Genomic DNA, 144,179 nt, shown 5'->3' with positions numbered 1-144,179 from the left:
ACCTCAGTCAGGTCAACTTAAAGAGGCAGACAGTTCTGACTAGTCTGCTACCATCCATGTGATAGGGTGATGTAGAATGTTCACCGTGTGCCATTTCTCACGTCTCACAGGTTCCTGGTGTGTGGGACAGTGACCCTAACCCAAATTAAACTCAGAGACTTCTCAAGGTGGAAAGCAAAGGTTACCTTTATTACAATCTGTCGAGATTGGGCATCTGCTCCTCCAGGACATGCAGGAGAGAGGGGAGGCACAGAAAGCAAAATGAGATTATATATGCTAATGCAAAAACCTTCACCCACCACTGTCCCTTACTGCCATTGGCTGGGGAGGCAGGCTTACATTCTAGGCATGAAAATTCAAAGACAAGGAAACAGGGTATAGCCAATCCAAGCATACATGTCCTTATTTAGTAAACCTAATGCTGACATATCAGGAGGGGGTTTAGGGCCGAATTCCCAAGAGTTAGGTAATTCCTAGGAAACCGAAATCCACTGCCATCTCCCCTCCCAAACTCCCTTCTCCCTTATCCCAGAGACAAGAAAAGAGGCAGGAAGCTAAGGGCAAATGGTTCAGGTTGGGGGCAGGGCTTATTCTTTCTGTTACATGCTTAAAAACAGGGTCTGAGCGGGGGAGGATTTTGAAAGTAAAAATCAAGAATTATTGACCTTTGAGGAGGCTTCACTTCTGAGAGTTCATCTCTCACACTGGCATCTCCTATATGGGTGTCACTGTTTTAGATTGTTTGGCCATGTTCCAAATCCCTGTTACCTATAGATAGGAGAAGAGCTCATTAGTAAACAAGGGATGGAGAGAAGCTCACAAAAAATTGGACAATTTTGATAGTAAAATGTTTAAGAGTTTTTGCACAAACAAAACCAATTCAGTTAAAATTGGAAGGAAAATAGATAACGGAAAATCTTTGCAGCATGTTTCTCTAATAAAGATTTTATGTCCAACACACACACACACCACACACACACACACACACACACAAGATTTCTCATCTAAGACACACATACATGTGTATTTTATATATATATATATATATATATACATATATATATGTTATGCATGTAATATATATATATTCACATTTATGAGAACAGCCATTCCCCGGTAGACATATCATCAAAGGATAAATTCAAAGGAAAATGTCTAAGCTATCAAAAACCATGTGAAAAAAAATACCCCAAGTCACTAATTAGAAAAATGCAAATAAAAGCAACTCTGAGGTTCTATTGAATGACCATCAGATTGGCAAAACTGATGAAAAAGGAAAATAACAATTTTTGGAAGAGCCCTGGGAAAACAGGAACACCAGTACATTGTACAATACCAGTACATTGTTGGTTAAGTTGTGAAGTGTTCTAGCCATTCTAGAAAGCAGCTTGGAAGCATGGCCCCCAAAGTTACTAAATTATGCAAACCTTCTGTGATAGCACTATTGGGGCTATACCTCAAAGAAATCAAAGAAAGGAGAAGAGGATATATATTTACAAAAAAATATATAGTACCTCTTTTGTATAATTAAAAAACTAGAAATTAAGGGCTTACTTGTCAATTGGGAAATGGCTAAACAATTGTGGTATATGAATGTAATGGAATACTATTGTGCTGTAAAAAATGGTAAAAGGGAAAATTTCAGAGAATACAGGGGAAATTTAGATAAACTGATACAAAGTGAAAGAAGCAGAAATGTATACAATAAGAATAACATTGTATAAAAAAACTAATAAAGACTTGAAAATTCTGATTAATACAATGACCAATCATGAAAAAACAACTTTGAAAGACAGAAGAACTCTGATCAACACAATGACCAACCATAATTCCAGAGGACCCATGATGAAGTCTAACAGGGAGGTGTTGGACTCAAGATGTAGAGTATGAAACATGTCCAATGGGGGAATTTGTTTCATTTAACTATACATATTTGTTACAAGGGCTTTCTCTTTCCTTTTCTTTATTCCTTCTTTCCTTTCTTTGTTTCTTTCTTTCTTTTTCAGTTTAGGGGTGGAGGAGGGAGAGGGGGAGCTAGGGATGAGTTAGCCAAAAAAAAGGGGGCCAAAAAAAGGTCACTAAAGCATCTACATTTTTAAAGATTATATTATATTATATTTTATTTTATTTTTCTGAAACATTCTTTTTAAGTTCACAGAAGACAAAAGAAGGAAGGCCAGAAAGAATCACAGGCAAGCAGGAGAGCTTTGAAAGTTATACACTAAATTTATTACATATTTTAAAAGAAAAATGTACACAATAGAGATTCAAAGTTGCATGCACTAGCCTCTCTGTTTCACTATGTATTGGGAAATGCTAATTTTCTTTGTTGTTTATTAAGTTCAGAATAATTTTTTTGAAAAGAAGATATCACTCTTCTAGCTGAAGCCTTCTTTGTTCTACCTTTTCATTCACTGGGAGAGGGTGTCCAAGGAGGTCAAAAATAATATTCTTTGGAAAATAAAGAGTAACTATTTGGAGGCTGGTGAATAGCTGTCCTCTAATTACTCTGGGGACAGATAATAAGAAACAATCTTAAATTGGCACCTGAAAAAATTGAGATTAGCTATAAGGAAACATTGTAACTTTTTGGCAGGGAGAATAATTTAATATTGGAATGAGATTAAAAATTTTTTTTTAATTGAAACATTTTATTTTGACGCAGGAAGGACATTCCAACAAACATACAATTCCCCTCCTCCCTAATTAACCCTGCCCCAAACTCACGAAAAAACCCTGAAAGTAGTCAAAAGAGTGATTGTTCAGTCTTGTACATGTGTTCATGACCCAATTTGGGGTTTTCTGTTTTTTTTTTCTTTTTTTAGGCAATTGGGGTTAAGTAACTTGCCCAGGGTCACACAGCTAGTAAGTGTCAAGTGTTTGGTCTGAGGCTAGATTTGAACTCAGGCACTCCTGACTTCAGGGCTGGTGCTCTATACACTGCACCACCTAGCCCCCCCCCCCAATTTGGGGTTTTCTTAACAAAGATTCTGGAGTGGTTTGCCATTTCCTTCTCCAGCTCATTTGCAGATGGAAAACTGAGGCAGAGTGAAGTGACTTGCCCAGGATCATACAGCTAGTAAGTGTCTGAGGCCAAACTTGAACTCAGGTCTTCTTAACTGGATAGAGCCTGGCACTCTATTCACTATGCCACCTACCCGCCACATGTGTCACTTTCCATTTTTATAGTTTAGTTTTGGGGGGGGTTGTTTTTGGTTTTGGTTTTGGTTTGTCAAGTGTGACATAGTGAATAGAGAAAGGCCTTTAGAATTAGGAAAACCTGGGCTCAGGCCTTTCCCAGTCTCTTCTCTATTCCTTCTAACCCTTATCCTTCACTTCCAGTGCCTTCCCTTCTGAGATTACATCCCATTTACTCTATATCTATCTTGCACGTTCGTAGTTATTTTCACGTTGTTTCCCTCATTTGTTACAATGAAATAAAGAAACTGAGTTTTATCCAGACAACAGATTTATTCAGCAGGATGTGCAGTTGTAAAACAAAACAAATCGGGCCCTAGGCTCTCAGTAGTACAAGAGGCCCTAAACCCTGGTTTCTATAGGGTTAATATACAATCTGGAGAGAGTGATAAACAGAATATAAGGATTAAGCCATCTCGTTACTTACTGGTACAGAGGATAGGAGACACTCAGGTGACGATGGGTAGAAGAGTATTCTTGTTGTGGGGTGACAGTGGGGAGGGGGAGTAAACTTGTACAATCTCCAAAATCAGATGACTTACATGGAGTTGAAACCTAACTTCACAAGACTTTGGTTAAAAAACGAAATGGAGTTACTTATGCAATTTTTAATGCAACAATTAGAATGTGAGCTCTTTGCTGGCAGAGACTGCCAGTCAATCAGTCAGTCAGTCAGTGAACAAACATTTATTAAGCACTTAGTATGTGCCAGGTGTGACACTGTGCAAAACACTAGAGTTATAAAGACAATAAGTTTATATTCTAATGGAGGAAACAACATACAAATAATTGTGTCTATACAAGATAATCTATTATAAATTAAATGTAATACCAGAGGTAAGGAAATGAGGTTGAGGGGATGGAGAGGCTAGTGAAACTGTTTTTAATCTTTCTTTGTATCCCAAGCGCTCAGCACAGTGCTGTGCACATAGCTGACTGATAAACTTCATGTCACTTTATACAAATTTTCCTATTTTTAAAAAATATCCATATGCTTAGTACCTTTATTGTACAATGATATTCTATTTCATTCATATACCATGATTTGTTCAGTCATTTTCTGATCATTCCAGACATAACAACTCCAACTTTTTGCTATTACAAAGAGTATAGCTATGAATATATTTACATATATGCAGCCTTTCTTGCTGTCATTGACCTCCTTGAGGTACAAATTTAGTAGCAGGATCTCTGAGTCAAAGGGTACAAATAATTTAGGAACCTTTAATGCACAGTGAAGTTATTGAGGAAATCTAGAAGGTGCTTTCATTTGTTGTTATTGTTGTTATTTTTAATAGAGGCCTTTAATTAGCACCTGTGTTGATTTTGTCTGGCATGGTAGTTAGAGTCTTGGTTGGATATAAGGGAACCGGAGGAAAAAAAAAACACATTGCAAGGTTTCTTTAAGCCCTATAAGAAAATTTATATTATCAACCAAATCTGCCCATTGCTGAAAAATTTTACTTTGTCTTTCCTGTGTTAAAGTCTTTGTACTTTAGTTTGACCCAATTAAGGCACCATGGGAATCTCCTCAGTGATCTCTGCATCTTTTGTTGGAACCTTTTCCCACTGCCAGTCATATTCCACTCCTCTGTAGGCAATAGTGATCTTAGATGGCCAGAAGAGTTCTCTAAGGTCCCCACCAACATTAAAATTCTATGATTACATGGTTTTAAGTGAGGCCTAAACAGTCAGAGCTCTACACTGGAAACTGCAAAGCAAAGAGAGAATGAAATTGTACAAAATGAAGGAATAAATATGGTACTGAAACCTATCACCCAGTTGGCATTTATTAAACACCTACCATGTGCTAGGCACTGGAAATAAAAAAAAAATGAGACAGTCCTTGGCCTCAGGGAGCTTATGTTCTATCAGGAAAAATCAATCAGCAACTGTTTATTAAGCTATGCAAAAGCAAGACGAAGCAGTCATATAGAGAGCCAGCCTCAAAACCAGGAAGACCTGGCTTCGAGTTCTGTCTCTGACACATACTGGCTGTGTGACCCTGAGCAAATCACTCCTCTCACCACTCTAGGCAACTTTCTAAGAGTATAAATTTCAGAGAAGGTGCTGACCTACATTGTTAGAGGGAGTTTCCTCACAAGGGAGTTCTGAATTAAATCACAGATCTAATCCTTATCCCTATCCCCATTCCTATACCATGTGTCTGCTAGGAGTGTTAGTACAGAAAGGTGGCTTAGCCTAATGGATAGAGGGCTGTCCTTAGAGTCAGGAAGACCTTGTATTCTATCAGTGCCCTAGGCAACTCTCTAAAACTATAGCTTACAGAGAGTTACGGATTTCCCATATTGGAAATTCCTTGCAAAGATGAAATCACAGAACTAAACTTCCCTTTCCAACTCCCAAAAGGAAGTTAGTTGTTGGTGTTGAGTTGCGTCCAACTCCTTGTGACCCTATTTGGGATTTTCTTGGCAAAGATACTGGAGTAGTTTGCTATTTCTTTCTCCAGTTCATTTTACAGATGAGGAAACTGAGGCAAACAGGGTTAAGTGACTTGCTCAGGATCACACAGTTAGTGTATAAGGCTGGATTTGAACTCATGTCTTCCTGACTCTAGGCCAAGCACATTATCTACCTTGCCACCTAGATGCCCAAACAAAGTTAGAATATACCACAAAGAAAGGGAAAGGAAAGGGGGGTAGGGGAAGTAGTATTTCAAAAAGGGTTAAAAGAGTTGACATTTTTTAGAAAAGAGAAAAAGTTGACTCCAAAATTGTATTTGATGTAGATTAATTACTTATTGAAGTAACAGCCAGCTATTTTTCATTACAGTTCATTATTAGGAACAATATAAAAGAAAGGCAAAGCAGGGAGAGGTGCCTAAGGGATCCCTTAGGAAACATTGCAGATGCTGGCTTAACTTCTCTCCCTTCCCCTCAGTGGACTGCCATTGTTTTCTGAAAATGATTTCCGAATGGAGGATGGACATTAGATGAGGTAATATGTCCCTTTGCTTTTAATTTTAGGTGAAAAATTTTAAGGAAGAAAAAAACGAGTCTCTGGAGATTTCCTGTGATTTTTTTCTCATTTTATTTAATTTTCATTTTGTAAAGGTTTCCATGCCCTTTACTTATTTATATTTTTAAAGTTTTATTGATGTCTTTTGTTTTTATACCACAATCATTTCCCAATATGCCTCAACCATATTGAACCCTTCCTTGTAACAAAGAAAAGCAATTAAGCAAACCCAACTGAGCATAATAGCTTATGCAACATTCTGCACCCTTTGTCTCCCGCATCTCTGCCAAGAAGAGGGAAGTGTGCATTCATCAAGGACAGATGGTCATTGCAATGACCAATGATAATCAAAATGGCAGCCACTTAGAGTTATTTTGGTTTACATTATTGTAGTCATTGTCATCTTAGTAACAGACAATCCTCCTGGTTCTGCTTACTTCACTTTGCATCAAGCCATGTCTTTCCCTGTTTCTCTGATTCCTCAAGTTTGTTGTTTCTTACTTGGGCAACAATATTCCATTACATTCATATACTATTTGTGCCCTTTATATTTTGGTAAAACATTCTCTTTGGCATGTCCCCAGCTGTTTCCAGTTCCCCCAAGTCCTTTAGAAAGCTAAAAGTGAAGCTTGGAGGTAAGAGTCCTGGGAACAGGACCAAAAGGATTCAATGTAGGAAGTAGGCCAGGATCTCACCTGTACTTCACCTGGCTTTGTTACATGACTTGAAACAAATCAGGTCTTTGAAGTCTTTGCCTCTTCCTCTGAAAAACGCTAATAATATGACTAGGCATTGTCTTTAGAAAGCTGAAATCAGAATCCTTGTGTTACCACACGTCAAAATGCTGTGAGATCACCAGAAAGAAAGCATTTTGGTTGATACCCAGTTGCGGCAAGTTCCATCTTGCCATGGGGTTTTTTTTCACTGACCAAACAGGCCTCTTTTGGCAGGGCAGACTGTATAGATTTGGAGAGGTAGAGCCAAGTCCTAATAGATCTGCAGTTGTAGGCCCTCATTGACAACTGATGAGCCTACTTGGAAACTTGGGGAGGTATTTTTTTTTTGGTAGTAGTTGTTCATTTGGTTAACTTTCATCTGCCTGTGTCCAAAAGGCCCTGAAATATAATGCAGACAAAGCTACTTAATTTGGGGAAAGACTAACCAAGGTTAATGCAAGTTTGGAAAAACAGAATTTTCTTTTATTGCTTTCTAGAACATCAAGTAACAAACTAAGTGCTAACAGAGTGATCCTGGTAAATGTCCTTTTCACTACCACATAAGGCCTTTGTAATGAGCAACATTATTACTATTCCAACAAAAGGGCTGAATCCTTACAAATAATCAATAAGACAAAAGTAAGTTTCAGCCTAGCCCAAAATGAATAAAAATGAAATTCTTATTACCAGAGTTAAAACAAATGAGGCTTTACTGTATTTAATGGCTACTTTTAAAATGAGGGAAGCAGCTAGGTGGCTCAGTGGACAGAGCACAGGACTTCAAATCTGAAAGACCTGAATTCAAATCTTACTTTACACACTAGTTTCATGGCCCTGAGCAAGTCACTTATCTATCTGCATTAGTTTCCTCATTTGTAAAATGGGAGCACCTGCCTCCCAAGATAGTTGTGAGGATCAAATTAAAGCGCTATATAAATGCTAGTTATTATGATGATGATTATTATACTAAATAATCACTCTGGTTCATCATACAATCATTCAAAATGATAAAAGGGCCTTCAGTATACTATTTTGTTATTCAGTCATTTTTCAGTTGTGTCTGACCCCATTTGGAGTTTTCTTGGCAAAGATACTACAGTGGTTTGCCATTTCCTTCTGCAGCTCATTTTACAGATGAGGAAACTGAGGCAAACAGAGTTAAGTGACTTGCCCAGAGTCATATAGCTAGTAAGTATCTGAGGCTGGACTGGAACCCAGGAAGATGAGTCAGTACACTATGCAAATCTGTAAAATATTTCTCGGCCTGCATTGGATTGTAAGCACTTGAGAATGAGTCCAAGAGCTGATTCAAGAGTTTATTTACTCGGGGCAGCTAGGTGGTGCAGTGGATAGAGCACCAGCCCTGGATTCAGGAGGACCTGAGTTCAAATGTGGCCTCAGACGCATAACACCTGTTAGCTGTGTGATCCTGGGCAAGTCACTTAACCCCGTTGCTTAGCCAAATAAAAAAAGTTTATTGACCTAATGAAGGGTTATTATCTGAATCATTCGTAGTTCAAATGGAGAAACTATGAATCCCTTAATACTTTGAAGGAGCAATGATTTCACAGGTATGAGGGAGGACTCACTCTCTCTATTGATGCATAGCAATATCCCTACCTGCCTTTTCATCCTACATAATTGTTGTTCACATTTTCCCACAAATTCTCCATATGAAAAAATCTAACCAATGTGCTAGAAGCCTTCCTCTTGTGGGCCTGTAATTTTAATACCATTTGGGCTATACATCTCTTGTCTTTCATTCTCAGTACATTACTGGCCCATCTCCTTTTGCCATCATATATATCCTCAGTAATGTCCTTCATTCTACTTCTTGCAAAATGTTGGTGGCATATGAGAGTCTCCTTATTTCCAGCACATGTCTCCATCTCATTGTCTTTTGGATTATTTGTCATCTTAATTCTTCTGACACCCTTTGCAATCTAGCTCCAACCTATAGTTCCAGGCTGATTAAACATTATTCTCTCAACTGGAAATCAAAGGGACACCCATCAACTGGGAAATGGCTAAACAAGCTGTGGTATATGATTATAATGGAATATTATTATGCTATAAGAAATGACAAGCAGGATGATTTCAGAGAGACTTACAATAACTGATGCATAGTGAAGTGAACAGAACAGGAGAACATTGTGAACAGCAACAGCAATGTTGTTTAATGAAGAACTGTGAATGACTTAGCTATTCTCAGTAATACAATGATCTGAGACAATCCCAAAGGACTAATGATGAAGCATACTATGTGCCTTTAGAGACAGAACTGGTATTAACTGGACTGAAGCATGCTATTTTGCCTTTCTTTACATTTTTTTCTTTTATTTGAGTCTTCTTGTAGAGAAAGTGACTAATATGGAAATGTTTTACATAATTGCACATGTATAACCTATGTCTGATTGCTTGCATTCGTGGGGCAGGGGGAGGGGAAGGAGGGAGAGAAGGATAGAATTTGGAACTCGAAACATTAAATATGTTTTAAAAATTGAAAAGAAATTACAAATCACAAATAGCTAAGACATGGGGGGGGGTGATTATTCTCTCTCTCATGCTCTAACTACACACTCCAGCCAAACGGATGCACTTGTCCCCTGTATCTGACATTACATCTCTGGCCATTGCTTCTTTGCACAGAAGTCCCTCATACCTGAAATGTTCTTGCTCCTCAGTTTCATCTCTTGGAAGCTCCATCTTTCTTCAAGGCCAAGCTCAAGTGCCATCTTCTTCAAGAGGCCTTTCCTGACACCCCCCCTCCCAGCCACTACTGCCCACTTCACATCCCCAATCCTGTGTATTTATTCTGTATTTACTTATCTACAAACATGTCATCATATTCTTCAATAGAATAAAAGCTCTTTGAGGGAAGACACTGTCTCATTTTTGTGCTTGTATCCCCACCTAGCACAGTCCCTATACAAAGTTTTGTTTTGTTTTGTTTTTGTCCCAGACCTGTAATTTCCTTGGCTTAGGAGGTTCACCATGAGGAATTCCCTCTAACAATAGAGCACCTGCTCTGCCACTTGAATATAATCTTAGAGAATTACCTGGGACCACTAAAAGCTTGTGACTAGTCTAGGGTCCCACAGCAGTAGGTGTCAAAAGGAGGACTTGACTGGGTCTTTCTGACTCCTGACTATTGACTTTGCCAGATTATATCTCAGTGACCTACTGTGCTATAGAATACAATCAATCCTCAGCTTTCACAGGGGTAACATTCCTAGAAAATGGCATGAAAACCAAAAATACAAATATCAATATATTGATCCCATGGGAAATAAATAAGGGATTAGGTTCCAATGACCAGCAAAAACTGCAATCTTTTACTAGAGATTGCTGAAAATACACTTTTTGCATACAAATATTTATAACAAAACATTAATTCTGATAATATACACTATTCCTACCTCAGTAACCATGAAATAACTCATAAAATGCAGTTCATAAAATAAAATTGGTAATATGCAAAACATTTTTTCTTAATAGTAATTCCCTAGAATTCTGTGCCCTTTTGTGCTAACATCTCAATTCAAAAAAAAAAACACTGATTTCTGACAATATTCACTATATATCTATATCTATATCTATATGTTTGCTTTTTGGTGAGGCAATTGGGGTTAAGTGACTTGCCCAGGGTCACACAGTTAGTGCCAAGTGTCTGAGGCTGGATTTGAACTCAGGTCCTCCTGAATCCAAGGCCAGAGCTCTATCCACTGTGCCATCTAGCTGCCCCTTCACTTTTCGTAATACATCAAACCTACATTACCATAAATTTGTTGTTGTTGAGTAATTTTTTAGTCATGTCTGACTCTTTTTTAGTCATATCTGACTCTTTGTGACCCTATTTGGGGTTTTCTTGGCAAACATACTGGAATGGTTTGCCATTTCCTTCTCCAGCTCATTTTACAGATGAGAAACTGAGGCAAACAGGGTTAAGTGACTTGCATAGGGTCACACAGCTAGTAAATGTCTGAAGCCAAATTTGAACTCGATAAGAGGAGTCTTCCTGATGTCAGGCCTGGCACTCTATCCACTGTACCACCTAGCTGACACCATAATTACTGTACATCAAATAAAATTCTTAAAACTGAAACATCTTTTAACATGAATCTCACCTTCCACCGTATCAGATGGTGATATTGTACTATATACCGTAGTGCTGTAAACCTCTCTACCTGGGCCACCATCTGAAAACCAAGGGTGAGGTTGCTAGGACTTTAGTCACTGCTGTTGGAAGACTGGAGGCTAGTGAGGTCTTGAGGTAACCTCATAACCTCGAATAGTCAGAGATGTGGACACATCACAGCTGGTGGCTTGAAGGACCCACCAGCTTGAAATACTTTCCTCCTTTTTATGGATTTCATAGACTTGTTGACACTAAAATCTCCACCAATAGCAACTGCAGAAATTCTGGCTTGAAGTTGGTCTAACACTTTTATTTTCTCATCATGCGGCATCGTTGGCTTTGCATGCTTGGGCTTAGAGCCTAAAGGACTCATACTTTGGGGGAATAATTGCAACACCAAACTTGAGTTTTAAAGGCAAATGATGAAAATATGCATCTTTACTCTACAATGGTAGGGTGAAGAAGACCAGGATACCAGCCGCTCCACAAACTTGCGTGCATTGCGCCTCTTGTTTTTTTCTGCTCCACATAGCTGGGAATGTGTGTGGTTACCAATACAAAAGTAAAAATGAGGTTGCTAAAAAAAATAACACAAATGCTCAAAGTCATGAAGGTTAAACACATGAATATTGAGGACTGACTGTATATACTACACTATATACTATATGTATGTATGCATCTATATGCAAGGTATATATTTCTACTATAGTAGATACTTAACAAAAATGCCTGTTGGTCAGCTGATTCCTCCTATTGCTGCAGGATTGTTATATAAAATCTCTGAATGAATAATGCTATTAAAGAAAATGGTCTTTGGGGATCACTGAAAGAGAAAACACTATGACTATCATATAATTCAATTAAATTCAGCAAACACTTGCTAAATGCATACTATGTGCTAGGCACTGTGCCAGGTACTCAGCATACAAAGACAAAAATAAAACAATCCTTGCCTTCAAGGAGATACACATTACCGAGAGGAGAGGATATGACATATACCACTGATGGGGGCAACCAGGTGGCACAGTGGATAGAGCACTGGCCCTAGAGTCAGGAGAACCTGAGTTCAAATCCAGCCTCAGACACATAACACTTACTAGTTGTGTGACCCTGGGCAAGTCACTTAAGCCCAATTGCCTCACCAAAAAAAAAAAAAAGACATATACCGCTGATAGGCAAGTACAAGGTAAATTGAGGAGGGAGAGAACACTCAATATTGGCTGAGAGGGACAATCAGAGAAGGCTTCTCAGAAGTAGCATCTGAGCTGATCCTTGAAGGCAGATAAGAATTTTCAAATTCAAATTTTAACAAAACATTTTGAGATAATGGATTATGTTGTAAACACATGATTGTTTCCATATTGTGCAGTGTTCGTAACCGAAGACAACGCTACCAATCCACCATAAGTTGGGTGTGCATTCTGAGTTGTTCCCTGGTCTTGAACTGATCCATACATACTCTCGCCAGCTTTCCTTCAGACTGTGAAGGTCATGGTGGGTCAAAAACCAGGCACAGGACAAAAAGCCACCATAGGACAAAACCAAAGTTTCTAATGGACACCCCCGAGATTTGAATCCATGACTTTGACCCGGTACACTAACCCACTGTCCTGGTCTCTATCACCTTGAAGGCTGACACCACTTGACAAGATTAAGAGAGTTGATGTCCTAAGCCTGGGTCATTAAGATTGCCCTCCCACTCCTCCATCCATCCAAAGAAAGTGTCCCTTCCAGAGAACAGGGACAATGAGAATACCTGATCAGTGACCAATAATTAAATCCATGATGGCTGCCATACAGGGCAGGACAAAGATAGGACTAGGCTGCTCCTGCTTAAAAGACACCAGAAATTTTGGAGTACTTGTGAGAGTAATCACTGCAGTAGACCTCTCCTAGCCCAGAGCTGCTGGATCCAGAGAGCTCAGGTGCAATCACCCTGTAGCTCAGACCCTTATGTTGCCTTGTAGGCTTTCCTGGCAATGTCTTGGTCACTTCAAACAAGGGTTATATGCCTTTACCCTTACCCTGTTGCCTAACTTCACAGTGACCAACCTGGCCTATGAGGCTTGACCTGTCATGACCTAGACCATGGAGACTGAGTCACTTCCAGCTGACCTGACTGATTTCTGGTGTTACTGGTAGAATACAAACAGCAGTAATCAGATATAAGTATGTAGGCTTAATTAAGTTATTACATTGAGGAAGCCAGGATTGAGAACTATGGAGATAGAAAACAGTAATTAAATAATTACTTTGAGAAGTTCACTAGCACCTCTCCCATTCTGAAACTGCCTACAGGCAACAGATAAAACCAAAAAAAAAGCCCAGAATCTCTGGGCTGGCATTCATTATACTTCAGCCCATTATACTGGGCTGGTTATCTTGGAAGGAAACAGTTACATCTAGAAGTGAGATCTAGAAAAGGGTTGCAGCAAGTATTAGGTGGGGGAGTGCGGTCTCTAATGTTCTTAGATAGATTTCTTTCTGTCTTTCTATGTTCCCTTGTGTTTGATGTCACTGGGGAGTCTGATGTTCTAGGCTATGAGATGCCCAGAGTCTTTGGTAGAGAGAATGCCAGAAGTGTGATGAATCTGTGTCACAGGGCGGCAACGGCCACTCCTTGAAAATGACTTCTGATACCTTAGTGATCACTTAGTTTGAAATCCTTTCATTGTACTGATGAGGAAAATCTGTGCAAAAGATAATCTGAGAATAAAACTCACTTCTGAGAAAAAAAAAAAGAAAGAAAAAGAAAATGACTTTTGAGCCCTATTCTCTTGGGCACTCTCAGAGTTCAAGGATCCTGATATATATATTTCATGGGATCATATATTTAATGAAGAAAGGGACCTTAAAGGTCATCCAGTTCAGCCTCATTTTACAGGTGAGGAAGCCAAGGGTCAGAGAGGTAAAAGGTCAAGGTGGCCAAGGTTACAGAGGCTGATAATTGGCAGACCCAAATCTAGGAGTTTTCCACTATATTATGCTGCCTCTCACAACTCACTTACATTTGTATGATGCTATGTATCATGATACTTTTGGGGAAAGTATTCTTACAGTCAATAGGAGGCCCTAAAATTGGAGACAAGGGCAGGATCAACAGAGCGGGGCCAGGGATCATCTGTGTCCTTCTCACATTTATCAAGCACTTACTATGCTCCATGCACTATGCTAACCATTGGGAATAAGATGATACATAAAAGAAAACTGAAAAGGAAGGGAAAAGGAAAGGGGAGGCAGGATAGAAAAGTCTAGGGCAGGGGTGGGGAATCTGTGGCCTTGAGGCCACATGTGGCTCTCTAAGTCCCCAAGTATGGCCCTTTGACTGAATCCCAATTTCACAGAACAAATCCCCTTAATAAAAGGAATTATTCTGTAAAACTTGGACTTAGTCAAAAGGCCACACCCAAGGACCTAGAAGGCCACTTGTGGGCTCAAGGTCTCAGGTTCCCCACCCCTGGTCCAGAGTGTAGCCTGGTGAGAAATGAAGAGATGGTTGACTTGGACACCTTCTTTAAATAGAAGTTCTGGGAGGAGCCATCCAATTAAAGAGAAGGGCCACAGGAGCAAAAGGTACTTTGGAGGTATGGATTCCAGGGCTGAAGTGATCTAAGATGAAGAGGTTTCTGGCACATGGTGAATTCCAGACTACAGTCTAGTGAGAAACCACTGGTATGACTCCAATGGCAGAAATGCCAGGAAAAGTCTGAAATGGTAGGATCATGAGGGACCGTAAAGAAGAGGGGGATTGTATAGGATAAGGAACTGGAGGAGGGGCAACCTCAAAGGATGCCTCATCCAGCTTTAACAGATAGGTTGTGACTTGTCCAAGGTGATACAGTAACTATGAGGGCTGGAATGTGAACACAGGCCAGCTGAGTCCAGACTAGGCATTCTTTCCACTGTACCACACCACTCAGAGCAGAAGAGTTAATCAACTAGCACAGGGAGTATGAAATAAGAGAAAAGAGACCTGAGGTACAAAGAACTGGAAGACTATATTGGCAATGCAATGGTCATAAGATCGAATCAGAAAGCAGTGTGAAATAGGGCTTGATTAAAAAGAAATTGTCACTTACTAGCTGTGTGACCCTGGGCAAGTCACTTAACTCCAATTGCCTCACCAAAAAGGAAAAAAAATAAAAATAAAAATAAATAAAAGAAATTGTCTAAGTTCAGCCTGTCTAAACAGGCTTGGAGGCAGGAAGACCTGAGTCCAAATTTAGCTTCAGATGCATGACTAGCTGTGTGACTTTGGATAATCTTTTTCTGCCTCCATTTCCTCAATTGAGAAATGGGCATCATATCAGCCCCTACTTCCCAGAGCTGTTATGAGGATCAAATGAGATATTTGTAAACACTTAGCATGGTGTCTAGCACATAGTAGGTGTTATATAAATCCTAGCTGTAATTATTATTTTAAAGAGGCCCAGAGAGGTCAAGCAATTTACCCAAGGTTATATACTGAGTGAGGGACAAAGCTGGGGCTAAAAACTAGGTCTCCTAGTTCACAGTTCAGGGCTCTCCACACTATTCCATCCAAACATCTTTTAGGCCAAGAGGGTCAATTGTGGTCAGATCCCATCTTCTCCCTAAACTTTAATTCTCCCTGTCAGTGAGAGGCCTTTAAGTCTTAATACTGCAAGGCAATGTTCCCACGGGATTGAGTAGCAGCAGGCATAAAGAATAGGGACTAGATGTGGGACTTCATTGGTAGAGGTTGCTTCTAGATGATGAAATTCCCTGTTCCAACGCAGGTCAGCACTTTCTGTGCCACTTATAATTTTAGAGAGTTGTCCAGGGCCCTGAGAGATTAAGTAACATCCATGGTGACCCAAAGGCAGGTCTTGAACCCAGGTCCTTCTGGTTCCTAGGCCAGCTTTCCATCTACCACACATAGCAATTTCTTTTTCTTATTAGTAACCAACTAGTAAAGAATCAATAATAGTTGATATAATAGTAGTTGAATAGTTGAAACCGTAATAGTTCTCAGGTCATGGTATCGTAGATTTAAAACTGGAAGGGACCTCAAAAGTCATTTAGCCCAATCCCCTTTGTTTTACAAATGAGGAAACAGAGGCCCAGAGATGTAAAATGACTTGTGATTTGTGAAGCCAGGCTCCTCCATATCCAAATCCAATGCCCTTATCCCTGTCCTATACTGTCTTTCTGCAGAGATTCTCAGAACATGCTACCCAAAATCACTAAGCATAGTTGCCGTCTAAACAAACGTCAGAGTTGACTGAGGCAGCATGGCATGGGTGGGAGAGTGCTGTATTGGGGGTAAGAGGAGCCAGACTGAAATCCCAACTTTTACTTAGTTAGGCAGGTCACAATCTCCATTGGCCTCAGTTCCCATTTTTCAAATGCAGGATATGAACACAATAACCTTTGAGATTCCACTTTAGACTCATACTTAGCTCTAGAGCAGGGGTAAGGAATCTGTAGCCTTAAGGCCACACGTGGCCTTCTAGGTCCTTGGATGTGGCCTTTTGACTGAGTCCAAGATTTACAGAACAAATCCTTTTATTAAGGGGATTTGTTCTGTAAAGTTATTCAGTGAAAGGGCCGCTCTTGAGGACCTAGAGGGCCACACGTGGCCTTGAGGCCTCAGGTTCCCTACTGCTGCTCTAGAGCTTCTGAAACAGTCTGAATCCTGGGTCTGCCAATTGCTGGCTATGTGATCCGAGGAAAACCATTTAAACTCTCCAGGCTTTAACTGTGCTATCTGTACAATGAGGCATTGGACTAAAGGACCTCTGAAGTCCTTTCTCAGAGGTATGCTGGAGCCAGCTGAACCTCTGACTCAAGTGAATCAATTATTAAATTTTCATGGGAGCATTTATACCTTGATCAGCAAAAGCTCCAAATCAGGGCTTGATTTATTGATTGTCTAGAGTTGATAGAGAAAATGTTAATAATGCAAATTAAATTTATGAGTATGTTACAGGTACTTTTTTCTCTCTCAGATGAGATCATTGTTAAACATTTACCAGCAAACCAATGCCCTTTTTACTATAAATCTGTAACACTGTGATCCCACTGAGCAGCCTCTCTGTAAGGTCAGGATGGACCCCTCCAATCTTTCAATTTTTTGGAAGAGGCATGGAAGAGAGCAAACAACTTACCATGTTCAAAATGTAACATTTGGCTCTTGACCTTTATTCCTAGGACTATGTTTCTGCTGCCCACATAATATAGAAATGAAGATTTTTGAAGCTGAATTATCATCAAAAAACCTCAGATACTTGTCTTGTTAATACCTATCACAATTCATCATACAGGTGAAACATGGACCTCCACGGTGTCCTCCATGCCTCTCTGACCCCTACCTAAATAATAAGGGGAAAGTAAACATATATAGATGGAAATTCATATATTACAATTTTTAAGAGCCCAACTCTTCATTTAACTAACTCTTAGTGAGTGCCTACAATGTGCCATGCACTGGCTGGTATGGACAACATAAAAAATCAGAAACAAAAAATACAATCTAGCAGTGGTAGAATAAATCCACACATACCTCAACACATCAAAGATCTGTGGTTTCATTGAAATGAGGATTCTCTCTATCTACCCAAATTTATGATAGCACTTAAAGGGTAGTCTATCAGAAAGGCTGAGTGACTGACTTGCCCGTGGTCATGAAGCTTGTACAGGCCTGAAGGTGGGATATAAACCCAGCACTGGTCTACTCTACCAGGATGTCTCTCCAGGAAAACAGAGAAATGATGGTAATAAAAAAGTAAAAAATGAGAAGTGCCATAGGAGAGGCATTGAAATGGCATAGAGGTTCACAGGGGTCCATAGATGAGGGAGAGAAGAAGGAATATGGCATAGAGGAAAGAGGGATGATGGACTTGGGAGTCCCTTAAGATCAGCTTTGGTTCCCAACTCTAACACCCATCCAAGTGACTTTAGGCAATTCCCTTGAACTTTCTGGGTTTTAAGTTTTCTCATTTATCAAACAGGGAGGTCAGATTAGATGATCTGTAAGGTGCCTTCCAGCTCTAACATTCTGTAACTTTAAATCTAATTATTTCTAGCTGGTGGAGTAAGGGAGACGGTAGGATTATGAAAGGCTTTGTAGAAGAGGTAGATCATTAGAGATTTCTTAAAATCCCTAAGTGCTTTACACTTATTATCTCATTTGATCGTAACAACAACCCTGAAAGGTAGGTGCTATTATTATCCCCATTTTAGATGGAAAAACTGAAGCAGACAGAGGTTAAGTGACTTGTCCAGGGTCAAACAGCTAGTAAGTGTCTGAGGCTAGATTTGACTCCAGGCCCAGAGCTCAACCCACTGTATCACCTAGATGCCCACTACTACCTTATACTCTGCTTTTCTCTTAATGCATATTGTTTATTAATAATAGTGAAAAGTCTCTAGATAGAAAAGTTCTATAGTACTGATGTAGAATAATACTTATGTTTTTGAGATATTATCAGTGTGTCAATTTGTTTTGCTTGATTCGTACTTTGTTACAAGAGAGGTTTCAATTGTGTGTGGGGAGGGTACCAGGCAATGGCAGAAATGTTTTTTATAAGTGTCAATAAAACTTTAAAAAATAAATAACATTGGCTAAATGTCTTCTTTGTTCAAGACATTGTGCCAGGATCTGGGAAAACAGACAAAAAATAGCATGGCTAGTCCCTGTCCTCAGGGAGCTTACATTTTCCTTGTACCCATGACATTTGTCCTATTGAGTTTTTGTATTCAATAGTACCATCCTGGATTTTTCTTTCCCATTGAACTTCATCCTGCCTGCATAGGACCTTGATGTAATGAAATATTTCTCAATCATTAGGGCTACTTCCTTTGGAGGTACAGTAGTAAGTTTACTCTCACTAGAAATGTTCAAACAAAGGCTGTGGACGTCTTCTTGTTGCATATGATGTAGAGGGGATTTTTTTTTTCCAGTTTTAGGTTGGACTAAATAGCTGCTGAGAGCCCTTCCAACTCTGAGATACCCTCTTTGGCTCCATAACTATTATTAAAAAACCAATATTCATTAAGTGGCTATATTTAACATCATGGACAGTAATTAAGAAAGTAAAGTAGGTGTCATGAGAATCGTGGACTAGATAACCTCTGAAGTCACTGCCAGCTCTAAACAACTGTTGTTAAGTCTTTTCAGTCCTGTCTGACTCTTCATGATGCCATTTGGGGTTTTCTTGGCAAAGATACTGGACTGGTCTGCCATTTCCTTCTCATCTCAGAGGTGAGGAAACTGAGGCAAACTGGGTTAAGTGACTTGCTCAGAGTCAGACACCTAATAAGTCTTTGAGGCTGGATTTTAATTTAGTCCTTTCTGACTCCAGACGCAGCCCTCTATCCACCACCTGGCTGCCATTGCTTTCTTAAGTATAGAGTGACAATCAACAAGGCAATAAACCAAGCCCTAATTTGTGTCATTTGCCAATTTCTGAGATGTAAATAGTCACAATGAAAAGTTAGCAATCAGCTCTGCACACTGATTTGAACCAGCTCTATACTCCTGTATAAATGTGAATATTACTGTACTGTAAAAAATAATAAATATGAAGAATTCAGATATGCACTGGAAGACTTAGATGAATTGATACAGAGTAAAATAAGCAGAACCAGCAAAAACAATCTACAAAATAACTACAACCATGGAAACAAAAAAGTTACAAAAACTCTAAATATTGTGTAGTTATAATGACCAAGCTTGGCCTTGGAGAAAACTTATGAAAACACAACTCTCTTTCTTTTTTGCAGAGGTGAGAGGGAATATTGTTTACACTATTTGACACTGTTGATGTGTTGACTTTTTCCCCCTTTCTTTTTTTATTCTGTTATAAGGGATGGCTTGCTGGAAAGAGGAGGGAGATATAATCTGAAAGGAAGATAATAGAAAAAGAAAATACATCAACAAAATAAGAAAAAAAGGCACAGAGGAAAGGGGAGTAGAGGTCAGATCGTAGTGGAAAAAGTAAGTGCCTAATAACATTGGAAGACTTTCCAATTAAGTAGCCCTAGCAATATATGGTTAGCTCTAATTCTTCATTTATTAACATCAGCTAAAAATCACAGGGGTAATTCCATCAAAATGAACTTCAGAGGGTACTAACTTCTTGCATTTCTTGACAGTGCAATCACACTGACAGTGGAGAACATAAATAACTTGGCTTTTGAGGTTTTCTACACAAATTTATTAACTTCAAAGACATTTTTAACCACATTTGTCTTTATGGAAGCATAGTGACAATAATAACAATAAAGTCAATGAAACTGACAATCTTCTTTCTCCCCTACCTGGCTTAAATTCTTACATGAGTGATTGAATAAGTATTCCTATGGCTATTTGCATAGTTTTAGAATAGTTGGAGGGGCACTGGATTGAACTTTATTGCAACAAGAAGACATTTCTGTAGAAGTCACAAAATCTTTCAGTAGAATACCTCCTACTGATCTACCTCTCCTAATAAACTTTTTAAAATATAGCATTCTAAAATAGATCATTTAAAATGTTATTTAAAATACATCATTTTGAGGGGAGCTAGGTGGCCCAGTGGATAGAGCAATGGCTCTGGAATCAGGAGGACCTGAGTTCAAATCTGGCCTCAGACACTTGACACTTACTACCTGTGTGACCCTGGGCCAGTCACTTAATCCCATTCACCAGCAACAAAAGAAAAACATATCTTCTAACCATAAAAAGAAGTTGATTGCAGGAGTTTCCTGATCCATCTGATGAGTTTAGCTGGAACAAAGTCTTTGTTAGGAATTTTTGATAATCCATGCCTCTCTTCTGATAGAGTATGAATGGATATGTCCATTGGTCCCTTATTAAGAGAAAAAAGAAAATTTCTAATTAAGTCTTAGTGATTGGGGGTGACTTTAAGATCATAGGATCATTGACTTAAAAGATATGACCCTACAAGTCAATGATTCGTTGGCTGAGACCCTTGGGAGGGAGGGCTTTATCAAAGGAGCTACTTCTCTATGCTGGCTGTAAAAGTGAGCCAAATGGACTTGCTTGGCTCTTCCTCCGACTTTCCCTTGTACCTTTATTTCACAGCAGAGCAAAGGGTGAGGGAGTGGGTATCTTTCCTCCTTTATTCCCAGTCCAGGAGCTATTAATGACTTCTTTGGGAATCATTCCTTGTGATAGAAACACAACACAGCTATACATGCTTATCTGTATAGCCAAGAAGAGTTCATGGACAATGTTATTACTAAATGCTTGCTTCCTAAGTGAGAAGAAGAGAGGTTTCTTAGTGTAGTGCTAGAATAGAATCCTGGGAACTACTAGCCTTGGGTATTACCCCGTGAGTAACTCCAAGCTGGACAGTTCAATCTGATCTTCTAGGGGGAAGAAAAAAGAGGTACCGAGCAGCATGCCTCTTAAAAGAGAAAAGGAACATTCAAATGTCTTCGTCTTATCACCCACATTGGAGCATCAGTAAGGACCCTTTAAAATCATAACGCAAGGGAGTGAATAATCAGGATCTTACCATATACTGCTATTACCATGAGTTATTTGGATAATTCAAGTCCCACGGGAAGGGAGTTTCCTCTCCAGCACCACCAAAGTGTATTCAGCTTCCAGGGGTAGTCTAAACCTAAGGGGGTGTATGGAGTGTTCAGGAGGACTAGAACCTCTGGTGTAGGGGCTTACTGAGCTTTTTTTCAGGGTTGCTCATCTACCTTTGGTGTGTGTCTACCTGGCACTCAACTCTCACCTGTGGCTCCCAGAAGCTGTAGCATGTGCAGTGGCCAATAAAATTGTCTTGGCAGACAGGCTAGACCAGGTTGAGGGTAACTGATGGGCCTCAAACCCATCAGTGAGTTAGGGGAGTGTCTACCTCAAGCATGTGAAGACTTTCCTCTGGTATAAGGGGCAGATGAAAACAGTTTCTTCCAATAGCCATGAAGGTGGTGGAAGCAGGTGCTGTGAGGTGCTAAGGAGTTGGTCAGAAATGGAAGACACCAAGGTTATATACTACATCCTGGGCCATCACCAGTTAGCTTGACTTTTGTCTTGCCACTGGACTTCAATCACTCAGGAATAGAGAGAGAGGTTGATGACTATGCAATTTTGCCTCACTTAAATCCAATTTACACACAAGTCAAGACATCACCCTGTGATGTCATTGGTCCTCATCAAAAGTGAAAGAAAACAACAACAAACCCCAGGATGGCACTAAGAGTCTGAACTAGACACTATTAAACCCTGTAGGATTTGCTGGAATATCAAGATATTGCCACATTGGCAACCCTCAAATATAATTTCCTTCCAAGAAGAGTCCAAACCATGCTGTGACTCTGAGTCAAAAGGACTTTGAGATCCTTTGAAAAAAAGTAGGACCCATCATAGGGAGAAGAGAATTGTGTTGAACATTGATGGGTTACTATGAGTGCTTTATGTGATTTCTGTATGTTTATAGTTCCTAGGAATCCTTTGAATCTTCTACATTTTTTATGGGATGAAATAAAGGCTATCCTGCATGTGATATGCATTTGTTTCCTTTAGCATTTGTGCAGGATCTGGGGATGTAGGCATGAACTTTATACAAGCTATGTTTGGAGATTGCCCCAAGTGAATTCTAGGTGAGGGCAATATTGAATTGAAGATGTAATTACCCTTTTTGGTCAGTACCCAACATCAGATCTAGTCTGGGTGAGATTCGACCTTGAGGGCCCCTGGGATTTGGGTTATATAACATTTCTTTATGTGTCTATCAAAAAGCTGTTTACTATATAGTCAGAACTTTGTTATTAAATCTAATTTTTTTCCTCTGCTGATAGGGTCACTCACCAAGGTTCACTGGGCTTACTCCTCTCCACAATCCAACTCCTAATGACAAGGGCTAATTCTTTCTCAACTTATAAAACTCAGTCACATGCCTTGATTGGCTGGGACTGGTTGCTGTTGGAAGTGGTATATTCAACTGGGCGAACAACTCCCCTTGAAAGATGTCATAGTTAATGGGAGGGAAGATGGAGGAAAAAAGCTCTCTCAAGAAGGGGTTCTTTTGGGGCAGCTAGGTGGTGCAGTGGATAGAGCACAGGACCTGAGTTCAAATCCGGCCTCAGACCAAACACTTGACACTTACTAGCTGTGTGACCCTGGGCAAGTCACTTAACCCTGATTGCCTCACCAAAAAGAAAAAAAAAGGAGAATGGGTTCTTTTTTTCATAGCTAGTTTTTCCTTCAACTGTAAGAGATTAACTCCTCAGAGCTATATCATACCTTGACTCACTCACTAGAAAGTATGTCTTACTTTTTAAAGATCTACTAGGGGTAGGAACTATCATTTGGGCAGCCAGTGTCTAGATTTCTCTAGTTCCATCAAGTTTGACTGAAAAACTTCACATGTCGTAGTGGGGTGATGGGGTTATTAGGTATAAAAGACATGGTCACACGAGTCCCTTCCTCTTTCTCTTTGTTCTGGCCCATTCACCAAAATCTGCATACAGCAGGCCTGGAGGATTTTCCCAGAGAGTAGATGGCCCGTAGGCAATCATATAGCTACAATTCATTCTCCAGGTCCCAGGAGTGACCCTAGTGGGGGTAAATTTACTCATTACTCTGGCTCCTGAGCCCCCACTAGTGTACTTCTCAATTATATAAATCAGTCATAATGTTAACATTAACTCTTTCAAAAATGTTTTCTTCCCTTCCTCTTCTCCTTCTCTTCCCCTCTTCCCTCCAATACCATTATATATTAAACATGAAACATGTATTAACCAAAAAAGTAAAAGCAAAAATAGAAAGCAAAAGTAGAAATAATAAAACATAACAACAATTTACCTATAAATCTTAATCATATTCTCCCACTAATTCACCAATAGGTAGGAGAAGATTTAGAACATACTTAGAGAAAGCTATCAGTGAACCACATGAATAGGGAAACCTATATGCCTGGAGTAACTCTTACTTCTGGAATGCAGGCCTGGATGTCTATGTTCTCCTTAGGGAACAGTTTGTACCATGAGTCATTTACTCTTCTTCAAAGGATTCCTTCAAAGGCATCTTGCTGGATAAAGCCATTTGTGGGGTGGGGTTACTAGGGCTGCTGCTGCTGTGGTGTTAAACTCTGTTAGCTAATTACAGCTTTAAGACTGGGGTCTGCATTCCTTCCCATGTCAGCTTTCTTGGTTAAGGTGCTAAGATAGCATGACATTCTTTCAGTGAAAAGCAATCCCCTATAATCTTGGTTTGATAAAGCTTTGGGGATCTGTTTCTTTACAGGATTTAAGGCGTTTCCCCAGTTGAAGTTAGTACAGTGCCTGGCACATAGTAGGCACTTAATAAATGTTTATTTTGTGATTGATAGAGGGAAGTAAAAGACAGTAAAGGCAAGTCTTGAAGGGTTCCCTTCTTTTGAGCTATATATGTGCTAGAGAGTAAGGTGACCTTTCCCCCAGCTAATTCTCCCATAGCAGAGGATTTTCCTTTCTCCCAAATAATTCTTTCAAACGTAGAGCTTTCCTCCAGTCCAATCAACTGCCTACATCAACAGCAGAGCTTCTAGTCAGCTAATCTTAACTTGTGTCAGCCTCACAGTTCCAGTGGCTCTGGATGTCTGAGCTTCCATAAGAAGCTTCTCTCAGAGGCAGCTAGGTGATGCAGTGGATAGAGTACCAGTCCTGGAATCCAGAGGACCTGAGTTCAAATCCAGACTCAGACACATAGCACTCACCAGTTGTGTGACCGGGCAAGTCACTTAACCCCAATTGCCTCACTAAAAAAATAAATAAATAAAGGATAACAAGGATGAAAAAAAATAAAAGAAAGAAAGAAACTTCTCTCATAGGCTTCTTTGAACTGTCTCTTGAGTTTAGCTTCTTTGGTTACTGACTCTTGATCTGACTTCTGACCTCTGGCTCCTAATGCCAGAAATCAGGACCTTCAAACTCCAAAATGCACTTTCATGATATGACCCATATAGTTGATATAAAATAGTTCCACCATCCCCAAACATTTCTTTGTTACAGAATTTCCTAGCAATAAACTTCAAAATCTTGAAAATAGTCATATTTAAATTAGCTGTTAGGAAACAATATACTTTGGACATCAATGAATAGCTTTGCCCCAGAGAAGGATTTCTTTTTCTCAGGTTCTCAGAATTGTGTTTCTCCCCAACTTTAAAATCCAAACACACAAGTTTATATTTTATCCTAGAGTCAAGTGTTCATTTAAAATGGAGTGACAAGGTCGAATCTGTCAAAATCAATCTGGCAGCTATGTGGATGGTGGATTTGAGTAGAAGGAGATGAAGTAGAGAGACCAACTGGGAGGCCATTGCAACAGTTTCAGGTTATGAGAGTCTACAGTGTTGGCTAGGATTAGGAGAGAGAAAGGCTCAGATGGGAGATCAGATGAAGGGTCAGATGAAAAGATTTGGCAATTTGCCTATGTAAGTATGAGGAAAAGTGAGAAGGCAAGGACAATGGCAAGATTTTGAAAGTGGGAAGCTGGAAAAATGGTGGTGTGTTTGGTAGGAATAGGAAATTTGGAGAAGGAATTGGTTTTGGAGGAAAATATAATGAATTCTGTTTTGGAGTTGAGTTTGAGATATCTCTGAGACATTCAGTTTGAAATGTCCAATAGGTGATGTGCAACTGAAGCTCGGGGGAGAGAGAGAGAGAGAGAGACAGGTACCTCTGAGTCATCTGCATAGAGATGATAATTAAACCCATGGAAGCTTATGAGTTCACTAAGAGAGTAAAGAGAGGAGAGAAAAGGACTCAAGTAGAGCCTTGAGGAACACCTGCAGCTAAGTGATATGGTATGGATAATGAGTCAGCAAAGATGACTGAGAAGCAGCAGTCAGATTGATAGGAAGAAGACCGTAAGGGAACAGGGTCATGAAAACCTAGAGAGGAGAGAGTATCCAAGAGGTTGGTCAACAATGTCAGGTGCAGCAGAGAGGTAAAGGATGAGGACTGAGAAAAGACCCTCAAATTCATCAGCAGAATTGGTGGGAAATCATTTGATCAGGTGTGTTCTGATCAGTTCCTCCCCCCCACACACATATACTTATCTAAAGATAAACTATTATTACTTAGTAATTTCTATTGCTGCCAGGAAAAGTTCAGACTCTTCTGCCTGGCATGGAAGTCCCTCTACAATCTGGCACCTTGTCAAATTTTAAAAACTTGTCTTGGGCAGCTGGTGGCACAGTGGATAGAGCATTAGCCCTGGAGGCAGGAGGACCTAAATTCAAATCCGGCCTCAGACACTTACTAGCTGTGTGACTCTGGGCAAGTCACTTCACCCCAATTGCCTCAAAAAAAAACCAACCCACCAACTTATATTACTCCTATCCACAGGTACTTTTGTTCATTCTAGCCAAACTGTACCACTGTCCACTCCTAGAGTACGATTGCACTTTGTTCTCATTTCTCTATGCTTTTGTTCACTATTTAAATGTGAGTTGTTACTTGTCCAACTTTTTTGTTTTATACATGAAGAAGCTAAGGCATAGCAAGAGTAAGCAATTTGATCAAAGTCCCATAGCTAAATATGACAGAAAATGGAAATGACAAATGTTGGAGGGGATGTGGAAAAATAAGGATACTAATGCATTGTTGGTGGAGTTGTGAATTAATTCGGCCATTCTGGAGAGCAATCTGGAACTATACCCAAAGGGCTCTAAAACTGTGCATACCCTTTGACCCAACAACTACTAGGTCTGTATCCCAAAGAAATAAAATAAAAAGGAAAAGGATCTATATGTACAAAAATATTTAAGGCAGCTCTTTTTGTGGTGGCAAAGAATTGGAAATTGAGGGGATGCCCATCAATTGGTCAATGGCTGAACAAGTTGTAGTATATGATTATGATGTAATACTATTGTGCTATAAGAAATGATAGGCAGGAGGATTTCAGAAAAACCTGGAAAGACTTATTTGAACCGATGCAAAGTGAAATGAGCAGAACCAAGAGAACATTGCTCACAGTAACAGCAATATTATATGATGATCAACTGTGAATCATTTGGCCATTCTTAGCAATACAATGATCCAATAAAATTCTGAAGGACTTATGAGGAAAAATGCTATCTACTTCCAGAGAAAGAACTAATGGAGTCTGAATGCAGATCAAAGCATACTTTTTAAAATTTCTTTATTTTTCTTGGTTTGAGGGGAGAGGGTTGGTCTGTGCTTTCTTTAGTAACATGGATAATATGGCAATATATTTTGCATGACTTCTCATGCACCTATATCAATTGCTTGCCTTCTCAGGGAGCAGGAAGGAGGGAGAGGGAGTGAGCGAACTTGAAACTCAATTTTTTTTTAAATGTTAAAAATGGTTTTTACATGTAATTGGAAAAAAATAAAATATAAAAAACAAAACCAAACCAAAGCCCCATAGCTAGCTAGTAAATGATGGTCAGGTCTTCAGGCTAGGTTTCTTCTTCCTAAGCTAGTTTAAACTCATACTTCCTTATCAATAGCATAGTGCCCCGTATAGATCATCAAGACGAGTGCCCAACTATAGACTAAGCAGGAGTCGTTAAGGAGACTTTAATAATCACCTATTTCACTCTTCTCCCTGCACCTACCCTCCCATTTTAAAAATTGAGGAAAGAGAACTGAGACAGGACAACTGACTTGTCCAAGATCACACAGCTAGTAGCAGAACAGGGATTTGAAATCCACTGACTCTAAATCCAGTGTTCTTTCTTTTAAAAGTGACTTTGATTAGGACTTTTTTTTTAAACGTGGCCAATAAGGGAATTTGATTTGAGTGACTATGCATATTTGTAATGGGTTTTATTTTTCTTGCTTTCTCGGTGGGTGTGGGTGGGGGAGGTTGGAGGGAAAGAAGGTAGACCTGAAAATAAAATAAAATTGAATTTAAAAATAGTTATATTGATGACTTTTGTCTTTACATCATAATCATTTCCTGATGCATTTCCCCCTCCACACACGCGCACACACACACACACACACACACACACAGATACACTGAACTCCACCATATAACATAAAAAATGAAACAAAAACAACCAATACAGGGAGGATGTTTGACAAAGTAGGCAACATTCTGCACTTATAGTCCTCACCTATCAGGAGATGCATTTCATCATCTATTTTCTGGAGCAACTTGGAAAGGACTGGAATTTAAGAATATCCCAAAGGACTAAGCACATTGTTGCATCAGTTTCAAAGTTTGGCTGCTTTGCAATGTTGTTGTTCATTTACATTATTGCAGTCATTGTCCATATTGTTCTTCTGGTTCTGCTCATTTCATTCTGCATCAGTTGAAATGGGTTTGTCTATGCTTCTTTGAATTCCCTCATGTGAATTTCCTTCTTTCTCCCTGTCTCTTGCTCTCTGTCTTTTGTCCTCTCTCTGTCTCTTTCCTTTCTATCTCTTGTCTCTCTCCTATCTTTCTGTTTCTGTCTTTTTGAGAAGGTGGTTGGCTAATAGGGGAAAAGGGGGAGAGAAGAGACTGTCTTCTTCTCAGCCACATCAAATCATGTCACTCAGCAATATCAATGTCTCTCTGTCTCTGTCTCTTTCCTCCATGTTTCTCTGTTTTTGTCTCTCTCACACTATTGTGTCTGTTTCTCTGTCTCTATCTCTTACTCTCTCACTAACCAAACCGGCTGTGAGTTCCCATGGGAGCTTTGACCTGCACTATTTCCAGCTGGGGCCAGTCTGCTCCTCTTTAGGCAAACTGGTGCCCCCCCCCTCCAAGGGGCTCACCATAGTGGTGCCAGCCAGCCTCGTCTCCCCAGTAACAGGGAGTACAGGCATGTGCCACTATAGAAGGCCCTTCTGTTTTCATGTGCACTTAAATTAGACTGACAAAATCTCCATCTCTAGAAGGGACCTTAGGGATCATTTAGCTTGACCCTCTCATTAATTCTCAGTTAAAATGCTTATTTATCTCCCCCCTCTTACTTCATAAGCTCCTAGGAATCACATCATACTCAATTCTACATAATCTGTATGTTAAGAACAGTGCTGTTGGGGCAGCTAGGTGGTGCAGTGGATAGAGCGCTGGCCCTGAAGTCAGGAGGACCTGACCAAACACTTGACACTTACTAGCTGTATGACCCTGGGCAGGTCATTTAACCCCAATTGCCTTAAAAAAAAAAAAAAAGAACAGTGCTGTGCATACAGTGGGTAGCATTTATACCCCTTACTTTCCCCCTCTCCCGTCATATAGATGTAACCTCTCTATTCTCCTCTCTAGGCTAAACATTTGCCAATTATTTCCTCCAAAAAGGAACCTTCATTGATGCAATTATTTATGCCTGAGGAAAGAAAATGACTTGCCTATCACTACAGAGAAAAATCTACTACAGCAGCAGATATAGCAACTCATCAGCATCATTTACTATTCAGAGCACCACCTACAGCCTAAGTAAAGAGCAATGAAGTCCCTGACCTCAAGGAACTTATATCTCAGCCCTCTTCTCTGCCTCCATTGTTCTGTCATCTTATAACTCTGTACCACCCTCCTAGATTGGCAACGAGCAGAACTTGTACCTCCCCATTATAGATCAAAACATAGCAGCTAGCTATACAGGCTTTCATCCATGCTATTGTGCTATGATTGATAGGTATGTGTGTTGGGTAATGTACAGGGAAGCCTTTCTAGATTCTTACCCAGACTGTTTTAGAATCATGATGTCTTTTCAAAAGGGGAAACTGCTTTCTCTCTGGAATAAAGTCTCTAAATCTCCCACTGACAGATTTGGGTGCATTTTAAGCCATGACCATTTAAATTCCCTACTACCTGGCAGATACCTTGTGAGAATCAATGTTCATTCAGCCCAGAGGCAAGTGCTTCCCCGAGCTACTGGGAGAGGCATACAGTGCTGGTGACCTTGGATAGGTGATCGCTTCGTGAATACAAAGATGTGTTTGAAATCCAAGGTCTCTTTGTAATTTTGTGCTAAAGGAATATAGAGACATCCAAAGGACTATTAAGTGAGAGGCTTTAAGCTATTTTATTTATTTATTTAGGGTGAAACTTCCCTAAATGTCCTTCACTCGTGGTCAAGGGGAATGGAATTACTCTATGAAGTTGTTTCCTTATGGGAATAGAATGGATCGAAAGAATTCATTTCTTTGCAGCCAAACACTATTTGTACGAGATTCTAAAAAGCAGCACTTAAAAAGATAGGCTAGTTGACTAATGGGAAAAGGAGAGGAGAGAAAAGACTGTCTTTTCTTCAGCAACATGTCACTCAACAGTATCAGTGTGTCCCTCATGGTAAACAGAGGAAATGAAGGAGTAATGGAGACAAAAAGAGAAGAAAATAGCAAATGTTTTGCAGAAAATACCCGCATAGTGACTGAAATGTTTGTTCAAAGCCGCCATCTAGTGCACAAAAATATAATACAGACACTAAATCTGCTCAGGTAGCTCTAGCATACCTTTCCTCTAGAATAGTAGGATGTTTGAAGGAGAGCAAGATACATAAGATAAATGACACTATCCTCCACCAGGATGGAATTAAAGATGCAGCAAATATTAAGCTGATATAATTTTATCTTGGGCAGAAAAGTAAAAATGCACTGAACTAGTTACTGGCAAACAATATTTATTTCACATGGAGACTTTTATAATATTTGCAGATGAATTGAGTCTATAAAAGTAGGCGCATTTCATGCCTTTATGAAACATCAAAGGCAGAGGAGAATTTTATTATTCTAAAAATTAATATCTAAAAATTATAAAGAAATTTAAAATGACTCCATTTTTATTTGTATTTCATAATTGAGTACTGAATATATAGATGCACACACATATTCTGTGCACATATATAATATATAATAGCAAAGTTAAACAGATGGTGCCCCTTGCCCTACTCCTGGCTCATTGCTCAGGTGGGTTTTCCTATTATAAATATTTCTCCACTCTGGGAAGTAATATCTAAAGACATACAATTCTCTTTATCTTTTTGATAGCTCTGAGCCCCCAGGTAGGGAACTACCTCCACGTCAGTCTATAACTTGCTTGTCTGGGGCAGGTAGAGGTTAAAAGGCTTGCCCATCGTTATATATAGCTAACTATGTCAGAGACAGCACTTCAATTCAGGTCTTCCTGACCCTAAGGAAGGCGTTGGCCAACTGTCCACTACACTGCATCTCACAAGACCCTCCTATATCTGCCACCCTTATCCTAGAGACAGCCTAGAGTGGTAGCTCAAGAGCCAGCACTGGCAGTTTGAAGACCTAGGTTCAAATTATATCTCTGATACATATTAGCTGTGTGGCCCTGGACAAATTAACTTCTGTCTTAACTTCTAAGCTAACTCCACACAATTTACCTAATCTTATTAAAAGTTATTAATTCATAAACAGGTTATATCTTCTTTGGTGGAGATTTTCCTTCTAGTAATCAGTAAAATGTTTGCACCCTTCTCCTTTTCTAGATGCCTCTGAGATAAAAATAGGAAAATATGGAGTTTTAATCTCCTGTGTTAGAGGTAGGGGTCCCTGCTTAGTCATTACCTCAGGCCAGCCTTGTTTTTTTGTTTGTTTGTTTGTTTTGTTTTTTAAGGCAATTGGGGTTAAGTGACTTGCCCAGGGTCACACAGTAGTGTCAGGTGTTTGGTCTGAGGCCAGATTTGAACTTAGGTCCTCCTGACTTCAGGGCCAGTGCTCTATCCACTGCAGCCTTGTTTTCTTAAGAAGGTAAATTTATTTTCTTATTTCAGACTCATACAGTAGAATGTAAGCTCTTTAAGAGCAAGGATATTATATTTTTGTCTTCGAATTTCTGGTTCCTAGTACAGCGACTGGTACATAGTAGGTAAATTAGAACATGGTTTCTAAACCTTTTTTTTACTGTTATATAGCCCTTTGATAATCTAGCAAAAACCTGGACTCTTCCAAATAATGTTTTTAAATGCATAAAATACTTAGGATTAAAAAGAAATCAATTATATTGAAATGCAGTCATCCAAATGTTTAATAAAACAAACTTATGATATAACAATATATTTAGCATCTAGTCTAATAATTACAGTGCTTTTGAAATAGTGATGACTGCAAATATTGTGAGATATCTGTTAACAACTATATGATAAGAAATTATCTTTGATTCCTGTTGGTCACAATGTTACAAATGCTGTTAATACTTTTGTAGTTTGCTGCCTACATTAGTAATGGAAGGAAATGCCAAATTTCGTTTAGAGAGTAGTAAAAAAGAAAAAAAAAGATGTCATTTTGTTCTCCATTCAAGTTCACAAACCTAACAAAATTTAGCAATGGATGATTTGGGGTTAAGGTTTGGGATTTGGGATGATTCAGGACTCCAGGTTAAGAAATCTTGTATTAGACAATTTATATAAAGAAAAGCCAATTGAGACATTGTCGCTATCATATGGGTTTTCCTTTAGCAACTTGATCTTCTTCCTCAGAAGGCCAAAGTATATGCCCAATGATTAATCACTGAGTTCTACAGAATGTGCTCCTGATGACTGGGTCCCTGGTCTTTAACAGTTTACAATCTAATGGCAACACTTGCTATATAGCACCCACTGCCTGAAGGCCATATATTTTATATTTCATCTTTCCCCTAGGGCTCTCTGGTACCCTGAAGGGGGTTTAGGGTATGTGTCTAAGCCCTCTGCCGATGGCTCCAGTCCCTATTGAATGTTTCCTCATTTGGATAGAGTGATCCTTTGCACCCCAATTCCATTCAGCCACTGGCAGGTGAATTGTATTTTACAAAGTAATATTTACTGCAAAATGTATAAACTTAATAAACAATAATAGACTTAATAAACAAACTTAACTCTCCTCAACATGAAGGTGGCATGATCAGTCCTCTTCACCACCCCACTCCCCAACCACCTCAGTGCCCAGGTTGGGGAGGGAGATTAGGTTCAAAGCTTAGCTCCGTTCCTATAGAGAACACAGTTCTAGTACCAAGTCTAAACTCTACCCTACCCCATCAGACTCAGGTCCCAGACACCGTGGTTTCTCAGGGCTTCCCTGCCAGGCTGGCTAAGCTGTAACACGCTTCCCTGAATGCTGGCTCTAAGATTACCACGGTTTGAAATCCTGGGTATGCTAGGTCTGGTAGGGATCACCATCAGTGCCTGAAACTGAGGGCAAACAACACATTTCTTGGAGCCAGAGTAAAAGGGTAGGGAGAGGTATCCAGTTCTCCGTTCAGGCACAGTTTTTCCTGTGGGTGAACTTCAATCCTCACCCTTTGGATGCAGCAGGAAAGAGCACTAGGGAAAAGAGAATGGCTCTCTGAGTCTGACTAGTTATTAACATGCAGTTTTTCTAGCTAGGTGGCCAATTGAAGTACGCTACCCCCCACCCATGTGGTAGGGTTTACAGAGGGCCTCCATGTCTGATGATCTGGGATGCTCTAAATTCAATATATAACAACTTAAGTTGCCAGGACACATATGGTAGTTCCCTAGTTTCCTACAAGTTTCAGCTCGGATACTACCTTCCACTTGAATCTTTTCCTGATTATCCTGTCTGCTAATGGTCCCCCCATCATTCTGTATCTATATTGTACATGTATACACATATGTAGATACATACATATATATATATATATATATATGTGTGTGTGTACATCTATGCATGTGTATCTGGTGTATAAACATACACACACATCGTCTTCCCTGACTAAATTGGAAGCATCTCTAGAACAAATCCAAACAGGACAGCAGGAATGACGTTCATCTCATACTGTCTCCACACAATTTTAATCTCTTCTGCTAGGTCTCTATATTTTAAAAGCTTTTCATTTCATGTAGCTTGGAAATTATGATTATTTGGTATGGTAATACCCATAACAAAAACTGCTCTTAAGTTTTGATGGATCAATGTAATGTCTGGGTAACTATGGGCAACGGCTTGGTCCATGATAATGATCCAAGTTCAGTATAATTTGTTGATTGAGTGCTCTGGGATATTTTAAGGTCTCTGTAATATGGTGAGTTGTTATCTGTCTGTCCATGAAAGATGGTAAGCTTCTGATATATCATTCTAGCCACTAAATCACATCTTGCTAGGTATTCTAGGAGATGCCAACTTTGAGGTGCAGTTTCTTTGTTGTTTGGTTGTTTCAGTCTGTCCAAGTCTTTGTGAGCCCTTTTGGGGTTGTCTTGACAAAGACACTGGAATGGTTTGCCATTTCCTTCTCCAGCTCATTTTACAGATGAGGAAACTGAGGCAAACTGTTAAGTGTCTAATGCTGGATTTGAAGTGGGAAGAATAGTTTTAAACCAATTAACAGCTATACAGTGCCAGTCTTGATGTATTAACAAGATCCATTGCCCTAAGAGGCAGGTAGGTAATAATTCTTTCCAGTTCCCTTTGATTCCAGTCAGTCTCCTAATATATTTGGCCACAACTTTCTTGATATCTTTATGCACAATGGGTTTTGTTTGGAGAAGAACAACATATTTGTAAATATCACACTCATCCACTATTTCAATGTGACCTCCAGATTCCAGTGCAAAGTCTTAAGTCTCTATCTTTCCTGGACATAACGTTATTTTTGTTGCTTTCACATAATAATGATACTAAAACCTTATGTAACACCTAATATGTGCTAGGCACTGTACTAAGTGGTTTCAAATTATTATCTCATTTGACCCTCACAACAACCCTGAGATGTAGATGCTATTATTATCCCCATTCCACAGATGAGAAAACTGAGATAGAGATTAGGTGACTTGCCCAGAGTCACACAGCTAATAAGTGTCTGAGGCTGGATTTGAACTCTGGCCTTCCTGACCCCAAGCCCAGTTCCCTATCCACTTCAAGATGTGATTTTGCACATACCAAAATCAATAAAAATCTTGGCTCCTAGCCTTTTTAAAATTTAAATTTCCCAGATCCCTGTGATAACTGGTTCATAATAATTTAGTTTAGCATTCCCTTTTCTAGTTGTTTTCTTTTGGCCCCAAGATCACCATGGTTCAAACACCAATAACTCAAATTAGAGTTATTTTGCTGATCTTTGGGCATTTTCTCCATAGCAGCTCACAGCCCTTAGCAGGGACTTTTGAACAGCATGTCAAAGGTTTCCTCCAGGGAGCAGTCAAATCTTAGATTCTTAGTAAAGGACATAAGATGAGAAAAGAGGCAGGGAACTAGAGCACAAAATGTCGGCCCCAGAGGGTCAGGTTAAAAGGTCATACCTCAGTGCTCAATGATGCTTGGAAGGGATGAGACACTGCTGGACCCACTTATGGCTACTTTCCATCACTGCTGTTTTCTTTGGTTTTATCAAATACAGCCAGAACAGAACAAAAGCGACAGAATGTTCACAAGAATTCTGAGAGATTTTAAAGGGATGTTAAGTTTGAAAGATTTTGGAAGAAAATAGAGTTGAGGGAGAAGGTTGTAATTAAAGGTAAAAGAGCAAGGGATTCAGCACAGATATTACCAGGGCATGCTTTATGACCAATCAATCAATAAACATTTATTAAGCACCTGCTAAGCACTTGGGAATACAAAAAAGAAGCGAAAGATACTCCCTGCCCTCAACAACAACAACATGCAAACAAATATAAACAAAACAAGCTACTGATAAATAGGAGATGATTAACAGAAGAAAAGAGCTAGAATTACAAGAGTGTGGGGAAGGCTGTTTTTTAGATAGGATTTTAGTTGGGACTTAAAGAAGTCAGGTCAGTAGTCAGAGCAAAGGAGGAAGAGCATTCCAGGCATTGGAAACAGCCAGAGAAAATTCTAGGAACTAAGAAATAGTTTCTTCTTTGTGCAATAGCCAGGAGGCTAGATCAAAGAGTATGTGGGGAAGTAAGGTACAAGAAGGGGCAGCTAAGTGGCACAGTGGATAGAGTTCCAGGCCTGGAGTCAAGAAGACTCATCTTCCTGAGTTCAAAGCTGGCCTCAGCTACTTACTAGCTGTGTGACCCTGGGCAAGTCACTTAACCCTGTTTGCCTCAGTTTCCTTATCAGCAAAATGAGGTGGAGAGGGAAATGGCAAACCATTTTAATACCTTCGCCAACAAAACCCCAAGTGGGCTCATAAAGAGTCAGAAACAACTGAGCAACAAAAAAGGTATAAGAGGACAGGTAGGAAGGGGCTAGGTCCCAACCATTCATTTTTGCTCTGATGGAACTTGCAGTGATTTGACTTGAATTTCAAATTCTTTCTTTCATTATTTCCCAATTCTCTCAAATGATGCTATGTATCTCAAGAGATTTTTAGGGTTGTCCCCCCAAAAAAACCACACACATACCCTCTAATACTTGAGGAGGAGGGGGAGATGTACAATAGGAAAAGTGATGAATTTGGAATTGGGGTACGTAGGTTTAGTTCCCAGCTTTGCCGTTTCATAACTGTTTGGCCTTGGACAAGGCACTTAACCTCTCTGTAAAAGGAGAGGGTTGGACTATAGTATCTGTAAGGTCCCTTTCAATTCTGAATCTATGATCCCTGATTGCTGCACTCTGAACTAGGCAGACAATGGAGGCAGGGCAGTGTTCAGAGCGAAACAGTCTGTTCTAATTAACTCACTGGAGATGGAGAGAATAAATGCTAATAGGCACTTGAACTCTAAATACCGAAGCCAAATCCTTTTTTTGGTCAGTTTGCTTTGTCCCTAAACCACTCTGAGCATCTCTTATTCCAATGACAAAATGGCAAATCCTAATTTGTAATTAACACAGATCCATATTTTGTAATTAATACTCTGCTTTAGCAAAAGAGAAGCCTACTTCCAATTGCAAAGGAAATCGGATTGCTGCCTTCAGAATGAATGAGTGGGTCATTACAATTCTAGATTTACAAAAGACATGCTCCACTGTGACAGTGTGTGTCATAATGAATAGAGGTCTGGCCTTGGGGTTAGGAACACCTCAGTACTGATTCTCTTGTACATCGTTCTTTCCTCATTTTTGAAGAGGACCAATGAAATCATGGAGTGATGTCTTGACTTGTGAGATTTAAGTAGGCATAATTTTAAAAATAATTTTTATTGATTTTTTTTATTATCCCAGTTTTCCCCATATCCCTTTTCCTCTCCTTCCCATAGAACCATCCCATATAACAAATAGTATTTTTTAAAGACAAAAAAATGAAAGAAAGAAAGAAAAAGAGGAAAAAAATCAGTACAAGTAATCAATACATTGAAAAATTCCAATGACATGCAATGTGCAACACTTCTAGACATTCCAATTCCACCAAGGGGCAAATTGGGGATGTCTTCTCATATCTCTTCATTTAAATTATGCTTGCTCTGTATAACCTTATTACATTCACTCTTGATTTCTCGGTTGTTCCTTGCATTAATGGGTATAATATTAATGCTGATGTGATTAGACACAATCCCTCCAGTCAAGGGCCTTGTAATCTCCTTGGGAGATTAAGATAAAGCCTAAACCTCAGTATAGACAGTACAACAGTAGAGATTGGAGTGATAACACAAAAGAGTATAAAATGACCTTGTATTTGGTAGACTCAATATTTGTTGATGGTTTTTGATCAAACATGGATCAAATTCATCATTTAGATAGAAGACACTCTTAAATCTCAAATCAAATATTGTCAAAAATCCTAAGCGTGCATACTTTACCAACTTTTATTACTTGAATCCACCCTTCTGGTTCAGTAATGGGAATGCCATCTTTCCCTCCTTCACAGACAGAAATCTCTTATCTGATCTGATCATTGGGATTGGCACTGAGGATAAACAGCCAGTGTTAATGTCCTGTAGCTCTGCTGATACTGACCTATCTAATTCCAGGAGGATTTGTGAAAGAATACTGGACAAAAAACACGCAATTTCACATACAGTCCTTTTTTTCTGTTTTACTGTAAATATGCACATACTCATTCTATTTGGTGTCTATGTTCAGAATAAATATAAAAATTAATATTAATAATTAAAACAATAAAGAATTATTGGACTTGGAGCAGAAGGCCTGCATTTGAGTCTAATCTCTATCATCTATAAACTGTGTGACCTTGACATATAGCCATATAATCTCCTTTGACCTCAGCTTCCCCATTTGTAAAATGAGGGCTGGACTAACTAGCCTTTGAAGTCCCTTTTAGATCTAGAGTTTTCTGTGGTTCTTGCCCCCAGAATACAACTAAGGATGCTAGTATTTTATTTATTACAAACTATCCCTCATGGGACAATTGTCTTAGAGCAAATCTCCATCAGGATTCTAAATATCAGAGTTGAATCAGATTGTTTTCAAAGGTGAATTTTCAGGCACCTTGATTTTAGCCCTCTGCTGGTTTATTCAGAGAAGGATCAATCTCATTATAATGCTAATTCCCTTCAGCATTTCTTGCCCCCTTTACTTGCTCCAGTTGAACAGAAGGGATGGAAATATTTTAGGGATCTGAAGATCCATAGCATCATAATTTTAGAGATGGGAGGGATGTTAAGGGCCAGTAAGATGAGGAAAATGAGGTACAGAGTGACCTGCCTAGAGTCACACTGCTAGTGGTATCTGAGGTGGAATTTGAATGCAGGTCTTCCTGACTCCTGGTCCAGTACACTATTCACTACAGAAATGATGCAGATCAATATGACTGAACAGAACAAAAATATCCTAAAAGAAGTTTTATAAAATTCTATCTCTTGGGGCAGCTAGGTGGCGCAGTGGATAGAGCACCGGTCCTGAAGTCAGAAGTACCTGAGTTCAAATCTGGCCTCAGACTCATAACACTCACTAGCTGTGTGACTCTGGGCAAGTCACTTAACCCCAATTGCCTCACAAAAAATAAAAAATAATAAATTTCTATCTCTCCAAGGAAGGGATATGGATTTGATATTTCTGAATATTTCAGCTAGTCTTCCAGTAGAATTAAATCTGTAACATGCAGTAAAAGGTAACTGGCTTCCCTGATGAAGAAACTCAGGCACACAATAGCTTTCATTGCTTTTCAGAACATAACAATAAATTTCATCTTCCTCAAGGGAAAACTGTTGATTTATTTTCATGAAATACAGGAAAGAAAATTTATCCCTGCCCCAGCTATCTGCTCTTTGTCCTTATATTTGCAATAATCTATGGTCCTAGTTCATAAACCTCTTCCTGAGGTTTCTGCATCACTTCCCTCTAACATTTTTGCTCATATGCAGAGCGATGGGTGGGTTTTTATTGGCAAATACCCCTAATGGAGCTAATTTGGTACTTCAGGAAGGAGGGTTGGTCTTCCAATAGGTGGCGCTCATTCTACATAAAGTCATCATTCCTCATAGCAGGAAATCTAGTGTAGTCGGAGATCCTAGAGGGATCCTAGAGAGCTTCTAAATCCTAGAAGAAGTCTTAATTAAAGGGAGCTTGAGAAATTTTCTGCCTCTGAGAATACTTGTACTCATCATTTTTCCCTCCTACCCTAGGTGATAAATGAGCCTTTTGCCTTATCGTACTCCATAAAATTTCCCAGGAATTTCTTCTCTTTATTTGTTGTTTTCTCTATTAGAATGTAAGCTCCTTGAGGGCAGGACTCTCTTGCTTGCATTTTTATCCTGATTGTTTAGCACAGTATCCAATATGTAGTAAACACTTAATAAATACTTTATCAATCTATCTAAAAATGATACCTAAAATGTTCCAAATGAATGGAAATTACCTTCAAAGACTCCCAGTAAAGGAAATCTGACAATCATCTATTTCAGAGCCCTCATTGATAGCAAATGCTGCCTTATGGTTCACTGAAATTCTGCCAGCTGCCACTCAAACCATTATCTACCTCCATCCTATCTTATCGGTGGAGATGGAGAAGCTGGTAATCATAAAGAAATATCACTTAAAGGCCCTGGCCAAATCTCAGACCTTGGTAGGGCTGGACTCTAAAGACGGAAAACCTGTATGCAAATTTCTCCTCTGACAATTGCTAATTGTGTGACCCAGGTTATGTCACTTAATTTCTCTAGAATTAATTTCTTCACTTGTAATACAGATTATTATTACCCAAATGGATGGATCTGTGTCTCTTAGATATTCATTCCAATGATGTAGAATGCCACCTATCTGTGTTTATTCATTTGTATTTTTCCTTGTTTCATGGATTACCATGGCCAAAGAAATGATCCCCAAGTCAGGATAAGGAGTCTCTATACCTAGCTAGGCCAGTCTTCAGAAAGCACTCAATCTGTTGCCTGGGCTATACTCAAAGCTTTTTCAATATGGGAGAGTCTGTGAGAGGTTATGGGTCACTTGCATAACCTTCAAGAACCCAGGGTCTCCTCTTCCTCATTCACTGGAGTAAGACTTTGTGGAGGTGTTATTATAGGTAATAATACCTATGTTACCTACCTCAGAAGAAGTAGCCTGGCTTAATGGGAACAGTGTTGAATTTGGAATCATGAAAAGCTAAGTTCTGGTTCTGCCCCCGACACTTATTAACTGTATGATCCTTGGCAAGTCACTTAACCCCTTCAGCATCCAAGGCCTCCTTAAGAGTTATCTAAATTACAGAGGGATTGTGGAGGAAAAAATTCTCACACAGATAACAATCACTGATCATTGGTTTGGCCTACCTCACAAAATTGTTGTGAGCCATTTCCAAACCATAATGCCTACATGTCATTGTCTACTGGCTCATCCTCTTCATACCAGAACCTTGGACTCCGATCATGGGACCACTGTGGGATCTGATAGGTGAGCTTTTGATAAGGATAAGGATCTTGATATGGACAAGGACCTTGCCCAGAACCAGGCCTCCTTCCATGTTACTTCTTGGGTATTTCCAAAACAAATGGACACGTACTTACCTTCTTCCTTTCTCCCCCTTCCCAACCGTCTCCTGCTTGATGGCATTTGTAACATCAGCACACAGTACAGTTCCTGGCACACAGTAAGCACTTAATATGTGCTTTATCACTCAGTCAAATGAGATAATTAAAAGCTAGCTTATGTAAATAGCAGCTATTATTAGAACAGACTCTGCTTTTTAACTTCTTCAGCCAACCTATTGATATAGAATTTCACTAACATCAGCATCCAACATTTATATACTCAGTTTCCACAACAGGATATGCCAGGGTGGGATGACCTGGATATTAAGAGGTGTGGAGTTGTGTTGAGGTTTGGCAAAGACCCCCTCACTCAAGTAACTTAATACATAACTCAGGCTGTCATGGCTTTCAATCTCCCACTGAGGTGTAAAAGTTAGACCTTGGGATCATAGATTAAGAGCTGAAGGGGACCTTAGGGTCAGGCTGATGTGTTCAAGCCCTTCCTTTTACAGAAGAACTGAAAAGGTGACTTGCCCAAGGACACGGAGGTGGTAAATAGCAGAACTGGAATTTAAACTAAGGTCCCTTGACTCTAATTCCAGTATTCTTTGTACAGCTCTAAGCTCTTTGCCCTTAATTATATCATTGTCATTATCTTTATCTCTGAAGGAGCAAGTTCAGGCTTTTGGAGTTGAGGTCACACCTACTGTTATTTTTTTCTGTACATATTGAGATAGATGATATGTCAACGTTTCTAGATCTATTGGGGGTAGCAGCAGTTGTTTCCATCTTGATTCCAAATCGTTATGTCATTAAGCCTTTATTTATTTAGAAATCATTTTATCAAGCATGTAGAAATTAAATTCTGTAAGACTTCAAAATAAACAATTATTTTGGAGGGACAAAGGAAGTAGGATGTAGGGGAGGGGGATGAGAGCTTGTTCTAACCTGTTTTTGCATCTTGCTTTTCTGGCAGATTTTATACTTTTCAACTTTAAATTAAAAAGTTCTATTGGCATATATTTTAATAACAGTTTCACTTCCAACAAAATCACTAAAGGAAAAATTAAGATGTTTGTAGTATGCTTTTTCTTCCAAGCTCAACTCAAATACCACTTCCTAAATAAGCTCTTTCCTGATTCCCCCAGCTGCCTCTTCCACAGTATTATCTTGTATTTTACAAATTCTTTTATGTGTACATAGAACATAAGCTTGTTGAGGACAGGGACTGCTTCATTTTTATCTTTGTATGCCAGCACCTGGCACCTAGTAGGCACTACAGACAGTTTTTGCTTTATGTAAATTGCATGATGCAAATTTAACTTTATATAAAGAATTCTGAAAGAAACCTGAATGAGAATTCTGAATGAGGATCTGATTAAGCTGCTAGCTGCGAAGACTACAGAAGAAAAGGGAAGCTTGGGAACCTGCGGTCAAACCAAAAATGTTCACAACAAAACAGTTGGCAGAAACGTTTCATCATTTGAGTCAGTTTTTTTCTTGTGTTGAAAAAAATGGATCCAAATACTTCAAGATTTTCAAAAGTTCAAAGACTAGTTGAGGATAATGTTGCTTGCTATCAATAGACACATGAGAAAAAAAAAAAAAGCTCCTGTCCAAACATCTCTCGATAAGTTTCACGAAACTCATGCCAATGAAGCTAATTGTAATATGAAGTGTGGACTCAACAGCATTTATTTCCCTGCGCTGTGGGTTTTGAATATTTTTTAATCACTTAGGAGTTAATGCAAAGAAAAAGAAATCCACATCTGTATCACATTTATACTTCTTTTCCTAAGGACTCTGTACCTAATTTTCTTATTGTATTTCAGGTTTTTATAGCCCTATAAACTTTTGTTCTCTGTCAGCGATACTACGTTTTAATAAAAAGACATATATGGGCAACTAGGTGGCACAGTGGATAGAGCATGGGCCCTGAATTCAAGAGGACTTGAGTTCAAATCCAGCCTCCGACACTTGACACTTATTAGCTGTGTGACCTTGGGCAAGTCACTTAATCCCAACTGCCTCACCAGAAAACAACAACAACAACAAAGACATATAAGCATTTATTTTTTTTTTTTTTTTAAAGCATTTCTTATAAGAGGAAAGTGCAAAGAAGTTGCAACCACTAGTGATAAAGTCGAGGGAGCAATGGGTGGGGAAGGAGCAACACACTGCACACCTATGTTAACTCTGCTGTACATATTTGTGCATATTTTATCATGGATTTTATCATTTGTTTCATAATTCTGATCATAATGGCATAGTATTTAATATGCCTGCATTTTAGTACATTTTATGTTTTGTAGAAAGGTGTATGCCTTTGTTATTATAGCTAAGTGAAGTGGGTGAGTAGGGGCAAATTTGCATTACATAAAAATTGCTTTCCTGAACAGTCCCTAAATGATTGTTGATTGATTGATTGGTTTCCATTTAAAAAAAATCTTTCCTGGATGGTCCCAAGGATCTTTAAACCTATTTTATTCCAATTTCTTAGTCATTCCTGGAACTTTTGTGCCTCAAGGAACCGTTAGGCAACTCTAACACCTCTCCCTTAACCCCCAAATCTGGTAGCTTATGCTTTACTTTCCAAGGATAATAGCAGCATTTTTGTGTGTAATGGATAAGAAGTCTGGTCTTGAATTCAGAGGACATGAGTTTAAATCCTAATTCTGCTACTGCAATGCATGACCTTAAACAAGTAATTTAGCCTCCTTAGGATAATGTTTCTTCAAATGAGGGGCCTGGGCTAGATCTCCTCTGAGATTCCTTCCACCTCTAGGTCTATGGTCTTATGATCTGTAAAATAAAGAGGTTGGGCTCAATGAATTCTGAACTACTACGACTATGGAAAAGATTAAATTCCTGTCTCTTGCTTCTGTTCTGGGCTTCATTATCTCTATTCAAAATTGTGCACCAAGGAGGTGTTGTGGTTTGTCTTCATCCTGGAAGAGGACCATGACATCAGGAAGGTGATGCCATGACATGTAAGTGAATTGGATTTAAGTGAGGGAGGGCTGTGCAAAGTCACCAGCCTTTCTTTCTCCTCCAGAGTCATGTGGGTCCAATGGTCAGATATAGACCAGGATAACTGGAGATGGCCCAGTATGTAGTGAGAGACCTTAGCCTTTTTAAGCTAAGATCTTTCCAAGTTCTCACTTTGAGGCAACACCCATTCAGTGACTAGGGCTCTTTCAGAAGTGATTCAAGGGATAGTTGCTAAGGCAAGCTTTTCCTGAACAGAGAGCTCTTCACCACTCTCCAGAATTCTAATTTTTTTTTTCAGAGATGTTCCCATCTTAAGTCCATCTTCTTCCTAACACTAGTGGATAAGTATGTAGGATCAAAGTCTTAGACATACAAGGAACTTTAGAGGTCAACTATTCAAACCCATTCATTTTACAAGTGAGTAAACGGAACTGTTAAGTGTGATCCAAGGTCATACAGGTAATAAATAGTAGAGTCAGGAGATGAAAATAAATCCTCTAGAAGGTTTCAGAGAAACCTGGGTAAGCTTGTGTGAAGGGATGTAGAGTTAAATAAGCAGAACCAGGAGAACAATTTAAATTATAACATAAATATTGTAAAAAATGAACAAGTCTAAAAGAATTAAAAACTCTGATGGATGGAATGATCAACCATGATCGCAAGCAATAATTGTAAAGAATGTCATCTACCTCATGGCAGAGGAATGGGCGAATACAAAGAATAAGACACACATTTTTAGATACTGCCAATGTAGGAATTTGGGGGCAGCTAAGTGGCCCAGTAGATACAGTGCTGGGCCTAAGGTCAGGAAGACTCATCTTCCTGAGTTCAAATCAGGTCTCAGACACTTATTACCTGTGGGACCCTAGGCAAGTCACTTCACCCTATTTGCCTTAGTTTCCTTATCTGTAAATTGAGCTGGAGAAGGAAATGGCAAACTACTCCAGAATCTTTGCCATTACAAGGAGTAGGACATGACCAAAAAACTGGCAGCTGAGAAGAACAGAAGCTCCAAATCTCACACGCCTCTTACACCATGGTTTCCTTTTCTGGGTTATGTGACTCTGAAAAAGACACTTAACCTCTCTCAGCCTCAGCTTCCTCATCTGTAAAATGGGGATAATAATTGTGCCTACTTTACAGGGTTATCGTGAAGTTCAAATGAGATAATATATGTAAAGCACTTTGCAAACATCTAAGCAGCATAACATATAAATATTGGCTATTAGACATATGTGGGTGGAGAGATAATAATCACCTTTGAGTCCTCTTCCAGTTCTGAAAACGTAATGGGGGGCAGCTAAGTGGCACTGTGCATAGAGCACCAGCCTGGAGTCAAGAGGACCTGAGTTCAAATCTGGCCTCAGACACTTACCTCAGACACTTGTGTGACTCTGGGCAAGTCACTTAGCCCCAAATGCTTTAAAAAAATGTAATGGGAACTGGCACATGGACAGAGCACTTCTAATGCTATTCACTGGTGTGAGAGAGGCTGGAGAACCTAGTTCATCAGATTATTAGCTTCTTGAGGGCAAGGTCTGTCTTTCTTTTTCATATTTGTATCTCTATTGCCTAGCACATTTTCGTTATAATTGTTGTTCAATTGTTTTCAATCGTGTCTGACTCTTCGTGACCCCATTGGGGGTCTTCTTGACAAAGATATTAGAGTGGTTTGCCATTTCCTTCTCCAGCTCATTTTACAGATGAGGAAAGTGAGGCAAATAGGGTTAAGTGACTTGCCCAGGGTTACATAGCTAGTAAGTGTCTGAGCTCAGATTTGAACTCACATCTCCCTGACTCCAGGCCTAGTACTCTGTCCACTGTGCCACCTACCTGCCCAGTCTACCACATACTTGGTGCTTAATAAATGTTTATCGACTACTGACTACTTCTAGAAGAGTTATAACAACATGTAACAGAAGTGTCTCAGACAGACTATGGAGCATGCAAAGAAATTCTGTAACTGGTTCTAGAGTGATAACTATGTGGTAGAACACAATCTCTTTGACTGACTACAGTTGTGGACTTGGAAATGGGAGCCCTGTCAGCCATTCACTCTCTTCAGCAAACATCTTATTCTCCTCTACGGATCTCTGATCCAGTGACACCATCCTTCTCGCTTTTTCTCACACAAGACATTCCATCTTCCAACTCAATTTTCACTAGCTGTTCCATATGCCTGGAATCTTCTTCCTCCTCATCTCTGCTCCTGGTTTCCTGAAAGTCTCTGCTAAAATGTCACTTCCTGCAAGAAGTCTTTCCAGGTTCCTCTTAATAGTGGCGTCTTCCCTATGAGATTATTTGCAATTTTTCTCCAATTTATGTACGTGGTTGTTTGCATGTCATCTGCCCCATTAGATTGTACATTTTTTTTGGTGGGGGGGGTTAGGCAATGGGGTTAAGTGACTTGCCCAGGGTCACACAGTTAGTAAGTGTTATGTGTCTGAGGCCGAATTTGACCTCAGGTCTTCCTGAATCCAGGGCCTGGATTCCACTGTGCCACCTAGCTGCCCCTTAAGATTGTAAATTTCTTGAAGACAGGGATCATTTTTGTCCTTCTTTGTATCCCAGGACTTAGCACAGTGCCTGGCATATAGTAAGTGTTTAATAAATAAATTCTCATTGACTTGACTTGAGCCTTTTTTTAAATTTATTTTTCTTTTTTCTTTTTTAACATGTGTTTTTAAAACTTAGGGTTACAAATTTTCTCCCTTCCTCCCTCCCCACCCACCCTCATTGAAAAGGCAAGCAATTCAATACAGGTTATACATGTGTAGTTGTGCAAAACACTTCCATAGTAATCATGCTGTGAAAAACTAAGTATATTTCCCTTCATTCTATCCTACCCCCCATTTATTCTATTCTCTCTTTTGACCCTGTCCCTCCTCAGAAGTGTTTGATTCTGATTATCCTCTCCCCCAATCTGCCCTCCCCTCTATCAACCCCCTGCTCTCTTGTCCCCTTCTCCCCTTATTCCTGTAGGGTAAGATAAATTTCCATACCCCGTTGTATATGTTATTCCCTCCTTAAGCCAAATCCTATGAGAATAAAATTCACTTATTCCCTCTCACCTTCCCCCATTTCCCCTCCACTGTAAAAGCCTTTTCTTGTCTGTTTCATGTGAGACAATTTACCCCATTCTACTTCTTCCTTTCTCCTCCCAGTATAATCCTCTCTCACCCCTTAACTTCATTTTTTGAGCTGTTTTCTTGTTGGACCTCTGCTTTTGGTTTGCATCTTTTGCTGACAGTGTCCAGTAAGAGATAATGCAATCAGAGAACAGGCTCTACTCCCTGAGACTGATGTGGACCCACGAATAAAACTCTCGGTTCTTTGCCTGCCTTGGCATTTTTTCATTTTAGAAGGAGAAATTGGAGGCTTAGACCTTCTGAGTTTCAAAAGGTCAGGAGAGCAAGCTTTTTAGGGATTTGGGCATCTGGGGAATCCATAAGTTGTCTATTCTTGGTTTTGCAGCGTGCTGGGCATAGATGCTCCAGGACAGAAGCATGACCTTCAAGATCCAGCCTGGTGGCAACTATGAGGAGGATCATCTGATAATCATGTTGCATCTGGATGTGAACTTGGTGAGACTAATGCCATGTGGAAACCGTGTGGGGTATATGGGGTGATCAGGGAGGACTAGCCAATGTTATTAGAAATACCCCAAGAAACTATGCCCAAAGGGCTACAAAAATGTGCATACCCTTTGATCCAGCAATAGCACTTCTAGGGCTATATCCCAAAGAGATCAAACAAATGGGAAAAGGACCCACACATACAAAAATATTCATAGCAGCTTTTTGTGGTGGCAAAGAATTGGAAATTGAGAGGATGCCCATCAATTGGGGAATGGCTGAGCAAGCTGTGGTATGCGAATGTAATGGAATACTATTGTGCTATAAGAAATGATGAACAGGCTTGACTTCAGAAAAACCTGGAAGGACTTGTATGGTCTGATGCTGAGTGAAGTGTGCAGAACCAAGAGGACTTTGACTTTGTACACAATAACAGCCACGTTATGCAATGACTAATATTGTTAAACTGAGCCCTTCTCAGCATTACAAGGATCTAAGATATCTCCAGAGGCCTCGGGATGGAAAATGCCGTCCACAACCAAAGAAAGAACTGTGGAAGTCGAATCACTATCACTTATTTTTACATTCTGTTGAGTTTTGTTTCATCTTTCTGATGGTTCCTCCTGTTGGTTTTAATTTTTACTTACAACTTCACTAATGTGAAAATATATTTTATGGGTATGTAAATGTAAAGCCTATATCAGATTATGCCATCTTGGGGAGGGTGGGGGGGAGGAAGGGGGAGAAAAATTTTCAACTCAAAAGCATATGGAAGTGATTGCTGATAAATCAAAATAAATTAATAAAATTTTAAAAAATATATCCCAAGACCCCTCAGGAGTACCCCTAGAATCTTAAGGGGAAGATATAGCATCCTGGTTCTGGAAAAGTGAGCTACATATATGTAGAGTTTTTGTGTTACTTATGTACACGTTGTTTTAACCTAGTGGTGTTTAAGTTTCTTAAGGACTGGTACTGTTTTATCTTTGCCACAATTGAAACTGCAGGTAATTTTTATGTTTACACTATACAATGCACTGTATCTGTGAAGAATATTAAGATTATGCTCTTCATTGGATTAAGGTTAAGACAGGGTTAGAAAAAGTAAAATTTTTAAAGTTCAAACAGCCTTCAAACTTGAATTGCAACTGTAGCAGTTCTGGTTCTGGGCTTCCAGGGGCAGAAATGTCGACTGTAATTTTGACAACTTTTCAAAGGCCTTTGAGTCAAAAATATTCAAGGTTCTACAAAAATGTAGGGTTCTAGGTTGCAGAGAGGAATTTTAAAAGATTACTTTAGTGAAAGAAAACCCCCACCCAGTTTGCTTATTAATAGTAATAGCATTTATATAGGGCTTTAAAGTTTTCAAAACTTTACATAATCTCCTTTTGAACCTCACAACAACCTTATTAGATCATTTTTATTTTACATATAAGAAGACAAAAACTCTAAGAGGATAAATGACTTGCCAATGGGCGAGGGATAGAAGTTGAAACCAGGTCTTCCTTCCTCAGTTCACTGGGTTAGGTTGCCTGGGAAGAGCAAATGAAAAACATGTCATTTCTTCTTGGTTTGGGGGTTGTTGTTTTTTTTAGGCAATTGGGGTTAAGTGACTTGCCCACGGTCACACAGCTAGTAAGTCAAGTGTTTGGTCTGAGGGCGAATTTGAACTCGGGTCCTCCTAACTTCAGGGCCGGTGCTCTATCCAGTGCGCCCCATGTCACTTCTTAAGGGAATAGATGATAGTTAACAAATTAACCCATTCGTCTCCGTTAGGGTCAGAGTCAAGTTCATAGATGTCCCTCCCCCACCCCTCCGAAACTCTTTATTTTTCCCTTTGTTCCTCCTTTCCCCCGATCCCGTCCAGCTCCTGGCCGGTGACCAGGCCCCAGCTGCCCGCCTCGGTGAAACGGGAGGTCCGGATAAGAGACGGCAGCTCCCGTCCTCAATCCAAGGGCGGAACTTCCCGAGCTCCTTAAACCTAGAACGGAACCCGAACGACACGGACCCACGTTTCCCTCGCAGTGAGCGGGGAACTCTAAAACCGAAGGACCCTAAAAAGAGCCGGAGCCTGCCGCCGCAGGTGTGGGACGGGGGGGGGGCGGGGGGAGGTCTTCAGCCCCACGCCACGCGCACGTCACAGCGAGCAGGCGTGGACGCCGGGGCGCCCGGAGTCACCTGGGAGCACTCGCTCCAGGGATCTGGGCGTCGGGCTTCGTGGCGGGAGGACGTCCTCCTTCGCCCGCGCGCTCTCCAGCACGTACACACTTGGGCCACGTTCTCTTCCGCTCTTCCCTTCCCGTAATTGGGCGGAACTCCTCCACGCGCCGTCCCCCCTCCAGGCGGAAGTTCCTGAACGCATTGCGCAATTTCCTGCTGGGGCGGGGGAAATTGATTTATCATGGTCTCTCTGGCAACCAGGTAGGTGGGTTCTATGGGACAGAATTGCCCGGACTTTGGAGGGAAGGAGGGAAAGGGCCGGGGAGGAGAAACCCATCACGCCAGGCCTGTGGGGCGGATGATAGCGAGGGAATTTGAGCGAATTCCTTGGCCCTCTGAGAGGAGAGAGCGGTGTAGACGGAGTTCTTGTGAGACGAAGTGTGTGAAGCGATCCCGAGAGGGAGCGGGCCTGGGCTGTCACGTTCAGTGGCCTCAGTTTCCTTCTCTGTCCCTCGGGGTGGCTGGGCTAGTTCGGCTCATAGGCCCCTTCCCGCCCTTCCTCCCAGAGCTCCCTCCCTGTGCCTGCTGCGTGTGTGACCTCGTTACTTTATGCGGGACACCCGGACACGCGGGAGCTCCACGCCTTTATTAAGCGCCTACTGTGTGCCAGGCCAAGGGAGAGGGGGAGGGGAAAGGAGGAACGTGCCAAGGGATTCGGATACCAAAGTGAGACAAACCTCTGCCCTCACGGAGTAGTTTATAGTCGACTAAACCAGCTCCCTATTCCCCCATCTGTCTAGCCAGGCTGCCCGAGTTCCTGCCCACTAAGAGGGGAGGAAAGTAATAGGTGTCTTCGGCCTGACTTAGTTTTCTTTTCTTTTCTTTTTGCTATGCAGTGGGGTTAAGTGACTTGCGCAGGGTCACACAGCTAGTGAGTGTTACATGTCTGTGTCTGAGGCTGGATTTGAACTCAGGTCCTCCTGACTCCAGGGCCAGTGCTCTGTCCACTTCGCCACCTAGCTGCCCCCTTGACTTAGTTTTCAGAGCTATCCAGGAGTGGCTTTCTCCTTTGTAAAATGAGGATGTTGGAACAGACTATCATTCAGTGCCAAAGGATTGTTTCATACCTCGGTTCTGTCACTACTTATGGGACTCTGGGCAAATCACTTAACACTTTCTTCAGTTGTGAAACAGAAGGAACAGATTCGTACCCCTGTATCTTTCTGTGCAGGGCTCTTTAATACTTGGAAGGAACAGGATATGTTCAGGGGATAGGTGTAGTTACAGCATGGTGTGCCACTAGAAGTGTACCTGTTAAAAGAATATTGCCATTCTCTTGTTTCCTTTTCTCTGGCATTTGGTTTTGGCCTGCCAGTGGGTTAGTAGGCTAGCCCTACTCATGGTACCCACCCTGCCTGGATCAAATGGTTGCTATGAAGATCAACTGAGTTAATGTGTGTGAAAGTGCTTTTTAAACCGTGAAGTGCTGTGTAAATATCAGAGATTGTCATGTACTGTGCTGTATGATTATGTACTAAAATTATTATTCTAGGTGATACAAATGAGAAATATTTTACTAGTTAATTGTTAATTTTTAAGGTAAAAATGATTTGCCAGGTAATCTATGTATACTCCAATTACGTTCCCTAATTTTATGAATGACAGCATCCAACTCTCCTGAGACCGCATTAAAACTCTTAAAAGTAATAGGTTTGGGGGCATATAGGTGGCTCAGTAGATAGAGCTCTGGCCTTGGGAGTCAAGAGGACCTGAATTCAAATCCAGATTCAGACATTAGACACTAACTGGCTATGTGACCCTGGGCAAGTCACTTAACCCAGATTGCCTAACCATCCCCCCCCCCAATAATAGGTTTGTCTGGCTTTATATAGAGTTTTATTTTTGTTAATAGGTTATACCCAGTTTTAGTTTATGCATTGCAAGGTTTACTTAACATTTATAAATATTTTATATAATCCACTTAGCCCACTGGAGGCTTGTCAGTTTTGTGGATCCATCTCAATGACCCATTCCTTCTTTCATATAGTCAACTAGTATTTGTTAAATTCTTATTAAGTGCCAAGCACTTTGCTAAATGGTTGGCATAGAGAAAAGCAAAGAAGACATTTGCCTACTTTCAAGTAATAGATTTGACCCTGGACTGATTACAGGGCAGGGTTAGGGTGGGATATAAGAATAAAGACAGTCCAAAAAGATTGTTCCTAAAAGACAAAAATTAAATAATTGTCATTTTGCATTATTCGTGCTTCTGCTCACCTCCAGTAACATAGATAACTAAGTTGACTTTTTATTTGCCTTCCATTTCAAAAGTGCTTTATCAGTTTTACCTGAGCATTCTTTAAAGCTCTCAGGAATAAAATATTATCACTGCTGTACCAGAAGAGGAAATAGTAAGGTACGGGAAGATGAACTAACTTGTCCTTGGTCACATAGTTACAAGTTCAGGAACAGAAGAACATACTTCTAACTCATTGCCCTACCTGGTGTCATCAGTAAAATGATAGTGGGGTAGCCATAAAGCTAAGGCTAATTTGGTGTCTGCAGGTGACTGTAACTTCATATATGTTGACTTCAAGAAAAAATATGTAAGATCATAGGATCATAGATCTAGAGATGGAAGGGATTTCAGAGGGCATCTAATCTGGTCTCCTCATTTTACAGATGAAGCAACTGAGGTCCACGAAAGTGAAATGACATGTCCAAAATTACTAATATTGCGTTAAGAACTTGGTGATGATCAGACTGTACTTGTGCTCAGTAGTTTGACCTTTTAAGGCCTGATCTTATCTTATTCCTAGATTCAGTATAGTGGAAAAACCATTGGAACTGATGTCAGAAAACCTAAGTTACTAGGGCCAGCTCTGATGTAAATTATTTGCTTTGTAACATTTGGGTAAATCACTTAACCTCTCTTGAGCCTCAGTTTCCTTATCTGTAACATTGTGATAATACATCACCTACCCTGCCTGGATCAAATGGTTGCTATGAAGATCAACTGAGTTAATGTGTGTGAAAGTGCTTTTTAAACTGTGAAGTGCTGTGTGAATATTAGAGATTGTCATGTACTGTGCTGTATGATTGTGTACTAAAATTATTATTCTAGGTGATACAAATGAGAAATATTTTACTAGTTAATTGTTTGTTAATTTTTAAGGTAAAAATGATTTGCCAGGTAATCTATGTATACTCCAATAGCAAGTTTGTTTATTTGAATATATTTGTAACAAGTTTACAGATTGGAACTGAGATTGCATGGAAGGCTAAATTTAGTTTGGAAGTTTCTTGTTACCCATAAAGTTAAAAAATTTAATAAATTCTTTTTGATTCTAACAGCATTCTTCCTGCCATCTACTTAAGCCCTCAGTAACCTGAAGCTTGGCCAGTAGACTCCTTAGTGAAGGGACAAGTACGATGGTGGCAGCTGAATTGATATAAACATTACTTACCAGTAGAGTTTAAAATTCAGTTTTGTAAACAGCTCATTTTTTTTTATTAAGGTCTAGCCAGTACTAAGCACAGAGCCATAATAGCTTTGACTGTTTAAATATGGCTTCTTGTTGGCAGTGAATTAAACATTTCCATGATTTGCAAAAACAATTTAAAAAACCTTGTTATACCAGGAACTGTTATGAAACATACTGTTTCAAAATTGTAAATTAATATGGAATTTTTAACCTAGTTCTATGGAACAGTCTTACCAATGTGAATCAAGGAAATTGTGTTAAGATCCTGTTAAGCACGTACATGTATAGTTACTGTGTGTTATATAACAGGGTCCTGCCCTCCATTTAGAATTTAGCAGCTGAAACTAAATTTAGGAATATATTCATCCCCTAGACCTTTTGATTTTGAGGGTGCTGTTAAAAAGCTTTTTAAGGCAGTGCTAATCAGTACATTTTAAAGACCAGCTTTCCACTTTTGTTACAAATTAGTTGAAAATTGCTTTTGTCCATACTATTTTTCTAAGTCTTTTTTATACACAATCATGCCATCCATACTATACTAATTTTTGCTTAGCATAATTAAAGATACAGTGTGAATTAGAAATAGCCAATGGTCATATAAAAAGTAGCAATACACATGTATGTTATATAGATATATAAATAAGCATCTGTTTGGCAGTTTGTATTTTTTTGTGGCAATATATATTTAAGTAAACGTGTACTTGGAAAAACTGAAGGATGAATATGGTTATCCCAGAATAATTCTTCCGATTTAACTGCTTGGTGTTTATAATTTGTGCTATATTTTCAAAGAATAGATGATTGTGGCTTTATACTCCTCAACATTCTATAATGTGTAAAACGCATCCAGAAGTAGTAAAGAGAGTTTAAATTGTTTATTCTGTTGGTCTTTGACTGTTTGCAGAGCAGCAGTTATTTTCTGCATTAGCAAGAATTGGAAATTTACAAATTGTAATAATGTAGTAGGGGTCTAGAATATTTCCAATGCCCTTTAATACTCCTTGATACTTCTGTCCTTTATAGACAGAAGTCTGTAGCTTTGGAAATTCAGTTTTCCTTTGGAGCATTGCAGCTGATATAGAAAGCCAAGAGGTGCAATGTGAGAACATGGGAAATTAATGGAGATCCACTCTCTCCATTTATATAGCAAATAGTTCTTAATTGTCATCACTAAACAGCTTTAGGATATCTCTTGACCTTAATTGTCCTAATCTCCTGTTTGAAAACACTGACCTGCAGATAATATGTTGCTGCCAAAGATCTTTTCAACAATGAGATAAATGAAATTATTTAACTGTAAAAATTTGTATGTTACAAGTATAATTCATTTTAAGAAATTCAGTTACTGTATCTGAACATAGTTTAGGGGCTTATCAAGAATCCACAGATTTAAAAAAGGACTCCCTCTGTTTTGCTTTCCTCTTATTAGGAGTTCCCCAAGTGTATGGTTCTCAGAGGTGTCCAAGACTAGGTGTTTACAAGACCCTTTCAAAGAATTCATGGCCCTTTTATTCCTTAGTAACATTTCAGGTGAGAAGGCTCATTAAAGAGATGACATTTTGTTATCAGATAATTGGTAAAGAAGGGAAGTAGAGCTTAAGTCACTTGTGAAAAGTTCACTGAAAACGGACATTTTAAAATAAAATGAAATAATCAAACTATTGTTGTCTTTCATTTATCTATTTTTTTCCTCTTTCCCTTCTGCTTCTCCCTTCCCAGCTTGGAGAGCATATCAACCAGCAAATTGATGCTAATGAAACTTTGAAATTGTCATGGTATCTCAGTTGCTGTTTGTCTCTGAATTGAAAAATAGAATATCTAGCAAGAATTTGTTTGTTTAACAATGTGATGGTCATATATTTAGAGGAAAATTAATTCTTGAATAACATAGGGAAACTCATTAAGAAATCAGAGTTGTTTCTGCATTGCAGTAGAAAAAGGGTGTGGTTATAGTAGCAACTAAAAAAAGCAGCCCAAAGGTGCTAAGTCAAGGGTAGAAAAATACATTCTTAAGGGAGAAGTTTTGCAAAACTCTCATCTCTGTCACCTTTGTTTCATATTTAGATGTGAAATTATGAGTTTTGCCACTTTTCAAACATTTTTCTATTTAAAGTGTCTATCCTAAATGACACTTTTCTGATGAAAAGCCTCTATTTTTGCCGCATTTTCTTTAGTAGACCAAGCTACATCTTTCTTGTTATTTGAGTTATAATTATAATGTTACTGAGTTTATGCTAATATTTGTTAAATGTTAACTACTTACTGGTCTTTATTGTTCTGTGAGGAGCTGGACAAAGTCAGGTAAACAGAGGCAGAGTTGTGGAAAGAGTGCTGATTCTCAAATCTCAGAAAATTGGGGTTTAAATCCTATCTCTGTTGCTTAATACCTATATGATTTTCGGCCAAGTCACTTAAGCTCCCTAAGGCTTAATGTCCTCATCTGTAAAATGAGGACACTGTACTAGATAGCCTCTGAGTTTCCTGCTAGCTCTAAATCTATGATCCAGTGACCTGAGTCTTGTCCTATTGAAGCTTTATGTGTGAGACAAATTATAAAGACAAAAATGTTGAGGACCTTATTAAGAAATATTAAGGACACCTGTATTAATACAATTATGGTTGAATAAATATTAAAGAAAAATGAGGTTTATTTTAAATTATATGTATTTTTTCAATCAGGAAAAATCCATCTTCTTTCCCACTCTGTGCCACCAGCCCAAAGGAGAACAAAATTAAGACAAAGCTCCTGTTACAAACGTGTTTAGTCAAGCAAATCAAATTTCCACGTTGGCCATGTCCAAAAAATTATGTCTCATTCTGCATTTGGTTTCTACACAGCTCTGATCTTTTCATAAAGAATCCTTGAAAGTCTTCTGATTTCATTGGAGATCCATTTTTTTTCCCTTTGGGATTATACTCAGTTTTTCTAAGTAATATTTTTGGTTATAAGCCTATATCCTTAACCTTCAGAAATATCATATTCTAAGCTCTACACTGTTTTTATTGGTGTCTGCTAAATCATGTGTCATTCTGACTGGCTCCTTGGTATTTATATTCTGTCTTTTTAGATACTTAGTATTTTGTTTTCCTGTTTTTCTCCCCTATGCCTTTCCCTAGGTGGCACAGTGGATAAAACACTGGGTGTGGAGTCAGGAAGGTTCCATCCTTGGCTCTTTTTCTTTGACCTGGAATCTCTGGATTTTGGCTATAATGCTGCTGGGAGTTTTCTTTTCCTGCCCTGCCCCCCACTCCACCCCTGTGAGGTGACTTGCAGTCTGGCGATCTGCAAGCAGTAACAAATGTTGGTCTAGACTAGAGTGTGGGAGAGAGGTCAGGGTTAGAGGTATGGATATTTGGGAAGCATCTACTGAAAGGTGATAGATGAAGCTTTGAGACTTCAGCCATCTGCCAATTAATATCTGTGTCAACCAATTCTGTGACTGTGTACATATCACTCAAGTTATATGAGCCTCTGTTTCCTCATCTGTAAAAAAGGGATCAATGACTTCCCCCACAAGGTGGTTGTCATGATCATATGAAATATAAAGTGGATGTAATAGGCAACTAGATGATGCAGTCAGTGGATGAAGGGCTGGGACGGGAGTCAGGAAGACTTGAATTCAAATCTGTGATCAGACACTAATTGTGTGTCCGTAGTCAAGTCACTTAACCTCTGTTTGCTTCAGTTTCCTCATCTGTAAAAATGGAGATAATGGGACCCATCTCCCAAGGTGGTTGTGAGGATGTGATGAGATATTTTAAAGTGCTTTGCAAACCTTGAAGTACTATATAAATGCTAGCTGTTCTTTTTTTATTAATTTATTTTGATTTATCAGTAATCACTTCCATATGCTCTTGAGTTTAAAATTTTTCTCCTCCTTCCTCCCCACCCACCCTCCCCAAGACAGTGCACAATCTGATATAGGCTATACATTTAATTCCTATTAAACATATTTTCACATTAGTGGTGTTGTAAGTAAAAATTAAAACCAATAGGAGGAACCATCAGAAAGAGGAAACAAAACTCAACAGAAGAGAAAAAAATAGCAATTCAACTTTCATAGTTCTTTCTTTGGATGTGGATAGCATTTTCCATCACAATGCCTCTGGAGATGTCTTAGATCCTTGTATTGCTGGGAAGGGTTAAGTTTATCAATATCAGTCATCACACAACGTGGCTGTTATCATATACAACGTTCTCTTGGTTCTGCTCATTTCACTCAGCATCAGACTATCATGCAAGTCTTTCCAGGTTTTTCTGAGGTCGTCATTTCTTACAGCACAATAGTATTCCATTACATTCATATACCACAGTTTGCTCAGCCACTCCCCAGTTGATGGGCATCCTCTCAATTTCCAATTCTTTGCCACCACAAAAAGAGCTGCTATGAATATTTTTGTACATGTGGGTCCTTTTCCCATTTGTATGATCTCTTTGGGATATAGCCCTAGAAGTGCTATTGCTGGGTCAAAGGGGTATGTGCATTTTTATAGCCCTTTGGGCATAGTTCCAAATTATTCTCCAAAGTGGTTGGATCATTTCACAACTCCACCAACAATGCATGAGTATTCTAATTTTCCCACATCTTCTCCAACATTTATCATTTTCCTGTTTTGTCATGTTGGCCAATCTGATAGGTATGATGTGGTACCTCAGAGTTGTTTTGATTTGCATTTCTCTAATCAATAATGATTTAGAGCATTTTTTCATATGACTATAGATGGCTTTAATTTCTTCATCTGAGAACTGTCTGTTCATATCCTTTGACCATTTAGCAATTGGGGAATGGCTTGTAGTCTTATAAATTTGTCTTAATTCTCCATATATTTTAGAAATGAGGCCCTTATCAGAGAGACTAGTTGTAAAAATTCTTTCCCAATTTTCTATTTTCCTTCTAATCTTGGTAGCATTGGCTTTGTGCAATAACTTTTCAATTTAATGTAATCAAAATTATCCATTTTGCTTTTTGTAATGTTCTCTATCTCTTGTTTGGTCATGAATTCTTCTTCATAGGTCTGCATAGGTAAACTATTCCTTGCTCTCCCAGTTTGCTTGTAGTATCAGCCTTTATATCTAAATCATGAACCCATTTTGACTTTATTTTGGTATATGGTGTGAGATTTTGGTCTATGCCTAGTTTCTGCCATACTTTTTTCCAGTTTTCCCAGAAATGCTAACTATTATTATTAAAATATTTGGTAACTATAGAGCACTATGTAAATACAAGCTATTATAATTATATTCTTTTTCTTAGAAACTGGCTTCATTTATAAACTCTTAATTTTTTTTCAATCTTTTACCATTTTGATCCTTTGCTTGGGTCTGAATGCCTGTAGAATATCTTCACTTAGCTATCTCATATCACATCAAATTTAGCGTGTCTACAATCACCTTCCCAGTCCATTCAGCTCCTCTCCTTCCACTTCCAAATTTAAGTATTTTCCCCAGCCAGAGAGGTTTAAAATCTAATTGTTCCCTACCTTTCATATACCTTTCAACCGATACCAAATCCTGTCTAATCTTCCTTTGAAGTATCTCTTGCATTCATCCTTTCTTTTCAGTTCCCCTGTGACAACCCTGTTTCGGGCCTCCAGTTACTATTACAGCAGTCTCCTAAAAGCTTCTGATCTTCTTCCCTCCAGCCTAACATGAATACTGCCACCAGATTAACCTCTCTCAAATGGATTCTAAATCCATCACCACAAACAAGTATTTCTTGACTCTGTACTGCATACATATAGGGCACAGAAGTGTTAGGCATCATCCTTGCCCTCCAAGAAAGCAACAATTTAGGGTCTTAAGACATGTTTATAATAACTGCATTAAAAGGCAATATGTGATTAATGCCAAAGCAGCACTGTACATCTGGCTCTACCTCTTTCTGGTTTACTTTAGGCAAGTAATTAAGTAATTAAGGATTAAGTAATCCCCTTTGGACCTTAGTTTCTTCATCTATAAAATAAGGAATTTGGTTTCTAAGGCTTTCTAGATGATTTCTAAAGATTAGATAACTTCTGAGGTCCTTTCTAGTTATAAATCTTCATGTAAATAAATGCTGAACAGGTTTCAGGGAGTGAGAAATCATTTTTACCATGGTAATCAAGAAAGACTTCTTAAGAGGAGAAAGGAACGAAGCTGAGGCCTAAAAGATAGCTAGCATCTTGATAGTGGGAGGGAAGACATTGCAAGGAAGCCCAGAATTGGGGGCATCTAAATAGAGAATGTTTTATTACTTTTATAAAAAAAATTTTAAGCTTGAGGTTGCTTTTCTTTAAAGAGGCATTAGTAGAGTCTTTGGTTGTCACGCTGTTATTTGTCATTTTGCTAATTGGTCATCTTTTGTGAGGTCAAAGACTACTAGTTCCAAAGCTCACCATGGCCTCACTGGTGCAGCCTCGAAGTGACTGTTTGTACTTCTCAGGACCCTTTGGAGGTCAGGAAAATAAGGTGTCTTAGAACCTGAGAACAGCCAGCATCCTAGGGAAAAGAAGGATGCAGACCAAACCCCTTCCTGTAGGAGACCTTTGTTCCTAGAGCCACAGTGATTGATGCTTGCTTTCCTTTCTGTTCTTATCTTGTAAAAGGTGGGGTCTTGGCAGAACCACAAAGGTGACTGGTATTGCAGTGACCCTAGTTGCCTCTAATATGACTTGCCCACAACTAACCAGAGTGCAAGCTTAGTTTTTTGAAACTAGTGCAGAGACCTGTCTCTGTGAAGGCCATGGTAGGAGATTTCCTGCTGCATTGGTCTTTGTGACCACCAGGAGTAATATATTCATGATGAAGAATGAGAACATACCGTACTGGGATGAAACAATTCATAACTCTGGTGGTGTAAAAGGGGGGCTGCAGCTTCACATGAGGCAGAAAGAACATGACGGGGATGTTGCAGACCTTGTACCCTGACCAGATATCTTGAGGAGGCAGAGTAGTGTGTTGGAGGGAGGCAGTGGTTTTGGTTCTGGCTCTTCTATCTACCTTTGTAAACATCCTGTTCCAGTTGCTTTACTTGTGGATTTGTTGCCTTGTTGGTAAATTGACAGAGTTGGACTAGATCAGAGGTTCCAAAGCTTAAAAAAAAAAAAGGTTACGCAGTGCCCCTCTGGAATTCTATTTTTCTTTTACACTTTAACAGTTTTTTGAAATTTGCGTCTTTTTTTTTCTTTTTGGTGAGGCAATCAGGGTTAAGTGACTTGCCCAGGGTCACACAGCTAGTAAGTGTTAAGTTTCTGAGACCGGATTTGAACTCTGGTCTTCCTGACTCCAAGGCCAGAGCTCTATTCACTGCACCACCTAGTTGTCCCTTGCGTCATTTCAAAAAAATAAAAAAAAAATACTTTTTTAAAATACTGCATCTTAAATTTAATAATTTATTATAAATTTGTGAGGTTTTTCTTGCATTGAAGTTTTGATGTTTCATCATGTAACCGAATAATATCATATTGTAAACTAGTCATTACATGCACATATTCCCGCTGATGCATGCTGGACTTCCCTGACAATGTGAGACATGCTCGCCTTCCAACATTTGCTTGTTAAGACCCATCCGCCGACTTGACCACTGATAGGTTATAACTTGCATTTTGTGTGTTTATTTGGAAAATAATGTAATCATTACACAACAGATGAAACACGTATGAATGGTTTTTCAAAATTCTCTTCTTTCCTTTTGCTTCCGCCACCCCCTTACTTTTATTCCCCCAAATTGCACCTGAGGCTACTACCACCCCACTGGATCATTCCAGCACCCCAAATAGCATTTATGAAAATATATTTCATTTAGTTTCCACCAGCTTCTAAAATTCTTTGACATGTTTTCCTGGCAATCACCACTTCTACTCCTAACAATATGTTGGGTCCCTATTCATATTTGGTTCCATGTATAAACAATACATTATATGGCCTAACTTAACTGCATTTCCTTTTGTTTCCCTTTAATTTAATATGCATTCAAGTTTTCCACTGTCTAGAATTTCAGAGAATGGATTTTCTAAGATTTGAATAAACTGTCATTCCCTTTTACTTGGTGTAGTAAGAGTCATTCCAAACCCTAACTACCGTAGAATATTAGAGCTGGAGGGTCCTTAAACAATCACATAGTGCAGGGGTGGGGAACCTGCAGCCTCAAGGCCATATGTGGCCCTCTAGATACCCAAGTGCGGCCCTTTGAGTGAATCCAAACTTCAAGTTGAAGTCTTAGTCAGATCCCAGTCATTTTACAAATAAAGATCATAAGGTTCTGTGAGATTAAATATTAAGTGATTTGCCAACAGTGGTAGAGCAAGAACTAGAACCCATTTTTTAAAAATTCCCAAGTCTAGTGTTTTTTCCATTATATCACCCTGCCTCTATAGATGTCATACAGAAACTATTTTACTCTGAGGCAAACAACTTGTTCCCGTATAATTTTAAATTGATGTGGGATCTAGTATCCTCCAGTGGAGTTGGGGTAGTGGGCATGGCATTTGGCTAGATATAATGATAAAATGCTGTAGGGCTAACTTTTCTGTTAAGTGAAGAATGCTAAATAGGGAGAGATTTTATATTACTATTAATTGTATTTTGGCTTGAAATTCTGGGATGCCCCAGTGAACATCGTTTTTTTAAAAATCAGTTTGTCATCTTGGCATTTTCTGTTGGGTATAGCAGATGCAGCTTTACTGATAACCAAAAACACTGACACCTGTGGGCATAAAAATCAAGCCAAGTAAGGGAGAGGGGAGAAAACATTTCAAAATCTTGAGTTCACTAATCCAGGTTTAGCTTATTCACTGATAGACTCATTAATACTTTTGAGATGCAAGAGAATTCTTGTCACTGTATGTCAGTTTTCTGGTTATAAATGCAGGTCAAAACGATCTGTGCTGTATACTCATAATAGTAATAACTAGGATGAATACATTTGGAAATAGCACTATTTGAAATAGAGTGAGTAGTCCAAGAGATCAGTGGAGACATTATACCCTGGGCCTGGGCCATGGAAAGGGGTGAGGGGCAGAGTGTCATTCTTGTTTGTTCATACAGATCCTGAATTTACCAAGCATTTTTTTCTTCCAGTTTTTGAAGACTTATAAATAGAAGTGATAAATCTCAGTAATAAAGAAAGTGAAGCTGTCTTCCAAAAACTAATGCCAATAAATTCCCTCAGCTCTATTTATTTTCACAAGACACACTGTAAAAGAAAGTGATATGGCCCACGTTAGGTTATTTTTAGATGTAAATGTAGAAGTTGGAAATGGAAAAGCCCTATGAGGTTGTCATTTCTTCTTTTCCCTCTCTTTCTCTCCCATCTGTCTTCAGTATTCGGAAGGGTCATTCTTTGACTTGTATTTTGGTTTTTAATGTTTGATCATCAGTCACTGCTCTAAATTTCTCAAGAAGAGAAACTTCAGGGGCAGCTAGGTGGTGCAGTGGATAGAGCACTGGCGCTGGGATTCAGGAGGACCTGAGTTTAAATGTGGCCTCAGACACATAACACTCACTAGCTGTGTGACCTTGGGCAAGTCACAACCCCGATTGCCTGACCAAAAAACAAACAAACAAAACAAAAAAAGAAGAGAAACTCCAAGAACTTTTTTCCAATAGAGAATTATTAATATGTTTCATAGTGATGTTTTTGAAAGGCATTATGATGTAGTGGATTAGTGGCCAGTGCATTAGATGCCAGGAGATGTAGGTCTTGTTCCCAGCTCTATTGCTTACTAGCCCTGTGTGATCTCGGGCAGCTCACTCAATACTTCATTTCATCATCTGTAAAATGAGGATGATACTAGCCTATCCTTCTCATAGAGTTGTGAAGGTCAAATGAAGTAATATGGGAACACTTTGAAAGGAAGGAAGGATGAAGGAAACAAGCATTTATTAAGTACTTACTATGTGCCAGGCACTGTGCTGCTGCCCTCAAGGAGCTTACATTTAAAGAGGGATGACAGCTGGCACGAAAGGAAGTGAAAGAGGCGGGTGGAGAAGTAGGTATTTGCAGGGGCATGATTTTGAAGTCTGGAGGTCAGGAGCAGAGTTGAGAAGGGAATGAGGACTTAACCTGGGGCCCTTCACAAAATAGAGGCCCAGCAGCGACTCCCCAGTGGGAGAAGGGGGCCAACTTGGCAGAGGGATATTCCGGGTTGAATAGGTCCCTCGATAGGTGAATGTTGCAAGGTGAGGAGAGCCTAGGTACTGAGAGAAGTTGCAGGATGAGACAACAGCTGAGGCATGATTTTGAGATCCACAAATCAGCAGCAGAGCTGGGAGGAAAATGAAGAATATCCGTTTGGCCATCATTTTACAAATAATCATGAGGCTCTATGAGATTACATTTGCCAGCAGCTAGCTAATGGTAGAGCAAGAGCTGGAACCCATTTTTTAAAGACTCCCAAGTCTAGAGTTCTTTCCGTCATATCACCCTCCTTCTACAGATGCCATGCAAAAACTGTTTTACTCTGAGGTTGAGCAACTTGTTCCCTTATCATTTGAAATTGATGTGGGATTTGGTGTCCTCCACGGGAGCTGGGAGAATGGGCATAGTTACATTTGGCTGGGTATAATGATAAAATACTGTAGGGCTCACTTTTCTGTTAAGTAAAGAATGCTAAACAGGGAAAGATTTATGTTGGTATTAACTGTATTTTGGCTTGAAATTATGGGATGCCCCAGTGAATATCTTTTTAAAAAAAATCAGTTTGTTTTCTTGAGATTTTTCTCTTGTATATATTGATGCAACTTTACTGATGACCAAAAACACTGACACCTGTGGGCATAGAAATCAAGCAGTCATCCTAAAGAAGGGGGAGGGGAGAAAACATTTCAAAATCTTGAATTCCCTAATCCAAGTTCAGCTTCTTCACTGACAGACCCATTAACACTTGGGAGATGTCCAACTCACCAATGGGGAGAAGGGGGACTGGCTTGGTGGGGGAAGATTTTCCACAGTGGTTAGGTTGCAGGGATGAGTTGGTATTTAAGGGTGAGGCGTGTTAAACAGCAGCTGAAACATAGCTTTGAAATCTGAAAGTTAGGAGCAGAGCCAGGAGAGGAACAAATGTCTGGTCATCCTGGGCTGTCCACAAAATGGAAAAATAGTAGATAGGCATTATTGTGATTTTCAGTTCTAAAAATACTTTGTTATTCAGTGTCTTATATCAACTGAACTAAATTATAGTAAAAGGTACACTGTTAAAAGGGGAGAATTTAGATGTAGACAGTTTCTCTAAGTTCAGGAAAGAAATCAAGATTACAATTGATAACAATTAAGATTTTTTTTAAACCTACTCTTCTGCCAGAGTTTAGCTATAAGCAAAGTTGAACTTAGACATTTGATATACTATACCATCAGTCCCTTTTCTATCAGCCATATTCTTCCTTTTTCATATTGTGATTTGGTTGCTGGCTGCTCCAGGTTTCTCCCTTTGACTTGCTTAAACTGTTTCTGTTTTCAGTGTTCTTTGTCAAAAACAGACCATGAGAATTTTTGGTTCTCTCATGGAACAGGGAAAATATATAATGAATGAGATAAGTGAATCTCTTCTTTAAGCTTAGGTTTGGGGCATATATAGGGACTAGACTTGTGATTTCATGTGTATATGAAACCTTCCAGTGAGGAACCTCCCTATAGCCATGCAGGTCATCACCTTTTTTGCAATTTATAGTCCTAGAGAATTGCCCTAGACCTCAAGAAGGTCCAATGACTTGCCCAGGGTCAGAGGCAGGTCTTCCTTGTCTCAGGGCCAGTTCTTTATTCATTAAAACCATACTGCTTCTGATAATAAGTAGTATTTTCCATTTCTTCACATCATTATTTTTTAAAATTTATTTACTTATTTAGTTTTAGTTTTCAGCATTCGCTTTTATAAGATTTTGAGTTCTAAAATTTCCCCCCTTCCTCCATTCCCCTCTCCCCAGTACAGCATACAGTCTGATATAGGCTATTACATGTATGATCATATTAAACATATTTCCACATTAGTCATGTATCACATCATTATTATTTAGTATTAAGCACTATAGTGTCCTTGGCACTCTTAAAAATAGGGTTCAGTTCATTTTCTGCCTATTGACATTAGTCTAAAGTGAATTTTGGGAGACAAACCACATTGACGGGACACTGAAAGGACTACAGTCTTTGCCAAATTTTCTTCTCCATGAATAAAGAATTGCTTTATGATTAAGTGACATCTGTGAATGTCAAATTTACTCTAAAAAACAAATTAGAAACTCCAATTGATTTTAGTAACCAATGGCTCTATTTAAATTTTGTTTTTTTATTTCAAATTTACACATGAAGAAGAGCATTTCCATATACATAGCAGAACACAAAATGAGGATTTTATATGAAACTGTGAATCTCTATTTCATACTGCTTATTTTTTTAAGTATATAATAAATTCTACATATTACTTTCAAAACTGCCTGCTTGTCTGTGCTTCATTCCTTCTGTTTTCTTCTCTGTGCCTTTTAGTATTCCAAATATCTCTGGATTTGCCCTTGTGATTTGTGAAATGGTGGTGAGATGACAGTGCCTCCCAGAACTTGGCCTTCTCCAAATCAAGGCTTCTAATTAAGTGTTGCCAAGTTTGCCCCAGTCACAAACCTGGACTGGAATCACAAATTGTGTGTGCTCAGGCAATTTGGGAGAAAAAAAAAGCCAAGCAAATGGTTCTCAATGCTACATGAGTTATATATTTTAGTTTAAAAGCACAGACCCTTATGTTTCAAGGGACTAGAACTTAGGCTTTAAAAAAATTGAACCAGAATTATTTCCCTTATTGTTGACCATTGAAAAGGTAGCATGGATAGAAGGCTGATCATAGATTCAGAGAGACTCAGATATATGCCAGCAGTGTGGCTGAGGACAATTCATTTAATCTCTCAGGGAGTTGTCAATCTGCATTTGTGAAAGGAGTTTCCATATGGGGGGCACTCTTCATTGATGAAATACTTCTCTCCCCTGCCCCATTCCCCAAAATGATATCACATATATATGTTGTGCCAACTGAATTTTATAATTTCATTTGATCTGTAATTAGATTAACATGAGATGTCATGTTATATTTCTGAAATTAGTGTCCTTTCAGGATTCTTCTACTCTCAAGTGCAGAGATCAAAAGAAAGAGGTTTCTTGTCCCATACAAATATGTCTATGTAGTATCATGAGGAAGAAAATACCTCAAATAGCTAGGTTTAAATTGCTGTTATACTAGCCTTGACATTCCGTGCAAATGGATCTGCATCAAAATTTGAACCAGATTTTGTTTTTTATTTGTATTCTTGTTGACTGTAGGTATAGCTGACATTTTAACAGATTTTTTATTTTAAAAAAGAGCAAATTGGGTGATTTTGAACTTTTAAAGTTATTTTCATTTTACCTATAGTATAATTGTTCATTATAAATTCATTCTTTTATAAAGGAGATGTGACTATAAAAACATGACTTTTTTATTTCTTTAAAAATAAACATAAGGGCAAGTAGGAGGTCAAGTACCATCACTAGAGTCAGGAAGACCCAGTTCAAATGCGGCCTCAGACACTCACTAGCTTTGTGCCTCTGGGCAAGTCACTTACCCCCATTATCTCCAAAAAACCAAAAACAAAACATAAATGAATTTATAGATCTCAATGAATGTACCTCTAAGCAGTAACTTTAAGAGGTTATATACTTACTCCAGAGATGCTACCATTACTAAAAACTTGTTTAAAATTCCTTTCTGGGGATCGCTATTAGAGCCAGAATGCTACAGTGGAAAGAACGCTAAACTTGGTGTCACAGGACCTGAGTTCAAATTCTAACCATACCTCTTACTACTTGTATGAAGTTGAGTAAGTCATTTAACTTACCTGGGCCTCTTGTTCTGTCATCTGTCAAATGAGGAAGTTAGACCAGATGACGTTCAAGGTCCTGTCCAGCTCTCTGGATCTGGCGTTTTTTTAAAAGCCACATAAGAAAATCAGCCCTATTAACTTTGTAGTTACTCCATGTCTTTTTTTTTTAACTTAAAAAGGTATTTCCCATCTATTTTATTTATCAGACTAATTTCAATCTGGTTGTTTGCAAAAATGAAATTCACCTTCAAAGGATGAATGTTTGTTGACACTGAAGATATTCAAAGGAACTGAAGATTCTGAAGCCCCTTGCATCAGTGGAATAAGGGTACAATCTCCCAAAGTTTCTACTTTGAGTCATTTATATATCATTTGGATGTATATATTAAAAAAAATCAGTCTCTTTACCACCACCAATAAGTATTAATGTTATTCTTGCAGATTTATTTCCTATTTTCTGATTTTTTAAACTTGTTTTTAATAAATGTTCTTGCAAAGCTAAGAAAGTAAGGTGACTTCCTTCGTCTAGAGCAATAACAAATAACAGTCAGTAGTGTTATAGGGCTTGGAAAACAATCTGAGTTTATTGACTTAAAGGATGAAGAAGAAAGGTAATAGTCTGTATGAAAGATTAAACAGTTTTATAAGGAAGATAGATGGCTGTTTGGTAGCTAGGGACTGAAGACAGGTACTAGTTTAAACTTAGCTATTTGAGCTTCTTCCTCATTGTACTGCACAATATATTTCTGTGGGGCAAGAAACTTTTTTTCTTTTGACTTGTGTGACTTCAGTACAACTCTACTTATTTGCAATGCTACTTTTATTCTTGAGGTTAGCCTGAAAGCAGGAATGTGGATTTTCTGATTAATGTTCAATAACTTTTTTTGTGTTTTCTGGGGACAAAATCAGTAAGGGATGTAAATAGCTAGTTTAATTTAGAACTCTACTCCCCAAATTACTAAATTGTATACATGCTTTAACCCAGCAACAGCACTACTAGTCGTATATCCCAATGAAATAAAACAAAAGCCAAAGATTAGGTCAAAGACAGAGGGAAAAGAACCAAATATACAAAATATTTATAGCAGTATTTTTTTGTTGTAACAAAGATCTAGAAAGTGAAATATTATACCATAAGAAATGATGAAAAAGACAAATTCAGAGAAACCTGGGAAGATTTGTATGAACTGATACCAGCTGGATGATTACAACAGTGTAAAGGAAAACAACTTTGAAGGATTTACTCAATTGGTCAATGCAATGACCAGCCATGACTTTAGAAGACTGATAATAAAGTATGCTTCCCACCTCTTGTCAGAGGGGTGATAGACCCAGGGGTACAATATGAGACATGCATGTTCACACCCTGCGAAAGAGTCAGTTTGCATTGCTTGACTATATTTGTCAAAAAAAAAAAGAGGGCTTTTATTTGGGGCAAAGGCAAAATGGTGGGCAGAAGAGAATTGTTTGATAATGATAACCAAAAAAAACAGGGGGAGGGAGAAGAAAAAAGCATCAATGAAGCATTAAAAATACCCAGAAGAGAGTTTAGAAGCTACAAACAAGCAGGGCAGTTTTGTTATTTTCCCATTAAATTTAATATATACTTTAAAAACTATATATAATAGAAATTCACAGTTTCATATAATCTTTTTTCTTTTCTTTATATATAAAAATGTTTATGTTGATATTAAAGCTCATTATAAAGAAATTTTAAATTTAAAAAAGATTACTTAGTGCAAATAACGACTCTTAATCATATGGATTCTCATTGGCTTATTTACCGAGTACTGTAGTCTAGAGTTCATGATAAATAAAGATAGGCTTTCCTATTTGTCAAGATACTTCATTATTTTGGTGATTACTTTAGTTACTGTAATAATTAAATTGATAGTTATAGGATTATAGACCTAGAGCTGGAAGAGGCCCCAGAGGTTATCTAGGCCAACTTCCTCATTTTATAGATAAGGAGCATGAAACCTAAGATGGTTGAGTGACTTGCCCAAGGTCACACAGATGGAAAGTGTGACCTTGTGTCAGAAACTGGCCTTCTGTGTACCTGGAGCTAGAGATGCTTTTGTACTGACCCCTGAGGTCATGATCTGTGTGAACTTTTCAGGAATTATTTGCATAGTAGTCTGACAAAAAGACCCCAGAAGAAGGACGAGAAGGCATGGTGCAGCATGTGGTCATGTTTTCCATCTTAGGAGCACATGGTGAGATGGTGGAGCTAAGATAGCCCCATTCTTTCATTCATCCATCCAAAGACTGCAAGCTGATAGTGACTGCAGGAGGCAGGGTGACTCCCATGGCGATCAGAGATGACAAGGCACTGCTGTGTGCTGTATGGACCTAAGTCTGGGGAGACTGCCTCTCAGAGATAATCTCCCTCGCACTGGGATTTCAAGCTGTGGAGAAAGTTGTGTTTACTGACTCCTTTCCAGTGACATGACAGTGCTATTGCCACTTGCAGGAAATTGCCACACCGCCATCATTAGTGATCATGCTGCCACCAGAATAAACCCTAATGAGGTTAAAGAAATATTTTGTGAGGACCTAGAGACCCTCATCATCAATGTGCTTAAAGAGGATGAGCTTGTAATTCTGGGTGACTTCAATGCCGACTATTAGACATGGCAGGGAGTCCTTGGGAGAAATGGAGTTGGAAATAGCAACAGCAAAGGTCACTTACTACTGAAGATCTGTGTCTTTCGTGACCTTCTCATAACCAACTCTGTCTTCTGTTAACCTAAACACAATAAAACTTTGTGGATGCACCCAGGCAGCAAACACTGGCATTTAATAGACTATATCATTGTAAGTAGAAGAGACGGACAAGATGTGAGAGTGACAAAAGTGATGTGTGCCTGCAGAGTTATATTCAACAGAAGCAGTGTCCCCAAGGCAAGATGACCATCAGGAGACATCAGCAGCAGATGAGAGTGCTTCCCCACCATGAACTGTTTGTTGCTGATTTGGAAGGGTAGCTTTCGTAGGTTTGGTTACCAAATTTACTCACTTAGGCCAGAACACTCACAAACATCAGGATTGGTTTGACAAAAATGATGGGAAAATTCAGAAGCTACCGAATGAAAAACAAGAACTCCACGAGGATTACCAGCAGAATAGTTCATCCATCTCTTAGAAGGAAGCGTTTGACTCCATCCAAAGTACAATTCAAGCAAAGCTTAGAGAGATGCAGGATTCTTGGCCAAGTAAGAAAGCAGATGAAATTCAGTTTTACACTGATGGTAACAATCCAAAGTCGTTTTATGATGTCCTGAAAGCTATTTATAGGCCAGAGACTTTTGGTGCATTTCAGCTAATCAGATCCTGGAGAGTTGAGCTAAACACTTCTATAGTGTTCTCAACCGCCTGTTATCAACCAATGCTGAGGCCATTGACCATATACCTTGGATTGAAGTCAGTCCCTTTCCAAAGGAACTTCCAACTGAAGAAGAGATTTTGAATGCCATTAGGTTCCTCTTGGGTGGCAAAGCACTTGGTGCTAATTCCATTCCAGCAGAGATCTACAAGGGGTCCACTGCTCAGACAATAACTGACTGAAATCTTCTGGGTTATATGGCAAGAGAAGGTTATCTCCTAGGAGCTCAAGGATGCCTCCATTGTCCATCACTATAAAGGAAAAGAAAATAGGTTGTCCTGTGGCAGTCATAGGGGCATCTCTCTCTTAGTCATTGCTGGCAAGATTCTTGCCAGAGTCCCTGTTAATAGACTGTATGGGGGATAGCTATCTAGCTAAGAGCCAGTGTGGCTTCAGAAAGGGCTGAGGAATGGTTGATGTGGTATTTGCTGGCCAACACCTCCAAGAGAAATTCCAAGAGCAGATCAGAGGTCTGTATACAATGTTCATTGATCTAACCAAGGCCTTTGATACTGTTAGTTGTGAAGGCTTATGGAAGATAATTGCAAAATTTGGTTGCCCAGTATTTAATGGCAGTTTTGTGATGGCATGATTGCGCGAGTTCTGGATAATGGATAACTTTCTCATGCTTTTTTCAGTCACCAGTAGAGTGAAGCAGGGCTGTGTGCTTGCTCCCCTGCTTTTTAGCATGATGTTTTCTATGATGTTATCAGATACCTTCAATGAGGATGAAAACAACATAGAAGCTACTGTACTGACTGTAAATTATTTAACTTCAAAAGGCTACAAACCAAGACTAAAGTAGAGGGAGAGTTGATGTGCGACTTTTTGTTTGCAGATATTTGTGTACTCACTGCAACCTCTGAGGCTGAGATGCAACAGAGTATGCTACTTGTGCTAATTTTGACCTGACAATTAACACTAAGAAAATGGAGGTTCTTCACCAGCCAGCACCACACCATCCATATGTGGAACCATCAGTTACAGCAACTGGAGAAATTTTGAATGCTATGATAAATTCACTTACCTTGGCAGTATACTTTCCAGGGAGGTACACATGAAAAGGTTGACAGACGCATTGTCAGAGCCAGCTTAGTGTTTGGGAGGCTCCAAAGGAAAGTATGGGAGAAAGGAGGTATTAGGCTGCCTACCAAACTGAAGGTATACAGAGCGCATTGTGGTGACCTGTGTATGTGAAACTTGGACAGTGTACCAATGCCATGCCAGAAAATTAAACCACTTTCATTTGAATTTTCATTCATTCAGTCATTCATTTCCATTTGTTTTAGAAATATTCTGAAGCTCACCTGGTGAGATTAGCGTACTGGACACTGAGGTCCTTTCTCCTGCCAAGCATTCAAACTCTATTGCAGAGAGTGCAACTCAAGTATTACATGTTATTCAAATGCTGACTATGTTATTCAAATGCCAAACATAACTTGCCTAAAAAACTGTTTTATGGAGAACTCACACAAAGTAAGTGCTCACATGGCGGGTGATATAAGGTCACTCAAAATCTCTCTGAAGAACTTTGGTATTTCTTGCGAGACATAGGACACACCGCACAGCCTGCCCAGCATGGCATGCCTGCATCGAAGAAGGAGCTGTGCTGAATGAGCAAAACAATTGCAGTAGCTCAAAAGAAATATGAGATGTGAAAATTTAGAGATATCTCCATTCTGGATGTTCATATGGACTATTTGTGTCCAACCTTTCCGAGCTGTTGGTCTGATCAGCCGTGGTTGGGCACGCTGTACATTGACCCCAGCTTAGTGATGTCATTTTGGTCCTCTTCCAGTATGAAGGACAGTAACTGACCCCTCTCCAGTGGCTAAGCAGGTAAAGCCATTTTCTGCCCTGGTAGTCAAAAGTTACAGCATTGGCTGCTGTATTTCCAGTGGATGGTTCTGCCCCTCTCTTCCTGTTCTTTCCTCCCCCCGGAGCTTTCTGCTTCCTCCCTTTTTTCTTTCTGTTGTTGGCATTGTGATACAGTAGAAAGGACACTGAATTTTGAGACAGAGGATCTGTGTTTGAATCCTGGCTCCACTGCTTACACTTGTGTGTCCTGGGACAAGTTATTTAACCCTTCTGTGTCTATAAAATGAGGTGACTGGACTGGATGGCCTAAGATCCCTTCTAGTGCTAAGTCTATGGTCTGAGGTTAAGGAGCTTATTTCCGGACTTCATATCCCTGGGTAATATTCTTAAAATATCATAATCCTTACTTTCCAGATCTACTCCTAATATTAGGAGGCCTTTGTGATTTTTAACACCTAACATAGAACAATACATTAGGTGCTTCAGCACCCATCTTTTTAAGAGATTGCTTGAGCCACATACCTGTAATAATATTTAGAGCTAAAAAATTGTATATTACTACAGCAAACAAAATTATTTGTGTAAATGAGAAGTTATTATGTAAAGCATCATCAAAGTAATAGGTATGAACTCAGAATCATGAAAAACTATCAATGAAGTTTTTCTTGTACTAACATATAGCAAGTAATTGTGCAAACCGCATGAATTCAAAATGTGCTCATAACTACAAAGTATATAAGTAAAATTCACTCACAAGCATTTTGTATAACAATACTTCCATGTTGGCAGCAGATAAACTATGGAAGACAAGCTAGTCTGGAAGGCTTATAAATCACATCTTCTAAAAGAAAAGAAAAGAAAATTGGAACTAAACAAGACTTTATTGGAATAATCACTGTTGGAACAATTCTAATATATAACCAAGAAATGGAAAACAATTATGTGTCAAAAATATATTTTAAAAAATCGGAAAAGGTTGAAAAATATATTCAGTAGCCATAGGATAGTAATCTGCCCACTCTGGGAAAAGGAGCAGAATGAAATATAATTTCCAGAGTAAGGAAGTCAAATTCCCTTTCTGAGGCAAAAGCAAAAACAAAAAACAAAAATTAGAATCCAAGAAACTAAGAAATAAGGCCCAAACAGATTTTATAAACTGTCTTGTTCACCGCAGTTACATTTATATTAAGAAATCCAACAAATTCCAGGAAAAAAAAGACAAATTGCAGAATTCCAGTCAGCTTCACAAAAAAGAAAATAAGGCCTGTTGTAGGAACCAGTCTAAATTCAAAATTGCCAGCAAAACCTATGCATAACGGAGCACAAAAGATAACCTTTAAAAATAAAACCTATTTTCTAGGACAAGAGATAGCAATAGGAGAAAAGAGAAAAAATTAATTCCAAGGACTATTCCTGACATGTAATACAAATATTAGAGACAGCTCCCCATTTGTGAGGCAATGAAAAGGGGAAGGTGATAGGAGAACCCAAATGGGGACCTTCTCTCTCCTCCATCATGTCAGGCTTTTAGCTTAAAACTACAGTAATCGAGGGGAAATGGTGGCTGCAGATCATAAGAGTCTCACTCTTTTTATGATTTTCCCGCTCATCTCCTTGACTTGGCTTAGAAACCTGTCATAACAGTACCACTAAGTTTGTGATTTCCCATAGAGAGTGCATGGTTCACCTGCTTTCTCATATGATGCCCGTGTCTCCTACATTCCCATGATGGAAGATGTGTCCGCACACCACATTCCATCTTCTCCCTTCCAGGGGCTTTTGCCCCAGATCCTCTGCAAATAGTCCCCAAAACCTTGACAGAGATCATGACTTCATTGACCAGTGGGATCTTGGGGAAGAGTCTGCATACCCACAGTTACCCTGATGCAGGGCCAGATTCTGATCCAGAATTACATAATAATAATACCAGCTAGCATTTATACTATACAGCCCTTTAAGATTTTCATAGTACTTTATGTAAATTAACTCATTTATCCTCACCACAACCCTGTGAGGTAGGTGCTATTATTATTATTATTATTATCATTGCCATTTTACAGATGAAGACACTAAGGTTAGTAGAGGTCAAGTGACTCGCCCAAGGTCATACAGCTGGTAAGTGTCTGAGGTAGGAGTCAACTTGAGATAAAGAACAATATATGAACCTAATGGCAAAGCCAGTGCTCTTTCTACTATACTAAATTTCCTCCTAGATAAATATTTAGATCATGGTCATCTAAAGAACCAGAGTATTAGAGTATATTTTAGATCTCCTTTTATGCCCTGTGCCTCTTCCACTTTTAATTCCATAATTGCTATTCCACTGGTTCCTAGTGCTTTACCAGAGAATGTTGTTCATTTGAAATGTGTGTGCAGTGTCCATTCTTTCTGGTATTGGGTACTTGTCATCCAGGCAGAAATACTATTCTCTCTTTTAAGTTTTGTTTCTTCAAATGTGTCTGTAACTTTTTAAGCTGGGAGTGGACTGAGGGACAACTGTGTTCTTCTAAAGGACACAGAAGGAAGCTTGCATATTGCTTTTCTGGAAGACTGTTCTCAGTAATCCTGACCAGTGGTTGTTGGCTGTGGAGCATTTGTTTGGTGCCTTGCCATTTCCCAATTTGTCTGTCTGCCCTTGTGTCAGAAGACCCAGGAAAGACACTGGCATTGGGACCCACTGCTGGCAAGGGAGCTGTTATCAAAGGTAGGATATTATACTTTCTTCAATCCAAAGACTGGTGCTCATTGAGGACACTATGCTACTGCTGACTGGATAGTGGGGCACAGAAAGAGGAACTTTACTCTCCTTTTAGCCATCACTCTTAGTTTCTGAAAATAGATTTTTATCTGCTATTTGTAACCTTAAATAGACAGGCTGGATTATAGCTGGTATAGTACTTGCTTATGAAAGTAGAATGGGGTGTGTATGTGTTTGCAGGGAAGAGATCCTTATTGCTTTTTAAGATATTAAGCCACTCCTTGCCTCATGATTTCAGTGTTCCTTCCAGTTGGAATCCTTCTTTTGCCCTTTAACCCGATTCTGCTGTGTGTACCATTGTGAATTACTGTGTAATCCAAGCTTTTGGACTGTTCTGAAACCATTTCTGATTTTTAAAGGGTTTTAATATACTTTCTCTTATAAAATAACATTTTTATTCTCAGATGAGGGTATTAATGGTTTAATTTCCATGTCATATCTGAACAAAGTCCAGTAACCAACACTAACAAATTAAAAATTTGTGATGGTGGTGATGGGTCTGTTTTTCTTTTCTGTTTTTTGGGTGTTTAAAAACTGCTAGGGAAAAGAAAAGAATTTTAAGGGAAAATTCCACCTGTGAAATGTAATACAAAGTTCTTACTAATAAGGAGGAAGGAGTAGAGAAAAGGGTTAAAAGGAGTAATGACTGTGCCCTGGATGAGCTGGATCATCTCAGCCCCAAGACCATGTTGTCTCATTTCTTATTTGATGTCCTGGGAACTGTTTTTAAAATGTCCTTCTGAACATTTAGAATTCCAAACGAATAGTGATATTTCCTGCCCTCTCAGGATACGTCTGGAGTTAAGTGCCAGTTGCTGACCTGAAAAGGATTTTCCACCTTTACTTTAAATAGCAAAATTTTGTATAGTTATGGTTCTGACTGTTTTGTAGTTGATAAAATTCAAACAGGTTTAATGCACCAGTGATATCCGTAAAGTTTTTTCAGCTATTTAAAATTATCAGCCATACAAAAATAGGCTTTAATGCCTTTTTGCCATGAAATAGTCCAACTTAATTGTGTTCATACACAAATAAATTATATGTAATGCCCCATGTATTTATTTATAGCTGCAGTTGTCTGTTGCTTGGTGCCTAGGAATGATTTATTCCTTATTTTCCAGATTTAACAGCTCTTTCTCTCCATGACCCCACTTCCCACTGTGACCCATAAAGATACTGATACATGTTCCCCCCCACTTCCTTTCTGCATGGTGATTCTTAAACATAAAAAGTCATATGAGCAAGACCTCTTTCCCCCATTTGAATCTTTCCAACAGAGCTGGCACTGATTGTACAAGAACTAGGTTTTTGAAGGCCTAACTAGTTGTTAGTTGTGGGCTACTTAGTTTACTGTTATAGAAAATGAGTATTTATGTAAAGAAATTCCTTTATAGGTGTTATCTCCCAAGTAAAAACTAAAATGCATCTTTTTTACTTTTACTGCTTTACACAGGATGTTTTTCCACTAGGTTGAGGGTTATGCCAGGCAAGACATAATTGTTTTGTGTCATTTTGAGGACCTTCCCTTTTACTTTTCTGTTTTTTGATGGAAGATGGTACCCCCAAAGCAAGGAAGCAAGTGAGAGTGAATTAGTTAGAAATTCAGTCCTGACTGCTGAGAATGGGAAGTGGTAATATGGGAACATGAGAGGTGGCAGTGAATAGTAGATACAAAGCTAATTTCAGAGCTGGGATGACCTGGGTCCAAGTCCTGCCTCTGATGCATACTAGCTGGGAGAGCCTGAGCAGGTCCTCTCAGTGTTTTAGGCAGCTCTTTCTAAGTTTGAAAGTTGCAGAGAAAAGTGCTGACCTGTTCTGGTAGATCAAGTTTTGGCAGTCTTGGGGGTGGGGGGAAGATTCCCAACATCAGTGAAATTGCAGCTCTAGTCTCACATCCCATAATAGCTGAGTACATAGAAGAGATCAAATAGCATGTTCTCTTCTCTGACTAATTCTCTCATTGCTGCTACTTACATTTTCCAGGAGGGGAGTAGAAATAGGATGGGTCCTTGAGCCCCTAAAGTACTGTCTTGGAGCAGCAGTGATTATCGTTGTGAAACTCCTTGCTTCAAATGATCAGGAGAGTTAATCCGAGATTGAACTTGATTCTTCCAAATACATAGCACACTTTGGTTTGGCTGCTAGCTAGGTTTTGTTTTTTTCCCCCCATAACTGGTTCCTTGGGCAGCTGGGACAGATGCATAACTGATTTTAAACTCGTTTTGTACTTTTAGTCCTTAATAACAGGCTTGATTGAATACAGGAATCTGCTTTTCCCATAGAAATATAGCCTATAGGACAATGAATGGATTACATTAACCTGGCACCATGTTTACTTGAGGCAAAATGTCCTCCAGTTCCAGGAGATCCAGATGGGACTGAGGTATTGTTTCAGGTACTCATGGAATCCCTGATGGTTCCTCCTTGGGTACAGAAATTTATAAGACGGTTTGTAGTTTTTCTTTCTTTTATCCATTTTATATCTTGCTGTTTGGGCTTTAGTTGAATTCTCAGGATCCATAGTATATAAAAGATGAAAATCATAGGATTCCTCTTCCAATAGGAAGCCATGCTGAGGTGGCAAGAGTTTATCTCTTCTAGCCTTCTTGGCCTAGTTTGTTTATAGGACACACATTCTGCTCCAGAACATTTTTTAATGCTTTTCTCTGAGTCTTCAACTCTCATGAAGTGGGTAACCAGCATTGAGAAAAATGAAATCAGATGAATGACAGGTTGCTCACAGCATATTCTCTACTTTTTTGTAGTTCCATTTTATTTTGTTGAACTTCAGGATTGTTAGGTGTGAACTGAAAAAGAACTGGACGACTCTGGTCCACGGGGCACCTTGGGAGAGAGAACAGAGTATTCCTTTATCTATAGGAACCAAGGGAGACTTAAGTTTGGTTCTAGGATTGTCTGTGAGATTCAGGGCCTTGCGTAATTCTGATGTTGACTCAGGACAGACCAAGCTTACTGAAGCTGCTTTGGACTGCTAGACTCACTAAACAGTACCTGCATCTCTAGGGAAAAGGCCAGAATTGATCCAATCAGGGAGTAGGAGTGTAGGTCACAAAGAGAACTGTTATTAACCTCACTTCTTAAGGAGAAGTATTTTGTGTGTGGGGGTTTTACCTTCTTAACCTTTTACCTCTTCCCACCTCCATCCCATTGTCCCTCAAGGTTATTTTATGAAAGAAGTCAAAATGAATATAAAATCATATTTATCTAAGGGTTTACCCCCATACTTTGATCAGTTCTCTTGATTGATCAAACTAATAGGCATTGAATGAAGCTGTCTTGATGAAGCTAACCCAGAAAACAAGCAGCCTTCTTTCTCTCTCTCTCTCTCTCTCTCTCTCTCTCTCTCTCTCTCTCTCTCTCTCTCTCTCTCTCCTCTCTCTCTCTCTCTCTCTCACACACACACACACACACACACACACACACACACACACACACACCCCCATACCCATACCCTCTGCTGCTTTTCACAGGAGTGGTCTCATTGATCCATCAGTGCCAGCTGAACTCTAAGGAATCTTTTTGTCCTTGGATCCCAGGAGTATCCCTAGAAGCTGTGAAAGTCGGTCAGGGGCTACCCTGCCCATAGGCTATAATCATCTGTCTAGAGAATGCAAAACTGTAATAGTACACAGGCTAAAAACCTCTCTGCTTTGGAAATCACTTTCATTCTCAGGGTGCCCAAGCCCAGGTTGGCAGGATGAAGGGAGAGAGGAAAATGTATTCATTCAGCAGAAAGTGGGTGTTTATAAGAAATAGGGTGATTGTCAATGGAAAGGAATGATTTTTACAGATAATTATGTATGGATACTAGGTGGCACAGTAGATAGAGTCTTAGGCTTGAAGTCAGAAACACTCATCTTTCTAAGTTCAAATCCAGCCTCAGACACTTAACCAGCCGTGTGACCCTAGGCAGATCACTTAACCCTGTTTGCCTCAGTTTCCTCATCTGTAAAATGAGTTGGTGAAGGAAATGGCAAACTACTTCAGTATTGACAAGAAAATCCCAAATGGGTTCGGGAGGAGTTGGACACAGCTGAAATGACTGAACAACAACAGATTATTTATTTTGATTATGGTCAAATATCTAAATGTATTTTGATAGACATGGTAGAAATTTATATATGCTCTTTAAATAATTATTCAAGTAATGCAGTTGATAGGTCAGATAATCAGCTGATTCTTTTTATCAGCATTGTAGACGTGGCCTGATATCTAGATGAAGCCTTTTTTTCATTATGTCTTATGCATAATCAACTGCAATACATGAAGATTATGGAATTAAAGAGTCTCTTTAGGTTATAGGAGACTGAGTCAGCCAGCTGGCTGTTCCCCAGTGATCCTGGCTCAGTGACATTGCAGAGATAAAATTTATTTGTTGTTAGGAAACAAAGTAGAAATAGTCTTCAAAACATTTGGGACTGGGATATTGGGACAGTCCAGAAGTATATGAGGGTAGTATACAGCTACTCTCAGGGTCAGACCTTTGGCATGTGATTCTGTCCTTGCTCTGATTTTATTTTAGAAACAATAAAAATTGTTTTCATTTGCTGGATCATCTGTCTTCTTATTCTAAAGACCAGGATAAGACAACAGTATTAAAAGATATTGGGTGAAAAAAAAAAGATATTGGGTGGCAACTAGATGGCGAAGTGGATAAAGCTCCAGTCTTGAAGTCAAGAGGACCTGAGTTCAAATGTGGCCTCAGACATGTGACACTCACTAGCTGTGTCACCCTGGGCAAGTCACTTAACCCTCATTACCTCACCAAAAAAAAAAAGACCTCATAGGGTTGATATTTTTTGTTTTACTACCATGCTTTCTTTTGCTGGAACTTTCTCCAAGTTTCTGCTGCATGCTCCAGGGTCTGTCCTAGGCCCATTTCTCACTCTGTACTCTCTTGTTTAGTGATTTCATCAGTTCCTATGAGTTCACATCTCATCTCTATGCATGTGATTCTCAGATCTGTTTATCCACCCCTAACTTCTCCTGACCTCCACTGTCATCACCAACTATTAGACATTTCAAGCTGGATGTCCTGTATATTCTCAAACTCAGTATGTCCAAAAAAGAACTCATTATCTTTCCCCACCCCCCAAACCCTTCCTTCTTTGGAATTTCTCTGTTACTATAGAGGGTACCATCATCCTCCAGATTGCCCTAACTTGCAACCTTGGTGTCATTCTTAATTCCTCACTTTTTCTCACAGTTCACGTTCCCCCCAGTATCTAATCTGTGCCAAGACTTGTTGATTTCATCTTTGTGACATCTCTGCATATTCCCCCTTCTCTCCTCTGAGACTGCTCCCACCCTGGTGCAGGCCCTCATCACCTGATGCTTGGACTATTGCAATAACCTTCTAGTGGATCTCTCTGCTTCATTTCAACCCTGACTTCAGTGTACCTCCACTCAGCTACAAAAAGTGCTCTTCCTAAAGATCACACCTTCCCTCCACACATATATACATACACACATGAAACTCCAGTGGTTCCCTCTTACCTCTAGGATCAAATATAAAATCCTCCATTTGGCTTTTAAAGCCCTTCATAACCTAGTCTCTTCCTACCTTTCCAGTATTCTCAAACTTTTCTCCTCCCCATGTAGTCTTAAGATCTGTTTACACCAGCCGTCTTACTGTTCCTCATGCCTAACACCCTATCTCCTGACCTTTTCACTGGAATGTTGTCCCTTCTCACCTCTCTCTACCCCTTGGCTTCCCTTAAGACTGAGCTCAAATCCCACTTCTTACAAGTAGCCTTTCCCACTTTTCACTGCTATTGCACAGTCTGAGATTACCTCCTATTTACACTGCGTATATGCTATGTGTACATTGTTATTTGGTGTTTTTCTTCCTCGTTAAAGTGTAAACTCCTTGAGGGCAAGGATTGTGTTTTTGCCCTTTTTTGTTTTCCCAGCCCTTTTGCACAGTGCCTGATATATAGTAGGCACTTGATAAATGCTTGTTGACTGACAAGCTGACCGTGCAGGAAATTTGGCTTTTCTTTTAGACAGGAATTATTGAGGCAATAGTATGTTTTCCCTCATAGAGGTGTTGTGAATTGTAGAGGATAGAGTGTCTTCTTATTTCCAGAGTAGCAATTGCTTCATTCTTTGTGTTTGTGTCCCCAGTACTCGAACAATACTCAGCACATAGTAGGTGCTTCATAAATGCTTGTTGATTGATTAATTGATGACTGCTGCTGCCTTAGCCTTCCCTTGGCTCTGTGTTCCTCTTTCCTGTGGCCCTTAGGGAAATCCTAGTGTATACTGAAGCCATGGGGCAATATCATATAGCCGCATTTAACAACTTGTGCTCTCATCTGAAGCTTAGACAAATGCCACAGCCTTGTTATCCCTCTTTTCGGTTGTCGCTGAGCCCACCTTGAGATATTTTGACTGTTCTGGTTTATACAAAATATTTTTGGTGATCATTATGACAGAGTTATGCACCAACCTTATATAAAAGTAGTCTCTTATTAGCCTTTGTGGGATTTTGGTAATAATTGCTTACATTTATCTGGTGCTGTAAGGTTTACAAATTACTTTCCTCACTTCCTGTGACTTAGGTCTTGTAAGTTCTATTTGCCTTTTCACACATGAGGAAACCTAAGCTCAATATAGGTTAATTGATTTGCCTAAAGTCACATGCCCAGCAAGTGGCAGAGCCATGATTTTAACCTGAGTCTGGTGATTTAAGTTTCATGCTCTTTGCACTTCTGAACTCCTTCTTAATAGACCTTGCATGGTTTGTATAATTATTGTCATTTTAGTTCTGAGATTTTCTATTCCTAAAATGTCATGGAACTGAAATTAGTAATAGAATCTCATTTCAATTCTAAAAATCTAGGTTTCTTGTGGAAAATCGGGTGAGCCCAGATATATTGTTAGCTACTTATAACATAAAGACAATCACTTAACTAGCAATCTTAGTTATAAACCAAATATTATATTAATATAGACCATAGGAGCTAAAAGGGATCTTAGAGATCTTCTGGTCTACCCCCTCAGTTTTGGGGTTAAAGAGAGTATTGGGATGCAAAGGGGTTTGTATCTATGGTCAGACCATGAGTAGAGGTTGACTAAGAAGAGAATCCAGGTCTTCTAACTTTCAGACTACAACTCTGTCCAGTCCTTTCCTTAGATTTATTCTAAATCATCTCATTGCCTCTAAAAACTAGAAATAAAATCTGTGAGAGGGAGGTAGCATGGTGGATAAAGAATCGGCCTAGCTGTATGGTTCAACTTCTCAGTAGCCCAGATGCTGAACTAGTTTCTAGCTGAATTAGTTGCTGGAAGGAGTTTCTTTAACTGGAATTTCCTACGCTGATAAAAGGTTCAGAACCTTCCCCACAACTCCCCTAGTTCCCCTCCAATAAAATCTATGGTTTGAGCTCCAGTGAGTTTTGCTTTGAAGTATATTTTGCAGTTCAGTGGTACAACACAAATGTGAGTACAACAGTGTAAATAATGTAAATGCAACTGTAGTAACATCAATGTTAGTTGTTATATGGGATAGCATTTCATATATATATATATATATATATATATATATATATATATATAGGGGAAAAGGGAAACAAAGTCATAGGGAAGAGAAGTTAATATCAACAAAAATAATGGAAAGGAGCTTTTTGGAAGCTAAATACCTAGTATACTGTTTTGAGAAGGAGGCAGTATTTGCTGAGGCTCAGAGCTTAGGTTTAATAAAGAGATCTGGGATATTGCTTGGATAGAAAGAGGGGGATTATTAATTCTGCTTAGTATGCCACAAACATTTTCGTTCTTTGCACCTGACACCCCCAGGAGGATTGTACCAAAGGGGAAACTGATGGATTTTATCACCTCCATGGCTATCATCCCCCTGCTCGTTGGCTGCATGGGAATCTTCGGTCTCTTCAAGTTGCTGCAGTGGATACGAATGAAGGCCTACATCCAGGATTCTGTAGTCGTGATTACAGGGGCAACCTCTGGACTGGGGAAAGGTAGGTTCCCAAGTATGTTGCTGGCATGAAGAGGAGTCAGAATATTCCTTTCTCCCCATTGCCATTTCTAGACTCTTCCTCTTCTGCATTCACTCAGCAGCCTCTCCCTAAAGTCTAAAGCTTGCTGACTGTTGTCTACTGGCTCTCAGCTAATTTTCTCTCCTTTCTGTAGGAGTTCAGTGCCTAGTTGACAGTCTCAGAACTTCTCTATCCCAGCTTCTGTTCTTGTACTAGAAGACTTTAACATACCTGTTCATGTTCCCTCAAACACCCTAATCTTATCTCCCAGTTCCTTACTCTATTCATCTCCCACGACCTACTCTCCTGCTCTACCTGAGCTACAGAAAGGGATAGTTAATTACACTTTTGATCTTGACATAACCTATAACTGTTCCACTTCCATAATCAAGAACTCTTAAATTCCTTTATCCAATCATAACTGCCTGTTATTCCATTTCCCCCTATGCCATACTTCTCCTAAGCTTATTTTCAATCCTTGTTATGATCGCCAATCCCTCTATTGCTCATTACTTTGTGGGGCCATTGACCACTGCTCTCTCATTACTTTCTTCTTTTTTTAATCTAGACTCTTAAGTTTACCATTTTGACCCTGTCCCATTACTACTCACATTTTACCAAATCCCAATCCTGGATTACTCTCACCATCTACTTTCTTCTGTTGTATTCCCATGCTGCTAAATTGATCTGGAGAAAGTCATGGAAATGTGCTGCCTAGGCCGACTCCAAATTTATGTTATCTGGACCTTCACTCTAGCAAGTTAATCCTTTCACTCCACTCTAATTGATTTTCTAACTCACCCCCTACAAAAACTGTTCCAAACTTTCTTTTTTCTTTCCCTCCTCTTATACCACTTGCTCTCTTTAATGGGAAAATAAGGACATGGATCATGAGCTCTTTCTTTACCCTATAACATCCCCCATTTTCTCCTTTTTTACTCCAGTCTGTGATGAAGAGGTGGTACTTCTTGCCAAGGTCAGCACCTCTACGCATACCCTTGATATTTCATTCCTGCCATCTTTTCTAGCATATTGTCCCCACAGTCTTCCTCCTCCTCTCTCTAATCTTCAGCCTTCCTTCTCTGATTCCTTCCTTACTGTCTACAAAAATGGCCAGTTCTCCTCAATTATCAAAAATTCCTCACTTGATACTGTTATCCTATATCTCTCCTTTCTTTCTTAGCCAAGCTTCTAGGGGGGAAAAAAACCCAGCTGTCTGCAATCAATGCCTCCTCTTCTCCCCTTACTCACTTCTCAACTCTTGGCAGTTTGGCTTCTAACATCATCACTCAACTGAAACTGCTATCTTCAAAGTTACCTGCCATCTCTTTTTTGAATTTAATTTTTATTCAATTAGCAAGCATTTCTTTTTCTTTTCCCTACCACTCTATGGACAAAAAAAAAATCCTTGTAAGAAATATATACAGTTAAGCAAAACAAATTCCCACATTTGTCATGTAAAAAATGTATGTATTTATACAATACATTCAGTGATGTAAAGGAAAACAACTTTGAGAGACTTAAGAATTCTGATCAATGTCATGACCGCTTATGATTCCAGAGGACTCATGATCAAATGTGTTGCCCACCTTCTGACAGGTGATAGACCTAGAGTGCAGACGAAAAAATACATGCATACATACACACACACACACACACACACACATATTCTTTAAATGTATTGGATATATGAGACCTTTGTTAGAAAAACTTGCTGCAAAGATTTTTTTTCCAGTTACTTCCCTTCTAATCCCAGTTTCCCTTCTGATCTTATCTGCATTCAACCTAGACCTTAATTCCTTTTCCTTCTATTTCCTTTTTTTTTTTAGATCATCAGAATAGGTTCTCTGTCATATTAAACTCTGTCTGTGATCCTTGATAGTGATAATAGGGTTCTGAGGGAACATGTGTCATCTCTTCATATTATAATGTAAAACAGTTCGTTTTTGTTTAGTCGCTTATGATTGCTCATTCATATTTATCCTTTTATGTTTCTCTTCACTCCCAAGATTGGAGTGCTGGTCTTTCATCCGGAATGCTTACAAATCCTCTGTTTCATTAAAGGTCCATTTTCCTCTTAGAGGATTAAACTCAGTTTTGCTGGGTGAATTAGTCTTGGTTGTAAGCCTATATACCTTTTGCCTTCTAGAGTATTGTATTCCAAGCTCTTCATTTCTTTGTAGTAGTAGCTCCTAAATCTTCTATGATCTTAACTATGGCTCTTCAGTGATGGCTTTTTTTTGTCTGCTTGAAATATTTCTTTCTTTGACCTAGAAGCTCTCGATTTTTTCTGTAATGTTCCTGAGAGTTTTTATTTTGGAGTTTCTTTCAGAAAGTGACCAGAAGATTTTTTGTTTTTACTTTGCCCTCTTGTTCTAAGAGATAGGCAGATTTTTAAAAAAATAATTTCTTAAAAGATCATGTTTAGACTTTTTTTTGGGGGGGGCGGTGCGGTTAATAGTTTTCAAGTAGTGCAATGATTCTTAAATTATCTCTCCTTGATCTGTTTGCCAGGTCAGTTGTTTTTACATTTATGCTTCGTCTTTTGACTTTATTTTGATATTTCTTGTCATCTCATAGAATCATTAGTTTCTCTCTAATTTTCAGGTAATCTATTGCCAGATTCAGGGACTCGGTCTTCATTCATGTAGGAATGTCAAAGACAAGCAAATCATATGGGGACTTGTTTGAGAGGAAGACATTTATATCTGCTAACTTTTCTTCTGCCTTCAACCTTTTAGGAGCTATATCTCTTAGGATTATTTGATCCTTACTTCATATGACTATCTTTTTGGACAGGTTTGTCTTTGAGTAAACAATAATATTGTCAACTAAGGGAATAACATTTTTATATTCCCATTTTAGGAAGCCTGCATCCCAAATTTGTGAGGGGATCAAATATGTTTATTAAGGAGGAAATCCCAGAAATCTTACAACAGAGAAGAACTGTGTGATAGCCTAGATAAGTGATAGTTCTGGGGATAACAGCTCTTATCTGACCCTCACTACTCCCCATCTTACCCTCTTTTTTTTTCCCTGCAAAACTTTCCTAAGGACTGAAAATTGAATGCTTTTCCAGCCTGTTGTTCTCAGTTCCTCTCTGCCCAGGGTTCATTTCCTCCCATTTTGGCTTTGCTGCTCTCAGAGCTAGTTGTAGTGCTTGGGCTCTCGTTTTTCAATAGCTATTTATATACTGACCTTCCTAAGATTTACTCTCCTTAGTTCTGTGCTCTTCCTACCCTTTTGGGGCATATCCCAAAGTAGTTCATTGTATTCCTTCATCAGACCTGCATCAAAAATTTCTATATTCCTTTGAGAATGACGGAGAACATCAGAGAATATTCCTCTTCTCTAAAATGTTGCCATCTGAGTTTAGGAGAAATCTTTCTGACAGTTTCTTCTGGAAGCTTGGCTCATTGCTAAGAGGGATAGCGTGTTCTGGGATGGCTTCAGCTTGTAGCACTGCACTGACTCCAGAAGATAGTGCCCACTACAGCTACACAAAAGTATGCCTTTCGCCATGATGGATCCTGTTCTTACTTTCGCCACAGCTTCTGTGCCTGCATCCTGGCTCATACATTCATTCAGTAAGCATTTAGCAATTACCTGCCATCTGTCATATGCCATATACTGTGCTCAGCAGGGGAGATACAAAGACAAAAACAAAGTCCTGTCTTGGAGGAACTTGTGTTCTATTGCCAGTCACATGCCTGGCCCACTGAATGAATTTATTAACTCTTGTTTAAGAGAGTGCTGTACAAGTATGAGCACAATTGAAAATATCCTTGTTTAATGGATACGTATCTTTCTCCCAGAGAGTTCGGTGCAAGTGCATTTTTTTACATACAGAAATAATGTACATATATAGATGTGTAAAATTGGTGAGAGAAATTTGGCACTGAGGTTGAGCAATAGGAAGGAAGATCATTTGGAGTGGCTTTTAGTGAGAAGTGGAGGGGTTTAAAACAGTAGAACTAAGGGGCAGTGAGGTGGCACAGTGGATGGAGCACCAGCCCTGGATTCAGGAGGACATGAGTTCAAATGTGGCCTCAGACTCATAACACTTACTAGCATGTGACACTGGGCGAGTCACTTAACCCCATTGCCTAGCCAAAAGAAAAAAAACAAACAAACAAACAATAGAACTAGGATGATGCTTAATGATGAACTTCCTTCCTTGAGAAGAAGAGCTCTTAATGTCCAGAACAGTCTTGTGACTTCCTATCCCATCCTGCTATAATTTCTTATAGTTACAAAGAAGTTTGAAACAATACTGGGGAAAGAGTATTTAGACAGGGACAGGGAACCTGTGGCCTCGAGACCTGTGTGTGGCCCTCTAGGTCCTCAAGTGCAGCCCTTTGACTGAATCCAAACTTCACAGAACAAATCTCCTTAATAAAAGGATTTGTTCTGTAAAACTTGAACTCAGTCAAAAAGCCATGGGGGTTAAGTGACTTGCCCAGGGTCACATAGCTAGTAAGAGTCACATGTTTGGTCTGAGGCCAGATTTGAACTCAGGTTCTCCTGACTTCAGGGCTGGTGCTCTATCCACTGTGCCACCTAGCTGCCCCTACTATTACTCTTTTTAACAGACTTAGCTAGAAGTCTAGGATAAATGGCAGAGCTGTTGCTAATTAGCATTTGGGTTATGTCAGACTGGTGGGGGTGGGAGGGTTCACAGTGCTTGACCATACTATGCCTCTTTTAATGAGTTGCTTTAAGTTTTAATTAACATCATAACTCGGATTTTATGTTTTTAATATTCTAGAAAAACAGTTCAGAAATAGGAGCTGTGGGGCTCTATTATGAAAATGAGAGTCAGGTTTGAGACCAAGGGCCCCAGAGATAGGAGGCAGTATAAGTGGAGATGGGAGGTATTGGCAGAGGTGCATGGGACAGTCATCTGTATCTTCTGAATTCTCAGTAAGTATCTATTTAATTACATTAGTAGAGAATGATTTTGGATCTTTTCGGCTATAAAACTTCTGTTCTTATTATATCTTCCTTTATAGAATGTGCTAAGGTTTTTTATGCAGCTGGTGCTAAGTTAATTCTTTGTGGACGAAGTCAAGAGAAACTAGAAGAGCTTGTCAGAGAGCTGTCTGCTACTCACTATAGAAAGGTAAGAATGGAAGGAGGGAGATGTGCATTTGAGTCCAGGAGAGTCAGGCATTTCATTCAAAGCTTCTTCATATTCTCAAACTGGAGGCATGTTGTTGCACATCAGAACTGAACCAGAGGCAAACAGACTAAAGAACTACGTTCCCAATCTCACTGAGGAGCACTTGGTGCTTTCTCAGTTAAGAGATGGCAAACTGTGTAGCTTTGGAATTACTGGGAATGTGGCTGAAATTTTGGTTTCCTATTATGGTTGCTCATTCCCTACCACATGGGGATAGATAGATAGATAGATAGATAGATAGATAGATAGATAGATAGATAGATATAGTACCCAATTTTCAAGTAATAGCTGGTCATTTAAAAACATATATTACAGTTACATATATACACATATAGAATTACATACATATAGTTATAGGTGCATATTTCTACATATGTCATCTATGTCTATATATTATATATATAGTTTTTATATCATTTTAATTTTTAAATGCCTCATCCATCTCCTCTACCCAACAAGTCATCCCTTATAACAAATAATAAAAAAGGCAGAAAAAAGTAATTAGTGAGACCAAACAACATATCAGTTATGTGTGATCGCATTGGTCATTTTTTTAAAAATGAAAAGAATCAGTTCTCATGTATCTTTCTTTCCAGATCATTTTCACCAATCCTAACACCCCCTGTCACAATTAATTTGATTCTTGTCAAAATCTGTTGGTTTTTTTTAAATTTAATAAAAGGGAGGCTTTGTCATTGCCATCACAGTGTTTGTACATAACAAACACCTTATAAATGATTGTTGAATGAATGAGTGAGCCATTTGATCCTTTCTAGAATACTCAATTCCCTTAATATCAGGACTAGGAATGTTCTGTGTAGCATGAAAGGAGGTGGTTGTAGATAAAATATAAGGAAGTATAAAAGAGCCCCTGGATAACATTGGTGTTGTGGGAGTGGGGAGAGGGGTGCCAACAGTAGCTATCTTGTAAGTTGATAGTATCACCTCAAGCTTTTACCATGTGTTGTTATATTCCTCCCTTATGAGGTATAACAAAATAAAAATTAGGGGCAGCTAGGTGGCACAGTGGATAAAGCTCCAGCCTTGGAGTCAGGAGGACCTGAGTTCAAATATGGCCTCAGACACATGACATTAGCTGTGTCACCCTGAGCAAGTCACTTAACCCCAATTGCCTCACAAAAAAAAAAAGCAAAACAAAAATAACAAGACTTTTAAAAACATACAAACCAAAGCTTACACGTGCAGGTAAGTATTGCCCTTCAAAACAGTCTTCTTGGGAGGCCAAATTTTACAGAGCACATCTCCTTAATAAAAGGATTTGTTCTATAAAACTTGGACTCAGTCAGAAGGTTGTACCTGAGGACCTAGAGGGCCACATGTGACCTTGAGGCCACAGGTTCCCCACCCCTGGCTAGCCCTATAGAACCTCACTCAAAAACCTGTTTTTAGTGAGCACTAATGCATTTTCAAAACTCTGCTTAAATCTGCGACCTTTCCTTTGACCTGCCTGTCTATCATCCAGTTTCTTTGGCTTCATACTGTTGATTCTGCCTACTTCCTTGTATCCCATTGAACAACAGTAACAGTTTTCATTTGCATAGCGCTTTGCCATTTACAGATTGCTTTTCTCACAACAACCACGTAACAGATGCAGCGCCAGGACAAGTGTTATATTCCTAGGACGTTGAGACTCAGAGAGATATGGTCACATGCTAATAAATGGCAGAGCTAGAACTTGAACTCAGATCTTCTAGATTGGTCTGGTCATTATTCTTTTGTATACATTACGCATTGTTGCTAATTATATTATCACTCTATAAAAACAGATTCTTTTGCCTCTGGCCATTATTGGACAACCATTTATTGACAGCTCACCCCTCATTTGCAGAAGCAACCTCTTTACATCTGGCTCATCATCAAATCTCCCATACCAATGAAAGATTCTCTGCTACCCCATGGATCCTTCACCAACCTTTCCTTACTATAAGGTGACAGGGAAAAGGACACTGTAGAAAGTGTCCTTAATGTATTTTCAGTTGGCCATTTTCATGGAGAGTAATGAGGCAGTGGTGGGAACTCTCCAGCTGAAGGGTTTCAGAGGAGGCTGGAGGATGGGTATGTTAGACAAAAACTGGCAAACATATAAAGCCCTGAAGACTAGCTGAGATAACCCAGAGAAGCAAGAGTTTTAAAAAGACCCTAAAAATATATTTTCTGTAAGTGAATAAGAGCATTAGAGGAAAAATAATTAGAAAAGAAATGAGATCTATGGGAGATAGAATTTGAAAGGAAATTAATAGCTTAGCACAAGAGGTACAAAATTTTGCCTGGGACAAGTTCCTGAAAATTAGAATGGACTAAATTGAAGCTTATGACTCCATGAAAAAAATAAGAAGAATTAAAACAAAGTCATAAGACTGGGGGAAAAAATAGAAGAAACTGTAAGGTATCCCATAGCAAAAACAAATCACTTGGAAAACAGATTAAGGAGCGATAATTTAAGAATCGTTGGACTATCTGAAAAGCCATGATCAAAAAAAGAGCCTAGACATACTATTTCAAAGTCTTAAAAACAAAACAAAGCAAAAAAAATTGCTCAGATCTCTTAGATATTTTCTCTGATCCCTATGACCTCTCATACCTCTCCAAAACAGAAGTAATGTGCCAAAGGCAAAACAACTTCAGCTGTCTCCATTGGTCTAGGATACTCAGAATCCAAAAGAAAATTGAAAAAAGCAAAAAAAAAAAAACCCCACGAACTAATGCTTACTAGTCATGAGCTCATTCAGCACCCTGCCCAGACCTCCCATTAGTGAGGCTGCTGTTATTGTCTGTCCTTCGTTTCTGAAATGACCAGTGACATCACAGGCTGATAGCTTGTAAGTCATTTGGATATAAGTGAGGCGGAGCTGCACAGACTCATCAGCTTTTCTCTCTCTCTCTCTCTCTCTCTCTTCCTGAGTTATCCAAGTCCAGTGGCAGGACAGAAGTCAAGATGACTAGCTGTAACCAGGGATGCAGTAGATGACCTTGGTGTCTTTGACAGTGTGGCTGTTGGGACAAATTATTGGCATGTACCCATTTCACATGCTCAGGGTAGACATCCCCCTCTTAGTTACCCCTCAGTCTGGGTTAGCCTGTCTGCCATGATGGTTTCCCAGGGTATGGACACTGTGCCAACTACAGCTTCTTGAAGCCACAGGTGAGAGTTGGATGAATCAGGGGGACACCAAAGGTGGATGAGCAGCCCCGAAAAAGGCTGGGCAAGCCTTCACACCAAAGGTGCTGGTCCTCCCTGAGCACCCCATACACTTCATGAGGGTGCACTAGCCAACCCGCAGACCCAGCAAGGGTCCAAACAAAACCTTACCCCACAACCAGCCCCCCTCCCTCTTTGCAGTGCCATGGAGACTTGGTTCCAGCTATGGAAGTTTACTCAGACAGCAACAGCCAGCCAGCAGCCCTTCAGCAACAAAAGCACATTGGAGACCATAACCCAGTAGCACCAGCCCAGCAGTCCTGCTGGTGCCCAGTTGAACAGCAGTCCTGCTGGTGCCAGGGTGGACAGCCCAGAGCACTAGCACAGCATCCAGAGAACTGAGGAATAGAGGGAGCAGGATATATCACCAGAACAAGACACTGTGTGTGTGTGAGACTGTGCAGTGCTCCACTAAGCTTGAAGGAAAGCACACACCGTCTCTCTGGGGCCAATTCAGACCACCCAAAAGTCACTTGGGACAGAGGCCTAGGCTGGTAAATTGTGAATTGCCCAGTATGGAAGGAGTCTGAGACTCTGAGATCCAGTCCCCAAGGAAATCACTATAGGGGGTACAGTCAGAAAGTGAAGAGGGGGAAATGGGGGGGTTGGGGAGGGTGGGGCTGAAATTACCAAAGATCTCAGGAAGGAGAAAATTCAAAGACTGAACAAAAGCAGATAAATTAACAGGGAAAACATTTGTAACTGAAGAAAATATAGTCCCTAGATCTAGTAAACGAGTTCAGACATCTGTGAATCAATGTTGGAAAACAAAGGAAAAATTTTGATCCAACACTTGATGAGACAAAATAGCTGGACCAATTTATAGATCCACCAACAGAGCATCAGTTTGCCTGTCTTCTAGAAACTGTCCCAACAATAGTCAATTTTTCCTTTTTGTCATGTTGGCCAATCTGATAAGTGTCAATTGGAACCCTAGAGTTGTTTTAACTCTCTCTCTAATTTTAGTGATTTTTCATATGGCTATTGATAGTTTGTATTCCTTTGTTTTGAGAACTCCTTCCTTTTCTGTGTGTTTTTTCTTTTTTTCATCTATGTTGATTATGAGTTCTGTGCCTCTACGCTGATTGCATTAGAAAACTGCCCTTTTCCTATCTCATCAGTTGCTTCTCTTTGTTTCTTCAAAATTTCATTCTTGAGAGCTTTCCATTTTTTCTGGGCTTATTTCCCCTAAGGAATTTTAGGCTATGAGATCCTTTTTACCCCTTTTATAATCCCTTTGAAATTTTCACCCAAAATATAGATTGCATGTCAGACTGTGCCTGAATTTCTTGTAGGTAGCATAGGGGATAGAATTCTGAGCCTGGAGTCAGGAAGACCTGAGTTTAAATCCAGCCTTAATTACTAGCTATGTGACCCTGGGAAGTCGCTTAACTTTTGTCTGCCTTTTTCCTTATCTGTAACATAGGGATAATAGTAGCAACCTCCCACAGTTGTTGAGAGGACCAAATGAGATAATATTCATAAAATGCTTAGTACAGTTCCTGGCACATAGGAGGTACTTAATAAAAGTTTCCTTCCTTCCTTCCTTCCTTCCTTCCTTCCTTCCTTCCTTCCTTCCTTCCTTCCTTCCTTCCTTTCTTTCTTTCTTTCTCTTTCTTTCTTTTTTCTTTCTTTCTTTTTTCTTTCCTTCCTTCCTTTCTTTCCTTCCTGGTCCTTAGACAACAGTTACATGGTTTCTCCCTTTCCAGTTTGGAAAACTAGAAAGCTCCTGCTTTATGTTTTTGTCTGCTGTTTGCTATCTGCTTTTCATTACCTTTTGGAATCCATAGTGAAGTCCATGTCAACATCAAGCCTTAGGAGGTCTTTAATGAAGGGGCCTCTATTATTCTAATTTATATTGTAATTATTTCACTATGTCATTACACCTTATAGATTGTAAGCTTTTTGAATGAATGAAAAATCATTAATTAAGCACACACAAAGTGTCAACCCGCAACTGAGGGCTGGAGATACAAAGACTGTCCTGGCCCTCAGAGAGCTTACATTCTAATGGAAAAACAGTAAGCATCTAGGAGTAGTGGCTTGGGTGGGGGGCCGTCTGAGATTAGATTGTCACCAGCCAGGATCCTGGCAGAGTTGAACTGGAGGGGAGGGAAGAGCAGAAGAAAAGAGGGCAAAGTAGTTAGCTAGAAAGGAGAGAAGACATTGAATTGGCTAGAGTTTGCATGATTTGGGAGACCCTGGCACAGGACCACCCAGCATGGTGTGTCCTCATCAGAGAGGGTGTAGGGCTCCCTGAGCAAAGCAGAGCTGAAGTAGGTCAAAAATAAGCCCCAGATGTGCAGATTTAGAGAACCCCTCACAAATGTTCACATGGACTATTTATGCCCAAACTGTGGTAGAGCCTTCCAAGTTCATATCAGTCTGATCAGCCACAGTTGGACACACTATAACTTGACTCTAACAAAGTGATCTCATTTGGTCCTCTTCTAGAGTAAACCATATACATATATATATATATATATACACACACACACACACACACACACACACACACACACACACACACACACATACATACATACATACACACACACACATATACACATACCATATATATATATATATATACACACACACATACATATATATATACACATATATGTACACGCATATACATAGACATATGTATACTCCAAGAGAGGCAGTCACCAATGGGGAGAAAGGGACCCCAGGGTAGGAATCATATGGAGCATGGTCACTGGTTTGGGTATTTAGTCTGGGAGGCTCCTGGAGAGGAGTGTCTGAGAGGAAGGAGTGCCTCCTTGAAGGCAGAGATCTTGTATATTTTTTTAGGAGGAAGTCTTTGCCCTCCTCCTAGTACTTAAATAATGCATTGTTTATAGTAGGCCTTCAGTAAATGTTTGTTGAATGCATTGTTCAGCATCCTACACCTTGTGCAGTATCTTAATAGTTTATTTATGCAAGGCTTTTCTGTTTTGGCTCCCTCCCACATTGTACCTTGTTGCATAAGCAATCCATATTATTATTAATATTATCGTATGAACTTAATCTCTTTCTCCCCAGTCCTACTGTTTCTTCTGACTTCTCTGTTTCTATTAATGGCAGTCACATATGCTTGAAATGTGAGCATTTTCTTTAATTACTCCCTTTCCTTCGCTTCCTACATCTAATCGGTTACCAAGTTCTGTCTGTTTTACTTACACAATATCTTTCAATAACTGTCAGATCCTTTCTGCTGGCACTGTCCCATTATAGGCCCACATTACCACACATAGACTATCACAATAGCTTTCCAACTGATTTCCTCATCTTGTCTTTTCCCCACCAACCCATCCTGTACTAGTACCTGACAGCAGACCATGCATCTGTTGTCTAAGGACAAGGAAGGAAGGAAGGACAGAAGGAAGGAAGGAAGGAGAAGGAGGGGGGGGGGACTTTTATTAAGTACCTCCTATGTGCCAGGAACTGTACTAAGCATTTTACGAATAAACCAGATCATATCATTTCTTCAGTGCAACACTTCAGAGTCCAAACTCCTTGGACTGGCATTGTAAACCCCTTTACAATCTGCCACCCTACCGATGTGGGCTAATTTCATACTAATACCTAACCTTTATTCTATGCTTCAGTAAAACAAGGTTACTGCCTATAGTACATATTCTGTACTTTCCTGAATCATCCATCATAACATGTAGAAATATGTTAGTTCCAGCCATTGTCAATATTTTTATCACCATCATCTTCATTGTCATCAACATCTTTTAAGTACCTAATTGTACATAGCGACTGCTAGTTGTACACAAGGAGTTGTTACACAAACCTCATTCCTGCCTTTTAGACATGTATAGTATAGACATGTATACCTTGGCTTAGTCATACATGTACCTGTATCCCTAGTGTATCATAGCCAGCTCTCAAATAGCCAAGGAAACAGCAGACAGCTATTGAAAAGATCATTGACATTCATAGTTTCGAGCCCTTCTCTTACCAATTTTTTAGTCACTTACCCTAGTGAAATCAGTGTACATTAATTTCATCTTTTCTTTCTTCTGCCATTCTTTCAGTACAAGAGCTGATGACTGTGGTTGAAAGGCAGCCAACCAGTAGAGGGGGAGCTGTAACAACCAAGATCCTAGATAATCTATAACCTGGATAATTAGTCTCTGATTAATTAAAAGTTCACTTTATTAGCAGTTAACTTTTCCTCTCCTAAGTAAGTAGATTCAGAATATGATGAACATAAAGGATTAGGAAATGAAAAGAAATCTCTTTGGAGAAACTTGTAGGTGCCTTGTAATGTATTATTAATGGCAAAATATCCATGTCTTTTGGGTTTGAATACTGGTCCTACTAGAACTAATGGATCTCAGTTATTCCAGGATGGCCAGCATACCTGCAAGATAAACCAGTAATTAAATATCTTGAGTTCACTACTAAGAAGTTCCTTATATTATAGCCTTTGGAGGAGAATAATTTGTGGTTCAAGCTGAAAGCTTTTCATACCATGTTGAAGCACTGTATGCAAGGAATGCTTTAAAAGGCACAAAGATGAGGGTAATTATAACCTGGTTAATTTTATGCCAGGTCAGTACATCTTCTGAGGTCCTAGGTGACTTTCCAATCAAAGATCAAATTGGCCACATTTGAAGTTCTCAAAACGTTTGATTCTTTTCTGGTTTCCCATAGCTTGGCAAAACATGAATATGTTGATCAAATGATTGTTACTCAGAAGCTGAATTGTGTTACTGTCTTGTTTGTTCAAATTCAGACACACAAGCCTCATGTTGTAGTCTTTGACCTTGCTGATTCAGACACTATAGTCCCTGCAGCGAATGAAATCCTAAAATACACTGGTCATGTGGACATATTAATCAATAATGCAGGGATCAGCTATCGAGGCACAATAATGGATACTGCCCTGGAGGTGGACAAAAAAGTGATGGAGACAAACTACTTTGGTCCAGTTGCGTTAACGAAAGGTACAATGACTGTGGATTTCTTTTAAATAGAGGAATGTCATTTTGGAGTTTACTTAACTTGTCCCCTTGTAAGCTGACATATAGTAGGTGCTTAATAAATATTTACCAATTGATAGTAATAGGGAAGTTGGGAAGAGGAATTTGGTAGGAAAGATGAGTTTTGGTTTTGGACATTTTTAGACCAGTTCAGGATCTCAAAGGCAGTTAGTGATGTGAGACTAGAGCTCAGAAGAGAGATTAGGACTAGATTAGGATCTGTCAATCATCTGCAATCCAGAGAGGAGAGAGTATCCAGAAGAAGATGATAAACAGTGTCAGAGGCTGCAGAGAAGTAAAGAATGGGTATTGAGACCATTAAGTTTGTCAATTGGTAACTTTGGAGAGAGCAATTTTAGTTAAATGATGAAGTTGGAAGCCAGATGGTAGAATTTAAAATTGAATGAGAGGAGAAGTGGTGGCTTTCTCAAGGAGTTTAGCCATCAGTGAGCAGATATAAAATGATTGATAGCTAGGAAGGGTTTTTTTTAAGGATGAGGGAGATATGGCTGTGTTTATAGGCAACAGGAAAGGAACTAGTACATTGGTAGATATTGAAGATTAGATGGAGGGGAGAGAATGCTAGAGGAGATGGGATGGGGTTTAGGGTGTGTATGGAGGGTTTGGTCTTTGCTAGCAGGAAGGACACCTCCATCAGAGATTGGAAAGAGGAATATGGTGCAGGATGATTTTTAGGGATATGAGATGAGGAGGAGGAGAATAGATTAAATATCCTCTATTTCTTTGGTGAAGTACTGAGGCAGGGTACTCAGCTGAAAGGGTGGGGGAAAAGGGTGCCATCAGAGGCTTGAGGAGGTTTGAAACAGTTTGGAACAACTGGCTCTTGGTGAATGAGAGCATGAATAGATTAGAGAGGTCTAAAAAGATTGCCTTGCTGCAGTAAGAGCCTAATTAAGATTATATAAGTGTTCTGATAAACTGTATCCATTTAGCATAATGGATTTATTTTTATGAAGCATTTTGCTTTTTAACTGCTGTGATTGTGATCTGTCATATTCTAAGGCTTTTTCTCTTTCTTTAGCAATTTTGCCTTCCATGATAGAGAAGAAACGAGGTCACATTGTTGTAATTAGCAGCATTCAGGGCAAAATCAGTATTCCTTTCAGATCAGCATGTAAGTATCTCCTCAAATCCTTTATTGAAATCTAAGAAGTCCTGTTCAAAGTTCTGCATTCTTCCAACCTGTGACCCCATCAACTAAAAGGGAAGGCAAAGAATAGTAATGAGCATCCTTGAAGAAATGCTAAAATGAAGGTTACAAACATTTAATGGAGGAAACATGAAATTCAGTAGCATGATGTGTCCAGAAAAATCCAAATTGGAAATGTGATAAAAAATTAGTATCTTTGTCCTTTTGTCTACCATTTTGTTATAATTCCCTGTTGGCATGGAACTTACTAGCTACTTTCTAAGTTATCTCTTAAAAACTAGGTCATTTAATTTTGATGAATTTTCACTTTTAACCAGATTCTATTGGTCAAATAGACGTGTCCCATTACATTATTAAATAGGATCAAGATCTCACCAATTTCTTGTGATTAGGTTGGAACTGACTAGGCTTAAGGATGCTATCTACTAGTACTCTGCAGCCCTTTTAGACCCTATCTACAGAAAAATCCTAGGCCCAAGAATTCTGGGGAGCCAAAATTGGTTCTGGCATCCCTTTGGCAGGATACAGGTTATATTTGGTGTGTAGCCTTGGTGTCTAATTTTGGTTTGGCCCTTGAGGCTTGCTGAAAAATAATCCAGACCTTTGAGGAGCCCTAAAAGTAAGCCAGTCCCTTGAGAATCCTTAGGATTAGACTGAATTAATAGAATTACTGACAATAGGAACAAATCCCTCACCACCCATCCCCAGCTCATACCCCCTGAAAACCCTGAATCAGGTCAGTCTCAAGCTGAATAGATCTAGCCCTGGAAGGCATTTTAAAGGCCACCATTCCAGCTCCTTCATTTTATAGATAAGTAAACAGATCCAGAGAGACTGTGCCCCAAGATCAGAAAGGTGACAGAGTTGGCCTTTGAATTCAGATCCCAAGACTCCCAAGTTTCACACTTGCAGCATTCTTTCCACCACACTGTGCTGCCTTCCTGTGAAAAGAAGTCATCCAAAAACTGATCTGAGGGGTGTAACCCAGTGCAGTGAATGAAATAACTGTTTAGCTCCCTTCATTTGACTTTCTCTGACCTTTCCTTAGTTTTGTAGCCATTTTTATTCCTGTCTTCCTGTCTGGTAAATAACCCTTCCTTTCCTTAGACTTAAAAGCTCAGAACATTGTACTTTAGAGAACTCTGAATTTCAGTTGAGAGTCTCCCATTTATATACTTAACCATATTTTAGGGATATTTGTGCCCTGTAGGGGTACCACATTCCTCCTCAGTGCCCCTGGAGCAGTGCCCCACAGTCACTTCAGTCGAGAAACTGAGATGGGCACATTTCTGTAGCAGATGAGTGATTTCTGCACCATTTCTAAATGAAAATACACCAGAGGAAAAGGTTTACAAAATGGAATGCATAAAGAATGAAGTTATCTGTTTTAGGGTCAGTGTTTCCTTACTTTTGCGTGTTCCTTATGTGGCTGTGTTTTGCAGATGCAGCCTCCAAGCATGCAACCCAAGCATTCTTTGACTGCCTTCGGGCAGAGATAGAACAGCATGAAATTGAAGTGACTGTAATCTGCCCTGGCTATATCCAAACCAATCTCTCTCTCAATGCCATTACTGCAGACGGATCCAAATACGGAGGTAAGGAATAAATTTACCTGTGCTGATAGGAAACATTGACAGCTTCAGGCATAGGAAATCACGTGGGATTCTTGTTTCTCGGTTCCCCAGAATGAAAGGATACCAGGGTTGATTCTTAGATACTAACTGTGACCAGTCTTGAATCACTTCCCCGATGCCTCAGCAAGAGTCTGTGATTCCTGACTGGTCAGGTTTAAGCGATGTGATATCAGACACATTGACTGTAGACAAGGGCCTCTGTGGTGCCTGAGGGCCTTGAAAACAATCCCTAACTTGAAAATTCTCAGTCTCCTTCATATATGACATGAGAATCAGTTAAAAGTAATTAAATTTACAGAATCTGTAATTTGTCATGACCTTAAAGGTGGCATTGTTTTTCCCTTTATGCTTGGGAAATGAAAGAGAAACCTCCATGTTGTCACAGATTTGGTTCCTTCTGAATCTGCTGCTATTCCAGAGGTTACAGATTGTTGGAAATCATTCGGGTATCCTTGCAAGAGCAAGCTTTTTTTTTTTTAAGTTAAGAGCAACACCTCAGGTCCTATTTACCCTTAGCAGGCAGTAGAAAACAGGTTTGAAACTAGCCTAGCAGACTCTGACTTAGGGTCAGAGTTTAAACAATGTACAGCTGTGTGTCTCTTGCTGACTCTGAACCATGTCTGTCTATCTAGGCCTGTAAGTAACCCACCTTCTTTTTCCTGTCTTCATTGTATTTGACCTGTCATCTATCTAGGTCTATCTGGATCTGAGACTTCTCTTGCTTAGTTGGACTTCCAGTCCTGGCAGCCCCTGACATGTTGTCACTCATTCTCCTACAGTTGAGCAAACATGCATTTGTTGGTGTAAGCCTGCCCAGTGTTTTAGTAGGGTGTATAAAGTTGAAAAACACCACAGTCCCTGGCCTCAGGGACCCAACAGGGAGAATGTGATATGGGCACAAGTAAATATGATTCAGAGCCGATGAGGGTAAAGGAAAAGCATCTAGACAAAGTGCTCTGAGAAAGAGGAGGAAAAGGGAGACACCACTTCAAGTTGGGGGGTTAGGCAAGCTTCATGGAGGCTATGGTGGTACTTGAGCTGGCCCTAGAAGGAAGAGAAGGATTTCAGTGAGAAATGGGATAATTTCTGCCAGATCCAGTAGTGTATGCAAATGCACAGAGGTGAGAAAACCTAAAATGAGATAGAGAATAGCAGCAGTAGTAATAGTAGGAGGCTAGAAAATAGAGTTCATGAGGAGAATAAAATGGAATGAGACTAGAACAATAGGTTGGATCCAGTTTGTTAAATGCCAGGCTGCAAAGTTTGTATTTTCTCTTATGGGCAGTGGGATGAGGAGTTGACATAGTCCAACCCATGTTTTAGAAAGATAATCTTGGAAAAGTAATGTGAAGAAGAATGAATTGGAAAGTAAAGACTTGAAGCAGGGACAGCTGTGAAAAGAACGTTACAATATGTAGTACAATTGAAAAGCAGTGAGGACCCAAACTGGGGTGGTGATATTATGAGTAATGGTTGGAAAGAGAGGAGAAAGAGAACAAACATTTATTAAGCATCTGCTATGTGCCAAAAGTACTGTGCTAAGTGCTTTACAGTATTATCTCATTGGATCCCGCAAGGAATGTACTATTATGTTACAGGCCCACTGTTACAGTTTGAAAAAACTGAGGCAGCAAAGGTTAAGTGACTTCCCCAGGGTTTCATGGCTAGTAAATATCTGAAGCTAGGTTTGAATTCAGGTCTTCCTGACTCCTTAGCATGATATGGATGAGATAAGAGAAACTGTGGAGCTAGAATCAACAGGATTTGGGTCTAATTGGATATTATAGATGAGGAAGAGGAAAGAGTTAAAAATGTTTCTGAAATTTTGAGATTGGGTAACTGGGGAGAATGATGGTTCCATCAGTAAAAACAACAGGTAAGTTGGGAGAAGGATTTTTTTTTAAAAGGGAAAATGATAAATTAAAGTTTGTACATGTAGAGTTTGAGGTACTTATGGGATGTTGAGGGAGTGAGTAGTTCGAAATATAAGACGAGAGTTCAGGGAGGTTATTGAGGCATAGGTTTTTTTTAACATGTAAACTCCAATAAGAAGTTTACCAATAACAGAAGTCCAGAAGCAAAGTATCTGATAAGATCCATCCATCCATCCATGTATATGAATATATACATATATATGTAAACACACACATATTTAAGCTTGATTGTCACCAGTCAGGAGACACGACTTTCTTGCTGGCTTACTTTTCTCTCTTTCAGCATAAATAATAATGACTTTCAGAGGTGTAGGGCTAGTAGGATTGATACTTACAAAACTGTTGCCTTGAGCTCATTTTCTGAGCCCATTTTCAAATTAGCAACAATGAGTACACTACCATTTTTTTATATTAACAGAAATACAATGGGGAAAATGAGTTCTGGCTGCCAAATAATAGTTACACATGGTCTTCTGTTGGGTGTTCACTTGCCTATATTTTCCTATCAGCTAGTCACACTTCACTTAGAAAACCAACAGATTACCTCTCCTGAGAATGTTTTCATTCTGTGCCTGATCTTGGCCCTAGGTTTAAATACTGCCTCAAGACACTAGCTTTGTGACTGTTGTCAGGTCAGTCCTCTGAAAGAAGACGAGGATGGACTTGACCTCTGAGGTCCCTTACGTTTCTAAATCTATGATCCTATAACAGAACAGCCCTCAGTTATAATCTGTAATTCTTAAAGTGTTGCTAACTGAATTACCATTATTTACTAATTAGAAGATTAGCTTGAGCACCAAGGCATCCATCTGTGATATTGACTCACAGGTGAACATTAAGGCATATTTAGATTAGATGGAAGAGATGCAACATGGCCAAGTAACTGGCGAGTTGGCCTTTGATATATCCTGGCCTGGGGACCCTGGACAAGTCATTGAATCTTTGAGAACCCAACTTATTAGAATGATAAGGTTTGGGGGGGGAGGTTCAAAATACGTTTATCAATCATTTACTTTTACTATTTTTGCACAGATGTCAAGTATCATACAAAAAGAATGGTTACCCAGAAGTATGGTAGCCACTATTAAAATTAGATTGTTGCAAAGGATTACTTCCCCCCATTACCTTCTCTGAGCCTTAATGGAAATACTAATAATTCCATTACCTACACTACAAGATTTCAAAACAGGTGCTATATAAATGTAAATGCTATTGTAGTCAACTCATCTGTGTAAGACCAGTATGTTGCAGAGAAAGTGCTGACCTGTATTGGTAGAGGGATCTTTCTCACCTGAGAGTTCACTGTCCCCAAGAAATCATATGTCTAGTCCCCATCCTTTCCCTTAGTTGGACAAGTGAAGTCATAAGGCTTGAGGGAGCTTCTAGAGGCCTTTTAGTCTATCCTATATCTCTAGATAGTATTTAATTAGAATCAGAGGATCATAGATTTTTATCTGGAAAGGACATTAGTGGTCATCTAGTACAACTTACTGGTTTTATTTTATTTCCAACTCCCTCATTTTACAGATAAGAAACTGAGGCCTGGAGAGATTAAATGACTTGGCTAAGGTCATTTGGGTTGTAATCAAACCTGGATCCTCTGATTCCAAATCCAGCATCATTTCTACCATACTGTTCTCTGCAATGAGACTGGGAGCTCTCTCACCCCACCCCCCAAGGGCAAGGACTGTCTTGCACCATACTGGGTTGTGGTAGCTGCTTAATAAATGCTTGTTGACTGAAGATAACATAAGACAGAAGGAGATTTCTGTGCCTTTGGTAATCCTTCCCATTAGTCATTTTCCAAAGTTAGTACACCCCATATAAAACATAGGGACTGTTACTGACTCACAGAATTATAGTTTGAAATGACCTTGAGAGTTCATCTAGTCTCTGCTTCTGCCTACAAAAAGATTACCAGAGGCCTTTCTCATGCCCTGCCACCCCCACTGTTGTTTGTCTTCCCACCTCCAGAAACTACTTTGTATAGATTTACGTTTACTCCCTAGAAGTACCTCCCTGTCTCCCTCTGACAGAATGGCAGCTCTTGGTGGGACTATTTTGTTTCTATCCTAGTACCGCTAGGACCTAGCCCAGAGCCCTTACACACCACAGGGGTCATGTAAAGGCTTAGGAAAAGTAAAAGGGAAGGCAGCCTAGCCTGGTTTTTTGTTTTCAGATTTCCAAAAGAGATTCCCAAGCACTACTCTAGAATCCATAGGGACAGCTGGCATTTATATAGCACTTACTAAACAAAACACTTTACATACATCCTCACATTTGATCAGTTAATTCAGCAACCACTTATTAAACATCCATTGAGTAATAGTTTTAAAGTTCAAGAAATCTTAAGAGAGATGGATTTCTGTACCCTAGCAAAGAATATTAAGGAGGAGCTCATACAACCAGTGGGCCATTGGAGAACCAATGAATGACCTGGAGATGTTTAGCCTGGAGAAGAAAAGCATTAATGGAGACTGAATCACTGTGTTCAAGGATTTGAAGGCTTGTCCTAGGGAGAGGGATTTAATTTGTTTAGCTTAACTCTAGCAGCCACAGCTAGGAGTAATGGGAAAAAGTTAAAGGTATAGTGCTAGACTTGGTGTAACGACTAATTTCGTAACAACTAAAGCTTGCCATATGTGGAATGGGCTGCTCCAGGAGATTAAAAAAAAAAAAAGAGGAAGTTAAAGTGGTGAGGTGGTGATTGGGAGGGTAGAGTGGGAGAGGGGCTGGCAGGGCCTGGAGTCAGAGGGACCAGAGTTCAAATATGGTGTCGGGGGTAATAATAGCTCTGTACGTACCAGGTTCGTTGTGAGGATCAAATGAGAAAATAGTTGTAAAGTGTTTAGCAGTACCTGACACATAGTAAATGAAGAGGTTCAGGGCGCAAATGATGAGGCAAGGTAGAATTCCTCAGGCTATCTCCAAATCAAGTAAAGGCATTTTTCTGGTAACACACCAAGCAGGCTCCTCCTTAAGGGAAGTTGCAACTCCTTGAGGAAGGCTGAAGCTTAAGGGGGGGGATTGCGCTCCTTAATGGAGTCAGCAGTTCTTTAAGAGAGACAGCCCGCCCTAGCCAGGAGAAGCTGGGGATTCTTATAGAGGAAAACCTGCCATGGATGGGGAGATGAGGTAATCAGGGACAGAAAGGTGGACTGGAAGGTGAAGTAACCAAGGACTTGTAGGCAAGGGGGCTGTGGTAGTTCAATTTTGAGCATATGTAGACACATCATTATTTCACTGACCAGTCTACTTGAATCTCATTATCTTCTGAAGTGGCTTTAAATGGTATTTGAGGTAATGGGCTTCTCATTGACCAGTCCATTTGAATGTCATCAGTAAGTGCTATGTAAATGTTAGTTATTATTATTATTATTATTATTATTATTATTATTATTATTATTATAATAAGTTAGCCCCTCGACTTCCTAGGCAAAACTGTCTTCTAGGGAAGGCTGGGATAGTTACTTATGTCTTGGATACTTGGAAGGGGGAAGGGGTAGTGAGGGTTGAAGAGTGGGAGTGTTTTTCTTGTCCAGGTATAAGTAGGCATACATGGAGTCCAAGGGTCCCTTCCAATTCTGAAATTCTGTGAATGATTCTGCAGGACATTTTGCTAAGTGTTGAAGTATATAAAGACAAAAATGAAAAATAATCCCTGCCCTCAGTGAATGTATGTTCTGCCCAGGGACACAACATGTAAACAGGTAAATGCCAGATTAACTGAGGAAGAGAGGGCTAAAGATTAGGTGTATCAGGAAGGGCTTTCTGTAGGAGGCAGTATATGACCTGAGCCTTTAAGACAAGTAGGGTTTCTCATAATTAAGGAGCAATTCGCTTTCAGCATATGGGGAGCAGCCTGTGCTAAGTCATGGAGGTGGGAGATTGGAATGTCAAGCTCAAGGACAGCAAGTGGGTTGATCTGGCTGGGACTAGAGTGTATGAAGGGCAGTAGTGTGAACTATCTAGAAAACTAGGCTGGGGCCAGATTGTGAAGGGATTTAAATGTCACACTGAGGACCTTGCACCTTATCTCAGACAGATGAGGGAGCTACTGACAATTCTTAAGCAAGGGGAATGACAATGCAAGGTCTGTGCCATAGGAAGATTATTTTGCTGTCCATGTTGGGGATGCTTCGGAGAAGAGAGACCCAAAGAAAGGAGACCAGTTAAGAAGTTACTGCAATAGTCCATAAGAGACATGACGAAGGCTTGAACTGAAGTGGTGGCCATGTGAAGAGGTGGAAAGAAGGGGATGGAGAGGAGAGATGTGGTGAAAGTGGCGTCCACAAGGGTGAAGAGAGGCATGAGAGGTGAGAGCTTAGGGTGAGTTCAGGCTTTCAAACCTGGGGTACTGGAAGGATGGCAGGGTCCTCAGCAGAAAGGGGGACACTTTCAGGAGAGGGCAAGATAATGTGTTCATTTTGGACAAGTTGAGTTTGAGGTGACTATTAAACATATCCAATAGATGGAGATGTCCACCAGGCAGTTTGTGATATGGAACTAGAGCTTGGGAGAATTTGGAGTTTCATCGATAAACTTGAGCAGGCTCTAAGTGTTAGGAACTTCTTATAGTTAAGTAGTCTCCTGGCTGCTGCACAAACCTGGTCTGCACTTTATACCCTCACTAGAGGTGAAGTATAACTGGCCATTGCCTAACACGGCCTTTTCTCATCTAGGCTTTGCTTAATTTCAGTTTCCCTAACCCTCCAACATAGGTCTTATTTTCTAGCCCTTGTCTTTTTCCCCCTCTTTTTTAGCACTTCTAAATTTTCTCTGTTGTCCATATCCATCCCTCTTTTGATGTGGAGTATAAAATAGAACTTATCATGGTAAAGTTCTGAATACAAGATAATAATTATCACTACTCCACAATAACACAAAGAAGAATCAATAATGTTAATTCAAGCAGATTCCCAAAATACTTAAGAAGTATGAACAAAAATGTTGCCAGCTTTATATTGTAGTCATTATTGAGTGTACATATTTAGATCAGGTTGTAGTACATAGAGTTTAACTTTAATACTGTCTATGAAAAATTAAAGTCTATGTTATTTGTTGTTCTCCACCCATTACTGTACTTTCAGAATTACAGTTCTGTATTACCAGTTGTAGTCAACTTGTTTTCCACAGTGATCCTTCTATCTTTTGAAGTCATAGTTGTATATAGTTGGTTCTTTTCTATCTTAAATTTGGGTAAATTGTTTTTCTTCCACAGATACCGCTTACAAAGGGCACTTTGAATTTTGTTTTTAATCCTCCAGGGCGCTGGTCATATCTCTGTAGATGGTTTCAGCTGCAGACTCCAATAAACATGCTTTTTCTTTCATCGTTCATGCCAGTGATGAAAATGTTAAATGGCAATAGCTCCTGTGGAACACTATTCTCTTTCTTGAGACTGAATAGATTTCATTCTAGTACCTAGAACATAGTAGTTCTTTAATAATAGGTAGCTGGGGGCACAGATGAGTACTATGCATGGAGTCATGAAGACCTGAGTTCAGATGTGATCTCAGACACTTACCAGCTTTGTGGCCCTGGGCAAGTCACTTTACCTTTCTTTGCCTGTTTCCTTATTTGTAAAATGAGGATAATAACACATGTTGTGAGAAACAAATGAAATAATTGTAAAGTGCTTAGCACATTAGTGCCTGGCACATAGTAAGCTCTATATAAATGTTAGCTATTATTGTTAATAAGTTGATAAATGAGATTATAGCCAACCTGCATACGGTACATATTTTTAGCCAGTTAGGGACTTTCTTTCTATATAATATAGGATAGTCTGGTGAACATCTGAACCTTTTTTATTTTTTAAATAAGGAAAGAAAAATTATAGAACATTTGTTCTGGAAGGAATCTTGTGACTTGTCCAAGGTCACAAAGGTAAATGAAGCCAGTGGTGAAAACATAAACCAAATACAGATGGGCTAAGCATCAGTAAACCCTTTCCTGTTGAGATGTGTCGACCTGCTGGTGCTTCCTACCATAGCATGTAGCCTAAAGAACCACAGAATGGTGGTAACCCCACCCTCCTCCTAAGGCACAAGTAGCCTCCTTGTAGGGAAATTTGACCAGCTGATTTTTCTTTCTTCACATTGACTTAAAGCTTTACGTACTAGGATTTCTGACTTTATTTTTTAGTTACGGACAAGACCACGGCCAGTGGCAGAAGTCCTGCAGAGGTGGCTCAGGCAGTTCTCACAGCTGTGGGGAAGAAGAAGAAGGAAGTGATGGTGGCAGACCTGCTGCCTTGTTTGGCCATCTCCCTGAGAACTCTGTCTCCTCGGCTCTTCTTCTATCTCATGGCAATGAGAGCCAAAAAGGAAAGGAAAGCAAAGGACTCCTAGTCTTTCTTTAGAGAGGCTTCCTTGAAGACCAAGCACATGCCGCCTGATCATGGTTTGGTAGTGCTATGTGCAACAGCTGAACTAATGGAAACATTAATTAAAGGGTCGAACCAGTGGGGAAGGTGGCAGAGCTGTGTGCTGCAGGGCACTAGGTAGCCTCTTGTGGCAGGGAGAAGGAACTATGGAAATTATGCTGAGCTCAGAAGGGGAAGGGGATGCATCCCAGAAACATGAATGTTTTTAATTGTGGGAAAAAAATGAATGGGACTAGCCAGGGTCTGATGGGAGAAACCATATCTCCTGGCAGTTTGGGTCTCTTTATACTGTCAATCAGTACAATCCTTTGAGTCAGAAGGAATATCAGGATTTTTGTTCCAGTGGTTTGACAAAACTTAGCTTATCAAAAGTTACTTAGCCTGTTAATCTTCAGTATACAACTCATCCCTAATCCCTCCTGGAAGGCTCTATACATTTGAGAAACTATTTCTTTTGTCTGTTCTACAGAATTGTTCAACTCTTTTTTGGTCCTGATCTGTGAATTCTGGGTGTAAGGAACTCTAGGTGTGGAGATTCCTTCCACTGATCATGCAACTTATTCTTAGACAGTTGCCACGGGTACTGAGAAGTTTAAGTAACTTGTCTATGGTTACAGTCAGTATACATCAGAAGCAGGACTAGAACTTGGGTCTTCTGACTCCAAAGTCAGCCAAGGTGCGCAACATTATGCTGCTTCTTATTCAACACTTTAGCAGTGTCTTGGCCTTTAGCCTCCATGGTGTACTGACCCTGGACCTAGGAGCTTTGGACATATCCTAGATTTTATTGAAATTGGAATTTCAGAGAAATGCCAGATTCATCCCCACCCAACATGATTAATGTAAAATGGCAAATAATTGAGAATACAGCAATAGAAATGAGCTACTGACAACAATGCATGGCTCAGCTATGGTCCAAAAGCAAGACTTCAGAAATATCGTTTGGTAAGGGAATGAATCTGAAAACGACTAACATCTAATCCTTTGAAGGATCCAGCTAACACAGAGTATTTGACCTGTGGCTACCACAGAAGTAAAATTAGCCACATGTCACATGGGGAAAGAACTTATTACATAGTTACAATTCCTGAGGAGGAAGAGAATTGGGATTTTTTTGTTTTGTTCGTTTTCCTATCTCCCCCAGTCCCAGGTGTCCTGGACATTTCAGGGATTCTCGGTTGTGCTATGAAAGCAGGTAAGATGGGAAGTAAGACATGTAAACGTGCTGTCATTTAGGCCCTTGTCATGAGGGAGAACTTTTCTAGTTTTCTTCAGCAGAGGATGAGACTAATCTGTAACCCAGAGACCTGGATGCCAGTTAGATTCCTGACCCCAATTCTGAACAAAATAAAAATTTCCTGTAATTTTCCTTCTTCTCACTAGTGGAGAACGTGACCATATTGTTACCAAAAACCAAAAGCACAGCTGTACCTTGGCCTTGTATATCTGCAGTATTAAATAAGGACATTTACAAGTAGTGAGTGGTGCTTTTTCTCACTGATACATAAAGCTACTCAATACTGGTGACAGTGAAGAAAGTATGTTGATAAAGGTGGTTGTTTGGGAATGTTTAAGACAAACTAGGACAGGAAAGGTCTATCTAGTCCTTATCTACAGATATTTATTGGAACACTGAGCTTTGAGAAAAAGTCAAGGGTAAATATGGAAGCATCAAAATAGCACAGCATCCACTACTCAGGTTTAACTTAAGATGGGTTTACAAGCAGCTAGACCAGCCACCTTGTCAGAGTTCTCCCTGCCATACCTTTAAAACTATGAGCTCCCTCTTCTCCCCACTTCCTCATGTCCTATCACTTCTGCCACTATCGCTTCTTTCACCCATCTCACATGAAGAGGGGAGTGACCCCATCCCTTCCTGTCTCCTCTAAAAGATTCAGTCATTCCCACTACTTTCCCACTTACCAAACTGCTCTTTCCAATGTTATCCTAGTTGACAAATCCAATAGCCTTTTTTCAATGCTTAGTCCGTGACCTTTCTGCACCCTTTGACACTTGATCACTCTCTCCTCCTTGATACTTTATTTTCTGTAGGTTTTTGAGACACCTGTCCCTCTCTCCTGGCTCTCCTCCCACCTATCAGACCATTCCTCAGTCTCCTTGGATGGATCCTCCTCCAGATCATGCCTTCTAAGTGTCCCTCAGAGTTCTACCCTGGGCTCTCTTCTCTTCTTCCACATACTACTGCACTTGGTGATCATTTCTATGCCAATGATTCTCAAAACCTAGCTTTCCTGCCCTAGCCTCTCTATTGACCTCTTAATCTCGTATCTCCAGCTGCCTTTTAGACATCTCAAACTGGCTATCCATCTTAATCCTGCCGTGTCTAAAACTACACTCATCTTTCTCCCCATAAGCCCTCCTCTCCACCTACCTTCCATATTAACCTAGAGGGCAACACCATCCTCCACTCCTCACTGTTTCCCAACCCCCATATCCAATCTGTTGCTAAAGCCTGTCGATTTCACCTTTGCAACATCTCAAATATGCCATATCTCCTAACAGTGCCACCAATCTAGTACCAGCCCCCTTCACATCATGCCTGGATTACTGCACTAGCCTACTAGTTAGTTTGCCTGCCTCAAGGCTCTCCCTTTTCTTGAATCAACCCCCTATTGTCTCTAGGATCAAAGACAAAATGCTATGTTTGGCATTCAAAACCTTTCATAATCTAGTCCCCTCCTACCTTCCCAGTCTTTTTTTACCTTACTCCCCTGTGTACTGTGGTCCAGTGATGCTGGCCTCCTGGCTGTTCCAGGAACAAGATGCTTGACTGTCTGCCATGCCTAGAACACTCTCCTACCTCAGCTGACTACTGGCTTCCCTGGAGTCCCAACCAAAATTCCATTTTCTACAGGAAGCCTTCCCTACTTCCTCTTAATTCCTGTTCCTTCTCCGTTTCCTATTTGTCTTGTACGTAGCTTACTTTGTATATATTTGTTTGTGTGTTCATCTCCCCCGTTAGACTGTGAACTCCTTAAGGGGATACTGTCTTTGTATCCCTAGCACTTAGCACAGTGCTTGGTACATAATGTAGACACTTATTACTGAAATGAAAAGTCTGAAATTAGATGGGGAAGAAGCTGAGCCCGATTTAGCCAGATTTACTCATGGCTAATTGCTTTAGGATGAGATAGTTCTTTAAAGTCTTCATGGTATTAAATCAAGTGAAGACAGTTGTAACAGGACTTTTCAAATAGACAAAACCCTTTGCCATTATCTTTAGGTGCAAGCTCAGATGGGCTACTGCCCAGTAAATTAATTTTTCTGTATTGTTTGTACAATCTGAATGATGAGCCATAAAGTTCATTAGTCCCATGCTCCTGGGATTTAATGTGTTTTTTTCTAATGAGTACCTGAATACCATTAACTTGCTAACAGTAGAAAAGTTTGATGTTACTTCTGTCCAACACAACAGCATGGTTCTGATTCTCTTCACTTTGACTCTTCACAAACCATCCTACTATTCTCTGGATTATAAAACTCTTAAGAACTCTTCCATAAATTTCCACCAAACCCCCCCCCCCAAAAAAAACTTTTAAAAGCGTAAGAATTTACAAACTATAGGTTCAAGTAAGTCTCCCATGTTTTTCTTTCCAAGCCCTGGATTTGCTACTTATTTTCCTTCTCCACCTATCTCATATAGATTTACCTAATATCACCACCTTTTCATTGACCCCCCCCAAAATTAGTAAAGTCTTCCTCTACAGCTGGTTGCACTAGGCTTCTGGATTACCAAAAATTATATATGAAGTTTATTAGCTATCAGAAATAATAAATGATTCCTAGCAAGTTTTCTTAACCAGATGTAAGGTTACAGAAGACTTTGAAATGGGAGTTGATTTAAGTTGCATGAAGGCAAAGACCACGTCTTGTTCTTCATACTTAGTGTAAGCTCTTACATAGCACATTTAGCACATTCAGTTAATGTTTGTTAAGTGAATGAATGAATGAGAGATATGAAGTGAAACTGAGCTTGGAAAATTTGCCAGGGACATTTACTAGCTGGAATAGGTCTAGGAGAATAACCAGGATGAAGAGACCAAGTACCATGCCATACCAGGTTTAGATAAAGGAACAACGTTAAATTTGCAAAGAGAACACTTGGAGGGAGGGAAGAACTCCCGTAAAGGGACAGAGCAAGGATAGCTGTCTTGTGAAAGGATTAGATGTATTTTGCTTGGCCCCACAAGATAGAATTAGGAGGAATGGGTGGAAGCCCCAGAAAGGAAAATTTCTGCTCAATGTAAGGCGGAAAAAAAACCCAACTCTTTTTAATTATGACAGTCTTAAGTGCCATGTGCTGCCTCAGGAGATAATGGATTTCCCTTCCATCATTGGAAGCTTTCACTTGTTCAGAGACTTAGAAAAGTCTGTTGGCTAAGGTTCAGGTTAGATCGAATGAACTCTCAAGGTCCCTTCCTATTAAGATTATAGGTAACGAAGATTTATATGCATAAAGCAGTTAGCATTCTTCTCAAAACACCAAATAAAGTGACTTTGAATAAATCATAATTTGTGCCTTAGTTTTCTCATTTCCAAAAAGGATAATACTTGCCCTAAAGTCATCTTGAGGCTCAAATCAAATAATGTATATAAAGTGCTTTGAAGCAACAAAGTACTATAGGAACATCAATGATATGTTCTCTATGATCTGTTCCCCACAAAATGCAAAAATTCACACTTGGATTTACATTACCATGGTCTAAAACTAGCACTGGGATTAACATAACACTTTAGTTTTAATAGGGCATGACTGTTAACGCCATACCCCATCTCTAGAAATAAAAAATTTTAAAAACCTCAATAAGGATGAGATAAAATGGTTAACCCTCATACTAGGGAACATAATTTGCTACTGTCAATTATAGCAGATGCCAGGATAAGATGTTTTCAAGTTTCCTTATTGATAAGGTCCATTACTTATCTAGACACCAATGATTAAAACTTCTTATCTTATTTACAAAAGTGATGAATTCAGTCTGCTTGGCTTCAGAAAATGTAAAAAAGGATGGTGTTTCAGAATTTGGTTATTCTCTTAACAAACAAACATACCTTGTTAAATGCTGTTTGGGAAGTAGTGGTAAAACAAGTATACCTGTTTACACAGCTTCTATTTCAAGGGTAAGAGCTTCCGCCTACACCTTCTCAGCTGGCAACAGTGATCTTCCATTGCTCAAGTGAAGGCCTATCTACTTGAAGCCACCACACCACCTGAAATTTGATTTGCAGGCAGAACATTTCCAAACAGGGCAAGTGGCTCCTTTCCCAAGTGAGGGCCTGTTACATAAACATTTGTCATTCAAGCAAAACAGGATTTCCAAGTAGGTAACAAGCTTCTAGATCCCTGAGAGATATCATCATTACAACAGGATTTCAATTTGCTCTGCAGAATCAAGTACAGATTTATTGGGGATTACTTTCCCTGTGGCCAGTGGCAAATCACCTGCAAAAGTTCATTGTTAAACCCAAAAACTAGATCCCCAACACCATTCTGCCACCCAGACCATAACTCAGCAAGCGAAATGTGAATGCTTTTGGGCAGTCAACTCTAGAGATAGGACCTTTTGGCATTTTTAAAACCTTAAATCTAAATCACAAGTGAATCTGGCAGTCTAGCAAATAGCCACTCAGAAGAGAGAAAGCAGCTAACAAACTAAATAGGCATTTATCATCCAGGAGAAAAGATTTCTTTCTTTTACATTTCCTGGAAGTCTTTAAATCACTGGGGAGTACAGTAATATGTCAAGTCCAGAGAATGAGGGATGAGCACCATGCTGGCAGCATAGCGCTCCTCTTCTGTCCTCCACAGAACAAAGTGGAACTGCAAGAGTGAAAGTAAAGAAAGTCAAAGTAAAATTAAAGCTTTGTAATCTCCTGGATAGGGACGCTTGGTTGACTATGCTCACCCCATTCAAATGGATTTCACTGTGGTGCAGAAGGCACTACTCATAAACAAACTAAGATTCAAAAAATTGTGTTTGTAAGTACAAACAAAAATACAATTTGTCCCTCAGATCAACCCCATTACTCTCAGCTGTAAGCCACATCCTAAAGCTGATCCTTAAAGTAGGTACATAGAAAAGCATAGAGAGAGAAAACACTTGAAATGCTCATTATTTTAATGGTCAATAGCTTCTGGCTGGCTCTGGATGGTACAGTTAAACAATATACTTGAAAGGTTCCCCCCTCCCCCAAAAAAGCATTTCACACCCCCCTTGATAATAGTTTGCTTCCATCAACATTCCACTGCTCAATCAGACTTCCACAGCCTAGAACATGTCTTGAGTCACTGCAGATCCACATCTTAGTGTAACGAGCTGAAAATCCCTTGGTGTAGCAGTGATTTGTCTTACTCTGAAAAATAACAAATATTAACCCAAACAGCTTCCCAGTCTCCATTGCATTTCAGAGGAAAAAAATGTTACTGTGGAAATCTTAATACACTGTTGTCTTTTGTGGGTGTTTTTTTTTCTCTCTCTCTCCCTTTTCTACTGAAATCATACAGCATAAAGCTCGTAAATCTTCTTTACACAGTACACCAGGGCAGCGAGTGCTATTGTATTATGCAGTCTCTTTCTGTGCAGGTCATCCTTCCTCACCAGCACCACAGGAGTGGAGGAAGTGAGCGTATGCAGAGGCAGTCGGGAAAGTTTGTAGGCATCATACTCCACTTGATACTTGCAGCAGGGGTCAAACTGCCAGGAGATTCCGTAGAGGGTGCAACAGGCCATGCTCAGCACGCCGGCAGGCAGGGAGATATAATGGGAATAATCTAAGGGAAGTGCCAAGGGGGTGAAGAGGCAGGCACTGCCTGCCAGCACGGCTGTCTTGTGCAGGCAGTTCCCAACAGTGATCCATCGGGCAGTCTCATCACCGATCCGGGTGGGCTCTATAACTATGTATTTGTATTGTGCCTCCAGAGCCTGCTCCAACTCATACTCAAACTGGTCTTGGGCATTCTCTCCATTGTAGATTTCATGAACGATGTAACACTCTGTGGCAGACAAAGTTACCCTGTTAAGAGAGAAAGATGAGACAATTAAACAAAGAACCTGATTTGCTTAATGCCAGCTTCATGGTGGGGAGTTCTGGAGAGTAAAGTTCCGTTTAAATGTGAAAAAATCCAACACCTTCAACAAGCCTCCAAGTATTATGGTTTCATGGTGTGTTATGGGGGTGTCACCTTAAAGAATTCAGATTCAGACCACCTCCAATCCAAGCAAAGGCACTTATTAAGGATTACGATCTCCAGCAGGCTGAGTTCCAAGAGGAACTGGCAGCTTCCATAAGACAAGACAGGTAATTTTGATTGAAAAGCAGAAGGGGTTTTGTCAAGGGATTAGGTAGTAGGGGAGGGGTTCTGGCCTAGGTGGAACTGTGCATGCTATTACCCACAAAGCATACAGAAAAACCCATTGTGTGTGTGTGTGTGTGTGTGTGTGTGTGTATAAAAAAAATATTATAATAAGCCTTTATGTCATAAGTTCACTTAAAGGGCAGCTCTTGCTAGGACTGCACAGGTGCCTACTTAGGGAAAGTTCTTTCTATTGTTTTGGGGTCTACATCTTGCTTGGGAATCCTAGTGGTGCTGCTTTCTTATTGGCTGGCTATCGTGGTCCCGAAATTAAATGGATGTGGACACACCTTATTTCTGTGGGCAGTGGCTAGCATTCCATCACATGGACACACCTGCTGTTCTAGTGAGGCACGTATGAAGAAGTAAGGATGTTGGCGGGTCGGGAGAGAGCAGTGGCTAGGTAGGGGCAGTAGGCCTGCTGTTCAGTGAGACCTATGATTGCGTCTGGGGGCCTGTGGTGTGGTTAAATCAGGACATGCCTGCTGTTCAGTGAGGCCTATAAGGAAGTTAGAATATTGGGGCTGGGGACAGTTTTATTAGAATTCCATCATAGGAAAGAACTTAATTTAGAATCAATACCAAGGGAAGGTACCCCCAAAGTCTAGGAAAACTTCCTACTGCAACATATGCCAGATCTAGTTCTGCCCTATTACAACAGATAAAAAGGGGTTCACAGTTAAAAAACTGGGGGAAGAGACAGAAATGGAGAGTTGTATCTCTGTAGGCTGTCACCTTTTAATACACTAAAATAAGTACACTATTATCTAAGGCATTATCCTGAAACAGTTCTATGTGGAAAGTCAATACACATTGATAAAAGGTAATGTATAATACCCTGCCCTCACGTGCTCAAAGGAAGTCATCTTTGTCTCTGAGAACAAAGGACATAATAGTACAATTTAGTCTTTCGTGATTGAGCACAAAGCCTCTTGGCATGGATGTCAAGGGACCAAAGAGCCAGAACTCCTCAAAAGCTATCTAAAACAGCCCCACTGTCTCCTTTCAACCATTGCCCAAATACCTGTTAAATAGTTTCAGGTTAAAGAAGGCTTGTTACTAGTGAGGATAGCAGAACTTTACAGATAGCCATGAAAAGGTAATTACTACAAATTTCACTGTGTTTCAATTTGAAAATGCTTTTCTTGAAGAACTACAAACTTCTTCCTAGAGAAAGACTAACTTGAATGTTCTGGTCTCTTGACTTTACATATCAGAATGGGGGGAAAATGTGTGTTATTACCAAAACTTTGCTTAACAGAAATTAGCCAATTACTCACTACCTATAATTAGGACATCAGAACATGTTTCATTAGCTATGACCAACAGCCACATATTGTGGGGTATTTCAGAATCATCGAAACTGGAAACAATCAAGAATCATCCTTTGATTCAACTTCAGTCCACTGAAAGAAGAAAATTCTCTACTTTATCACTTTTATACAGCGAGCATTAAACAGAGCACCATGTTAGCTTCTAAAGAAATTCAAGATAAGAGGTTATCTGATGGGGAAATGAAATCTCAAATCATCTACCTTTTTTCTAAGTCTTATGGTGAAGTTGGGAAGTTTCACCAAGGATATTAATAAATAAAAATATATGACATTGACATAAATGCTTTAAGGCTTACAAAGCACTTCAGAAATCTCATTTCACTTGATAGCCACTGCAACCCTGTGAGGTTATTGTCATCAACCCTGTTTTGTGGATGCAGAAAACTGAGGCTAAAATTCTGGGACCGTCCGAGTTAGAATTCAAACTCATGTCTCTTCATGACTACAAGTCCAACACTTTCCACTACAACACAGAAACATCCAGCCTCTGACTGAACACTGCCTAATGGACAGCTCACTTTCACATTCCACTGCTAATTTTTAGAAAGTTCTTCCATAAGCTGAGCAAAAAGCTGCTTCCTTATAACTTCTACTCATTGGTCCTAGCACTTGAAAACAGACACTACACAAGACTAAATCTATATTCCCCTTTCCCATGACAGCCCTTAAACCGAAGACAGATAATCATGTTTGCTGCACCTCCCTTACTACCCCCACTCCCACCCTCCCCAATCTATTGAGTTACACTGCCCTCAGGAACATCATCTCTTCTTCACACAGTATTTAAGGTGTGATCTGATCAACACTGAGGGCAGTGAGATTACTACCTTTCTTTATTTTGGGAACTACACTTAGATCTGACTACATTAAGCCTTTCTACACTTAATCCAGGCCAAATGAGTCCTGGTCTGTTTAACATGAATTTTCATCTCCCCCATTCAGCACATATATAATAGATTTTGTTGAATCTAAGGACTTCACATTTATCTATTTGATTTCATTTGTTTTTGCTCATCACTCTAGTCCATCAAGATCTTTTAAAGTCTCTAATGTGGAAATGATTAATATGATTGCACATGTATAACCTATATTAGACTGCTTGCGGTTTTGGGGAGGGAGAAAAATTTGGAACTCAAAATCTTATAAAGGGGAATGTTGAAAACTATCTTTACATGTAATTGGAATAAAATAAAACACTACTAAGTAGAGGAAAAACATCTTTTAAAGTCTTGTTTCTACTAATACAGTCACTATTTCTTAGCTTTTCATTATTACCTCTCCAAATTTGATAGGCCTACTTTCATCAGCCCAACAAAAATGTTGGCTACAGAACACTGAAACAGGCAACTTAAGACAACTGATTATGCTGGTACCAATACATCATTCAATCTAGCACTCTTTGGGTCCAGCGGCTCAATTTCATAATTGATAATTCATAACTGAGCTTAGCTGCCCTGCCCTCATTTCTCCACTCTGTCCTTAAGAATACCATGAGAGATTTTGTCAAGCAACCTTATTTTCCTGATGCACCAGTCTGTTGCTGTTTGTCCTTTTGTTCTCAAAGAGGACCATGGCATCAGAAAGGTGATGCTGTGACTTGCAAGTGAATTGGACTGAAGTGAGGGAGGGCTGTGCAAAGTTACCAGCCTCACTTTCTCATCTGAATCCAGAGATACAGATCAGGATGACCAGAGTCATCCCCTATCCAGGAAAGAGATAGGCTGCTAATTTTAATGCACCTATGCTAGCTCCTAGTGATCACTATTTTTTCTTTCTTTTTTTTTTCTTTTTGCGAGGCAATCAGGATTAAGTGACTTGCCCTTGGTCACACGGCTAGTGAGTATCATGTCTCTGAGGCTGGATTTGAACTCAGGTCCTCCTAACTCCAGGGCCAGTGCTCTATCCACTGTGCCACCTAGCTGCCCCTTGATCACTATTTCCTACATGAAAATAAAGATTGATCTCTTAGCTAAGCTGGTGAAAAATACTATCCTGAATAAATAAAAAGATCATCTGGAATATATCCCTTAAACTACACCAAAAGATCTAGAATAAGAGCTACTCATTTTCCTAATTAGCTGTGTGATGACAAACAGTTTACTATTTAGTAATTTGTTTTTACACTGTCCACATTTCCCCCTGTACACCGACCCCTTTCCAGAGAGTCATCTCTTATAACAAAGAATCTGGTTTGCTATTTAGTTCCCCCAAAACCAGTTCATGTAAGGGAATTCTTTCCCTCAATCATCAATAAGAAAGCAATTATAGTCTAATATTACAGGGTAGGTAAACTAGGAATGTCACACTACAAAGAAAAAGGGCAGGTACTTGTGATTTATTGAAATTGCAGATTTCAAATGTTACTCTCAGGTTAAATCAACTTTTTGAAAGCATTAAGGCAGAAATTGGCCTGAGGCAAAGTTTAGTTTTAGTCTACTTACAAGTTAATTAGGGTAAACAACTGATTAGCTCTCCCACATGCTCACATCAGAATGAAAAGTAGTTATTAATGGACTGATAACTGCTCCTAAAAGTGTCCCAGGAGATAAAGCTGTCACAGGATGTAAACTCCATTAGACAGGGCAGGAGAGTAAAAGGTACAGAGCTGGCCTGTTACAATAAGCAGCAGGTTTGAGTTGATTGTGTGTGAGTCTAGAAATAACCCTTTTATCCCAGGGAATGAAACTGTTAATTAATTTTGGCTAAAATAGGCTAGTCCAGTCTAATTAAATTGTGTGCTATAATTCAATTCTGTATACTCTAAAGGTGGCAATCATGGGAATTAACCAGTGGTAGACTAACTGCTGTGCTTTGAGGACAAATTAGTTCCCTAAAGGCAGTTGGGGTACATAAATATGATCGGTTGTTAAAATGCTTCCAACTATGTGTTTCCAAAACAGCTTGTCCACAGTGCAAAAATAGCAGTGTCTAAATCTATCATTATCAGTTCTTTCTTGAGGGGTAAATTAATAGTTATAAGAAGCAGGTAGAAACCTTGAATAGAATTTTGCATAAATAGGTCTTGATTCTGAAGTGTATGAAAACTAAGTTCTTGGGATTCTCAAAACCTAGACATTTTCTCTGGATTTTCAAATGCATCAGCTAAAAAGGACCCCTTTCCTTTTCTATGACCCACAGTTAAGAGAAGAGGAGACAAAAGAGATCAGAAAGTGAAGAGGTAAGAATACTTTATAAAGAATAAGATAAGTTGCTTCAAATTTAGTTATGTGACCTACTTAAGAATATCAATCCAGGTGATGTTTCAAAGTCCTGGGACTCAATGATTTAAAGGCTAAGAATCAAGAAATCCTATCCTCCAAAGGACCTCTTTGATCAAGAAGTTGTTGTACGCTCAGAGAAACGAATATTTCAAGAACAGGTTCATTAAGATGTTTTGACCAATACCTCAACTTCTCCAAATGAAGTCTTTCTTCCCCAGTGGACCCCTTTGGCAGTCTAGTGAAGCCTACAGAGGTCTCAGAATATTCTTAAATGCATAAAATTTTAAAAATAAGATTACAGAGGAAACCAAATTACAGCTGAAATAGTAATCAAAATTTAAAAAAATAAAAAAACAAACAAGCTCATGGAGGCCAGGTTAAGAAAGAACCCTTACCTTAAGGTGTGGTTCTTGACAGCTGTTCTGGATGTAATGAGAAACATCGTTTACTTTTCCTAAGACTACAGAGCAAAACCATGGTACCTGAAAAAGTTCTCTCTTGCAAACACAGATCTTTGGGCAGTCAGTCCTCAACCCAATCCCATTCCCCCAATTCCAAGTTCTTCTGCCATTCTTTTCTACCTACCTCCATGCCTTCTCATGTAACAACCACTTTTTTGTCTTAGTCAATACAGAGAGGTGATATAAAAGATACTGACACAAAATTATTTCCCCAGTGCTCAACATATGAAAAAAACCAGTGAGAAGCAAACAAGCTAATGTTTTCCACTTTGATTCCTCTGAAAAACTAGTTGTTTAAAATTAAAGTGATTGCCAAAATAGATTAAACAGCTAACAGGCATCAGTTACTTTGAAACTGAAAAGTTTTCCATCTGAGGACAATCTGTGTTCCAACTATCATGCAATTTATGGCAGCTTGGTGAATATGGTTAAAAAGAGGTATCTCAATCAGGAGGCAATATGTAAGTACTAACCTGTCTTACTAGGCTACCCTATAGGAAAGCTACATTCTATACAGATGTAGAATACATATTCTATACATATACATACAAAATTGTGTAGTCCTTGGCATTCTAGTTACAGGCAAATAAAAATTACTAGAGAAGGAAAATCCAATTTCCATGTGTGTGTGTATAGTATAATTAAATACTTCAAAAACAAATTTAGTATTTCAAGACAAATAGTTGTCTCCTGCCATCATGTCTTCTTCCTGAGTCCCTCAAAAGCATTAGGGAATCCACTGCTAGCAAAATGTGATCACTGTTTGCACAGAACCAAAGGTGGGACTTATAACATGTGCAAAAGCATCAACAATGCAGTTTTAAAACTGAATAAGGTATATTCAAAATAAATGGTCACAGAATCTCAGAGGTGGAAGAAGTCACAAAACCCAGAATAATGTCCAGTCAAAGGAAGAACTCTTACCTCCTGAGGGCAACCTATTCCACTTTTGCAATGTTACCACCCAATCCCTCTTTGACCTGACTGCCTTTCAAAAACTTGAAGACAGTTATCAGTTTGGCCCCCCAACCCCATCTTTTCTCAAGGTCAATTATCACTAAATTCTTCAACCAATTCTAATATGCCATGGTCAAGGTCCTTGTCATCCTGGTTGTCTTATTTAATATGTCTCTAGCTTATTGCTGCTTCTACTTGAAAAGAAAGAAAACTCCAAAGTCAAGGAAGATGCAGCTCAGTGGAGGAAGCTGCCCAACACATGACACCAGCCACTTGGAGGGTAAATAGCTGAGAGATGCCCCAAGAGGACTCAGCCCAAGCAGCAGGGCTTAGGGCATGACAGGCAACGGCAACACCACATGGGGACCTGAAAAGAGCTGTCTAATCATACCTGCTGAGAATTAACCTAGACTTGCCTGAGAAGGAAGAGATTTCATATGCTGCCTCTCCTCCAGAGATGTACTACACCAAATCCCCTTTGGCTAGTCCACAAAAAGGCAAACATATTTGTCACCAGGCTCATAAAGCCCTCCAGACCCCCAGAAGTTCTGTGATTGATTCTGTAGGTTTATTGGCACACAAGCTCTTCCCTCCACAGGACATTGTTAATCTTTTGCCTTTCTTGGACACATTCTCCTCACCTCTGCCTCCAAGCACAACTCAGATCACACCTCCTAATGGAGATTTTTCCTAATCCCCAATAACTGTTAGTGATTTCTATCTCTTGAAATTACTCTGTATTGCTTTGTATATACTTTCTATCTACTTCCATGTGTCCACCATGCTGCAACCCTTGCCACCCTTACCCCCACTGAGGAATCCTTTTGGGCAGACTGCTTTATTTTTGTCTTTGTGTCCCTATCTCCTTTCTGGTAGTAGGCACCATTTGGTCAATCAACTGGCTTTCAGAATTTTATAGTGGATAAGTAAAAATAAGTCAACATATTAAAACCAAAGAGAACAAATTATCTGTCAGAACTAATTTAGATCAGAGTAGACAGTGCATGTAACCACTCATTAAGCCTACATTTTTAAAATTCTCTGCCACTATTAACATGGATCATTAGGATTGTAAAGGCTGCCAAGATCATGCTGTTTGTTGGTTCAGCTTTGAACTGCTGATAATTTTTTATCCTGCTTTAGTTAAGAAATGAAATAGTTCCACTGGTCCACTGAGGAAGCTATTTCTAATTTCTAGCCATCACCCAACATTACACATTACTCTTCTAAAACTCACATATTTTAAATGAATCGCCAAACAAAATCAAGATGTAGTTAAAACATTGCTTTATGCTTTCCAAGCACCACTGGCCAACTTCCTCCCAAACCAATCACTAGTTTGCAATAAAACATGTAACATTTTGCAATAAGCATATCTTGGTTCTGGAAAGTGGCAAATAAAAAGCTTGTATCTTTGGGGGCTTTAGGTTTCTCTGACAAAAAAAAAAACCACCAACCATCTTTAACAGTTCTGGGGTGGCAAACCTTCGGCCTCCAAAGACCACACATGGCCTTCCAGTCCTTGGGTTCGGCCTTTTCACCGAGTCAAAGTTTTATATTTGTTTTTTTCATTAAGGCATCAGGATCTGTTCTGTGAAGTTTGGATTCATTCAAAAGGCTGCACTTGAGGACCTATAGGGCCACATGTGGCCTTAAGGCCACAGGTTCCCCACCTCTGGTTTAGATATTCTCAAATGATTTTCACTGCAGATATTAAATGTGTATTAAGAATCAACATTTAACTAAAATACACACGAGCACCCTTATTCACCTTCCCCCCCCTCCCATTTCCTGTTCTTATTTAACAACCACTTACCATAAATACAAATGTAGAAATGTCCATTAACAGAAACCAAACACCTATCAAGAACGTCATCCTTCACCAGTTGACTGAGTCAGATCAATCAAAAAACACTTTTGGAGACAGGCCTGTGTTATCTTTGTCATTTCACCTTTCTTTCACACAGCTTCCCTGCTCCACCTTGATGCCTTTTAAAATTGAATTCAATTTAACCTCTTTCATGTAGTCTTTATGGACAAAACAGAAGGTGGACACAATTGAATTCATTTCTGTTACTGAATGTTGTTAATTCTTAATTTTCTCCATTACTGACAGAAGTGGAGATGAGAGTAATTTACATGTGCATATACAAACAGCTTTCAAACACTTTGTACAGTTCCCAACAATAGCTGGTTAATTCTGAAATCCTTTTGCATTTCCTGAACACTAACTATAATTACTATGAGTCCAATTCAAATAATGGGGCAGTTAAGTGACTTAGTAGAATTGGGCTTAGGGCAGTGCTAACTTGGAAATGAAAATTTCCCCGAGATAACCTACAATGTATGTAATTTATGTAAAGGTAAGGGAGAGATACCTGTAGATGTAGCCCTGAGTTTCTTTGCACACAAGTGTCTGTGGCACATGACTTTTGTCCAATTCATCTATACTATTAATTGTAAGCTTCAGGGCAAAAATCTTTTCCCCACCCTGCAAACTCCCCAAGGACCCAATATACCCAAGCAAATAGAACTCAAGTATTTGCAAACATCTACTACGTAAATGAAATATGCTTGTAACGTGAATAAAACATTACTGACAGCAATGTTACTATCAACTGATGTCCTGAAAAATTAGAGACTAGGAGTCAGTTTCTATTATGTACCACCAAGGCAGGAAGTTGTGTGTTATAAAGCCCAAAATATTAACAATTCAAAAATTCCTAGCAACCGTTACATTACTCCATATACCCCAAACTTCCACCCTTTAAAGGAAACAAGGGTACAGGAAAATATCTTCCTGTTCTTTCCATTGGCAACTGCTGTGACGAAAACATGCATGGCAACTTACATGCTACTGAAACATGAGCAGATGTTGGGAAATGAAGGGAACTGGGAGGAGGGAATGTCAGAGTGCTGTACATTGGTAATATTCCAGAGAACTCCAAGCTCTGGTCGGTCTGGGGAGGGACTATTAGTTCCCAAGAACTAGGGACTATGACTTCTTTTGGCCATGACCTTTCCGCTCTAGGCACATATAGACTTAAGTAATATTATTAGGATGTCACAAATAAATAAACCTCTGCTGGCTAATATATCACATGTGAAACTGGAAGGAGATGTCATAAGGCAAGTGGGAATTTATCACCAGAACATCTCCTAAAAGGGGAGGCTCCACCCTTTTTCTTTTACTCATTCTTTTTAAAAATTATTTCAATTTGTTGACTAAAGAACAAGGCCTTCATATAAGCCAACTGGTTATAAACTAAGTGAAGCCTGACCTCTAATGTCCAGGTTCTTCATTTCTTTAATTTTCAGCTTCCTGAGCCTCAAAACAGCAATCAGGTGACCATTCCCATTTCTGATTATACATAAAAAAGCATTATGATTTTTCTGGTTAGATACTGGACATACTCACCGGAAACAAATGTTTTACACTCAGCAGCAGTTTGTCAGAATGAATTAAGATAAATTTTTCATCTCACAAACTGGTAAGGCACCTCAATTCCAACCTTGAACTAAAATGAACCCAAGCATACCCTAACCGACACATCCAACTCCAGGAATCTGAATACAGCAACTGGGTGCCTACTTCAGTGAAGGATGAATCTATCCTTTGTTTGCTTTGCTGAGCAGAACACCACACAGACTTTTCAAACGTCTAAAGGCTTGGGATTTAATCCTCTATAGTCATGAGCAAAAAATATACTTGGTGGTCTTTTCCAAATCAATCATGGAAAAAGTTCTACCACAAAGCCACTTATAGAAGTTCAAGAGTCTTTCTGAAGAGCTGCCAGGCTAGAGATCTCAAAGGTGCCTTCCTGCTTTAAAATCTACAAATCTACAATAAAAGATGCCAATCAGGACAGCAGTACACTAACAGAGGAGCCGGAGCCAACTTTCCTAGGACCTCCCAATGTGGTTCTAGTGTTCTTAAAGTCCTTCAATTTAATGGCCAACATATTCAACATGAGTACCAACCTAAAACTACCATTTCACCATCAAAACCCAAGTCAAATCAAAGATAGGTTTGAGTCAATCTGTGGACTCCACTGAAGAAGCCACGTTCCAGCTAAGTAAGGTGTGAATCTGAAAGACTTGAAAGCAGTCCCAATCCAAATCCTTGCTTCCTAAAGGATGCTTCTATAACATGGAATCCTAAGGCAGTGGAGAGTGTATATTGTGAATTTTTTTTTAAGAGGCACCTCTGGCTTAGCAAGGAAATTACTTTAACCCTGGAAAAATAAAAATTGAAACCACCCTGGAGCCCCATTTACCTACAAACCTATGACACTATTGGCCTTTGAAGGCTCATAAGTAGTAGCTGCAATAGCAGCAAAAAACAGAGTGCAAAGAAAATCCATTTTCTGTCAACTATAAAGAAGGAACCCCAAACAAATGACTATACTCACATTCAAACCATCACTGATGGAAGCAAACTCTTAAGGCCCCTGTGTAAGTCTAAGCAGCAAACATAGGGAAAGTAGAGCTGTGATCTGTTCCAAGTTGGCCCATGTATTGCAGAACACAGATACCTGCACTGTTCTGTCCTAGGTGTGCAAGTTTGTCTCAAAGACTCCGATGGAACAAGTGGCATTCTGTTTGGTGCTCTTGCAGCCAGTGTGCTGAATTTTAGACAAGAATTCAGGTTACAGCTCAGAGTCTGCTGTTCTTCATAATAAACATAGTTGAATCCCTAGATTTAATGGAATATGTAAGAAGGAATTATTAAGAGTCCCACTAGAATGGAGAACAAAGCAACATGCAAATAGCTATCATTTCACTATTTCTACCCCTCTATTACCCTCTATATCAGAATCTACAGCCATTGTAAATGTGGCTTAAATAGCTTCTCTTAGGTGTACTATGTCAGATGTACAGAATCTCTAACGGTGCTACCATATATGGAAAGTACAGCCCTTCCATTCTAAAACAAACTTCACTGTTTGCAACTACTAGTTACAGCATAAAGTTTTCCCCGTTTCCATGCCCCACACACTAGACAATGTTTGTTTCTTCAGAATTCCACCACAAACCAGATGCCAGTCAGGTAAACACAGCAAATGGTTTTAAAAGCGAATGAGAAATTTAGAACTGTAATTTTAATCAGTGCAAACCGGATATGGAACAAAGTCATTTAAAAGTGCCATAAACAGTCTACTTCAGTCATAAGACCCAATAACATGCAGCCATTATAATTTATGGTGGTGTGTAATCAATTAATCTACCCTGCCCTTCGGAAGAGTAGTCTTCCCACCAGCCAAGCAAGATCTGTAGGTGTGCCACAAAAAACAGCTGACAAGCTAGATCTAAATGGCAGTGTTATGTTTCCACCTTCTGCTTCATGAGTGGGAAGTGGATCTTTAGGGAAGCTGAGATCCGGTGAGCTACTACCCTAACAAAACCTAGCTAAGTTTACAAGGAAAACGAATAGGTAACCTTCAGTCAAAAGAAGTTACACTGGAGGAAGGAGAAAGGCACTAAATGAAACCAGAAAATCAAATGCCCTGCTTCTAGGAGGCATATATTACTCTGTTATTATTCTGGTTTGAATGGGTTCTTTCCTAGATTCTTGACTTAGTTATTCAAAGGAACAAATCATTCTCTACAGCATTTTGGGGATGCTTCTAGGGATCAGTCAAGGGTTTAAAATCCAGACCATGGAAGATGCAACACAGCACCTCACACAGTATTTTCTATCACTTGCACCTATTTACTGAGTGTGTAATTCTTCCACTGATTTCTTTAAGTTTTCTAAACTGATGCATGTTACACAAGTACAGGGGATCTGAGTATTTCGATTTCTAATACCATCTGGAAACTATCAAAATAGCTCTTTGACTTAGCCTATTTTAAAAGTACCAGCAAACAATGTCAGAACAGCAACATAACATCCCACTTCAGTGATGAGGGAGCAAAAAAAATTGGAGACAGAATCTTCCACCTCTCCACCCTCTTCTTTTTCAACGTAACTTTAAAGCAACCCAAGCAATATCTCCTCTCCTTTCCTGTCATGTTACCCCAATCGGGCTAGCAAATTCGCATGAGACACATGTCTTTTCTGTAACACACACACACACACACACACACACACACACACACACACACACACACACACACACACACACACACACACACACACACACATTGATAGTTTTTTAACTGCTCCATTAACCAAGCACCCAGAGTAGGAAAGGTCCTTCTGGATCCGTTGCTAAGAGAGACATTTCTAGAGGCAAAAACCAGTTTCCCCCGACCTAAGGAAACGCATTTCTGCTTGCCGACCAGAGCCCCGGGAGGGTAGGAAAAGGTCACTTGGAAGGACTGCTTGCAAGGGCGCCCCAGCCAAGTCCTAAGAAGCCTCGGCCCGGGTGGGGGTGGCGGCACCTCTGTCCTCGCGGGATCCACATCTGGAAAGGGCCTGGCCCGGTAAACGTGCACGCTCGCACTGACCTTCCCGCGGCTGACCTGCTTCTGTCACTACTGCTTCCTCTCCTCCGGCCTCCCCACCCCCAGACCAACAGACCCACATGCGCACTCACACGCACGCCCCCCGCCGAACGCCCCCTCCGAGCCCCACGTGGGGGATGGGCGGGAGGGGGCAGCGCCCGGACCCACACTTGGCTCCGGCCCGAAGGCCCAGGTGGGACCCAGCGCCCGCCTGCTGGCGCCCTGCCGTCGGGTCCTCCCCGCAGCCCGGACTTGGGCCACACTTCCCTCCAGCACCGCCCACCCCTCCGCCGCGACGGCGGCGAAATCCGGACCCCGCGGGAGGTGCCCAAGGCCGGCCCTCGCAGCTCCGGTCCCCCGCCCCGGCTTCTCTCCTCGCGCCCCTCGCAAGCCAGGCAGGGGGACCGAGTGGGCGGTGGGGAAGGAGGAGCCCACGGAACTGAGGGGAGGACGAGAGAAGAGTCTGGCGCCGAGGCCGCTGCCGCAGCGCCGCTCCGTTCCCTTTGGTTTCCCACTCCCTCCGCCACTGGCCCAGGGGGAACCGCGGCTCCCCCAGGCTCACCTCTCTCGGGCACTGCCGCCACTGCTGCCCGGGCCAAGGCGCCTCCTTCCCCAAGCAGCCATCTTGGAGACACTCCGTTCGCAAATGTCTCCGCCAAGGCGGCCGAGGGGAATCGGGAGGACTGAAGGGAAATGTAGTCCGGCCGTGGGCACCGGGATAGCCCGGGGTGCGGAAGCCTGAATCAAACGGGAACTACAACATCCACAGTGCATCGCGCCACCTCTCCAGGCAGCCTGCTCGCAAGACAACTGGGAAATGTAGTCTCAGTCCTGAGGGGAGGAGGGCGACAAGAGGAGCAAAAGTATCTCTTATATCCAGTGGTGTTTGTCAAACTCATCCGTTTTCGAGGTGAGACTCCCAAAGAGTTCAGATGCAAAGGTCCAGCAAACGCCAGCATGCCACTGGCGTCTAGGAAGAGAAGCTGAAGGCACACGCGGGGAAAGCCTATAATTCCCAGAATGCTGTTGGGGAGGCGTTCCTCCTTCCCCGCCCACCTCGGTCTCCCGCCTCTCCTGCTTCCACGCTGCAGCCGAGGCGCCTTCTCCAGACTAGGCCTGGCAGCTGCTCATAGCGGCCGACCCGGCCAACGAGCGCCCCGCCCCCTCCTGCTTCTTCCCTCCGCCTGGCGGCTCCGCGAAGGGCCGACCTTCCAGTCGCCCCCTCCCACGGGGGCGGACCAAGCGGGCCCTGCCCGAGAGAGGCTCTGTCCTTCACGGGAGCCTTTACGCGCTAAGGTCATTGAGAGGGAAGCCGCATCCAGCCGCCCGCCCCTGCCTCCGCTCATTCACCCGTTTGCTGTCCCCTCCCTCCACTCATCCATTCAGCCACCCATCTCCCCTCCCTCCCACTCATCCATTCATTCATCCATCTCCCCTCCCTCCCACTCTTCCATTCAAACACCCATCTCACTTCCCTCCATTCACTCTTCCATTCAGCCTTCCATCTCCCCTTCCCTCCACTTATCCATTTATTCACCCATCTCTCCTTCCCTCCTTTCACTCATCTACCTCTCACCCATACATTCACCCATCTCCTTTTTCCTCCAGTCATCTGTTTATTCACCCATCTCCCTCCACTTATCCATTCACCCATCCATCTTCCCTTTCTTCCTTCCACGCATCCACCCACTCACTCTCCCCTCTCCACTCACCCATTCATTTACCCATCTCCCCTTTCTTCCACTCATTCATCCATTCTCCCATCTCCTGTCAACCTGAATTCCAGAGAAAACAGCCAATAGAGCAAAATTGAGGTCTTTAATCATTGCAAGTGATTTGCAGCTCCAGATGCCGCACAGCAAGAGCTGAGATACCCAAGGAGGGGGCTGGGAACAGAGTTTATATAGGAAACTAAGACAGAGGGAATGGCCAGGTTGCAGGTGGGAGGGGTTAGGGACGTTTCTACGTTTCACCTGATAAGTTATTTTGCTTAACAAGCAAAAGCCCACAGAGAAAGTTTGGGAATCTCAGGAGGGGAGAGTTTGGGGTATTTAAAAATTAGTCACAGGGCTGAGAGTGATAATGTCTGGTCAGTCTTGGGCAAAATTCATGGGTCTGGGAATGGGGACAAGGTCAGATTCAGTCAGCTGAGTTTAACACTCCTTCCCATCACTCATTACCCGTTCCTTCCACTCATCCATCCACTTATCTTTCCTCCACTCACTTATTCATCTCCTTCCACTCACCACCAGCCACCAACTTTCTTTTTCTCTACTTATCCATCTCTCCATTCATCTTTCCTTCTCTCTACTCATCCATTTGTCCATCCAAACAGTCAACCAATAAGCATTTATTAACTGCGTACTATATGTCAGTCAGGAAGACCTGAGTTCAAATCTAGCCTCAGACATTCAATACTTATTAGCAGTGTGACGCTGAGGAAGTCACTTAACCCCAATTGTCTCACAGCTAAGTGGTGTACTGGATAGAGTACCGACCCTGGTACTGGAGGACCTGAATTCAAATTGGACCTCAGACACATAACACTCACTATCTGTGTGACTCTGGGCAAGTCACTTAACCCCAATTGCCTCACCAAAAAAAAAGTACATTTTAGTTGAATCTTGAAAAAAGCCAGACCCATATTCAGGAGAGAGTGTTTTGTTGTTCCTGAAAGAGCAAGGAGGCCAGTGCCACTGGACCGAAGGAAGAGTATATGGTGTCAAGTCCTGAAATAAATCAAAACCGTTAGTTAAGGAATAAATCATCTTTAATTAAGATAATGGGGCAGCAAAAAACAAAACAAAACACCTGTCTGGGATGTCCAGCGGATTTCCCAACCAAAGAGACCCATGGAAAAACTTTTATAGTTTTAGGAAGAGAGGGGGAGGAGTCAACAAGGTCTGGTCATGAGACCCCAGTGGCAGTCCAGACAAGGAAAGCCCCTTCATTCTGGCTGTTTTGCCCTTTGTGCCATGAGTGCCAATGGAAGGGGGCTAACAAAGCAACCTCCCTGTGTGAACCTAGGATGTGGGTCAGCTCAACCTAATCTCATTATTTTAAGAGTAGGAATGTAAGGACATTACTGGAATTTTGACATTGTCATGATGACCAAGAGGTCTAGGAATCCCTAGTACAATCGGTATTAATCTCTGTCATTACATTAACAATTATATTAGCAGTTTTGTCAGTGGTAAAAGTGAAGGGAAAGGAGGTGTTAGATTATGAAAGGGCTTTGATTGATAGAAGACTTTCTATTTGATCCTAAAGGTGATAGGGAGCCATTGGAGTTTATTGAGTAAGGGGATGACTTGGTTGGACCTACACTTTAGGAAAATCACTTTGGTAGTTGAATGGAGGATGGATTGGAGTAGGGAGAGACTCCAGGGGGGCAGACCCACCAGCAGGCTATTGCAGTATTCCGGAAGTGAAGATGAGAATGAGAGGTTGCACCAAGGAGGTGGTGGTGGTAACAGTGTCAGAGGATAGATAGGACTACAATGGAGAGATGTTGCAAAGTCAAAATTGACAGACCTTGGCAACAGATTGGATACTGAGGTTTCTAAGAGATTGTGAGGAGTTGAGGAGGACACTTATGTTTCAAGCCTGGGGGACTGGGACGATGATGTTTTCCTTAACAATAATAGGTAAGTTTGGAAAGGGTGGTTCTGTTTTGGATATATTGAGTTCAGTTCAAGATGTCTAAAAGGCAATTGGAGAATTCAAGATTGAAGGTCGACAGAGTGTTTGGGGCAGGATAGGTAGATTTGAGAATCATGGACCTAGAGATGGTAACGAAATCCACTGGAGCTAATATCACCAAGTGAAGTAGTGTAGAAAGAGAAAAGAAGGATCATCTTTCCTTCCACTCATACATGCCTCAAATCATCCTCCTTCCTTTTGTTATGTTTGAAAATTAAGGTAAAGTGGAAAGATTTACATAAACTGAAGAACCAGGAAAATATTGTATGCAGTAAGAATAATATTGTATAATTATCAACTATGAATGACTTATTCTCAGCAGTACAGTAATCCAAGACAATTCCAAAGGACTCATGAGGGGAAAAAATTACATCCATGCAAAGAACTGATGAAGTCTGAATGCAGATGGAAGCATACTATTTTTTCGTGTTTTTTTTTCTTTTGGTGTGTTTCTTCTTTCACTACGTGACTAATAGGGAAATATGTTTTACATGATTACACATATATAACCAATATCAAATTGCTTACCATCTTAGGGAGGGAGAAGATAAAGCAGGGAGAGAGAAAATTTAAAACTCAACAGTTTTTAAAAGATGCATGTTAAAATTTGTCTTTACATGTAATTGGAAAAAATAGAATACTATTTAGAAAAATTAAAGTAAACTGAGAGGCAATGGTTCTGATCATGATCAGTTTATTAATTAGTCTTCTTCTTGTTGTTCAGTTCTGTCTAACTCTTCTTGACCCCACTTGGGATTTTCTTAGCAAAGTTCCTGGAGTGGTTTGCCATTTCCTTCTCCAACTCACTTTGCAGAAGAGGAAACTGAGGCAAACAAGATTAAATAACCTGCTCAGGGTTACACAGCTCGTGTCTGAAGACAGATTTGAACTTAGTGCTCTATCCACTGAGCCACCTAGCTGCATTAGTTAGGCTGGCAGTAACCAATAAATCAGGTCAGTGGCCTTAACTCAATGACCAAAGACCCTGAGTGAGGGCTGACAGGGTCCATTAAACCTAAGTGTGTCTCACAGCACATCATTTGGACAACACCCCCCCTCCCTTTCCTGGCAATGGTAAGACACTCCTGATTGGTGGACATTTTAATGAGGAGGTGGGTTAAAAGTTACCTCAGATCCTCCTTATTACTTCTTCTTGGGAGATGGAAGTAATCCTCTGGTGATAGGATTAGTTTACAGAAATTCAAGTGGTATTGTCTCCACCACTTGAATTTGAGTTAAGAAGGTGGTGGTTGAGGTTATAAAGGTAGGCAATACCAGGGTGGAGATACAAAGTAAAATAATAAAATTGAGACTCCAGAGGCTACCAGAGCAAAGGGTAGAGTTGATTACAAAAGCTTGACCTTTGGGCAACTTTCTCCACCATGTGGGTGAAGGATGAAGTTACTTGCAGAAGGAGTTTAGACTCACACCTTGTGGGGAAAGATTAAACCTGTGCCAGCTTGATGAAGTCTTAAAAGAATGAAAATCAATTTTCAGTTTTAGACTTTCAACTTCCTATCTACCTTCCCAGCCATCCGCAGGTCCAGCCATTACTTTGCCCATCCTTATCCTTCTTGACCCAGCATGTCATCTCTATTGACTACCCCATGGATACTCTCTTCACTGAGTTTTGGTCATAGTGCTTTCTCTTGGTTCTCTTACATTTTTTTGACCACTCTTGAATTTCCTTTGTTGTATGCTCAGCCATATTCTGCCCCTGGCCATCTCCCACCCTTAATCCTAGCTAGGCTCCATTCTCCCTTGGCTACAAGGTCCAGTCCCAGGCGTTCTGTTCACCCCAAACTACTTGTCCACTCCTAGAACCCTTCCACAGTCTTTCTGTATGTAAGGTCCATCCTGTCTCCATTATGATGCTTAGATTCTTAAAATGGATGTTGGGACAGTTAAATGACAAAACACTCCAGTATCTTTGCCAAGAAAACCCCTAATGCGGTCATGAAGGGTTAGATAGGCTGAGCAAGGACAGCAAACAATTCAACCTCTTCTTTCCCTATCTTCCAGTTCTTTGTTACCCTAATAAAGCCTAGCCCTCCATTGTCCATTACTGGATGACCCCATTCAACCTCCCAGATGCTCCCATAGGGATTCTCCCTAAACTCTTCCCCCGGTCACTTCAGCTTCAGGATCTTGCTCCCAGCCCTATCTCTTCTCCATTAAGGTGCTTAGATTCTTAAAATCTAGCCAATAGCTTACTAATGTTCAGACTTCTTAAGAGTCTGCCCAATATGATGGGTGTTCTAATAAACCTTGTCTTTGGCTGAAAGAGGGCTTGGGTCAAATTCTTTCAGGCAGGACCCGTGTGTTGTGATATTGGGGTCCCAGCACCCCTGAACCACTGAAACTCATCACTAGTACCCCTAGTATCTACACATCAACAAGGTGGTCACCACCCTGTTTCAGGCCCACATTACCTCTTAACCAGAAATGGCCTTCTAATTGATTGTCCTGCCTGAAGCTCCCACTCCCCGTTTCAATCCCTCTTATAATTAGCTGCCAGTGATTTTCTCAAAGTATAGGTCTGATCATATCACATCCCAGCTCAACAAACTCCAGTAGTTTCCTTTTCCCTTCAGGATAAAATAAAGTTCTTGTTTTGGCTTTTGAAGCTCCTCACAACTGGCCCTTTCCTACCTTTCCAGTCTACTTACATTCTACTCCCCTCCATAATTTCTGAGATCCAGCCACACTGTCCTGCTTGCTGTTCCTTGGACATGACACTCCATCTCGTTTCCATGCCTTTTCATTGGCTTTTCCCCTAGGATGTTCTTCCTCTCAACCTCTAAGAATTCCTGGTTCCATTAAGACTAAACTCCAGTGCCATCTCCTCAAGGAAGCCTTTCATGTTCCCTCCCAGTTGCTAGTGTCACCCTAAGTTTACTTAAAATCTACTCTTCTTTGGTCTTTTTTGTTATGGCTTGTATATGTTATCAGGGCAGCTAGATAGCACAGTAGATAGACTGCTAGGCCTGGAATCTGGAAGACTTCCAAGTTCAAATCCAGCCTTAGACATTTACTAGCTGTGTGACCCCTGGGAAGTCACTTTGCCTCGTTTTCTCATTTGTAAAATTAATTGAAGAAGGAAATGGCAAACCATTCCAGTATCTCTGCCAAGAAAATTCCAAGTGGGGTCAGGAATAGTCAGACAATGGTGGACTATGGGCCCAAGCCAAGACCTTTGCCCCTTACCACAAAAAGAATTTGGGTCCCATTTGTCCTGGCCCTAGAAAACCTTTGGATTGTCCTTGAATTCTCTTACTTGATCGAGGAAGTCTCTACTGTTTGCCTGAGGCTATAATCCTGTCAACTGGCCTTTCCTTATCTCCTATGCCCAATCTCCCAATTCTCTTTTACCCTTAACCTAGCTCAGCCTTCCATTGTCTGTTACTTCCCAATGGCCCTCAGCTACTTCCTACCCTAGATCATATCTAGATGCCATTCTACCTCCCCATCACTCCCAGATCTTCCCTAGACCCCTCCTCCAGTCATCTCAGTTTACTGGCCACTCCCATCAAGATACCCCTTCTCCCAGACACCTCCTTCAATCACCCCAAACTACTTGGCCACACCTAGATCCCTCCCACAGTCTTTCTGTATATAAGATCTATCTTGTCTCCATTAAGGTGATCAGATTCTTAAGATCTGACCCTCTTGGAAGGGGGGGGAGGAAGATAAAAGGGAGGGCAGACTAGGGGAAGGAGTATTCAGAATGCATGCCATCTTGGAGTGGGGGGAGGCGCAAGATGGGGTAAAAATATGGAATTCAAAATCTTGTGGGAGTAAATGTTGAAAACTAAAAATAAATAAATTTATATATAAAAAAAAGTTAAAAAAAAAAGATCTGGCCCTCTTGCATTAGTGATACAAATGCTTAGATTCTTTAAGAGTCTGGCCAGTATGGCAGATCTTTAATAAGCCTCGTCTTTGGCTGAAAGAAGGCTTGAGCTGAATTCATTTGGACAGGACCTGCGTGTTGTGATTTTGGGTTCCCAGCACCCCAAACCTCTAAACCTCAACAACATGACTGAACAGCAACATATATGTTATCTCCTTCATTAGAATGTGAATTCTATCGTTAAAGGGACTGTATGATGGCAGGGACGCTTTTTGTTTTTTCTTTGCCTTCTTAGCATTGGGCCTGGCACATAGAAAGAGTTTAATAAGTTCTTGTTGATCTCCCCCCACTTCCCCAGTTACTACCCAGTCTAACTACCCTATCTTTATTTTATATAGACTTATATGTGTTCGTGTCTCCCTGAATAGAATATAACCTCCTTGAGGGCAAAGACTTTCCTTTTTGACTTTCCCACAGGGCCTAGCACATAGTTGGAACTTGATAAATACTTACTTGATTGATTGATCCATCCACATGTGTACCCATAGAACTAACTAAAACAAGGCGATTATAGCTTTGGTCAAGGGGTACTACTGTGGAAGATAAGGGATTACTGCTTCCTACAATAGTCCTCATACCTGCCCCCTCCCTCTGCCCCACCCAGCAATTGGATGGTCTTGCCCCATTTGTATCTCCCATACAATTGCTCCAGGCAGGGAAGGGAAATGTCCCTCTTTAACCACACCCTCCCCACCTGGGCCAAGGCCCTTCCAATTTTCTCACAGTTTCCTTACCATGGGGTATTTTAGGCAGCGCCTGGGCATGTCTCTCCAGCTCTCTCCTTACCTCAGTTTCTCTCTCTACATCACCCTACAGTTACCTTGCTTCTGGGGCTGCGGGAATCAGCATGCCGAACCAGGGTGTGGTAAGCCATCGCATTTCCGTAGCTCTTTGAAGATGAGGCATTTGAGCAAATTATCTCAGCAACTGGGCAGGAAACTTGCTCAAGATTGAAGCATTACTATGCTTGGTCTAAAAGAGAAAGCACCTGGGTTTTGGACTAAGATATTCTGCAACTTTTTTCTGCTTCAGAATGCCCTTTAGGGGCTGTTTTGGGGACACTTCATTCTATTTTTATGCAGAACCTACCCTCCCTCCCCTTTGTTTCTACCAATTCCACTTTCTCCACCTTCAGTATCTAAATGACTGCTATTTTCTTCTCTGCTGCTCTTAGGACAGTGGTTCTCAAAATGTTTCTTAACCAAAGAAGTGATCTAAAGGGTCCTCTATAAAACTTCTCTGGTGGAATGGGCAGAGAAGAACAGTTTGTTCCAGTAGCCATGAAGGCGGCTAAAGCCAAGGCTGTGCTGATTTAGAGCTGGGTCAGACATCGAAGACAGGCCATTGCTGGTCATCTGGACTTTTGTCTTGTCAGTGGACTCCAGTGACTCTGGAAGAGAAAGTGAGACTGATGATAAATCCAATTCACACAGCAGTCTAAACTTACCTGCCCCACCTCACCCCCACCATGTCATTCATCCTTTTCAAAAACAGGGCAAACACATACAGGAACCAAAGGATTGAGGAGTTGGGAGGGAAATGGAGAGAGCATCTGGAGCAGTGGTATCAAACTCAAATAGAAATGGATCCCTGTAGGCTGCATATTGACTTCAAAAACCTCAAGTTAACATTACCTATGTTAATTTGTATTTTTATTTATTTTGTTAATCATTTCCCAGTTACATTTTAATGTGACTTAGGCCTCACTCTGGAGTTTTGAGGCTTGCAGGGGCCCTCAGGCCACCGCTTTGACACCTCAGTAGACCTGTGGTCTCTTAAGTAGGAACAGACCCCAGTGGGATGTGTGAGCAGCAAGAAGTTGAGAAGGTGGGTTGAATCCCACCTGTTCCAGGAAATCACTTGTTCTGCTTGTCTCCAGCTTAACCACATCTACAGTTTTCTCCCCATTGCCTGCACTTTACCTCCTTTCTCTTCTGACCTAGCTGTTCCTGAGGGCAATTATTACCTACCTACCACCATACATTTACAATCTTAGCCTTACAGTGATATTGGAAAAATTGATCCCCCCACCCTCACCCCATCACTCTGTGGCTTAAGCAGATGCTTCTCAAAGAACAAGAGCTGTACTTAGAGCATTAATTAGTGGGTTAAGAGTCCCTCCTCCCCTCTCAGTTTGGAGTAGGCCAGAGCATGTTGAATTACCAGATTTAAAAGTAGAAGGGATCTTAGAGATCATCTACGGACTCCAGACCTCCTTGTTTTACAGATGAGGAAATTGAAACCCAGAGAGGGGTAGTGACTTTCTCAAGGTCACACAAGAACAGAGCTACATTTCAAACCCAGATTTTTTGCTGCCCAAATGGCTGTTATTTCTTTTTACCAAGCAGAAAAATTATGTTTAGGCCTCTACTCATACCTTCCAAACCAGTCTAGTGGTAGGCACAGTCTGAACCTTGGATGTGGAGAGGAGGAACTCCATTTTACAAGTGCTAACAGGGTGATTTTCATGACCTAACCACAGAAAAGGAACAGAAAAAGGAGGTGCTAAACTAACTGTAAAAATGAACCAAACCAAGTCAGCCCTTTATGAGGTGTGAATAAATCTCTTTAGTGAATCAGAAAGGGACAGGAACTTGACAAGTCATTTGATTAGTATAGGATGCAGGTAGGCACTTTCTCTGGGCAGCTAGGTGGCACAGGATAGAGTGCCTGGCATGAAGTGAGGAAGACTCAACTTCCAAAGTTCAAATCTGGTTCAGACACTTCGTATGACCCTGGGCAAGTCACTTAAACCCTGTTTGCCTCAGTTTCTTCATCTGTAAAATGAGCCAGAGAAGGCAATGGCAAACTACTCCTGTATCTCTGCCAAGAAAACCCTAAATGGGGTCATGAAGAGTCACTGCTAAATGACAGTGATATCAGGAAAGATGCTGAATTGCTGAAACCATCTTCTGATTATAGATTCCTTAATCTACTTTCTCCTGTTTCAGGGGAAGTCTGAAACCTTTCCTTCTAGAGTTGGGAAAGTCAATTTACCCCCTTTGCTTTATAAACACTATTTGCCACACAATTTTGTTACCCTGCTAAGCTATCTCCAGAGGAAAGAGAGACAGAGCTAACAATTAGAAGCTTGCCAAGGTGCTGTTTCTGGCTTAGGGCTGGAAACTGGCTTGTTAGTTTTATGGAAATCCTACAGAACGTGACCAAACCCTCAACCAATTTTTTTTTTTTGGTGAGTCAGTCGGGATTAAGTTACCTGCCCAGGGTCACACACTTAATGAGTGACAAGTATCTGAAGCCGGGATTTGAACTCAGGTCCCCTGAACTTCAAGGCCAGAGCTCTATCCAATGCACCACGTAGCTGCCCCAGTCCTCAACCAATTTGAACAGATTTCCTTATGGTACCAGTTCCTTTGATTGACTAATTCCATCCTGGAGAGAGCTAAGACTTGTTCACACCTCTGTTTCCAAAGGGATGTGTTCTCACTTGATAAAGATATCTAGGCTAAGTGGGGGTGGAGGGATTGATGGATAACCTCATCAACTCCTTACATAAGGCAATGAGTCAGTGGTAGAATGGGGAAAATAGGAGTGGTTGAACCATTCTCTACTCACTACCCACAACATAGCACTGCTACAATAAGTAAGAAGACAGAGATTTAGAGAAATTACGTAATTAGCCCAAGATCACAAAACAAGGATGAGAACTCAAATATATTGAGCCCTAATGCACCATTATTTCCGCTATGTTGATATGTTGTTTAGGTACACCAGAGTAAGATAATTAGGTATTTTTCCCTACTGGGAGTCACTCTGGGTCAAAGGTATCAAGACTGTGGGAGCTGGAAAACAAAAGCCACTGGGTGATAGGTGCCTTATTGCTGCCTACTTCAAAATTTAACTAATTCCAAGGCACCTGGGCTTGTTTATAGTTATCGTTCAGTTGTTTCAGTCACGTCTGACTCTCTGTGACCCTATTTGGAGTTTTTTTGGCAAAAATGTTTTAGTGATTTCCCATTCCTTTTCCAGCTTGTTTTACAGACAAGGAAACTCAGGCAAACGGGGTTAAGTGACTTGTCCAGGGTCAAATGTTAGTAAATGCAGTTAGTAAGTGTCTGAGGCTGGATTTGAACTCAAGTCCTCTTGACTCTATCCGCTGGGCCCTCTAGCTGGCCCCAAGTGATATAGTTCATAGATTATGGAATCATAGACTCAGATCTGGAAGGATCATTTGTTGTTGTTGCTATTCAGTCGTTCAGTTGTGTCCTACTTTTCATGATGCCTTTTGGCCTTTCTTGGCAAAGATACTAGAGTGGTTTGCCATTTCCTCAGTCTCAACTGAGGCAAACAAGATTAAGTGACTTGCCCAGGGTCACAAGCTAGTAAGCATGTGAGGCTGTATGTAAACTCAGGAAAATGAGTCTTTATGACTGCAGGCCTGGTGCTCTATGCACAGTGCCATCTAGTTGCCCAAGTACTATATAAATGTCAGTTATAAATAATAGGGGAGTAGCTGAAGACACCGATTCCCTGGGCTCGGGCAATAATGTATGAAAGAGCAGCTACAAGGAGCACAAGAGTGGACTCTAGGGCAGCTGCCAAATTTTCTAGCTCATTCTTTATATTATTGCTCATTTATCTAGATGTTTTCATCTTGGACTATGCGTCTTGTTCCTATAGCATTAATGTCTTATTTCATTCAGAAAAAATGTTCTTGGTAAAGGGCAAACTTCAGCTCAGGAATGTGAACAGTAGACATCTATATTCAATCCATTTTTTTCCCCAAAGCAAGGTGGCTCTTTTTTTTGGGGGGGGGCACAACATATCTTTATAGTTTCTTCATGTTCCCTTGGCCTTTCATCACTTCATCACCCAATCTCTTCCCCTCATTTCCTCCCCACTCCCCCTAAAAAACCTCAGCACTGATTTGAGTGAAAAGGGGGAGGGTTTGGAAATAAATTTCTTCCTTAGTCTATTTGGGAATCCCCCAGATTTTTTCCCAAAATATTTTTAAAATAATATGATCTTGCTGCCCTGTGCTTCTGGAATCATGTGCTATGCCAGATCTTCTGTTCCTTTGGCATTAGCAATGAATCAAGAAGCAACAGAAAGGAATACAAGGAAGGAAGGAAGAAGGAAGAAAGGAAGGAAGGAAGGAAAGAAATTAACAAGGCACAGGGGTGGGGGGGAGGTTGAGGAGGAATCAGCTATTTTGGAGATAGCAAAATGCACACAATTTTGAAGAGATGGGAGTCTGAATATAGAGGAAACAACACTGATGTGGGAGGTAGCAGATCAGGATTCCAGTACTGCTTCTACCATTTACTGTGTGATCTTGAGTGATTTGAATAATGTCTCTGGGCTATAGTTTCCTCATCAGGAAAGCAAAGGGACTACATCAGAATGATGATCTCTAATGCCCTTCTAAAACTCTGTCTCCTTTGCTATTCCTTTAAATATTTGCATCAAGTTATTTACAGAAAGTGGGGTGTGAATATTCATAAAGAAGCATCTCTAGGAATTTATTATTTTCATGACTCATGGAATCAGTTCAACACACTAAAATTGTTAATGTTTAATGTATGTATTTTGTTTTGGCTCAGCAGCCATTTTCCAGTGACTACTGTTTGGCCCCATAGTGCCATCCCTTAGAAAACCAAGTTAAACTGTTGTCAATATTGGACCATTGTCTGATATAATGCTTGTGATCTATAGACCATATAACTTTCCACACTTAATAGTTCAGTATTTTTTAATAGTGAGGAAGTAAGCATGTCTTAATATTAGTCATCTATAACCAATAATGGCCACTGTATTTTTTAAAAATAAGTTTTATCAGTGCCTTCTGTTTTTACATCACAGCTATTCTGAAAATTCCTACTTCCAGGGGCAGCTAGGTGGCACAGTGGATAGAGTACCAGTCCTGGAGTCAGGAGGACCTGAGTTCAAATCCAGCCTCAGATACTTGACACAGCTATTGTATGACCCTGGGCAAGTCACTTAACCCCATTGCCTAGCTAAATAAATAAGTAAAGAGAATTCCTTCTTCCCCCTCCAGATTGAACCCTCTTTTGTAATAAAGGAAAGAAATTAAGCAAAAAATCAAATAGAATGATTTCAGAGCCTCTGCTTCCTTGCAGAGCGAAGGGAGAAATGGTTCATATCTGTTCTCTGCAATCATTGTTTTTTTTTCAGTTACTCAGAATATGGCTTTCTTTTTAGTGATTGTTTAATTTACAATCCTGTGGTTGTAGTATACTTAATGGGAGACTGGTCAATAATAGCCCAGTTCTAGGAGCATGCAGCCCTCAAACCATTCCCTGCCTGGAGGCTAGGAGTGAGCCTGAATCTGGAAGCTTATGATATCGTGGCATGGAAAGATCCTGCTCTTTACTTTGGATCATATGCAAATATTTCATAACTGTTTCTTGTCTGCTTACTCCTTGGTGAAAAAAAAAGGCCTTTTGGTTACCTATGAACAAGAACTGAATGTGTTTACAAAGACATTAAACAGTCAAATCAGGCTCTCTCTCTCTCTCTCTCTCTCTCTCTCTCTCTCTCTCTCTCACACACACACACACACACACACACACACACACACACACACACACACCCCACTCTCTCCCTGAGAGGAGGATTCATTTCCCCACCTGCGCTGCTGCCATGCATTCCACAGATACATAGCCCTGCTGTTACTTCTGTCCCTGCAGTGTCTATTCTTTTATGATCTTGAGTGGAGTGTTGGAGATCGGACAGACAACTACTACATTGTGAGCTTTAAGTCTGGAAGAGCCTGCAGAGTTTGACAGCATCTGTAGTCAGTGCAACCCAGAAAAGTGAGGTACAAGGCCCAGCCCAGCAGGGAATCTACCTGGTGGCCAACATACCATGTCCTACACAGCAAGGGAGCAATGCCATAGTGGAGGCAACTTGGTGAGGCAGATCTATTGTACCAGTCACTTTAATTGTAAATCTTCTCTCCCCAAGGACCAAGGTGGAAAAGGGGAAAGTGTCCCCCAGTTTGGAAGGGCATACCTGTATTTCTTTTCTTGCCATATATTCTCAGTTAATAATTAGCAATTAGCAAAAGCTAATTGATGTTCATTGGTTAGTTAACATGGGGGGGGCATGAATCATTGGATCAATCAGTGATATAGGGGAGATACTAACCAGCACTGGCAAATGATATTGGGGAACATACTGGAATGGGGACTTGAGACCCTCCAACTCCTCACAAGTCCTCTTAGAACCCTGAGAAGGAGGTGTATTTACCCCTCAGGGGCCTGACTTGCCAGTGTGAGGAGTGTGAGTCTGAGTAAGGACCGCTCTCCCTACCCCCAACTCACCCTTGAGTCAGTATATCCTACAGACATTATGTTCCTTTAGTTCTGCTTAATTTAGTCAGTCCATATTATTTTATATTTGGTCATTATGTTTCATCTAAATTCTGTTGTTTTTCAATGTTTCCTTTATTTACATTATTGTAGTTGGTGTATATATTGCTTTCCTGGTTCTTTCTTTTCTCTGCATTATTTCATATAAGTCTTCCCATGGTTCTCTGAATTTTTCATCTTCATCATTGCTTATGATAACAATATTACATTCATATGTCACAGTTTGTTCAGCCATTTCCCAAATGACAAGAGCCTAATTTCCTTCTAGCTTTTTGGTACTGCAAAGGGTAATGCTGTGATGTAGAGGACCTTCCTATCATTAACCATCACTGCATCAAAATATATGGTTTTGTGACTTTTTCTCATGTGCAGTCAGTTCTGCTATAATACTTGTTTTCGGGGCAGCTAGGTGGCGCAGTGGATAGAGCACTGGCCCTGAAGTCAGGAGGACCTGAGTTCAAATCTGGCCTCAGACCAAACACTTGACATTTACTAGCTGTGTGGCCCTGGGCAAGTCACTTAACCCCATTTGCCTAAGAGCAAAAAAAATTTTTAAAAATTTTAAAAAATAACGCTTGTTTTCAAAATGTGAATTTATATATATGTATATGATGTATTAAGGAACAATTTGAATATCTGCTTATGCACAATTTCGTCTTTGAAAAAAAGCCAGAATTCAGAAAACTACACCACTTCACAATAACTCACAATAACCTTTCCAATGTCCATATTCACAAGTTCACTTAAGCCTTTTTCAAGAAAAACGTCATAGTTCCAGCATATCTTCTGGTGCAGTTGGAGTTGTGGGTGGAGGAGGGCTGGTATTCACCCAAGAACTCTACCTCTTGACACCTTTGGGCTGAGACCTCTGTCTCACACAATAGCTTGCCTTTAAGTTTGTGTGGGAACAGAGCCTTACAGCAGAGCAGCAGCCCAAGGCTGGGGATGCTGTCACCATTTATTGTAGTAATTATGTATTTCTTAACCATTTAACAGGTACAGACTGTAGGACGGCAGAGCCAACATGGCGGAGTGAAAGCAGTGACTTGCATGAGCTCTTCCCCAAAACCCCTCCAAATACCTACAAAAAATGGCTCTAAACAAATTCTAACACAGCAGAATACAGAAAAAGACAGAGTGAAACAAATTTCCAGCCCAAGACAACCTGGATGATTGATCAGAAATGTATATCGCGCTGGGCTGGGAGCAGCACTCAGTGTGGTGTGGGTGCACAGGCCACAGTGAACTTGGAGCAGGCCTCAGAGGACTGAATCACGGGCAGGGGTGGTGGTTTCCAGACTCCTCAATCCACAAATGCCAAAGACAACTTAGAAGGTCAGCGGGAAAAGTCTGTTTCTGTGGTGCTGAGAGAGGAAAGTGGGATCTCAGATCCAGTTCCCTGAGAGCGCAGCGGGCCGGGGGGGGGCAGCTGCCTCCTGAACTTGTGGCCCACAGACTGAGGGTGAATCCAATGGCTGATCAGAGAGCAATTGCAGGGATCTCTTTGCCAGTGCTGAGCCAGCAATCTCTTGCTTTGCCCATGCTTGGATCTGGGTCACAGTTTTGATGGGGGTCCTGGGGTGAGGAGGAGTGCTGGAGTGGTGGAGCTTGTAGTAGCTGTGCAGAGAAAACCCTCCTCACAGTTCCAGGACAGAAAGGAGTACTTGTGGTCACTAATAGACCAGAGCACAGGCCAGGAAGGGAGTAAACACCTCCCCCTTATCATACCACCTTGGAAGAGCTGAAAATTTACAGGTCCCTACAAGTATCTCTGAAAACAGCTACACAAACCCCCAAAGCTTGGGACAGTACATTCTCCACATTGGGAGCAAACTCTTACCTGGACAAAGAGTTTAAAACTCAAGTAATTGGCTAGGATCATAAGCAAGCAGCGCAAAAAGAATCAGACTGTATTATCTTACTTTGGTGACAAAGAAGATCAAAATATACAACCAGAAGAAGACAACAAAGTCAAAGCTTCCAAGAAAAATATGAATCAGTCCTAGGCCTTGGAAGAGCTCAAAAGGGATTTTGAGAAGCAAGTAAGAGAAGTAGAGGAAAAACTGGGAAGAGAAATGAGAGTGATGCAAGAAAATCATGAAAAACAAGTCAACAGCTTGCTAAAGGAGACCCAAAAAAATACTGAAGAAAATAATACCTTAAAAAATAGCCTAACCCAAATGGCAAAAGA

The 144,179-nt window shown here is 40.1% G+C and overlaps 2 protein-coding genes across 7 annotated transcripts; one reads left to right on the top strand and one right to left on the bottom strand.

Annotated features, from left to right (window-relative positions):
• The first annotated feature begins 49,361 nt into the window (after window positions 1-49,361).
• Window positions 49,362-121,983, top strand: DHRS7B (dehydrogenase/reductase 7B). 6 transcript variants are annotated; one of them, XM_021008446.2, is made up of 8 exons: window positions 49,362-49,672; window positions 82,495-82,673; window positions 87,704-87,813; window positions 95,847-96,057; window positions 97,136-97,228; window positions 98,707-98,859; window positions 119,068-119,107; window positions 120,747-121,983. In XM_021008446.2, exons 1-8 carry the CDS (start codon window positions 49,653-49,655, stop codon window positions 120,829-120,831), a joined length of 891 nt encoding a protein of 296 aa, XP_020864105.1. In that variant the 5' UTR covers window positions 49,362-49,652; the 3' UTR covers window positions 120,832-121,983. The 6 variants fall into 6 exon arrangements, with proteins under 6 accessions (XP_020864105.1, XP_078009067.1, XP_020864106.1 ...); XM_078152941.1 differs by lacking the exons at window positions 119,068-119,107; window positions 120,747-121,983 and adding an exon at window positions 104,939-105,108 and having other exon boundaries at window positions 49,363-49,672; XM_021008447.2 differs by lacking the exons at window positions 119,068-119,107; window positions 120,747-121,983 and adding an exon at window positions 106,054-106,169 and having other exon boundaries at window positions 49,364-49,672.
• Window positions 113,343-127,807, bottom strand: TMEM11 (transmembrane protein 11). The gene is made up of 2 exons (XM_021008449.2): window positions 127,581-127,807; window positions 113,343-114,255 (listed from the first exon to the last, which is right to left on the bottom strand). The coding sequence occupies exons 1-2, from the start codon at window positions 127,790-127,792 to the stop codon at window positions 113,739-113,741; spliced, it is 729 nt and encodes a 242-aa protein (XP_020864108.1). The 5' UTR covers window positions 127,793-127,807; the 3' UTR covers window positions 113,343-113,738.
• Between the last annotated feature and the right edge of the window lie 16,372 nt (window positions 127,808-144,179).

The sequence above is a fragment of the Phascolarctos cinereus genome, unplaced genomic scaffold, assembly GCF_003287225.1.
Source record: "Phascolarctos cinereus isolate Bilbo 61053 unplaced genomic scaffold, phaCin_HiC Scaffold_4;HRSCAF=312, whole genome shotgun sequence".
NCBI lineage: Eukaryota > Metazoa > Chordata > Mammalia > Diprotodontia > Phascolarctidae > Phascolarctos > Phascolarctos cinereus.
The sequence above is the reverse complement of the archived record's forward strand: the minus strand, read 5'-3'. Positions and strand labels throughout refer to the sequence as shown.

Coding starts and splice junctions, on each gene's coding strand:
- DHRS7B (XM_021008443.2), top strand. CDS start 49,653: ATGGTCTCTCTGGCAACCAG. Junction 82,674..87,703: donor AACCTCTGGACTGGGGAAAG/GTAGGTTCCCAA, acceptor CTTCCTTTATAG/AATGTGCTAAGGTTTTTTAT. Junction 87,814..95,846: donor CTGCTACTCACTATAGAAAG/GTAAGAATGGAA, acceptor GTTCAAATTCAG/ACACACAAGCCTCATGTTGT.
- TMEM11 (XM_021008449.2), bottom strand. CDS start 127,792: ATGCACTGTGGATGTTGTAGTTCCCGTTTGATTCAGGCTTCCGCACCC. Junction 114,256..127,580: donor GGCGGCAGTGCCCGAGAGAG/GTGAGCCTGGGG, acceptor CTCTCTTAACAG/GGTAACTTTGTCTGCCACAG.